This window comes from Bos mutus, chromosome 24, assembly GCF_027580195.1.
Source record: "Bos mutus isolate GX-2022 chromosome 24, NWIPB_WYAK_1.1, whole genome shotgun sequence".
Taxonomy (NCBI): Eukaryota; Metazoa; Chordata; class Mammalia; order Artiodactyla; family Bovidae; genus Bos; species Bos mutus.
This window is the reverse complement of record NC_091640.1, coordinates 41,237,047-41,381,225: the sequence shown is the minus strand read 5'-3', so window position 1 is coordinate 41,381,225 and position 144,179 is coordinate 41,237,047. Positions and strand designations below refer to the sequence as shown.

The window sequence follows — 144,179 nt, the reverse complement described above, 5'->3', positions numbered from 1 at the left end:
GGGTACTACATGGTGAATCTGTGGTGATAAGAAGTCTGTGGGACAGGAATTTGGACATGATGGGTTGAAGTCCCATGAGGGCTTCAGGCCTAAGGGGATATTGTGTCTTTGGGGGAAATTTATGTGGGTTCTTTAAAGCTGTTGTGACTGATGTTGCATTTTCAGCTTTTCCTGGAATTTCCCTGGTCTCGGGCCAGTGGGTTCACTTGTTGAAGCCAGCCTGGCCTGGAGGAAATTTTATCTTCATTAGTGGCGCATGAAATTTCCCAGAGGTTGCCCCCTGGATGGCGTCCATGTGACCCTCCTTGAGGGAGAGAGAGAGGCATTCTATTTTTGTAGTGGGTCCCTCCCTGGGAGTGGGCTGGGACAGTCAGGCATATGTCAAAAACTGTGGGAGAATCCAAATCCTTCCCAGGCACGGAAGAGGCGCATGGTAAAAGACCTGCTGATTGGCTCACTGGTGACTCCCCTGGTGGTACAGGTCTGGGAGGAGAAGGGTCCAGAGGAGGAAGTCAAGACAGAACAGGCGGCCCCGATATTGAGTAAGAAAATGTTGACTTACGGGCCACAGCCAATTGTACCCTCAGTTCCAGTCCATGTCATGGATCTGTTGTTTTGGGGCCGACTGGAGAGGCCTCCTCAGTCTTGGGCAGTCTGAGTAGCAGCCTCTGGTCCTCGGTCCCTTTGGATTGAGGGGCATGGGGCTGCCCAGTGTCCCAGCTGATGGCGTTTATAGCAGGCGGTCTTAGGTGGTTTATCTTGATTGGGACATTTCTGTGCCCAGTGGCCCATCTAGCAACAAATGTGATATTAATCTCTTTTGGTGGAGAAGGAAATGGCAACCCACTCCAGTATTCTTGCCTGGAGAGTTCCATAGGACAGAGGAACCCTCTTGACTGCTAATATCCAAACCCCATGGGGGTTTAACACAACACAACACAACACAACACACAGTGTCTTTTGGGCTGTAAAGTCAGGGTACTCTTGGGGGAAGCCCTACCCTGTAGGGTAGCCATCATTTGGGCATGCCTGGATTCCTTCCTTCTTTCTTTTCCCTGGCCTTGGCCTCAGCCTGTTGGTCTCAGTTACAGAAGACCGTGGAGGCAGTATTCACCAGTTCATCTAAGGTGACACTAGGGTCTTAAATTAGTTTTTGTGATATGCATCTAATATCAGGTGCTGAGTTATAAACTTTATCTTTTATAATCACTTGTCCCTCTTAAGAGTCCAGGTCTAGATTAGTATGTTTAATTAATGCTTCCCTCAGCCTATTAGGAAGGCTGTTGGATTTTTCCTGGGCTCCTGGCTGATTGCGGTTACTTGGGAGTAGCTTATGACTCTATGTTGGGCTACCTTAAGCCTTACTTTGATACAGATGATAAAATGGTTTCCCACTGATGTTCTTTCCGATTATAGTCCCATTTGGGATCACTGGTGGGGACTGCTATTTCCCCAGGTGGGTATTTAGTATCAGAAAGGTGGAGTCCATCATCAATTTTTTTTTTTTGCCTTTCTTTTAACTCTTTCTATGTCAGTATCAGAGAGGATCTGGCTTAGAATTATGGTGATATCTTTTCAGGTCATTTCATAAGCCAGAGTAATATGTTGGAATCCCTCGATATATTGAGTAGATTGTCTGAAAAGCTACCCAGTTCTGCCTTGATGTGTTTTAATTCTGTCAGTGAGAAGGGCTTATGGACTAGTTGTGGCTCAATTTTGCCTCCTGGTGCTTCCACCAAGGGACAGGTTTTAGCTGATGGAGGTAATGGAGTCCCTCCCTACTAAGGTGGTGAGGCAGCACTAGGAGGTGATGTGGGATTTTTCCGTAGGCAGCAAGGTGGCAAGGGTGGTAAGTTTACAAGTTGTAAGGAAATGCTGGGTATGCCATAGAACAAAGAAAAGTTGTACATATGGTATCTCAGACTATTTCCCCTGCCTTTTATAAAATAGGTCTAAGTGGAGAATGGTGTTGTTAATATTGTAATGGTTCCATTCAGAGGCCAAGATTCCCCATCCAAAAGGTGATTGGTCCAGACCATGTTAGAAAAGAAAATGAGTCTCCTCTTTCTTAGCGTGGTGGGGTCAAATCTCCACCAGCTTTGGAGGATGCATCTCAGGGGTGTCCCCTTGGGGCAGATGATTGGTTTCTTGTCTGGAAAATAGTGGGATAATTAGAGAGCCTGGCATCCCAGGGTCATAATTGGCTGTCTGGCTTACAGTCCAGCACTACATGGGACTTGGGGAGGCTGTCTCCTGCTTGTATCCAACTAAGAATGCCCCAGATGCCTGGTGGCCAATCAGGGCCTGGGGCCATCCTTCCTCCAGTCGGAAAATGGGTGCTTACCTGAATCTCCAGTGTTGGTCCAAAGAGGCAGGCTCAGATTGAGTGATGGTCAGACAGGGAGGAGATCAGGAGCAAGAGTCTGCTCAACCGATAGAGGATTGAGAAAGAAAGTAGGAGCAGAGAAATGATTAGGTCCTTTGTGCCCACACAAAGGAAAGGAGTGGTAGAGATCTGTGGAGACGATCTCTCTTACTTACAGAAAACCCAAGTCATGGCACCAAAATGTTAGCAGAGGAGAGTCTGAAGACCCCACCTCCCATGGGCCTCTGTTCTTGGTAAGGATACAAAGAAGAATCGGAGGTCTTAACCACTGCAAGAAAGCTTACTGATGATATGGAAAGAAAAAGCAGAGAGAGAGAGGTGGGCCACGCCAAGGGAGGCAGTGGCCCAGGAGGGCAGGGGTACAGAGTTTTTAAGACAAGGTCATTTGCATAATCCCTGAGGTTGTTGATTGACAGCTGCAAGTTATATACCAGGGTACTCTACTGCGCATGTCCGTCCCATAATTCAGTCTGCTATGATTAGATGTTTGTAGTCATGGAATATTTAATGAGCCCCAGTACAGGAGAGTGTGAGGTGTGTGCATGTGCCAGAGTAGGGAAAGTCTGGCCAGTCACTGGTGGGGCATTTTTCTGGCCCCTTGACTATTTTGGAGTATTGATGGGGGCTGGTAAATTGCTTGGCGGGATTAGGTGGCCACTGGATGTTTAGCTGAAGGGCCTGCCTCTTGTTGCTCTAAGCTTACTTCCTGCTAACATTTTGGACAACTCTTCTAGAGAAAGATGAAATAACAGCTTTTCATTGGAAGTGCCTGAAACCCTTGATGATTGATATCCTCCAATCCTGAGTCTGGAATTACTATACTAAACTTTCAGTGAATGAATTAGATCCATGTTTCCATGTAGATAGATCTTAAAAACGTAAGTGGATAAAGCAAGTTGCAGAGCATGGAAGAATGTGATATCATTTGTAGAAAAAAAGTATTAACCTACAGAACTATACCACATTCAGTTTATGGGTATACACCCCAGAGGCTCCCAGGAATGATTTTTTTTTTCCCCCTAGAAAAACTGTATTCCTCCCTAAGAGCAATGGTTCAGTATTACGTAATTAAGGGTTTTTGGTAAGCTTGTAGAACATAATGTGGTAAAGGAGAATCAGCTGTAATGTGTATAATATGTAAATATTAACAAAGTTACTCATTTTGAATATGGTTACATGAATATTGTTATGTTGTTCTTGGTCATTGTCTCTATTTTGCTGTTCAAAGAAAGGAACTACTCCACAGTGGCTGAGACTGTGTGCTCAGTGCAGGGCCCAGGCTCTACCCCTGGCCAGGGAACTAGATCCTGCATGCTGCACCTGAGCCCAGTGCAGCCAGGCTAAGTGATTAATGAAAGAAAGAGTCTTCTTTGGAGTGTAAGCACATGATGATTTAAGGACTTTTTTCTCTCCTGTTTCTAATATCAGCTTGTCAAATACACTTAGAATTCTCACCCCAACAAAAGGAGAATGCTCAGTCAGTGTGGGAAAGAGAACATATTAGGTTATCATCTGGGCCCCAGCGAAGTGTTTGGGATTCGTTGGCTCAACTGTGTGTATCGTGTGCCATGCGTCTAGAACTGCAGGAAGTCACAGGGGATGCAGCAGAGACAGTGCCTAATTCCTTAAGAGGATTTTGTGTCAATTAGATGAAGTATTTATAGGATAAACATAAACTAGTGGTCACATGGTTGCAGCCACGATTGGATTTCATCAGTGTTCTCAGGGTCCTTCTCTCTTCCTGACTCCTTCAGCCAAACCATGTGGCTGTATCTTCTGCACTGTTAAGGATCTACCCACTAAATCCACCTCACTGTCCCCAACTTCAGTATATCCAAGACCTTCACTTTGCCTTTCAACTGCCTACTCCTGGGGTCATATTGTCATTGTCTTAGTACCTGGAAGTGCTTCACCTCTGAGATCCTAAACTTTTGTTTAAGGCCTTTGCCGAGACTGCTTGAAAGCCCTTAGTTACCACATAAGGGCACGAGCCATTTGGAAGAAAGCCTGTGTTTTCTAGTCTCCTTTCCAACTCAGTGTACCACAGTGACTAAATACTGCTTCGATGGGATGTAGGCAGAAGCAGTCAGTGCAGCTTTTGAGAACCATCCTCCTAGGAAGGGAGCGTGCCATCCTTTACTCCTTCCTCTTGCTTGCTGGGTGGAATACGACTGTGATGACAGGGGATTGAGCACCCATTTTGGAACATGAGTTAGAAGCTAGCGTGTTGCGGATGATGGAACTAGACTGAAAGGATCCTGGGTTCCCAGTGATTGTGGTGCCCCACGTCAGCCCTGCTTTGCCTGTGTTCCCTTGAGAGACAAGTAAGCCTCAGTCTTGTTTAAAGCACTCTTCTTTTGGGTTTTCTGTCCCTTGAAACCAGTTTCAGTCCTAATATTTATAGCTCTTTTCTCCTCCTCTGTGTTTATATATCAACCTTATCAAGACTTCAGTTGTCATCTTCCAGTTTCTCTTGGTACTATTTCTTTCATCGGCCTTACTCTTTGCAGTCTCGGTGCAGCACACATCAGGAAGCGGCCCAGTGTTGTATAGTGACTTGTAAGTCTGTACACAGATGTGCACTCTGTGCACAGATGTTGTTTCCACTTTCCTTGTGTTGTGCAGCAGGGGATCAGTCTGCAGAGCAGATTCCAAAGGGAAGCGCTGCTTCTCTCATGGCTGCAGCTACAGCCCAGAGGATGGCAGGACCCCTGATCCTGCAGAGGCAGCAGAGGGGTACCAAGCAGCACTGGGGGTGGGGTGGGGTGTGCAGCTGTATTGACAGAGCATAGTAGAGCCACTGATTCAAGGAGACCAGTGGATAAAGACAGTTCTGTAGTGATATCAGCAGGGAGAGTTGTAGAGAATACGATGGGACTTGACCCTGCCCCTGCCACTCTGGGCAGGAGGGTCACTGCCTCCTTTTTTTTTTTTTTTTCACTGCCTCCTTGATGAGCTAAAAGGCAGCCACGACCCACAGCCGGTGTTCACGAGTCACGTGTGCCTTCTAACATGGATGCTGTGTTGTAACACTTCATAATTTAGGTGTGAATTCATAATTTAGATGTCAGTCTTATAAGTGTTTCTATTCATAAAGTTCTGGAGTTGAACATAGCTAGACACTTTTAATGGAGAAGGCAATGGTAACCCACTCCAGTACTCTTGCCTGGAAAATCCCATGGATGGAGGGGCCTGGTGGGCTGCAGTCTGTGGGGTCGCTAGGAGTCGGACACTACTGAGTGACTTCACTTTATTTTTTCACTTTCATGCATTGGAGAAGGAAATGGCAACCCACTCCATTGTTCTTGCCTGGAGAATCCCAGGGACGGGGGAGCCTGGTGGGCTGCCGTCTATGGGGTCGCACGGAGTCGGACACGACTGAAGCGACTTAGCAGCAGCAGCAGCAGCAGACACTTTTAATAACTTCCAGAAAGAGTGAGTTAGAAGGGAATGTCAAAGAGTCTCATCCTCAAAGAGGTCTAAACTGAGACAGTGAGTGATGTCTTGGTGGGTTTCAGATTTCTTCGAATTTGTTGCTCCTGAGGTAGAACTGGGCCCAACCTCCTCTGTGCTCACGATACCCTGTGGTGTAGTGGAGTGAGTACAGCTGTGCCTTTCTCTTCCCCTGGACTATGACGGGCTCGAGTCAGGGTCCCCAGTGACTCATCTCCACATCCCTGGAATCCAGACTGGGATGTATTAGATGGTTAATGGATTAGATGATTGAGTGGAAGAAGCTTGCCAACAGTATGTACCTGTAATAGACTTTACACTAAAAACATAAGCATGTAGTAATCCAGCTGACTAGATTTACTGAAAAGGATCTGCACACAGACTCTGTCAGACAGGTGCACAGTGCAGTTCCTGGACTAAGTTAGTAAAAGCATGTGACCAGAAGTTGGGAGGATTATCACTGGACCTGCAGTCCATGTTGGACTGTGTTACTATGCACAGTGGCGCCAGGGGCCTGCATGAGCTGTATTAATGACTCTTGTACTTCATGCATATGAGAAAGAGTACATGGTACAAACAGGCAGCTCCTGGCCCCAGGAGCCCACGAACAGAAGACACCTGGAGGAAGGGGAAGGGCTCGCCCCAGCTGCTCAGGACAGGGCAGTTGCCTGGCCCAGAGTCGTGGCCCCCTGAGAGATGGGCTGGCCCACTCAGGAGGGAGGTGAGACTTGGTCTCTGGGGGAGGCATGTTAGGGACATGACTCCTGATGCCCAGGTGGAGGTGACCATATGACTCTTGCTTGTGGTAACCCTTGATCTGTTTTTAGGGCTTTCCAGAAAACACCTGATAAGCTTCATCAGCATGCTCTTCTGTTACTCACATGTGCTTCCTCACTATAACCTTCCTCATCTCTTACTCTGAGCTGGGAACATGTACTGGGGAATCTCTTACTAACTGGAGCCCTGGCATGAACAGAGCTTGAAATGAATGGAGGATGGATGGGTGGACAGAGAGATGATTGGACACACAGGAGGAAATGAGTGATGATGATGGTGCTTAAACCAGGAATTGATGCAGAGACATCAGACATATCTTTATCATTTGGCTTGGTTGGTAGGCTGGGCACCTCAGGTTATCAAAGCCCACAGTAACTTAAAACAGTTGGAATTTGAAACACACCCTAGTTCAAACCCTGTTCATTTGCTACCCAGGAATTGTAAAAATCTTTGGGGTGGCTTAACCCGCACAATTGTTTTCCCTTCTGAAGTTACATTTATTATTCCACATTACCTTCAGAAGTAAAGGAAAGGAGGCGAGGGGGATTACATTTATACAAAGTATATAACAAAGCCGTAAAATTACTGTATTTCTTCTCAAATTTTTATCGAGTATAGATCTAGTGTTTCAATAGTAAAGGGAATCAGCCAATTCTTTATCTAAATTTTATCGAGTATAGTTGATCTACGTCAGTATATATTCTTTATCTTTTTTAATTATTTTTATTTTAAAATTTTTATCGGAGTATAGTTGATCTACGGTGTTAGTTTCAGCTGTATAGTAAAGGGAATCAGTTGTGCATACATCCATTCTTTATCTAAATTTTTATCGGAGTATAGTTGATCTATACATTCTTTATCTAAATTTTATCGGAGTATAGTTGATCTACGTGTTAGTTTCAGCTGTGTTAGTTTCAGCTGTATAGTAAAGGGAATCAGTTATGCATACATCCATTCTTTATCTAAATTTTTATCGGAGTATAGTTGATCTACGGTGTTAGTTTCAGCTGTATAGTAAAGGGAATCAGTTATGCATACATCCATTCTTTATCTAAATTTTATCGGAGTATAGTTGATCTACGGTGTTAGTCTCAGCTGTATAGTAAAGGGAATCAGTCGTGCATACATCCATTCTTTATCTAAATTTTATTGGAGTATAGTTGATCTACGGTGTTAGTCTCAGCTGTATAGTAAAGGGAATCAGTCGTGCATACATCCATTCTTTATCTAAATTTTATCGGAGTATAGTTGATCTACGGTGTTAGTCTCAGCTGTATAGTAAAGGGAATCAGTCGTGCATACATCCATTCTGTTTTAGATTCTTCCATTGTAGCTCACTGCGGAGTATTGAGTAGCGTTCCCTGTGTATAAGTAGGTCCTTATTAGCTACCTATTTTATATATACAGTAACGTGTATGTCAATCCCAATATCCTAGTTTATCCCTTGCCCCACTTCCCCTCCTGGTAACCATGTTTGTTTTCTACATCTGTGACTATGTTTTGTAAATAAATTCATGTATATCATGTTTTTAGATTCCATATATAAACAATATCATATGATATTTGTCTTTCTCTGACTTACTTCGTTCAGTATGACAGTCTCTAGGCCCATCCATGTTGCTGCAGATGGTGGTTTTTGTTCTTTTTCTGTGGCTGAGTAACATTCCATTGTATATAATAAAATTTTTTATTGGAGTGTAGTTGCTTTACAATGTTGTATTTCTGCTGTACAGCAAAGTGAGTCAGCTATATGTATGCATATATCCCCCACTTTTAAAATTGCCTTCCCATTTGGGTCTGCACAGAGCGTTGAGTTCCCTGTGCCCTGCAGTAGGCTCTCATTCGTTATCTGCACACAGTCCCTTTTATGCATAGTGGTGTGATAGGTCAGTCCCCGTCTCCCAGTTCCTCCACCCCTCTTTCCCTCCTTGGTATCCATATGTTTGTTCTCTATGTCTGTGTCTCTATTTCTGCTTCTCAAATAGATTATCTGCACCATTTTTCTAGGTTCCACCTACGTGTGTTTGTTTTTGTCTTTCTGATTTACTTCACTCTGTATGACAGTCTCTAGGTCCATCCACGTCTCTGCAAATGGCACAGTTTTGTTACTTTTTGTGGCTAATATTCCATTGTTTTTATGTACCACATCATTAAATTTTTTTTCACTTCGTGGTTATTTTTAAAAAATATTTATTTAAATAACATTATTGAAATAATTTATGACTGCACTGGGTCCTCACTGCTGCACATGTGCTTTCTGTAGTTGCCTTGAATGCATGTTTCTTTTGGGGTACATGTATCTTTTGAAATAATGGTTTTCTCTGGGTATATGACCAGGAGTAGACCCTAGTTCGATTCCTGGGTTGGGAAGATCGCCTGGAGGAGGGCATGGTGACCCACTCCAGTATTCTTGCCTGGAGAATTCCCTTGGACAGAGGAGCCTGGTGGGCTACAGTCTATGGGGTCACAAAGAGTTGGAAACGACTGAGCGACGAAGCACAGCACAGCATGGTAGTTCTATTTTTTAATTTTTAAAATTAAATTTTAAATGTACCCCAAAAGGAACATGCACTCAAGGTAACTACAGAAAGCCCATGCATAACAATGAGGACCCAGTGCAGTCATAAATACATATTTTAAAAAATAGCCAAGAAGGGAAAAAATTGTTTTAATTATGTGGTACATGTAAACGATGGAATATTTTTATGTTCCAGTGGAATAGTGAGCTAAACCCTACTCCTGCCTCCTCAGTAAGCCTCCAAGACCTCTAGGTGGGTCTCTGGACCCGCTGTGTCAGCCCCATCTCTGCGTGTGTTCCTCTCACCAGCGTCTATTTGTGGAGCTGGCCCAGAGCACACGTGCCGGGCAGGCCAGCAGGGACCCAGGCCTCCACAGGTGTGTCTGCATGGGCCAGTGCAGCCAGAGGCAGCCTCAGGGGGTTAACCCTTGGCTCACCTTGACCTGTGTGGCCAGAGGAGGGCTGGGGATGGGGAGGCTCAGGCCCGAGACCCCAGCAGGCTTGCTGGCGCCCGACTGGGCAGGGAACACACTGACCACCTTCCCTTCTGACGCCCCCCCGCCCCCGAGGTCCCTCTCTGTCCCCGCTGATCCCCTCGCCTGAGTGGGCCCCTCCAAGCTTGGAATGTCTCCCCTTCCCCAGCCCCACTTCAGGGCGCTGGTCCTGTTCTGCTTCCCTTTTCTTCCCCTGCTCCTTCCGTCCCACATCCTACTTGGTTGCACAGGGATTCTCCCCATCCCCTGAGGTGTCTCAGGACCCTCACTAGCACTAGTAGGTGCCCTGACTGTGAGGAGACTCGAGCTCCGAGTCCTCCTGCTCTGCCATCTCGACTCCGTTCCCTTTAGCTGTGTTTCTGTTCCGCGGGGCGAGGTTGGCAGGCTTGGATCATTCCCATGGGGTGTGCAGTCACTGAGTCTTCCTCCTCTGGACTGCCCACCGGTGGGCGTGCTCTGTTGTGTCACTTTCGCCCCTTGTGTGAGCTCCAGGCTGCATGATTGTTGGTGCTGGCTTTGGCTCCGCCTTAGCCGTGGGTGTGTGGGCAGTCGGTTCTGCTGTCTCTCAGGTTGTGTTCAGCAGACCACCACAGAGGTCACTGAAGTCTGGTCCCAGCATGGCAGTGATCATGCATCTGGACCTGCTGTGGCGGCAGCTCAGACTCTGGCCTGGCCAACCCTTGTGTGTCCATGTCCACGAAGTCTGTAGCTGCTAAAGCTAGACTTGTCTCAGCTGTGGGGGCACTTGTCTGTTCCAATGTCCTGAAGGCCCTGAAGTTACAAAGCCGGTCACTGGGGTGTAAATCCGAAGTTCATGCAACCCTGAGGAGAGATTTTGGCTCCTCTTCCTTAGTCGCGTGGCCTCTGGGGCTCAGCTGTCGTTTCAGCCCCATCTGTGCCTGTGGGCCACCCATAGGCGTCTGCTCCTGACCTGCTCTGGAGCTCGTGAGCCTGCCCTGGCTGGGTGGGGGGAGGGGGGGTGCGGGGGCAGTGGTGGCCACACCCCTTGCATGTCACTCAGCAATGGCACTTAGCTTCCGTAGTGGTCCAGGCTTCCTCCTCAAGCATTCCCAGTTGTGGAACTTTTTACTCGCACTCCATAAGACTGTTTCTTTGAAGCCCACAGCAGTCCTCTCCCAGAGACTGTTCTCCAAACTCCACACTCTAGCATCCAGCCCTTTGTACACCGACAGGCACCCTACCCAGGCTGGGGCGTGCAGGGCTGTGGCACAGACCGGTTTCTGGGCTCTCCTCTCATAGCTGCGAAGCTCTTCTTTTGTCACAGCTGATCTCCCTGCTGGTGAGCAGTGAGCGGGCTTCTCTGGATGCGGGAACCTCTCCTTTGCTTTAGCTTCTCCCCTGGGGTGCAGGTCCCATCCCATTTCCTCCTCATTTTTTCTTTCTTTCATCCTACCCAGTTACACAGAGATCTGTCTTGTTCTTTTAGGTGTCTCAGGGCTTCTGCTAGTGTTCAGCTGGTGCCCTGTGAGATTAATCCTTGTGTAGATGTGTTCTTCATGCATTTGTGAGGAGAGGTGAACTCATATCCTACTGTTCCTCCACTCTCTGGACTCTTCAACCCGCACAGTTAACACATATTTACCAGCAGAATTAACACGTTATTTACTGGAGACATATCAATCAGCACATCAGTTGTTAACCCCAGTGTTATTGACCATATATGTATCAATATATTTTTAGAGAGTGATGCAATTGACATCACTGTGCAAAGTCATTAGAGCTTAAAATTCATCATGGGTCCCTTACACAATTTAGGATTGTTGTTATCATTCACATTTTGCTCCATTAGGTTTTTGCTCCAACCTTGTGTATGTTATAAATGCAAGGTTGTGGCCATAAAATTTTCAAAAATGATGCATCACAAAATTTTGAGTGAAGAGTTTTTGCTTTGATTGAGCAACATATATACTACTGTCTCAGAAGATGATAGTTCTTCAGAACGTAATTCTGACTCAGACAGTGTGAATATTAAGACAGTGTGAACAACAGAAAGACAAAAACCACCTTAGTGATTGATTCTGATAAGAAAACTGAAAATGAAACTCACCGTGCCGGAGAAGACATTACAGGTGTGTCAGGCTTAACTAATGAGTGTGATAATCTGCAAAATGTTAGTGAAATAACAGAATTAATTTTTGGCTTGCCGAAATAAAAATTCCTGGCCACAGGCGTTAGTTTCTGTAAAAATCCCGTGGTCAATAGTGAGTTAATAGAAGAGTAGACCTTGGAGGGTAGTGATCAAGACAGGAATATATTTCTGTATATGTATACAAATATGTACATATTTGTATGTATTATATTTCCTGGAAGATTTTGAGAAACGGGCTTATTTAAGTGGATCACCTATTTTTGACCAAATGCCATCCCACAGAAGCACACTGCCTGACACATGTCAGCACATCACCGCTCTTGGCCCCAGGCTGCCACAGACACTGGTGTCTCTGTCCTTAGTCACCCTTGGTGGCTGGTGCAGTGGCTCCAGTTTAGAGCAGCTTGTTTGCAAGCTCCTGTGAGCCAGCACTCATGGACTGTCCTGCAGTGAATCTCCATGTGTGTTGATGCTGTAGCAAATGCCATCTGGGCAGCTTCTCTGTGTGAAGAGTCTGGTAACAAAGCTGTCTTCCCTGTGAAGGCAGGAGTGGCTTTGTCCTGCTTCTGTGACAGGCCTAGCCCCTAGCAGAGTGCCCTGTACCTGGGGGAGGTCATCTGTCTGCTGACTGGCTGAATGAAAAGGACCAAGGCGATGGCCTTGTGTGTTCAGGACCAAGGGAACTGCCTGGTGGAAGGTCTCTGGGTCTGAGCTCCTTGTGTACCCTCTGTGGGGCTCCGTCAGTCTTCTGTGATGTCAGAGGCTTGATCTTCTGCACTTTGTGATGTCACTGCTGAGCCACCTGCCCACAGCCACGCCTTCCCAGGCCCTGTGGCACTCAGCCTGTTCCTGTCCTGTCTAGATGCTGTTCTGAACAGATTTGCTGTGTCTCTGTCTCTTCCTCCCAAGGGCAGCCCGTATCTGACGTGACTCATATCCTGAGTCCAGCAGAGTGGCCAGTACAGTGGGTCCTCACCATGTGTTTGTTGAGTGAATGCACAGCTGCAGAGTCTCACCAGGGGCCCCAGATGATGCATGGATAGGAAACAGATGACCAGTGATGTGTTTCTGGAGATACTCAGAGATGCTGCTGAGAGGGTGGGGGGAGTGGGTTCTGCACTGAGCTGGGGCAGGGGATAAACAGTGCAGGAGCTGAGGCCTGGGTCAGATGATCCAGGAGCTGGTTCCCCTCTTATGGCTTGGGAATGACCTAACCTCTCTGCTGCATCCGAGAGATGCCTCAGATTGTTGTATTGAATGAGACGATACCCGGGACATGGTTAATTACTGTTATCATGTTTATTATTAAGTAAAATTTCTAGCTGTGTTAGGCCCAACCAATAATTATGGGGCCAAGGTGGAGGAAGATTACAGATTGGAGGCAGAGGGGAGACATGAGGTTTCTGACATCTCTCTCTTCTGGTTACTCCATCCTTCCCCTAAAATAGCTCAAGGTCTGCTTTTGCATCACCTGGAGGCAGGGTGGACCCTGGGCCTCTGAGAGGCTCAGGAGAGAGCAGTTCATGGTGTGGGATGCAGTTGTAGAAAGGGCTGGAAAAGAGTGCAAAGGGAAAGAGGCACTAAGGAGGCATCCGGATCCTAACTGTATTAAAGGAAAGATGTGAGTAACAGCACTTTGTGAAACCTTGAATTTGTATGCTGCCTAACTAGCATTACAACATGCTTATCCTCCTGTTATGAGTGTTTATGCTGGGCAGTGGGTCTTTTAGGTTAGCTATATTTCTTAAATTTTAATGTACTTCTTCTAATCCTAATTCTAATTCTTCTAATTCCCACAAGCATTTCTTCAGGGTGAACCATGCTGTGCTTGGGGTGGTTCAGATGGTAAAGAATCTGCCTGCAATGCAAGAGACCAAGGTTCCATCCCTGGGTCAGGAAGATCCCCTGAAGAAGGGAATGGCAACCCACTCCAGTATTCTTACCAGAGGAATTCCATGGACAGAGGCATAGTCAGACACTACCGGGCAATTAACACTTTTTTCCCACTTTTACATTGAGCGCACTGTGAGCTTATAGAGAAGAGGGCCCTGCCTTTGTGAGGCTCACCACCCACTGTGCCTGTGAAGCTGGAGAGTGTTAACTCAGGTTCCTCGAGGCCGGGAAGAAGTCCCCTGAACATCGCTTCATGGCTGGTGGCAGACTGGAGGAGGCTGGGAATATAAACTGGCCTTCCTGGGCAAGCACGTAGTGACCTACCAGGCCTGCCTGCTCCCAGGCCGCGTGGAATGCGCTCCTGCCTGGGGAAGGGAGCTCAGGCCATTTTAAATGCAGAGGAAGAGAGAGGGTTCCAGCCTCTAAGGCATATGCCTCATCTCTTGGATCTCCTACCTGGAGCAGTGACTCAGAACCTACTGTATGCTTTGTTGAAATGCCAGAGGGACATCCTCACCAGCTAAGGTGCTGCTGCTCCTGAGTGTCCTCTGTGAGGTGTTGCTAGGCAACGAATCGAACACCTTCATCATGGTCCAGCCCACAGCTCCCTTTCAGGTGGCACTGTCCACAGGTGCTGACCAGGTGTGAACATCATTGCCACAGAAGCAGTTTGCTGCCCATCTGGTCTCCCAGGTGGTGACTTGGTGTTGGATTGAACTTCCAAATTGGTCACTAGCCACTTTGTGAGCCTCTGTGCCTTTAGTTCAGTGTCCCAAGTGTCATTTTAAAAAGGCCTGCTTTGTTCTGGCTCCTCCCCTAAGTGGGTCAGGGTAAATTTAGACAAGATCTTTAATGGCTCTGAGAATTCAGTTCAGTTTGGACTTGACTTTTGAGGACACAGTTCTCAGGGGGAAGATGTTCCAGTCTTATTCTGAACCTCTGCTTTAACTAGTCTGCTCTGATTATAACCTCCTTCAGGACTGAGGTCAAGCCAACAAGGAGGAAGTGACAGGAGAGGTCCACTGTGGCCTGGAGAGCAGAGGCTTTTTACACCAAAAATCCCTCTGCCTTCCTGGGACGTGCAGCCCATAGCCCATGGGGGATCCTGCCTCTCAGCCAGGCTGTAGCTGCTCCAGAATTCCTAAAGGGAAGCAACTTCAGGGACTAAGGAATGTCCTTGAATCTGTTCACGTCACTTTGCTAGCAGTAAGAAGTCAGCTATTCATATCTAAATAAAGTGTGAGGAGATGATGGACATGAGAGGAGGTGGGCTCCACGCCTTGTCCTCCCCGCTGCCAGCCCACCCTAGCCAAGCCTGGTGCTGCCTCCGCCAGAGTCATGGTGTCAGCTCTTGCTCATGGAATTGTGGGGTGGGACAGTGCCCGGATGACCCCTCCTTAGTGACAAACATGTTTTAAGTAAATCACTCCTGTGGTCACATCTGTGGCTGCTCCGTGGCCCCTCCAATCCATGATTCTGTGTTTCTTCACTTGGGCCGAGGTGTTACACTTCAAGTGTGGCAGTGCTTTAGGCAATATCCCTGCCTTCTCCACCATCCATGCAAATATAAATACAGTGTCACCATGCCTCAGTTCCTCCTCCTTGTCAGTTAACGTCAGAAAGGACACCACATGAACGGCAGAAGCAGTGGTAGGTGACCACTGCATTTGGAGAACACCCTGAGAAAAGAATTATGGTCCGGTCCATCGGGAAGATCCCCTGGAGAGGGAAATAGCAACCCTCTCCAGTATTCTTGCCTGGAATATCCCAGGGACAAAGGAGCCTGTAATTCCATGGGGTTGCAAAGAGTCGGATACGATCACTCACTCAGGTCGCTTGAGGCTACTCTACAACCTTGAAAAGAAATGAATTTGGTGACATTCAAGATGTGATTTAATCTCTTTAAGGTCCAAGACAGAAGCAGCTGGACTGAGACGGGCCAGGTCCGCCTGACAGCCTAAGCATGTCCGTAGCAGGACCAGCTCAGCCCCACTCGCTCTGCGGGCAGGCTGTATGGGTGGGCCCCCTGCAGCCCCTCTGCTCAGGGATGCCTGGGCTGAGTCTGGCTTCCTGGTGCCTTTAACTATGACATTAGGACTGCTAAGTCACTTCAGTCGTGTCCGACTCTGTGCGACCCCATAGACGGCAGCCACCAGGCTCCCCCGTCCCTGGGATTCTCCAGGCAAGAACACTGGAGTGGGTTGCCATTTCCTTCTCCAATGCATGAAAGTGAAAAGTGAAAGTGAAGTCTCTCAGTCGTGTCCAACTCTTAGCAATCCCATGGACTGCAGCCCACCAGGCTCCTCCGTCCATGGGATTTTCCAGGCAAGAGTACTGGAGTGGGGTGCCATTGTCTTCTCCGGACATTAGGACAGTCACCTTGATTTCCAAGATTGTCAGTCTGTATGAGACAACCCTGTTTCTAGAACAAGTGTCCTCTGGCAGACCGTGTGCTGACTCGGTGTCGCCGCTCATCCTCACAGCCACTTTGTGAGGTAGATGCTGTGATTCCCACTGCACAGAATTAGAAAACCAAGCCCCTGGCAGGGTGAGGACCATGCCCATGACTGTACCGTGTTGTACCCACGTCTCTCTGACTCAGCCCCTGAGCTCTTACACGTGGTTAAGATGGGCTCTTGAACAATGCTACAGAATAGAATTAATACCAAAGGGGATTCATTAAAAAATTCCAGTGCCCAGGTCTCGCCCCAGACCAATTACATCGTGAGGTCTGGGGCAGGAGGTGGGGATGGGGTTTCTGAAGGCCCCCGGGTGATCCCAGTGTGCAGGAAGGTTTGGGGATGTCTAGGTTAAGCACTTCTGCTCTGCTAGCTTCTTAATTCCCAATCTTAGCTGCCCAGACCCGCAGGGGACCCATCTAAGTATACTGAAGGATACGCCCACGGGAGTCTGATTTATTTGATTTGGGAAGGGCCTTAAGTTACTCCGGGCGACTGCTGTGAGGCAGAGACCATTGTGCTAAGTTTCAGGGGAAGCACCCTCTGAAAATGATTGCCATGGTTAAAATTATATATTAAATGAGGGCTTGGTGAGGACACTTTTATAGTCTTTTTCAACGTGCACTTGTAATTCCCTAGGAAGCCACTCTTCACCTTTGTCTCAGTTTGCTGGCTCAGGGGAGGAGCTCCGTCTGGACTTTTCCAGCAAATGTAGCTGGAAAGAAAAGGGAAGGGGTCAGGAAGCAGTGTCACTGGAATGTTCTAGCTGTTCGCTTGTGCTTTATCCCTGTAGTCAGTTCAGTAATACTGTCTATCCTCTGAGGTAAAGGAACTGAAAGTTCTGTTCAGGAAGAAAATAATAACTTTGCATAGCTTTAAACTCTGTTAACATGAAGTAGAAGCTTTATAGGAGAAGGAAATGGCAACCCACTCCAGTATTCTTGCCTAGAAAATCCCATGGACGGAGGAGCCTGGGAGGCTACGGTCCATGGGGTCATGAAGAGTCAGACACGACTGAGTGACTTCAGTTTTGCCTAGAGCAGCTTTATATGCTGTGAAAATTTAATCTCTTTTTTCTTAAAATGTGTGCTTATTTTTTATTGAAGTATAGTTGATTTATAGCGTGTTTCTGGTGGATGGTAAGGTCATTCAGTAATATATATATATGTGTGTGTGTGTGTAATTATTTGGATTCGTTTCCATTACAGGTTATTACAAGATATTGAGTGTAGTTCACTGTACTGTACAGTAGGTCCTGTTGTTTATCTATTTTATATATAATAGTGTGTATATGTTAATCCCAAACTCCTACTAATTCATCTCTCCCTGTTTCCTCTTTGGAAACCATAAGTTTGTTTTTTATGTCTGAGTCTCTTTTGTTTTGTAAATAAGCTCATTTGTATCATCTAGATTCTACATATTACTGATACCGTATGATGTTTGTCTTTCTCTCACTGAGTATGATTCTCTCTAGGTCCAGCCATGTTGCTGCAAATGGCATTACGTCATTCTTTATTATGGCTGAGTAGTATTACATTGTGTATATATACCACATCTTCATCTTTTTAATCCATTCATCTGTCAGTGGACATTTAGATTGCCTCCATGTCTTGGCCATTGTAAATAGTGCTGCTATGCACAGGGTGTGTGTTTCTTTTCTAATTATGATTTGGCTCAGACCATAAAGAATCTGCCTGTAATGCAGGAGACCGAGTTTGATCCCTGGGTGGGGAAGTTCCCCTGGAGAAGAAAATGGCCCACTCCAGTATTCTTGCCTGGAGAATTTCATGGACAGAGGAGCTTGGTGGGCAACAGTCCATTGGGTCACAAAGAGTCGGACTGAGTGACTAACACTTTCACTTTTCCATATATATGCCTGGGGATATATATATGGGATATATGTATACGATTGCAGGATCATGTGGTAGCTCTATTTCAAGTTTTTTAAGGAACCTCCGTACTGTTTTCCGCAGTGGCTGTATCAATTTACATTCCCAGCAAGAGTATAGGAGGGTTCTATCCCACACCCTCTCCAGCATTTATTATTTGCAGATGTTTTTTTAAAGAGTTAAATTTTTATAAAAGATTTTATTGAAGCATAGTTGATTTGCAGTGCTGTGTTAATTTTTTCTGTGCAGGGACGTGACTTAGTTATACATATACATACATGCATATGTATGTATGCACACATGCACACACATGTTCTCTCTCACACTCTTTTCCATTATGGTTTGTCACAGGGTGTTGAATATAGTTCTCTGTGCTATACAGTAGGGCCTTATTGTTTATCCATCATATATGTAATAGTTTGCATGTGCTTATCCCAAACTCTCAGTCATCCTCCACTCCGTCCTCTATGAGTCTGTTTTTATTTCATTGATTTGTGTCATATTTTAGATTCCACATGTAAGTGATACATGGTATTTGTCGTTCTCATATTTACTTCCCTTAAGTATGATAATCTTTTGGTCCATCCTTGGTGCTGCAAATGGCACTATTTGATTTTTTTGATGGCTGAGTAATATTCAGTTGTATAAATGTGCCACATCTTCTTTGTCCATTCATCTGTGTCGATGGACATTTAGGTGGTTTCCGTGTCTTAGCTGTTGTAAGCAGTGCTGCAGTGAACATAGAGGGTACCTGTATCTTTCCTGAATTATAGTCTTATCTAGGTATACGCCCAGGAGTGGAGTTGCTGGATCATATGGCATATGGCATATCTAGTTTTCTGAGGAACATCCATAGTGGCTGCAGCAGTTTACGTTTCCATCAGCAGTGTAAGAAGGTTCCCTTTTCTCCGCATCCTCTCCAGCATTTGTTATTTGTAAACTTTTTAATGATGATCATTCTTGACTAATGTGAGGGGGTACCTTGTAGTTTTGATTTGCATTTCTTTAATAATTAGTGATGTTGAGCATCTTTTCATGTGCTGATTGGTCATCTGTGTGTGCTTTTTGAAGAAATGTCTATTTAGGTCTTCTATTTTTTCATTGGGCTGTTTGTCGTTGAGTTGTATGAGTTGTTTGTATATTTTGGAAGTTAAGCCCTTGTTGGTTGCATCATTTGCAAATATTTTCTCCCAGTTTGTAGATTGTCTTTTTGTTTTGTGTATGATTTTCTTTGCTGTGCAGAAGCTTATAAGTTTGATTAGGTCCCACTTGATTTTTGCTTTTATTTCTGTAGCCTTGGGAGATTGAACTAGGAAAATATTGCTGTGATTTTTTTGAGAATATTTTGTTTACATTCTGTGATATCTTGTCATATATTTAGGTCGTTAAGCCATTTTGAGTTTATTTTTGTATTAAGTGTGAGGGTGTGTTCTAACTTTATTGATTTACATGTGGCTGTCCAGCTTTCACAACACCACTTGCTGAAGAGACTATCTTTTCTCCGTTGTATATTATCATCTCCTTTGTTGAAGATTGTAGATATGTGGGTTTATTTCTAGGCTTTCTGTTCTGTTTTGTTCATCCATGTCTGTTTTTGTGCCAGTACCAGGCAGTTTTAATTACTGTAGCTTTGTAGTATTGTAAGTCTGGAAGGATTATACCTCTGGCTTTATTCTCTTTCCTCAGGATTGCTTTGGGAACTATGGGTCCTTCATGGTTCCATGTAAATTTTAATATTATTTGTTTTAATCTGTGAAAATTTTCATGGGTAATTTGATAGGGATCACATTTAAAAAAAATGTAGATTTAAAAAAAAAAGTATGGCCATTTTAACCATATTCATCTAATCCAAAAGCATGGAATATCTTTCCATTTCTTTGAATCATCTTCAGTTTCCTTTAGCAATGTTCTATAGCTCTTAGTATGTAAATTGTTCACCTTCTTGGTTAGTTTTATCCCTATTTTTTGATGTGATTTTAAATTGGATTTTTAAAACTTTCTCATCCTGATATTTCGTTACTGTAAAGAGAGGCAACAGGTTTTGTATGTTGATCTTGTGTCCTGCTACCTTGCTGACTTTGTTGATCAGTTTTAATGGTTTTTGTGTGGAATCTTCTGTATAGACACCATGTCTTCTGTACATAATGGCAGCTTTACCCCTTCCCTTCTGACTTGGATACCTTCTATTTCTTTTTCTTGCCTGATTGTTGTGTCTAGGACCTCCAGTACTATGTTGAAGGGGAGTGGTGAGAGTCGGCATCCTTGCTGTGTTCCAGAATTCAGTGGGGCAGCCTTCAGCTTTTCATTGTTGAGTATTATGTATGTTGGCTGTGGGTTTATTTTATTATGTTATGTTCCCTCTATACACAGTTTGGTGAAAGTTTTTATAAAAAATGGATGTTGAATTTTATCAAATGCTCTTTCTGTGCCCATTGAGATGATCATGTAGTTTTTGCTTTTTCATATTACTTACCTATGCATTCCCATTTTTTGACAGTTACTCCAGTCAGGATGGGCTAAGTTGTGCTGCCTTAATGAACAGTTCCCAAGTCTCAATGGTGTTACTGCACAAGGACTTATTTGTTCCTCATGCTGCAGTGGGTCTGTGTATGGCACCACTCAGAGGCCCAGATGAAGCGTCAGTGGTCTCCCAACTGCTGAGGCAGAAAAGCAACATAGTAAGTGGTGTATTAGCTCTTAAAACTGCCAGCAGAAAGTGATATATGTGACTCTGGTTCATCATTCATTGGCAAAAAGCCACGCCTAACTTCAAGGGAAAATGGGGGTGATTTTTATAATGTGCTCAGAAGTAGGTGGACTAATCATGAACAGTTCTAGTGACTACACAGCAAAATTCCTATGTATCTCATTTTTACTGGCACTGCCGTGAGAATGCGGGTGCCTGTCTGGATTCTAGCTCATAGATGGGCATGAGCCACAAGAAGACAGTGCCACCGTGGCTCCTGGTGTCACGTTAACACTTCAGCAGTGAGAGTCTTTTAGTGGATCAGAGTGGCTCTTCCTGTGAAATGCCATAGTGGATAGGTGCCTCAGGAGGGGTAACTTGCTTTTTGGCTAGGACAGCCCTTACTATGGGATTACTGTGTTGAGGTGGATAGCAGGGTCCTGGGGGTCAGGATGGATGAGCTACTTTTTAACCCTTTGCTTTTCTCTCCAATAAAGCGTAGCATGGTGTCACATTCAGTGAAAATACCAGTTCAGGATACAAAAGTAATTGAAAATAAATTGGAACCTCTCTTCAGAAACTTGAAAGGAGTATTACATGTACAACCTAGGCAGTCCTTCTGCAAGTTCTCTTTCTCAGTCTGGTTCCTCATTGTTTCCTTCAAGACTTTTCCCAAACAGGTCAGCATGAGGTCTTCCTAGACCTTCCTCTCCACACCCCGCCCGCCCCCACCGCACACCCTCCGCCCCAGCCCTGGGCAGAATCAGTCCCATGTCTGTGCTCACTCTACACTTAAATGTACTATTACAGCACATATTATATTGTTTTATGATGTGACATTTATAGAATCATTTTACTTCACAAATCTAGTCTAAGTGCTTGACAAGTATTAGCTGTCCAGACCTCATACCGTACCTATAAGGTGATCATTGTTTACATTGCAGAGCAGAAAACTCAGACTTGGGGGGCACAGGTAGTTTTCCCAAGGGTGTTTGGGTAGATAGTGGTGAAGCAGGATTTGAGCTGAGGTAGTTGGACACTATTGACCAGGGGATAAGCCTCGTGGGAGCAGGTACATGACTATGTTTGAGTCCCCACAGGTCCATCCAGCCTCTGGTCACTAGGAATGTTTTATAGGTGAAGGAGCACAGTGTTCAAACCTGTGGATGGACCATAACTTGTTTGGCCTGTTTCCAAATTTTTGTGTATAATTTGTGCTGTTGTGAATCTATTGTACAAATTACACTGATGTCACTGGAATAATTTGGGGTAAATTCCCCTAAGTGAAGTGACTCAATAAGTACAAATGGTTTTATGTATAATTGCTTATTGCTTATAAACAGTTTTATGTATAATTGCTTATTGCTTAGTCATTCTCCAGAAATTTGGAACTCAGAATTTATAATTCCACCATCTATTTTCAGATGCATCCACTTCATCATACTATCTTCAGCACTTTGTATTTTAATCAGTTAAAATCACCTGTATGGGGAAGACTGGAGTTGAATAATGAGTGGTGAATTTGTTCCAGGATTACTGTGGGGATCGTGAAGTTTGGATTCCTGGTGCCCTGTTGAAGTTTATTAGCTCACTAGGAAGTTACAGAAGCGTCTGTCTTTGAAATAGACTGGGTTCATTCGGTGTACTGGACAGAACTGAGCCTAGAATAAACAAAGTTAGCTATCTTTTTGTTCCTATCCAACTTTTATGTTGTGCAGTGCTTATAACTGGGTGCCTCCCCAACCCTCCCACACTATCCAAATACCCAGAGTCCTCTGTGGTCCCCTTATAAAGACACCTTTAAAGACTAGGAACCCATTCTTGCTAAATGGCAGATAACTGACTATAGCTTAGAAGTGCCAGGTTCTTTTTGGAGAAGAAGCAGACCTTTGAAACAGAACAGGAATGGGAATCTTGTGTGATTTTTGTGCCCAAAGTGTGGGGGGTTAAGAGAGAAGCCTGTTCTTGATCCAAGGCCACTCACAGGGCTGCTGGCCCAGCCTGAGAGGCAGCCGCAGAGCCAGTGAGGGCCTGGCTTGGTTTTTATCTGAACAGCTGCGGTAGATCCTGGAGTGTGGCGGTAGGCCCTGTGGGAGCCTCAGCAGCAGGTCCTACAGCCCAGCTCTCGATGAGCGGCCTGTGGCCAGCCTGGTGGCTCGATGCTAATAATAACAGCAGCAACAGAAACCCTGGAGCTATCAGCAAGGCTGCTCTGGGTCAGCGCAGCAGCCATTTGTCAGGAAGCCTTCATTCTGGCCCGACCTTATCCTCACATCACAGTAGTGTTCTAGAAAGTTCTTTTCTTCCTTGCTTAATATCGTTCCATGGATTGCCCCCTGACCTAGTGTAAAATTCCCTCTTCCCTGTGTACTGTGAGGCCTCCCCCGCCCCCCTCAGGTCACAGTACCCATCCTTCACTTCCAGGGACACACAGGCTCAGCTCTTCATCACCACTTTTCACCAGCTACCTCCTCTGCATGCCCGACAGCTGCTTCTTGCCCAGACCTCAGTTCATGGGGTCTCTCCCAGGAAAGCCTTTTAGCTCACTGTTCTCCATCACACTCACACCTGTTTACTCTGGTCTCTCATCACATGACATAAGCTCTGAGAGAGCAGGGAGCCTCTTTTTGTTTGGTTTGGTCCTGGTTGAAAGTTGCTGTTGGCAGATCTTAGTACAGGATCTTGCACATAGTAGGTACACAGTAAACCTTAATCCTTACATGCCCTGGGAATTACGTATTATTGTCACTCAAATGAGTTTTCAAGAAATGGCCCTTTAAGATTGCAGTCCTTTGTGTTCAAACCAGGATTCAAATCCAGCTTTCTCTAGTCTGAGTGGAGTAGCCCAGAGTTTACTAAAGACTGATGTCATCAGATTCACTTAGATGGGCAACTTGCTTATGACTCAGCCTGAGTTCCTGCTATACTTGTTTCCAGTGCCGCCTCAAAGAATGGTGCTGAGAGGACTAAAGGCAGACAAAGCATAACACGTACTGGTGGCCCCAGGAAATGACTGTGTTTGTAAAGACAGTGCAGTGCCTCAAATTTGCGAATTGACTAAGTGGATAGGGAAGCCTGGCGTGCAGTCCACGAGGCCCCAAAGAGTTGGACATGACTGAGCAACTGGACTGAGTGTCCGATTATTCATTGTGACTTGCTTCCTTTTGGGGAATCATGAAGGCTATTTAAGGTAAACAAAGCATTTTCTTTTGTTTTAAAAATGAACAGATAAAATGTAGTAATCTATATAGTGGAATATTCTGAAAGTACTGACAGGCTGTGGTGTGGGTGAACCATGATAACAGGCTAGGTGAAAGAGGCCAGACATGTTCACACTGCAATTTCATTTACATGAAATGTCTTGAATTGGCAAAACCACAGAGACAGAAAACAGATCTGCGGGTGCCAGGCCCTGTGGGGAGGGACTGCTTAATGTGTATGTCCTTGTAGGGTGATGAAAATGTTGTGGGATTACACAGTGGTGATGACTGTACAACACTGAATGTTCCAAATCCCACGGGATCGTATACTTTAAAATGGTTTTTGAAACACAGTTAAAATCCACAACTTAAAAAAAGTCAATGAATTAGAAAACAGAAAATGATAGTTGCACTTCTCAGCTGTTTCTGGACAGAATAAATGTGCATAACTCTGACAAGCTCAGTAAAGTGAGTGAGACACAGATGTGCTAAAGGGAATTAGAATAATGATTCGCACAGATATATATTTTTAAAAGACACGTAATCCTGAAAACCTTAATGTAGCAAGGACTGGGCAGGGCACACCCGGTGGGTGTGAGGACTCTGAGCTGGCTTGGAGGAATCTGCTTCTGCCTCTTTGTTTAGGACATAAGAGCAAATTGCACATGAGGGACAGCGGGTGGGGACGAGAACAGACAAGCAGCTGCGCTTTACCCACTTCGTGCCTCACTCCATTTGGACGGGAGTGTAGAAACTAATTTCATCCTCTTGTCCTGCCCATGCAAAAGTTGGAGAGGTTCCACAGTAGATGGATTCAAGAATACATATGCCCGACCCTTAGAGAACTAGATGGTCAGAGGGGCTCCAAACCACTTTTGAGGCACTGGTGCCGCTGACATGGCTATGTCCCTGCAGGCTCTCCTCCAGCAGTGACCACACCACTGCCCGGGTGCCAGGTCTTCATCTGCCCCTCCCCACACCTCTACTCCTCTTCCCCACCCCTGACAGTCTCTCCTGCCTTCCCAGTTAATCCTGCTCTTCCTCTCAAGTCCAGCTCAAGCCCCGCTTAACTTAGGATTTACACTGTACTATCTCTATATTTTGTTTCTGTGTCTAGGACTCATCTCCAGGGGCCCCCCACCATCACGTCCAGGCTTCCCCGCCTTCCAGTCACCCTTTCTCTATTCCCACTGCCCTGGTGGTTTTCCTTTACTGGACCAGTCTGGTAGTGACAATCTCAGGGTGCGACATGTAAATGAGAGCAGACCCACGAGAGTCTTCAGTCCTGGGGCTTCTGTTGATGCAGCTGCTAAGAGATCGTCTTTCTCTCGGAGTTGCTGAACTAGTGAGAGCCTCTGGGGGCCAGGGCTGCCAACTCTTAGGATCCTGTCTGAGAACAAAGCCGCACAGGGCAGCTTTGATGTGTGTGTGTCCCGGATTGTAATTGCGCTGGATGCTGGCACTTTCCCAGTTATGAGCACCAGCAGCTTGCCTGCTTGCTTGCAAGTGGAAGTGTTAATGCGCCTCCCATCACTCATGGTGGGCAGAGGCTGACCGGGAAAGAAATTTGTCAACTTGCAGTGTCTCTGGGGTTAAGTATTTATCTTTTGCATTAAAAATTGTTACTGTTGTAAAATACATGCAGCACTCACCATTTAGTGGTGTTTAAGCGTAGAGCTCAGTGGCATTAAGTACATTCATATTGTTGAGCAGCCATTAGCTCCATCCATTACCAGAACTTTTCATCTTCCCAAACTGAAACTCTGCACCCGTTAAACACTAACTATCCTCATTCTTTCTCAAATTCCTGCTCACCATGACTTGGTGTATCTATGAATTTGACTACTGTGGGTACTTCCTGTAAATGGAATCATACAGCATTTGTTGTTTTTGTGACTGGTTTATGTATGGCCCTCAGCATGCTGTCCTCATGGTTTATCCACACTGCAGCAGGTGCCAGAATCTCCTTGCTTCCTAAGGCTGAATAGTGTGTGGATGAACCATTGATGGACACTTGGGTGGTTTCCACTCTCTGGCTACCATGAATAAAGCTGCTGTGAACGTGGGTGAACAAATACCTGCCCAGTCCAAGGCCCAGCTTTCTCCCGGGGCCTGCACCCAGTGGTGGGATTTCTGGGTCACATGGTAACCGGTTAACTCCCTAAGGAACTGTCAGGCTGTTCTCCACAGCTACTACAGCAGGCTCCAATGTCCAACTTTTTTTTTTTTTAATGGAACTGTGGTAATGCTGGGAAAAGAGCTTAAGCCATTAGCCCATTTGCTGCTGAAACATTTTAGCTAGAAGCTTCGGCCTGAAGCAGTTCTGTCTTCACCAGCACCACTTCATAAACTCCTGGTCTGTCATTCTGACAGTTCAGTCGCACCTCAGTCCAGGGTGGAAATGGCCTCTCCCACCTTCCAGGGAGGGGAGTGGGCAGGCACGTCCTGACTGTGGGTAACCTGTTTCCTCACACCCCCTCATCCATCCATTTTGGTGTTTTTAGCAAAAATGAAGTCACCTTCTAATCCCAACATACTGTTGCGGAGAGGCTGCAAAGGCTGTTGTGCACTCACAGTGCATCCCAGTCAGATACGTGAGTGGCTGTTTGACTCGCCTTCCCCCTCGTCCTCTCTCCAGCCATTAGGAACTAAGGTGGAGGGTGCTTGAGACAAGAGCTTGGGACAGGTGCTGTTTTATAAACACTTTATTTCTTCATCATCACCTCATACAGATGCTGAGGTACCACCCTCTCTTTCCATTTGGTATGCTCGTGACTTTTTGTGGTATTTTTCCTTAAACAAGAAAATTTGGAGTAAACACTGTGTATTGCCAGTTAGTCTTCTAACAGTAATTTTTAAATGCTGTTGTATCGTCAATGCAAGAAGACAACACCAACAGTACAGTACGAGGGGGTCACACAACGTCATGGCGGGAGAGGACTCACGGAGGTGGGTGAGACCACAGCAGGGGTATGGACATGCACCCAGAGACGTGCAGGGCAGGAGGAGCAGGTGGACTTGCAGCCCAGCTGTGGCCTCTGTGCCTTTCCAGGACGCTGCCGTCTCTCCCCTCTAGGACACAGGAGATGCCTTGTCTACGGGCTTCATGGTTTTTTCATTATGAAAAGTTCACTGAATTCGACAGGCTGAAGCATTTCAAAAATTCTTAAGAAACAAGAACGCTGACAAAATAAAATTAACTTAAAACACACTAATTCAACGTGGAAATAAACCAAAGCAAAATGTTAACAGTGCAGATTTAACAGGCAGTCAGTATTGCATGTGAGGGTGTTCAGAATGTCTTATAATGTACATTTTTAAAACTTTCATTTTTAATTTATTTATATCATATTTACTGTTTAATATACTTTGTGTAAAAAAGATGGAGACAAAAATAGTTTTCTGAGCTATGAAAAAAATTAAGTTCTTACAGGCACATTTACTGTTTCATTCTAGAAACATCTCAGGTTCACAGGTTGAACATTCAGCAGCTGTGTTTTTGTTTTTGTTTTTTTAAAAAAACATTCTTTGACCTTGGGAAAATCAGATCTCTCCTTTTGGGGTAGAGTTCAGTTGATGACGAAGGTGTGATTATGCAAATTACAGTGAATTATTCCGGATAATCCATGCCAACCTGCATCACACGTGCGGCTTCTCCCCAGGTGGCTCCTCATCACCGAGCTCCTCCAAGGAGGTGGGTTCTCCGGGTGATGGAGCTGGTGAGGCAGTGGCGGGGTGTGGGGCCCAGCGGGACGGAGGGCGACGGTTTGCTGGTCTCTCGGGCCTGGAGAAGCAAGGCTCTAGGGATGGAGCAAGTGCAGAACAAGGTAGTTCCTTCAGAGCGGAGGAAGAGAAAGACAGCGTTACGAGAGGGACAGGTCCTCCAGGAGGGCACACCCCCCACACAGACTTCTCTAAGACAAGTGCAACAGCCCAGCAGGTCTGAATGCTAATACACACATTGCTCACGGAGAATGTGTTAAAAAAAGACTACGAATTCAACACGAATGACCATTGCCAGCAGTCATGGGAAGATAGCAAATTGTGATGAAAATGTGGCATGAGATGGGTGTAAGTGGCTTTGGAATTGGGCTGCAGCAAATGGAAAGGGGAGTCAGAGGGGCGAGTGGTCTGCATGACCCCATGGGCCTGTTCTCGCCTGGCCGTGCACATCGTTTCAGCCTTCTGAAGCATCTAGTCAGTTGCCGTGGCCAGTCCTGGGAGGCCAGCCTCCCTGCGCCTTGGTCTGTGGGCACCCGCAGAGGGCCCCAGGATGCCATCTGGCTGCATTAGCAGCAGGGCTCACCTTCAAATCAGCTCTGCTGCTGCTTGTTCCAGGTGGACCGGCACTGGGTGAGGCCCCCACAACAGGGATGTAACACTGCAGGCAGAAACTTTGATGGAGGCAGTTTTATCTAATGACTCTTACTGGCAGCAGCGTCAAAACAGGGGAGCCCGAGTGCACTCGTGCTACTGTGCTCCGGGCTGCTGCACCTTTGAAGAACCCTGGGGCTGGTCACCTATAGTATGTCCTCTCAAGGCCACTGCTCCTTTTTTGGTTTTACAGACTGTTGAGCCACTCGTCCTTACTCTGCAGCCAGGACAAAGGACACCCAGACTCAGGATCTGCGGGCACAAAGGTGGGGCAACTGTGGCAGGAGGAAACGAGTTCTGTCTACAGACACCCACACAACAGGAGGCTGAGGAGGGAGACCACTGTTGTGAAGAACATGGAACAAGGACCCTCAGAGCCACTCCAGAAGTAAGTGGAGGGATGTGAAGAGATGTGATGAGCACAGCAGAGACCAGACAAGGAGCATGTAGCCAGCAGAGTGAGGAAGAGACAGGGAGGGAGAAGGTGTCGGGCAGAGCACAGGAGGGTGGGGAGTGGCTGCTGCCTGGGGCCAGCAGAAAAGCACTGACACACGATGATGCTAACATTGCTAGTTCTGGTGGCTTTTTACATGACTGCAACTTTTTACGAGCCCCAGCAGCAGAGCTCTTATACTAATGGAAACCATGGCAACCAGAGATACCTTGCCTATGAAAGCACGTCAGCACCAAAACAGCAGAAATAAAAGCGTACGTGGGACGGCGGCTGAGAAGTCTGCTACTGCTCAGGGTCTTTTGGTGTCTCGAGGTGTGTGTGGTGGGGGTAGATTGCTGGAGTAGGTTTTTGGACAGCACTGTGGCCCATTTCTACCTAGCTGATGCTGAGTGACAGGGGTCTGTTTGTGCTACCTCTTCTCTCGCATTTGTGCATTCCTACGGAAAGAAAGGCTGTGTGACCATGAGTTAAGGAGACAAAGTTCTCCTTCATGTCACACCAGCACTTGTGAGCAGAGGATGCTCTCTTTTCCTGAGAAGCCCCTGCAGTGGAATAAGTTAAAAAGGTAAGAATTCAACACACCTGGCCAGTGCCAACGATAATGGGAAGACAGGCAGTAGTGGGGCTCTTGTCCTTGGAGCACCTCTTCTAGAAAGGGCCGCTGTAGCCACTCTGTCATGTTTCGTGGGCCACATGCTTGGTCTTTGAGAGCCACGTGTGTTTAAGGCCAGCAGATAAGGGGAGGTAACCATCCTCGATTGGAAACAAGGCTGGTGTTTTCTCATGCTCCTCGACCGGGGCTCTGAAGGTGGTTCTACAGTTTTGGGGCAGGAATGACTGTTTTGTTGACAAAGTTATTGAGCACTTGGTCAGCTGTGGTGACCCCTGGAAGGTCAAGATACATTTGTATTTCTTCCCTCTAGTGTGGTTGTTGAAAACAGAGGACAGCTTCCTGCACAGCACGTGGCAGTGCACACTGCCACCACAGTGCCAGTTGTCGGTGAGCAGGCACAGACCGTGCTCTGCTCAGACCCTGCAGGCTCGTCAGTCCCCTTGCAGGCCAGTGTGCCTTTACCGCACAGCAGAGGGGTCTCTGCACAGAGCATTCAGCACCCAGCGGTGTGTGTGGGGGCACGTGGGCCTGTCCAGGCTGGCCATCTGTCCCTTCAGATGGATGCTGGGCCAGCCCTGAGCTACACAACAAGCTCTGCAGACAGTGGAAAGAAGGAAGAAAGCACTTACGGAGTGAGGCGGGCTAGAGTCCCCAGGGGGCAGTTAGTAAGACAGTTTGGTTCTGGACAGAAGAGACAGACAAAAGAAAAGAAAAGCAAGTAGGTTGGAAAGTACTTTACAAGAAGAACAACAGTAAAGGTTTAAAGTCAACAGGCCCAGGTGGCAGCTCCAGGGATAGCCATCCTGAGAAGTGAGGCTCAGCAGAAGTGGGTGCGTAGGCCGGTCTGTGCCCAGCCACGCAGGAGGGGCCTCACGACAGCAGCCTCTCTCTTGTGCTGCCTGTCCTCCTGTTCTTCCTGAGCTGCCCCGTGGCACAGAGCGTTTCCAGTGCCCCACAACTGCAGGTTTTGAAACAGAGCCCATTAAACAGCGGGACTGTCTTAGTCACAATGACCAAATGACTGAGGCCCAGACTAAAACTTTCCCTTCAGATTTTCAACTGAGACATGTCCAGATTCTCCTCTCTCTCTACCTTAGCCCTCCTGTTCATAGCCTCTCTCTGCATCGTGCTACGACTCCAAGAGAAACAAAGGAGCAAGTAGCTTGTGGGGTGAGCGTGAGAGAGGGGACTTTACTGCAGTGCCCATGCCTGGCCAGGGGTCCTCCAACACCATGTCTTGGGGTCGCCATGAGCACTCAGGGAAGATGCCCCATGGGCTCAGAGAGCAGGGTGGAACAGAACTTGTTCTGCGGAGTTTGGAATGAAAACCCAGAACTGTCACACCATCTAGAGAGAGACTCATTTAGTAAGACAGCTCAGGTGAGGAATCATCCCCTGAAATCTAGAATAAGCTATTTTCCACAGAGAAAGGAAGAAGCCATGATATCTCAGTACTGCCCAGGGAGCTCCATGCCAGTCTGAACCCCTGACACTGGCCCTGGGCCCCCTTTAAATCAGCCGTCACCTTTTCTGGTAGCAAAGAGACTTTATGGAGGACCAAAGAGTGGGCCATGGCTTTGTGCAGGTAAAGCCATCTTTGTGTCTGAGTGGTATGATCCCATTATTGAGCCGTTTCCTTTATAGTCTCACATTCATTTGTGACTCAGCATTTTTAGCCTCCAAAACAAAACCTGTTTTGTCTCTAATACAAATGAACACTGCAGCCAAGCCGAGTAATGCTCTGGGACCAAGATCTCAGTCCCAGGAGATGGGCACTCTCCCTGCTAGATCCCCTGCAGCAGCAAACCACTTACCTGAGGGTGGTTTAACCCCCGCCCCCCGCCGCCCCAAGGGGCGGGTGGGGTGACAGAAGGCACCATCTGTCACCTGAGAACAGGCAGCCTCCTCCTCAGAGCACACAAACAGCTTTCCCACAAAGACACGTACCTTTGACAGGCGTAGGCCACAGATGATCAATATTAGGTTGAACCACATAGCATTGCCGTTTCTGAAGGTCACTGGCAATTTCTCATGGTTTTATCTACTTCAGATTTAACTTTGTATTTTGAATTACACTGGGAAGCCACACATTACTTATCCCTCTGTGGGATGTGTGGATGGCAGGGGCCTCAGGTGACACAGAGAAATACACCTCTTCCCCTCCTGAGCTTTCTTCTCCTCACCTGTGCAGCTGCAGGGCCTCGGGAGGGAGCAGCTAGGGAGCCAGAGGGTGTCTCTGTGTCTCACCTTTGCCATCGGCTGACTGCCTGGCCTGGAGAGTGCCCTCAGGTGTCTGGACTCCACCGTTGGGGAGGTTTTGCATCTGGCTTCCTAGTGGGTCAGGCCTTACCCAGGTCTATACACAACGGTCTGACCAAGAGCTGGAACTGTCCTCCAGCCCCACTATTTTCATGCCTGGCATTATCATCTGACTTTGTTTATTTTGCTCATTCCTGCTGCAGAATCAGGAATTGATTTTTAAGTGGTGTGGTCCAATTATACCACATGTGGAATTGTGAATAACTTTAAGGGGCATATAATAATGATAATGTCATAGTAATGTGTGATAATATTTAATGTGTGGTCATAGGTAGCATGATAACAATAGGTGAGGTGTAAGGGGGATGACGACAGTAATCTAGTTGTATGAAGGCACGCTGTTGACTTTATCCATTCGTCTCACCTGGTTTTACTGCTCAGAGAACTCTTGCACACAGAGAGGGTAAGGGGATCTGTGGAACATAAGAATGCTCTCTGCACTTAAGTCAGCACTGAATAGACAACCATGGATCACTGAGCCAGAGCATAGGACCTGAGTCAGTCCCAGAGCTACTTAAAGACCACCATCTCCTTGTCTTCAGAGGATCACTGAAGGTGGTAAGATGAGTTTCTAAGCAGCAGCTCGGGGCTTGTGTTCCTGCTTATTCTGTCCTCCCAACACCCTCCTGAACTCAGGTGATCCGGTACACAGCCCCAGGGTCCTCCTTGCCCACTTTGAGAAAGACCAGTGGTGGGGGCATGGTCGGGGGAAGACTCAACCTCCATTACCTCGATGGACCCTGGTTCGGCCTTGACCACCGTTTCTCCCATGTGGTTGTCGCTGCTGCTATTTGTGGGGCTGTGGGCAGCCTGCCTCCGCTCCTCCTTTAAGGCATGTTCCAACAGCTTTCTGTGGAGGATCCGGGCCACGTTCTCGGTGAGTGTGTAGCCAGGGGGAGCAGATAAGTCCTGCCTCAGGGGCGTGCCCTCTCCCCCCTCCTCCCTGCATGTCTCTGAGCCACCCCCAATGGGGCTGGGTGAGCGGCCCCGGGAGCTGGGGCTGGTGTCCTGGCCTGGACCCAGCTCCGGCCGGGGCTCGGCCGAGCGAGACCGACTCGCAGTCCGCACCCCCTTCTGGAAGGGGTCCTGCACCACCGGGCTGTGGTCGATGATGCTGAAGAGGCTGGAGAGGCCATCGTTCATGGCGGTGTGCACGGGGCTCTCGCGAGTGGTGGTGGAGCGGGCCCAGGCTGACTCACCACACCCCTTCTGGGCCACCCCCGGGGAGGCCCTGCTACTTGACTGGTCCACTCTGGGAAGGGGCTTCCGCTGCAGCTTGGGAGACCCGTACTTGGGGGAGCAGCATGTGCGTTCAAACTTAGCTTGCACCTTCTCAATGGCGGGGGCCACCTGCCTGTTCCTGAGGCCACGGGAGGGAGAGGACGCGGGTGTGGCGCCACCTCCCGCCTTGGGTGTGAGACACTTGTGTGGGCTGCCCCGCAGGGCTTCCGTCTGTAGGCCGACACTGATGGTCTGGACTGTCTGTGTTCCTGTTGTCCGGGACCCATTGGTCTGGCAGGCCATGTCCTTGACCAGAGGCTCAACGGGGCTGGAGCAGACGGCGCTCCTGACCGAGAAGGCTACCTCCTTCATATCATCACTCAGGTTTCTGGGCATTTCCAGGCTGTGCAATGGGGAGGAGAAGCTGAGGGTGCTATCGAGGGGCTGGAGCCCCACCTCCGTGTAGTCTCGGGGGTGCCTGGAGGGGGCACAGGGCCACCTGCTGAGCACATGTTCAGAAGGGCTCCCCTTGGCATCCCCAGGGCCCCCTCGGACCCTGCTCTCACCGACCCCCGCCATGATGCCCTCCAGCCTCCGGATGGCGGGTGGGCTGTGCAGCCCCTCCCCAGCCTGCTCAGCACAGACAAGGTTCCGCGGGGGCTGCTTCTGGCAGTGCTCAGGGTTGGTCACGGTGTCCGTGGTCAGGGTGATGCTTGTGGTGAGGTACCAGGTGGCATCAGAGAAAGGTTCAGTGCTGGCCTCAGGCCGCGTCCGCCCCACCTCGGTCCTGTCCACCCAGGGGTCTGGAGGCCTGTCGTCCCAGCTCTTGCTGTTGAACTCCTCGATGTACTTGAGGTCATCAGGGGACAGGGGTGGGGTGACGTCCTCCTTGCTACATGTGGGGGGCAGGCCCTTCTCCGGCAGGAAGGGAGAGCCATCCATCAAGCGCTGGAACTCAGACATGGACGACACAGATACAGCCCTGGGGAAGGGGAGAGGAGCGGTGTGAGCCGTCACCAGCTAGGGAGCTATGGCCCCAAGACCCCCAACCCAGCGCAGCCCACGGCCTGCCCCTGTGCACTGTGCTGACAGTCTCCACTTGGGCTGACCCTTTGGGTTTTTATGGCCGTGGAATTGATGCAGGAGCCTTGCACTGGTCAGAATTTACTACGGCTGACTTTCAAAACTGGGGGTAGATGTGGTGCTCCAGGGTAGTTGGAGTTAAGTTCCAGGTCCACTTCGCACTGGTTTGTTTTCAGCCTACAGTGGGTCCACAGGCAGACGGGAAGCCTGGCTGTGGCCTGGCCTCTCCGTCTACTGACAGGCACCCTTGATGCCAAATCTGCGGGAGTTTCCTGAGTTTCTCGCCTTAGAGCAGACGTGACTGCACCACAGTCCAACCCGGATACAGGCGTGGTGGGGAGGAGGAGAGGCCACCACAAAGTAACTGTCATCTGACATCTCCTCTACCCGCTCGCCTCATCTCTCTCAGCTCAAGCACTACCAGTCTCCCAAGGGCAGTGGACGGTGTGAGCAGGCTGGTGCATGATATCAACACCATTTCAAACAGAAGTCCCCTCCGGGCTCACTCCTCCCCTTGCCTTCTGCTCCATTTAAACAAATTTGTTTATATGGGCCTTTTCAGACATGCCCCACCATTACATATGTGGGTTACTAGAAAATGATTACAAACACCAGCTACTTTATATTTACTTCAAGGATTACTCTTGGTAATACTGTAATAAGTCATCCTAGGACAGCTTTTAAACGGTCAGTCTAAAATGTCTCATAGCATATCAAGAGGGAGTTTTTTCCAGCCTTTAAATCAGAAGAGAGGGGTTTCCATGAACTTTTCAAAAACATAACACAGCTCTTGCCACGACACTAACACACATGAACACAGCACTGGCCTTTTTGTTGTTAACGATCTAAATACTGTGTACTAAAGCAACTGCTTCTCCAGAAGTTTTACTCTAAGTCATTTTTGAAGCGTCACAGTGCACTGCTGACTACAGATAGACTTTTAAGACCAGGAGGTCTTTCCTGCGGTAGTGTACTGTCATTTCATCAACTTTACTTACCTTTGAAGATTTCCCTTGTGATTTTCTTCTTCCTATAAAGAAAATAAGTTCACCAGAATCAGTCAGTACTGGCAGATTTGGGGCTGCTAAGGGTCTGCTTTGCTCTTAGGAAAACATTTAAAACGTATCTGGAAGCCAAGTTTGGGCCAGGAGTGCCTCTGCCCCTCAGCCCTTGGAAGGTCAGTAATGACACCAGCATCCAGGGGCGATGAGGGAGGGGCTACGTGAGTGAGAAAAACTGGCTGTAAGCTTTGTCCCAAGGCGGCTCTTCTGTGTTTCTCAGAAGGCAGTGCTTTGTGTGAGAGCCTCAAAGCTGCTTCAGTGACAATGTGTGAGAGAGCGAGCGTGCAAGTGAGAGGAGGAGTAAGGGTTGGGAGGAGGGTAAGTCCGGGTAGACGTCCCCTGGCCTCAGCCTGGTAGAGAAGTCAGGGTGAAAGGCACAGACACGACATAGAAAATAAAGAAGCTACAGGATATGCTGTATGGCACAGGGAGTGCTGCCAGTGTTTTATAGTAACTGTAAATGGAGTATATAACCTGGAAGAACTGAACCACTATATTGTACACAACATTGTACACCAACTGTACCGCAATAAAAAATGAAAGAAGTCAGTGTGACGTCCTTAGATAGAGCACTCTTGGTGTTTAAACGTCGCCCTTGGGCACTGGGAAAGCTACAGTGACCTCCACTAAAGAAGAGAACTGCATACATGGTTCTCCTGAGCAGAGGACACCCTTGTGCGGACCCAGTCCAGATGGAGTGAGGCCCCAGCCAGCAAACCCCTCAAGGATCCCCCAGAGAGCCCTGGCTACTGCAGTGGTCAGCATGGGGTCACCTGGGGTGGCATGCTGGCGATGTCACCTCTGCTGGGGTTCAGGTGCCAAGGAGGAGGTCCCCACTTCAGCAGCACTGCCTGACGGGCACCCCTATCTGCTGAGCATGTGGGACAGGTCAGATGACAGGTGCAGCCACTGTGAGACCGGCTCACAGGGAGTGATTCTTAAAATTAGTCTTTAACCAGAAAAACCCACTGCCATCCTGTAGGGATTTCTGCACAGAGCTAAGCTTTCCCCTTTACTGATCTAAGTCCCATAGGTTTCTAGTGTTGGATTCTTTTTCCCTTTACATAAAGAAGGTATTTATTGTATGTCATTGGTTACTGACATTTGCTACTTCCAATGTGAAGTACTTTCTTTAAAAAAAGACTTTTCTGTTATTAACATGTTTTCTGAAACCAGAGACTGTGCTGTCATTTTAAGGAAATTGGCAGTTCTGCACTTCTGAGATGATCTTTTTCCTCCTGGATTTCACTGGACAGCTCCTGAGACTCCTATTCACATGGGACACAGGCTCTGAATTTCTGACCTTGAGATAAGCGGCCAAGTGCAGCAGGGAGCCTGGGGTCAGAGCCACCCCAAAGCTCTCACATCGTGGAAGGTTCATTTTTACTAACTTCAGGACCATAATGTGCAGAGCCCACAGCCTGCCAGCCACTCAGCCAGCTTCCCAAGCCCTCACCCTCCTTCGCAGGTGACTAGACCCAAACCCAAGCTGACCTCACGGAAGCAGTTCCTGAACTCCCTCTGGGGCCCACGGGCCGGGGGCTCCTCTGGCTCATCGTCCAGGGACAAGGTGTCCAGGTAGAGGTTCTCCCGCGCTGAGCACCTGTCCGATTCCTTCAGCTTTGACAGCGGCCGGTCCTCAAACGCACTGGAGTCTGTGTCCATACAGGGCCACATCCCCGCAGGGCGGGGCGCCCGAGGGCTCCCTGGGTGGGTACAGGGGCGGGTGTCCCCCTCCTCTTGATCACAGAGGAAACTGCCACCTCTCCGGGGACTGTTTTCTTTCTGCAACTTAAGGGTTTTAAAAGTGAAAACAATTAGCCTGAAGACAGTGAGACATCTTACGTTCTTAAAGTTCTGGCGTCAATTTAAAAAATAACACCACAAATGCTTTAAAAAAAAAATCACAATTTTATCTGGACTAGAAACATCTGCATTAACCCCAGGCAAGTCAACCCCTTCTGTAGAGAATGTTATTGTATGTGTAACTGAGTGCTGTGCTCACGGGAAATCACACATTTGTTTTTAAAATCTAACAATGCCAAATGACACATTGAGAAATCGCTTTTTGTAGTTAACCTTCCGAATGTAAGACACATTCAGTGGAAAGCCATCAGTGACAGCCGACTTCTGGGGTGAATTTAGTTTTCTTAAATAGCAAGGTTTCCTAACAACAAAGCATGGTGTCCAAGTCATTTGGAATGGGTCCTAAATAAACCTTGCGTGATCGCCTGGGTTACAATCACTGGGTGTCGAAAACAGCTCACACTTTGCTTGAGAGGATGAAAATTTAGCTACAGAGGTAACCTAAAGATCTGGTATGACTAGAAGAAGTAAGCATGTGAGCCACATAGGCTGGAGTCGTACTTTTCCCTGACCTGGTAAACGGAAGCAGCAGGTGGAAACCACAGGAGACTGGAGCTGCTATATGTGGCTAGTCCTCTTGCTCAGTGTCCCCACCTGTAAGAAGGGTGCTTCCCTTCTGGGACTGCCAGAGGACTGCAGGGCCAGGCCCACCCTAAAGGGCAGTGTTCATCAGGGGACTACCACCAACTCCCCTCAGGCCTGTGGGAGTCCTTGGGCCTGGGACACTGATAAATGCCTCATCTCTTCACAGCGCGAGGGGCCTTCCGGAGGGGCCCATGGAACCATGGGGACGGGCAGGGACATGTGTGCAGGCAGCACTGTCTCTTCCCGTGCTCCCCTCCCAGCCTCCCCTGAGGCAGTAGGGAAATTCACAGAATCCGCTCCCGTGCTCCACCATGCCTGCCTCTGGACTCGCCTCCAAGGACGGCAGAGTGCTGAGATGGTAGCCAGAAGCACTGACCCTCCCTCTGAAGCGCATTCATTTACAAAGCCTCTGTTTTAACAAAGCCTCTGTCACAAACTACATCTTGTGTCCTAACTCAAGCCTTCAGCCACAAGTGTGTCACTGGGAACAAAGCCATATGGAGCGATGGGGACAAAGGGCTTCTCCTCATTTCTGGTAATTTCTGAGGTGGGTATCACCTTTATTTTAGGAGAAAGCAGCCAGACCTTAAATGCTGGAGTTTGACGCAGCATTCCAGTTGAATCAGGGAACAAGCAAAGTCACCCCGGGTATCAGCTCAGCTGAAAACCCTCTGCGCTCTCCCCCAGCCCCGCTGACATAGTTCTTTGTCATTTTCAAAGACCATAAATCCTTTTTTTTTTTTTTAGGAAAGCTTTTTATTATTCATCTATGTATGTCAGTGTGATTTAGTTTCAACATATCATCTCCAAGCTATTTCAGGCAGAGAATTAAGATTAAAATCACATCTGAAACTGTAAATGTGCATGGAGGGTGCGTGTGAAGAGGGGGAGAATGACTACAGTGGGGAGCTACGAACCAGCACATTCTCACTTGGCAAAGCGGGGTGTCAAAAATAAACCTGGGCAGCCAGGAGCAGCATGCACTAGAGCTGGTAAGTGTTAGGTTCCCTAAAAATGAACTGGAGTGGTTTTAGCTGGAGGTGTCTGCTGCCAAGATGCCTCTGCAGTGCTGTCACAGAGTAAAAGGCCCTTAAAAGGATAGGGTTTCCTAGGAGAGTCATTTCAGACCAGCCACCAGCACCTACTGTACTTAGAATCCTGCAGGAGAACAACTTCTAGAGCAAACACCAAATTTAAATGATGTGCCTTGGGGCTTCCCAGGTGGCTCAGACGGTAAAGCCTGCAGTGCGGAAGACCTGGGTTCGATCCTTGGGTCAGGAAGATCCCCTGGAGAAGGAAATGGCAACCCACTGCAGTACCTTCACCTGGAAAATCCCATGGATGGAGGAGTCTGGTAGGCTACAGTCCATGGGGTTTGCTAAAAGACATGACTGAGTGACTTCACTTCTTCAAATAATATAGGCAGCAAAACACCCTTCAGAGTGTCCCCTTACCTGAACTGTTTCCAAGAAAAAACGTTACTTTGTACACAGGTTTTAAAAGAACAGGCTTTTTTGCTGTAGAGGCAACTGATTTAAGGAAGTCACTGGAAGAGTAACAGAATGACGTTGGAGCTTTCCTTCAGGTTTTTAACAGAACCTAGAGCCTCTGCAGGCTAACTGGGACCTGATGATTCACAGGAGAAATGTGATGTGACTCCAGAGAAGTTAACCCTCACCATTAGGTCTGGGCAGAGACGAGCTGCCGATGCAATAGATAGTGTGTGTTACATGACCTCTACCACATTCCCACAGTCATTCATCACATAAAACTCCTCACGAGGCACAGAAATCATGTAGGAATTCAGTGCCCCTGCACAAGTATGAAGCATGTGTTCTCGCAGTGGAAAATGGATTTACTGTTACTCCTCTCACCATCTGTCTAGGCCATCATAGACAAGGTCACACGGCCCACCACGTAGTCAGATATCGAGGGGCATGCTTTATGAAGAGCGCTCGCCTGCATGTCCAGTTCATCTGTGGAACATGCAGCTAAAAGTTAAATGAACGAACAATAACTAACAGACCTACATATGCTAAACACGTCAAGTCAGTTTCCTTTTATAAAAAATGCCTTTAACTGCTTTTCCTAATTTTCAGGATTGGGTACTGTGATTTTAAAAATGTCAAATACTGGGCTGGAGTTATTTTTTAAAGCCACAACTGTATATCTAAAGCATCAACAAACCCTCTTCTAAAAACAGCAGTGAACTCACGGTACCAATATGTGGGGTCCACCACAGATTTCAGAAACAGATGAAGGAACACCCAGAACCCACGTCTCACTCAAGTCCGTTTGCTCAAACGTGTTAACCTGGAAGACTAAAGTTCTGAGGCCGTCATCGTGGTAGGACTGTGGCAGTAGTGACAAGCTGCAAATGGGCTTCAGCCCCTGCTCACTCACCTTCCCAAAGACAGTCTTAAAATGCTGCTCATCCCCAGGACATTAACTCTTTAAAGGTGAACATCACCAGAAGTCTTACTAATCGTTCCTTTATTAGAAATTACCCTCATTCCCCAAAGTAAAATGAAGCCCTTAAAGACTCGCTTCATTTACATCCAAGGTTATATCCACAGTGAAGCCAAGACAAGAGCAAGGAGCTTAGAGCTGACAGGCAAAGAGATGATGACCATGGTCTTGCTGGGGTGCAGGAGGGACCCTCCAGGGAGGGGCCTGGAACAGCCATGACACTAGTTAATTAACACTGGGTGAATCTATAAGCACTCTGTCAGAGTACATGCTGCCTCTGCCCCGTGACTCCCACCCAACAGCTGATCCTCTGCATGGAGCACAGGCACATCGAGGGTTTAAGACAGGACAGTCTTCTCAAGTGTCACATTCTAGGCCAAACAGGAAGTGGCCAACCTTCCTTTGATAGACTCTGGGGAATTCTGAAATGAGCCAGATCACCTATCAGTTTGGGTGACTCAGCTGTGTGAGTAACCAAACCCAGGAAGGACGTCAGGCCTCTCTATCTGCAAATGCACTTGCTTCTGCTCAGGGGTTCTTGAGCCAAAAGCTCCTGGTTCTTTTCAGTTCTCACTTCCACCCTCCCTCCCCACCAGTAAGCAGAAACGGACCTTAGCCATTGCACCTGCAGAACAGAGGTCCATGTCTCAGGAATAAGACAGCACATTTTCCAAAAGGCAGCATGCTGCTGCTGCTAAGTCACTTCAGTCGTGTCTGACTCTGTGCGACCCCATAGACGGCAGCCCACCAGGCTCCCCAGTCCTTGGGATTCTCCAGGCAAGAACACTGGAGTGGGTTGCCATTTCCTTCTCCAATGCATGAAAGTGAAAAGTGAAAGTGAAGTCGCTCAGTCGTGTCTGACTCTTAGCGACCCCATGGACTGCAGCCTACTAAGCTCCTCCATCCATGGGATTTTCCAGGCAAGAGTACTGGAGTGGGGTGCCATTGCCTTCTCCAAAAGGCAGCATGGGCATTTGTAAAATAATAGGTTATTTTTCCTGCTTTCAGTTTCTTATTAATACATTTCCTTGAGGCCACCTGAATTTATAAGTGTGACAGGCTGAAATTGTATGCGATGTCAAAACTCAGCCCGGAAAGAATCCCAATCTTTCATCGTTTTCATGTGGAAATTAATTTGTGCACCACTCAAGCAGGATCACAGCTATGCAAACTGTCCTACATCTGACGCAAGGCAGGGAATGATTATCTGCAGAAAACTTGCCTCTCCCACTGAACTCATCTGTGTTTTTGAATCGTTTGTTTAGTTGAAGATAATGAACTACCAGTCACCTCCCCTGACCGTGTCCTGTCTAATCACAGCTCTGCAAGATTCACAGCAGGTGCAAACAGTCTGACTTCCTACTGAATTCAGCAGTTTCTTCACTAATGGACAATTCCATTCAAGCTGGAGCAGTCACTGTGACCACATCTTTAGTGGCAGACTTAAAAGCTAGTTTGCTTTTTGGCAGAAATCACTTTCTAAGATATGAAATAACCTTGCCTTTCAAGTTTAGTCTTTTAACACCTTAAAAAAGTTATCCCCACCCCCAACCAGACACATTGAGTAAAGTCACCCACTGACTTTGCATGAAAAGACCTGTGTTGTAGGAGGGCTGACCCTAGGTCTCCAACCTGGAGCCCCTAGGATTTCTTCCTCTTCCTCTGGAAGCCCCTAGATCAGCCTGATATGGCAGAGACTCCAGAGCTATTTCAGTTTCCCCTCTGAGTTCCCTGGTTTCCAGGCCAGGCATCCCCGTTCCTCCTAGGGGCACCCTCACCTGTTCAATTCTCCACAGCATCTCCTTCTCCTGCCGCCCCCACTCCTGGCGCTCCCGGTCCAGGCGGTCGAGAAGCTCCACCTTCTCCCGGTTCCAGTTCTTCTCGCTGTGGTGGATCTGCCAGCGCAGGTCCATGACCAGCCTGTGACTGTCCGCCAGCAGCTTCTGCTGCACCTCCCTCTCCTTCCTGAATGCCCCTTTGCTGTCGGTGCAGGAGCCTGGGTCTCCCAAGCTCTTTTCATTCTTTGCTTCCAGCTGTCAAGGATAAGACATGGGAACTTAGTCCCTGACAGTCTCACATTATTAGGTGAAGAAAACCTCAGCACATTCATGTATTATCCCTGGAATCGTGTTTAAATCAAGATCTGACCAAGCTTACAGAGGAAATAATTTTCGTCTTTAAAGTCTTAAAGTCTTAATTATGAATCCCCTTGCAGACTCCGAGTCACCATGTCTCCTGCCTGTTCTGCTGTACAGCTCCTTGAAGGCAGGCACATGTCTATCCCTACATCCTTCGCCCCTCTGTGGAACCTGGTAATAGGGCAGCGATGGAACCTAGCAGTCTATAATAAACACACATCAAGCACCCAGGAGGTTGAAGACCACAAACAAGCAAGCAGAAGAACTCCCATCTAGACACCACATGCACACTGCTGAAAACCAAAGAGGAAACCTTGGAGGCAGACAGAGAAAAAAACCACCCATGGAGGCACAAAGATGGGAATGACAGCAGACTTCTCCTTGGAAACTATGCAAGTCAGGGGACAACGGAGTAACACAGTGAAAGGGCTGGAGGGGGGAAATCTGTACTCGGCAACATCTTTCAAAAATACAGGGGGATACAGGTTTTTCAATAAATGGAAACTTAAAAAAAAAATTACTGTCAGCAGACCTGCATTTCAAGAAATGACAGAGGACATTTTCGGGCAGATGGAATGATATACCAGCAAACACTTTGATCTACACAAAAAATGAAGAACACTGGAAATGACTGGAAATCCTGAATAAATACAAATATAACTCATTTTCTATTTTTAATTGCTTTAAAATACTACTCAGTGTCTAAGGTAAAGATGGTTGCAGCATGTTGTGTGTTTACAGATGTGTAGAAGTAAACTGACAGCATTGCCAAGGACCGGAGGGGGGAACTGGGGTGTACTGTTGGTGACTGTGATAGACTTTAGTGCCAGATTCATGAGCACAAATATATACCCTTTTTCCTATTCTAGATAAGCAGATCCCTGACGTCCATCCATGGCCCCATGTTAATCTACTGAATTCTAATGGTTTCTAATCTATTCTCTACCTCTATACCAGAATAACTTCTTAAAAGTGCAGGTCAAAATGCTTTACTCCCATGACGAAATCAGGATCAGTGTTTTGATTCTTTGAACATTCTTCTTGCCACTCGTCCATGGTGAGGTGCAGCTGCTCGGGTGTGCCATCCTCCTGTCTTCATGATGTCCTTTTCTCTCCTTTTCCATGTAGCCACTCCTGTTCATCTTCCAAGATTCTAAGCAGGACTTTGACAAACAACCCTGCCCTGAGCCTGCGGACTGAGGTGTGTGCCCTGCACACTCCCATTCCTGGGAGCCTGTGTACAGGTCTGGCAGGGCACTTAATCACTCTGTTACTAACTTTGGCCCTTTTCTGCTCTCCCACTGTACTGAGAACCCCCTAAGGATCTGTCTTTTCTGTTGGGGGATCCCTGGCAAAGCAAGCTCTGACTTCGGAGTCAGTTGAAGGAATTAGATTTGGGGATTGACACAACATGGCCTCCACTGAGAGAAAATATTTCCCTCTGGATAGAATTCAGCTGTTTTGCATTTAAGTGGAAATGAGCAAAGATGGCACTATTATAAATGTACTAGCATCAGCCCACATTCATTGTTCCCTAGGCCACAAATGTTTGAGAAACTTTAAACAGTTTGGGGGCAGAAGATGAAATCTTTACGTATTACCCACTTGGCTTCTAGGTTTGAAGTTCTAGCTTTACTTCATGGTGTTCAGTGATTATCCCTGAGGCTTTATTTGTAGCAAATGTGTGGGTGGATACCAGGTTCCTCTAAAACAAAGATGAAATGTTTTGAAGCTGGCTGGCTTCAAAGATTATGCCTTCTCTTTTTGGCTATGCTTATATTTCTGAAAATATTTAGCTGTTTCCCCCATAAACATATTTTTAAAGTAAGCTTAAAGGCAGCTCATCAGAACGTCCTTACTCATTTATCTTCCACAGCTGGCTCTTCAGGCTGTGAACGAAGATAAACAGAATATCTAGTAAGACGCTCCTACCAGGCAGTCGGCAGGATTCATAACTGGGTCAGCGGCTGCATCCTTGTCCAGCCTGGCCAGGAGCTCTGGTCTGGCTGTGCTTTGCTGCTGCCCCTGCAGAGGCAGCTGTACCTTGGCCCCTCCAGAGCCTGGTACTTCTGCCCCTGTGGGCCAGGTGGCAGTGCAGGTGAACCTGTGGGCACTGCGGAAGCTGTCTTCTGACAGGACAAGCCCTCTCAGCTTTTATCAAGACTATTTAGAAGATGTCTTCTTTCCAGGCAAGTTTTTTTTTTGTCTCATGATGGGGCCAACTGATAGAAAATCTTGATTACAATCTGCCCAGAAAAGAGATTATCTGAGATGGCGCACCATGATGGGGGCGTGGGGAGACACCCAGAGAAGCAGTCTGAGCAAGCAGATACCACACAGGAAGTGACCACTTTCAAAGGTTTCCAGGGAGAAAGCCCACAGAAAAGAGCATTTCCGGTGCAGCCTGATCTTAGTGACCAGGGGTGTGGTCTTAAGTCTCTGAGACCCTGTGCTCCGCTGTGCTCTAGTCTCCACTCTCAGTGAAGCCTCTGCAATCTGAGACAACATGCTTCCTCCGGCCTTCATTTCTCTGTGTGAATAAGGACAGCACGACTCGTCAGGGCATGTGTAGTGGGAGGTCTACAAGGTCTTCCCAGCACTGGGAGAAATCTAACGGAAAGCATTCGTTTGCTTTTTTTTTTTTTAGAGATAACAAAACCACAACCTGCGTTTTCTTTGCTTCTGTCTGAATGATGGCCGTGTACTGATCACCATTTCATGCTGGTCAGGCTTTGGTGGCACTAAGGACATCCTTGCTCCTTTCTCCCCACCAACATTCGCTATTTCTAGTCTTTCTGATAAGGGCCACTCCAACAGCTGTGAGGTGACAGCTCATTGTGGTCTTGATTTGCATTTCCCTGAGGATCAATAACAGAGCATTTTTTCATGTATCTGTTACCTGAAGGCAAAGAAAACTCAGGCAAGAAGACACCTGCACCCCCATGTTCCCAGCAGCACCATTTACAGAAGCAATGTAAATGTTCATGGATGAATGAATGGATAAAGAAGATGTGGTACATATATACAATGGGATACTACTCAGTGGTGAAAAAGAACAAAATCATGCCATTTGCAGCAACAGTTGGTGGAGCTCAAGGGCTTTATGCTAATTGAAATCAGAGAGAGAGAAATACTGTGTGATCAGAAGTAGATGTGGAATCTATAAGTAAACAGATGAAACCAAGCTCATAGGTAACACTTAACAGATAAGGAGCTGCCAGGGGGAAGTGAGTAGGGAATGGGTGAACTCCTCTGCTTTTAGTTTAAATAAACTGGATAGTAATAAAAAAGAGACAACCTTGTTCTACACAGAATGGGGAAACAGACGCTGCTTTTGAAACACTGCTGGGTGGGAGCCGTGTTTCACACCTTGGGAGAGGGAAGAAGAGGGAAGGATGGCACCACAGGAAGGCGGGGGACCTCCCAGGTGCCCGAGGCCCTTGCTGCGGGTTTCTCCTTGCCCCCCTTTCCCAGCCAGGCCCTGGGATCCAGACCCTCCCCGCAGTTGGAGAGGAGGCCAGGCCGTACCTGCTCCAGGCGGCATGTGAGCGCGGCCCACTCCACATCCCAGGCAGCCTTGTCACCTGCGTATTGCTGCTGCAGCCGCTGGCGTGCGCGCGCGTCCTCCCGCAGCTCTGCGCGCAGCTCCTCGAGCAGTGCCTTGAGGGCGCAGAACAGCGGCTGGGTCTCTGCCACCTGTGGGGACATGAGGGCAGCTCTGCATCTCATGAGGGTGAGGACAGGGGCCTGGCCAGCAAGGGAGGGGGGCTGGTTTGGGGCTATGGTGGGAATCTGCACAGTTAGGGGGAGAGTGGGTCCCCTGGCTGCTCGAGGGCCACTGGGCCGATGCTGCTAAGGGCTCCTTGGATGAGGAGGCTGGTACCACGGACACCTGAAGCAGAGATGGGAAGAAGCTGAGGGAGGCGAGGGGAACCGAGCCAGGGCTGCCAGGATGCTCTGCATGACTTCAGACCTCACAGCCCTGGTTGACAACAGGAGTAATGAGATAAACTCACCTCTGTGTGCTGTCACTTGAGTGCCAGCTGTTGAACCAGAGGGAATTAATAAAGGGCTCGTGTGTCTCATCAACGTGGTGGTTAGTCTCCGATTTGTAGTTACTAAGAGGTCATATATGCAAAAAAGCAGAGTCGTGGGGTGGGGGTGACTTTTAGGTCTAACAGTTAAAAGTAAAGGCTTAACATGCCGGTGAAGGCTTCCTTGTCCTCCCTCGAAATACAGTCACTGCCCAGAATCTCTTTTCTGCTCGCTAATGGCAGGAATAACTACTGTAACTACTTGTTTATCTTGTGCCTCCCCTGTCCCCCCACCTCCAAGTTGTCAAAGGCTGACCACCTCCCACATTTCTGGTGCTCAGCTCATGGAAGCATGCAAACAGGTCTGATAATGAAGAATGGATTCTTATTACTAACCTGCTCTACCTAACTTAAAAGATTTTGTATTTTCCAATAATACCTATTTAGTTCTATGAACACACATTTCAAAACCATGATTGCTATCTCAGTATGCTTCAGCATGGGCATTATATCAGAAGGTTTGTCCAAATGAATTAATACACCCTGAATCAATGATGGTACCTGGATAATAAAAGCCACATCAGTCCATCTCTAGAAACCAGATGGAGAACACCTAAAGCCCGTTGCTAGCTCCCTGAATGGTCTCAAGGCAATCCTCTTTGGTACATTTATAAGACAGGAGGACTTAAAAGCTCTCTCAGTCCTACCAGAGGCACTCTGTCTGTACCATGGGAAGACAGAGCCCCTCATGCTCAGAAGAATCCCCCCTCCTTGGTAAACCTCCTGTCCCAGGGCAGCGAGCCTGGGATCTGCATGCCCAGCAGCCTTCTCTCTTCCATCAGCTTGAGAGTCAATCATGCTTTTAAAACCATCTAGTCAAATCAATGAAACACACATGTACGTATGCAAAAATGGTTAGCCATGCTTGGGAAGAATTTGTGATACTCTGGATATACGTTTGGATGTTAGAAGAGAGAAATTCCTTAACATGAACTTTATCACTGAAAACGACATAGTTTTCTCCATAATTTATATGAAAAGTTTTAGTATTAGATACAGTAGACTTTTGGTCAGGTGAAAAGGTCTGTTAGCATTTATTGCTCCTTGATTTTCCTCACCATTAAAACCAATTTTCACTTTTAACTGAGAGTACAATTCAGTTAACATTTGCAAAACTTGGCAAATAGAAAACCTAAAAATCCTGTACGTTCTTTCCAACTATGAGAATATAAGTAAATCACCACTGTTCTCAACAAGATATTCATAAAATGTGTGAAACTGTAATCAATGCAGAAGCTTCTTTAAACTCTACACCAAAAGTATTTAAAGGTATGTATGAGTGAGGTGTTAGTCTTTTCACAGATATACATCTTCCTAAGTATAGAATTTGTTTGCTAAAAAATTATTTTATGGTAGACTTGATTTTTCATCATTGGATTTTAGATTTTTAAAAAATTACTACTTTTCAAGTCAAACTATTTTAAACATAAAATCACGGTAATTTTTATCCAAACTTCGGAGCAGTTGTCTCTGTTTCATTGAAGAAAAAGCAGAAAACCACATAATAAATCACATGTGATCAGTACTTTCCTATGAACCACAAGTCATGTATGTGGTCAGCTTTGGGGTTCTTCTCTAACAGCACTGACAACATCAGGACCAGAATTTTGTGCTCCTTGAAAGCAGGGTTCACATGACTGTCCTTTTGCAGATTAAAATTTTGCTTCTGCTGGAAGTAAGTACTTTTTGGCATTAATAGATATCAGATTAAATAAAATCAAGTCTTAATGTTTTTATGCACATTTGGGCCAGAGCAATCAACATAATGTCCTGTTATACCAATACTATATTTAATCATCATGGGATAAGCTCAAACTTGCTTTGGGGTGAAGGTGGCCAAAGGGGACAAGAGCCCAGAGAATCGATGCTATTGGTAGCTGTTACCACCGTCACCTGGGCACAGCATGTGGCCTGGCACGCAGCCAACCTAGTTCTGCCACTGGAGAACAACAGCAAGAACTATGTCCAAGAGAAAACTGAAGACCCCGAATGAGCCACAGACAGGCACTGATCCTTCCAACTGACTGTTACACACACAGAAACCCAGTGACGGTGACTAACACTAGTTTCCAGTGGGCCAGGGGTGTGATGATCCTTCACCTACAGGACAGTGCTTGCATCTCACATCGAGCCTGAGTGCACGCTGGCACATGCCCTTGTCACAGGGGAGCACCCACAGCAACGGGGAAGCTGTCTGGCCGCGAGGAAGCGTGGAGCCTGACTGCGATCCAGGTCTGCCTGCGCTACCCAAGACTGGACAAGCCTGCCAGCATATGTGAATTCTGGCAGCATAACCCTGCCCAAGCCGCAATTTTAAGGATAGCTAATCTAGGGCTTCCCTAGGGATCTAGGAGTTAAGAATCTGCCCACCAATACAGGAGACACATGGGTTTGATGCCTGGTTCCGGGAAGGTGGCACAGGCCGCACAGCACTTAAGTCTATGTGCTGTGACTACTGAGCCTGTGCTCTAGAGCCTGGGAACTGCAACTGCTGAGCCTGAGCGCTGCCACTGCTGAAGCCCGCGTGCCTGGAGCCTGTGCTTCACATGAGCAGCCACTGCAGTGAGAAGTCCGAGCAACCACAGCTAGAGAGTAGCCCCTCCTTGCTGCAATGAAGATCCAGCACAGCCAAAAATAAACAAACAAAGATGGCTAATCTCTGTGAAGCAAACTCCATTCCCCACATCAAGGGGAATAACAGTAGCCCTCCTGAAAGAACATCTAGACGTTACTCTTCTCACTTCTCCCAGTGGTGGCTGTTTGCTGGGCTATATTTTTGGTAGAAAGACCCGAATCAAGTCAAGGATGGAATCAAGACTAAGTCTTCAGGTCAAAGTCATCTTAGATACAGAGCTTTCAGAACCTTCTGTGCCAGGTGCTGAGCTCTATAACCTTTTAGTTTATATATCTGGTAAGTATACAAAAAGTGAAATTGCTCAGTCATGTACGACTGTTTGTGATCCCATTGACTGTAGCCTACCAGGCTCCTCCCTCCATGGCATTTTCCAGGCAAGAGTACTGGAGTGGGTTGCCATTTCCTTCTCCAGGGGATCAAACCCAGGTCTTCTGCATCGCAGGCAGACGCCTTACCCTCTGAGCCACCAGAGAAGCCCTTCTGGTAAGTATGGGCAATTGTAATTAAAAAGGCCAACTTCCCAATTTCTTTCAGTTCAGTCGCTCAGTCATGTCCGACTCTTTGCGACCCCATGAATCACAGCACGCCAGGCCTCCCTGTCCATCACCAACTCCCGGAGTTTACTCAAACTCATGTCCATCGAGTCGGTGATGCCATCCAGCCATCTCATCCTCTGTCGTCCCCTTCTCCTCCTGCCCCCAATCCCTCCCAGCATCAGGGTATTTTCCAGTGAGTCAACTCTTCGCATGAGGTGGCCAAAGTACTGGAGTTTCAGCTTTAGCATCAGTCCTTCCAATGAACACCCAGGACTGACCTCCTTTAGGATGGAGTGGTTGGATCTCCTTGCAGTCCAAGGGACTCTCAAGAGTCTTCTCCAACACCACAGTTCAAAAGCATCAATTCTTCAGTGCTCAGCTTTCTTCACAGTCCAACTCTCACATCCATACGTGACCACTGGAAAAACCATAGCCTTGACTAGACGGACCTTTGTTGGCAAAGTAATATCTCTGCTTTTTAATATGCTATCTAGGTTGGTCATAACTTTCCTCCCAAGGAGTAAGCGTCTTCTAATTTCATGGCTGCAATCACCATCTGCAGTGCTTTTGGAGCCCCCCACAAAAAAAGTCTGACACTGTTTCCCCATCTATTTACCATGAAGTGATGGGACCAGATGCCATGATCTTCGTTTTCTGAATGTTGAGCTTTAAGTCAACTTTTTCACTCTCCTCTTTCACTTTCATCAAGAGGCTTATTGGTCTTCTTACAAAGCAGCAGGATAAAATGTTTCCACAATTTCTTTCTCAATTCTAAGGACATTTCAGCCCTTTTAAGCTCGAATAACCCTCCATTTGCCATCAGGAGTTTGTGCTATAAAGTGTTAAAATAACAGGTTCAAGTTTGGGCTTTGGCCAGTAGGACTGTTATCCAATTATAAGTGAAAGTCACTCAGTCGTGTCTGACTCTCTGCGACCCCATGGACTATAGAGTCCATGGAATTCTCTAGGCCAGAATACTGGAGTGGGTAGCCTTTTCCTCCTCCAGGGAATCTTCCCAACCCAGGGATCGAACCCAGGTGTCCTACATTGCAGGCGGATTCTTTACCAGCTGAGCCACAAGGGAAGCCCAAGAATACTGGAGTGGGTAGCCTGTCCCTTCTCTAGCAGATCTTCCTGACCCAGGAATCAAACCAGGGTCTCCTGCATTGCAGGCGGATTCTTTACCAACTGAGCTATCAGGGAAGCCCTATCCAATTATAGGACACATGTTAATAGAAATTGAAAAGAAGTTTATAGATAGGTAGCAGATCAGTTGGTGAGGCAACACCAGCTATTTTATAGACTCACTTTTGCTTAAGATTTCTAAGACATGCACATAAGTAATTCTGTGAAAGCTATACTTAACATCAACCACTCTGCTGCATCAGAGCCACTGCCTTTAGAGATGGTGTAATCTAAAATTGGAACAGAGGTACTGACCTGCTGCTACGGGCTGACCCACAGAAAGGCAGTCACAATAGAGGTGCTGGCCTCTGCCTTATCCTCACTTAGGCAGAGTCCTGCAATGCTGTGGTTGGCTGCCCTGACCACCCGCCGCCCACTTCCACATACACACCCATGCATAGTTCCTATTTGACACATAAGGAGGGGGGGCCTCTTGCAGGTTCAGTAAAAGTAACTCCTTCACCAGCAGGGGTGCCATGTCATCCTTTACTGAGATTATCTTTACATATCTGTGTGTGCTTGGTCTCGGTCACGTCCAACTGCAACCCTCCAGAGACTGTAGCCCACCAGGCTCCTCTGTCCATGGGATTCTCCAGGCAAGAAGACTGGCGTGGATAGCCATTTCCTACTTCAGGGGATCTTCCTGACCCAGGGTCGAACCTGCATCTCTTCTGTCTCCTGCATTGGCAGGCAGAGTCTTTACCATTGCGCCACCTAGGAACCCCCTACAATATTTTAATCCAGCAACATTTTAACAAGTAAGCCATTTGTCATTCTTATCTTCATTATTACATACAGATTAAAGATTATTTTCTAAAACCATCATCCCCACAGATAAAGGAGAATGAGTCATTAAAGACTGGCTGTGAAAATATAATCTCTTATGGAAGCTTGCAGAGATGACGGACTCATCTGTGGCCAGAACTCACGTGTCCACTGGCTGCGAATACACTGGGTGACCTGGACCAGGCGGACTCCATGCCTGCAGGTCTCCCATCATTTTCACTGAAGGCCTCGGAAGAGTAAAGGTGGGTGTGTGAGAGGACATATGGACACAGATTGAACAGGTATAGACCCAGAACTGTTGCCAAGGCTTCAAAGTGTGATGGAAGGGCAAGTGGACAAGTGTGATGGAAGTCAAGTAGCCAGATGGGAAGAATGAACTGATTACCGGCAAGCTCATTAGTGTATCAGAGCTTGTGCCACAACACTCGGAAAGGTGTGTCACAAACTACCTGCCACCCACAGGTAGGTCGGGGAGGTAGGGCTGGGGCCGAGAGTATTTCTTCAGGAAACTTTTGTTACTTGTGACTTTCCACACCCTGAACACGTGCTACTTTCACAGTAACAGGAAAAAAAAATAAATAAACAGCAAAAATAAAGTGCTTCCTAATCATAAACTCTGGTCAGGTTACTTCCACAGAGTTGCATGTCTCTTAGGTGAGGCTATAAAGTTGCAGAGTCTGAAGAATGAATCTGGTGCAACATATGAAAGTGAAACATAAAAGCTATCAAGGCTCAAGAGGATTGCCTTCTTATTTAAAATATAAAATCAGATGTGTGGAAGTGCTGTTTCTGGAAGTTTCTGTATCTTGGGCAGAGTAGAAAGAATGGGCTGCCAGCAAGTAGGCTACTGGGCACCAGGTGAGTGCAGGCCCAGGATGCCCTGGAGCCAAAGGCACTCTGTCTACAGGGAAAGGCTGGCTTTGATCTGGGGGGCCTCCGAGTCCCAGGTCAGTGACAAAAGGCCCAGGGAGCAGACTGCCCCTAGTCCTCAGGCTGGATCCTGAGGAGGGCCCTCAGGGACCAGTGGCAGTTGAAGACTTGAAGATTTGAACACAGAACATAGTAAATGGTAAAGGATCTGCCTGCAATGCAAGAGACCTGGGTTCGATCCCTGGGTCAGGAAGATCCCCTGGAGACATGGCAACCCGCTCCAGTATTCTTGCCTGGAGAATTCCATGGACTGAGGAGCCGGCAGGTTATAGTCCATGGAGTTGCAAAGCGTCAGACACAACTGGGCGACTAAACACTTTCATTTTTTCATAATTGCATTAGATTGCCCTCTCCACACTTACACTTAGACGCTTTAAAAAAGAGTATTATGTCACATCCCTGAATGAAAAAGTAACTTTTCTTTTAATGACTTAATCCAATTGGGGGAAGACTGGCTGTTGGAACCCCACAGTCATACTTCTGGCACTATTAACCACCCTATGTTTAAAAACCTGATTTCAGGAATTACTACTATCAAAGGCATACTTGGCTGTAGTAGTGCTGGCCTCAGAAGCTCAACGCAGTTGCAGGCATCTTGGTGCTTGTCCCCAGCCTGGGACCCTGCAGAAGGCTGGGTGAACTCAAGTGCTCACTGCCTCCAGGACAGGTGGGTCCCTGCTGCCTCGTCAGTCTGGGCAATGTTCGCAGAGCCAAACACTTTCCAATCTGATGGTTTTTAATGAAGTATTTCCAACGCTGACTTGATACATGCAATTTTTTTAAACCTCCTTTGACATGATAAATGTTGCCATCCACCCTGTTCAGCTGTGAGATTGTTCACTGTGACACAAGGCAAGGCCTGGGAAATTCTGTCCCCTGCTAATTTATCCTTGGGAAAGAAGTCAGGCCACATTTCCCACTCTGCTTATCGCCTTGGGAGGCCCTCGGAGTTTCTGAGGAGGGTGCGGCTTGAGGGGCCGCTCCCTGCGACACGTGCCCAGCTCCCGCGTCCAGGCTGCCTGGCTGGTACAGGATGGACAGACCTCCCTCCCGAGAAGTGCACTGCCGGGCGCCAGCTGTCGCTTACAGTAGAGCTCATTAATCTTGTGTCCTCAGATGGATGGCACTGGACTGCCATGGGCAGACAGGCCCATTAAAGGCAGATCTGATTCTGCCTACGTGGACGCCACCCCCATTAGCCCATCTGCATGCCTGTGTACAAAGCGGGAACACAATGGTCCACCTCCACTTTCAAGCGGAAATGCTGAGACATGAATGATGGAAGGAGGCAGCAGCAAAGATGACGTTAAGACGCACAGAACAGGAGGTTCCAGCTGAGTGACTTTCCATAGGTCTCTACCTCACAGGGAAAATCTTCCATGACTATTGTTTGGGAAACCAGCTGTGTTACATTTTCCCCTTTCCCAAAGCATTTGGATGTGCACGTGGGAAACACCCGACACGTGCTCTCGGAGGCAGTGGGTCTGTGGCTAAGCAGCCAACAAGGAATTCTATGTAAGTCACAGATAATACCATGGGACTGCCTGACAGCACCGCTTTTAAAAACCAGTAAAACTGGTCGATTTTTGGGGATGTTCTGCAAAGGAGCATTTTATTTTCTAACGATCTTTGCTGGAAAACGCTGGAAAACTCATTCCATGAGCTAAAAAATCTCTCCCATGGCCTCATGACAGACTTCCTAATAATGGTAATTAAAAGTTCCTTTGAAAATATAATCTCTTTCTTGAGTCCTGTTATTCTGGGAGAATGAAGGGTGAAGTTATGCTTAGAAATCAGGACTTCGTTTGTGAAAATCTGAGTTGTACACAGAAGGTGGGGAAAGGGGGAACGCTCCCCCGGGTGTGAGCTAGGGAGGCGTCACTTTCCTCATCTGACCTGAGCTCACGCTCTGCTGCCGTCCTAACCATCCTAACCCCCCCCGCCCCGACACACACACACATGCTCTGGGCAGAAGGAGAGGTTGCAGCTGTGGAGTGCGGTGTGCAGGGAGGGCCCAGACTGGCTGTGATGGTGCGCCTGCAGCTGCGCCTGGGGTCACCCCACCCTGCGCCTACCCCCAGATCCAGGCTCTCCCTGCCAGACACTCAAAAAAGCAACATGAGGTCAGGAGAGTCTCAGGCCAGGAAGCCCAGGAGCAAAAAAGTTTTAGCCTTGCAGGCAGGATCCTGGCACTCCAAACCCATCACAGCTTCCGTTTTGCAGAAAAGCACAACCAACCTGGGGCACCCAGAGCATCTCTTGGCTTATCCAGCAGGGGCCTGTTTGCTTATAAAGATAAATGGGGCTTTTGGGAACACTGATAGTTACTTAAGGTTCTACACAGAAACCTCACTTCTCTTTACACACGCTTTCATTTTTGCTTCAAGTGTCATCCAATATTTGTATTGGGGACATTATGTTTTGTGTAGCTTAAAAACAACATGAAATACTTCATACACATTTGGAGATAAAAAGACAGACAAACTTGGTTTTCCTCCTGTGTTATGTTGCCCGCCAGCAAACAACAAAGCCCTACGTGGCCGTGATGAGGGCACCATCTCCTTGGAAGAGTGTCACCCTCTATATAAGACATGGGCCACCTTATCCAGTACTGTTTTCTCCTCTTCCTGAGGCACATTCACTGGCCTTGAGGGGACTCAATCGACATGCCCTTACTATGTCCTCACTTATGTGAATGAGCCAAGCAAACCAGAGCTCTCTGCCCCTGGGAACACCAGCGCGTGAACAGATGACAGGGGCAGGCTAGGGGGTCTTTTCTCCCAGTGCAGGGAGAATGAGGAGCTGAGACCAGCACCCACCTGCCTGTAGAGCTGCCCCCCGTCGGTGGGCTGCAGCCGCGACCCGTGGTCACCCATCTGCGGAGAGCGCTCTCCCAGGGAAAACCCACAGCTTGGCCCATCGTCGTCGCGGTCTGGACTGTCCGCCTTTGTGTCCCCCTGGACGCCAAGCTCCCGAGCCTGGGGAAGGTCTCTGGAAGCTCGCTCTGAAATGGCAGGAGGGGACAATCACAGCTGAATTCTTCTGCCCTCAGCCTAAGTTTTAATGCCTGAGGTTCATCACCCACTTCAGGGGTTATCACAACTTCACTTCTCAGCCCTCTCTCCCTAGGAGGCTCATAGTGACCACTTCACTCATTGGCCACTTTCTCCATCTAAACCTGACATAGAGGGTGCCCAGTTTATTAGAGGAGATTAGAAATATTACTATTTGTAAATCATTCCTGCTCTCAGTTACAGTGAAAGGAGGAGGGCCTCCAAAGTACTGATCAATAGAAAACTTGACAACTACTTCCAGTTTTGCTTAACGATGGTTTTCTAGGTCATGGCTATCTTGAAGCAGGTTGAATTCGTTTTTAAAGAAGTTCTCCACCCCGAGGGAAGAGCATCATATCTCCCCATTCCCAGGATGTCTTAAAACTGCACACACTGCTGAGGAGAGTGGGAGCAGAGGGTCTTTGGGGGCTAAGAGGAACCAACCACCACGGGGCCCTGAAACAGCTGACGAGGCAGCCAGAGTAGCAGACACCAGCAGCTCCAGCCCTGTGCTCGCCAGACAGCATGGCCAGAGAGGAGCCTGCAGAGCTGGAGGCCACTCTGCCTTAATCAAAGCCATCAATCAGAGGGCAAATAGCTCTGGTTCTGCCATGAACCTGGGAATTGAGGCCTAAGTAGGTATATGCTTCATATACTGATTTCAGAGGCTGTGAGAAAGCTCCTCTTGGAGCTCAGAGAGACCACGTTAGAGCCGGGTTTGCCAACCATCACCGTGGAATGAACCAGTGGAGGACTTTGGGGGTGATAACAAATTCATCCATCAGCAAAAAGACATGGCAGCAAAAAGCATGGCTGCAGCAGGGGCTTACAGACCAGCGTGTTCTTCAAACGAGCTCCCTGGGCAGCACCGGACGACCCCACTGCCTTTGCTCTGCCTGGACTAGGCTTGAAAAATAACCTGAGATAATCAGAACATGACTGTGTGCGGAGCGGAGTGGGTAGGCGGACAGCAGGGCCTGGGGCTCAAGAACAAACCCCATACAAAGGAACTCCCGGGGCCGAGCTACCTCCATGAAGTCCTCCGCGTCGTCCTCCGCCTGCCTCCCTTGGCGCCAGTGCTTGAGCAGCCACCTGAGCTTGACGTAGAAGAGGAAGATGTTCTGCTTCAGGGAGCGCAGCTCCTGCTGCATCAGGTGCCTCTCGTCGTCCCAGGCGCGCTCGTGCAGCGAGCTCTGCAGGGCCAGGCCGTTTGCCTCCCGGTCGCGCCGCCGCAGGGCGCAGCGGCGTTCCTCCTCCGCCTTGGACGAAGAAGAGAGGCGCCGTGATGGGCGGCTGTCCCCACCTGCCACCCAACTGAGCCTCTGCCAGCGGCCATTCCGCCTGGGATGGGAAACTCAGAAACTTCCCCCCCGCCCCCCACTCCCTGAGTTTAGTAAACTCCTCTAGAGGCTCACTCTTCACAAAACCCCAAGCGCTTCCTGACTCCCCGTTCAAGGGGAGGGGTCGGCATCATTTCTCATCGTGGAGTTTCTCGTGCGGTTTTTTGATGTTCCTTAGGCCCCTTCAGGAGCACTGTCTCTTGGAGGCAGGGCTCACAGCTGACCCAGGGGCAGACCCTGTTTGTACTCCGGGGCTGGTACCTTGTGCCTTGGCACATTGCAGGTGTCCAGGCAGAGTAAGTGGGAGTCCTTCCCCCTTGACTCACTGAGCCCTAGGGTTCCCACAGACCCCGACAGAAAGATGACAAGCTAGTACTCCACTGCACATGGGGTGCAGATAAGGGCACAGGAATAGCATCCATGGTGGCTAAAGTGATATATATGCTGAAAGTCTTTGCTCCACTGACCAGAAAGGGTTAGAATGCCAGTCTTGCTATTACCCTAACACCCCATCTTGTGTCAAAAACCAACAGGTGGGTTTGGTTTTGTTTCCCTGAAGTACTAGAGAAAGTACTAAGTTGGGTGCTGACACCAGACCTCGTTGGCACCTGAAGCTGGGAATTTCACTCACACACTCAGCAGCCCTGAGTCCCAGCACTGGCTTTGTCCCCTGTGGACATGGAGCTGGACAGGGAGAGGAGGGGGCAGCCTGACTGCTGGAAGCCCAGTGTCTGCCATTTATTTGTGTGTTATCTCAGGCCATTGACAGATCCTTGTGAGGTTTCAGCTGCGAGTACAGCTGACCCCCACCGTGCATGCCCAGTGCCAGGCGGGTGCCCCAGGACTGGCTCCGGGAGGCACAGCCCTGGGAGGGTCTATTCTTTTAGTTTATTTTTTGATCTATAACCTCTTGGAAATGTCCCTTCCTGACTGGCTTGCTCTGCTCCCTCTTCCTCCAAGGCCCTTCTGTTCCAGGATCCCCTTTCCCTTTCAACAAGCCCAGATGACTGCTCAGAGCCTCCAGCCAAGGCTGGGAGAGTCTTCACCCCACAGCCCTTTATCCTGAATCCAGTACTAGAAACACCAGGAACCTGCAGTTCTGCTGACAGCATCTCCAGGGATAAACTCATTTTCAAACATGATTTTTGGAGCAATGTAAAAAACAAACAAACAGCTAAATTCTCTAGGGATTAGGTTCAGGTGATATGAAATTACTTTTCTTTGGTGATAATATGTGAAACTTGACCTGTAAATATAACTTAAAAAAAAGGGACACGTCTAGTGGTACCTGGCTTGGCTCTCCCTGAGCTTCATGGCAGAAGGTGCTCCCTTGATCAGTTTTTAACCCATTTAGATGAGCAGAACCACAGACAACATGAGGCTTAAGTGGCATGCACATTCCTTGCCAGAGTAAGTACATACTGATACCTTACTGTGCATAAGACATGCATTTGAAACACCATGGTGCCATCTCAAGATCATCTGGTTTTTGTTTTCAAAGATAACAGATGTCTTCCAGGAACAAACACAAAAGGGTCTGAGAAGCAGTCATGGCCATTCGAGCCTGGGTTTGCGTCTCGGGTGTGTCAGGGGTGGCAGGTACCTTGGAGGCCTGGGGACAGTGATCCCAGGTCCTGGGAACTCTGGGGAGGCGCTTAATGGATGAGGATTTTGAGCCAGGACCAGGTTACTCTAAAATGGCTTAAAGAGCTGTAAGGCCACAGTCCAATTAGTGGCAGCTTTTTTTTAATACAACGGGTGAATTGTTGATCTAGCAGAAAATTGACCTGATACTGACGAAATGTACCAATCTGCAGACACTGTACATTACGGACACATTTTCATGTCCAGCGCCCTGGAAGGCCTTTTACTGGTTCTGGCTGTAGGAAAGCTTGTCTGTCGCGTTACTCCTTCAGTCGTGACCAAATCTGCAACTCCATGGACTGCAGCCCTCCAGGCTCCTCTGTCCATGGGGATTCTCCAGGCAAGAATACTGGAGTGGGTTGCCATTCCCTTCTCCGGGGGATCTTCCCGAACCAGGGATCAAACCCACATCTCCTGAGACCACATACTGACCAAAGTCAGGATGGAAAAGTGTGCTTTCCAGCCCAGCAGGAAGGTAGACAGTGATCTTTGTGAGACACCCCGAGGTGGGCAGCTTGACTGGGTGCCCTTATCCATGTGCCCTCCAGCTCCAAGTCCAGGCTGCCCAGTTGGTGCATGAGACCGAGTCCCTATAAAGCACCGCCCAGCCTCTCTCTCTCGGGGCTTACGAACAGAGAAGGTGGTGCTGGATCCAGGTCATATTTACCTTCCAGATAGTGTCTGTCAATCTCACTGCCTCTTTCTGATGTAGTCTGACTACCTGCGCAAGCTGACCCTGAAGCTCCTTTATTGATACACTCTGGGGGAGCCCCTGAGCTGATCAGTGGGACAAAGGAAGGGGTTTAGTGGATACATTCTGTTTGGGGGAGCCCCAGAGCTGATTGGTGGGACAAAGGAAGGGGTTTCGTGGCAGTGAGAACTTGGCCCAAGCTGAAGACACGGGACAGACCCGTGCACGAGGCAGGGGCACAGAGTGACAAGATACCCGCGGGTGCAGAGAGTGACTCTCAGCAGCTCCCCCAGAGCTCCGCCCGCATCTCTAACCTGGCAGCCGGGTCGGTGAGCAGTGCCATCACCTGGGCTTCGGCCACCACAGCGCCACAAACCAGGCCAAGAGGAGGCAGCCCCACATAGGCGGCTTCTAGATGACTTTCTAGAAGCTGCGGGCATCAGAGCTGGCGATCATGCATGACTGCCTCACACACGGCTTTCTGGACTCACTGCCCAAGTCCATGAGTGTCTCCCTCAGTTGCATAATTAATGAGTTCATACTTTCTTGTTAAGAGTTCTTCCTGCCCCATTGGGAGGCCTCTCTTTTTTTCCCCAGAGTCCCCCCACCCAAGATGCTTAGGGTGAGTGGCCTGGGGCTCCTTCACTGAACAGACGCCAGTGCCTCGGAGGAGCTGCACAAGGTCTGCCTGCCACATTACATTAAAATACCTACAGGAATCTTCAATAAAACGGTTACTGGTAAAATCCATCTTTTACACCTTTATGTCCAAATGGCAATGACAGAGGAGGCCGAGCTCCTTTATGACATGTTTTTTAGAGATGGAAACACTGTCCTATTAAAAATCTTAGGCATCATTGACATTGAAGCATGATGTGCTGCCCACTGGTCCAGTGGTTAAGAATCCACCTTTGCAATGCAGGGGACACGAGTTTGATCCCTGGTCGGAGAAGATCCCACATGCCACAGGGCATCTAGGCCTGTGTGCCACAGCTACCGAGGCCCGTGCGCCCTAGAACCTGTGCTCTGCAATAGGAGAAGCCCGAGCACCCCACAAGAGAGTAGCCAGTGCTCACAACCAAAGAAAAGCCTGCGCACAGCAACGAAGACCCAGCACAGCCAAAAATAAAATAAGCCAACATTAAAAGAAATAAAGCTCTGTGGACAAGTAACTGCTCCTAGGTAGGACGCTGCCACTCTAGTGTTGGAAAAACCAAAATACAAACAGGCGATGGCAGAATCTGCCATCCAGGATCACCACCACTGCCACACAACTGCACATGCTCATACACATCACATACGTGAGAAAGGTTTCACACAACAACAGAGATTCCCACCAAACATACATACTTCCCCTTCATCACTGAGTTGCAGAAACCATCCCACTCACCTAAGATTCTGATTAGTCACCAAACACATTGACCTCGTCCTATGCAGTTCGTTTACGTTCCACCGACGCCTTCCCCGGTGGTCCCCCTGCCATGGACACGTGTTCATCTCGACAGCACGACCACCTCCCTGTATTATCACTGGGAATCCACACTCCAGCCTTCCCCTACATGGCCTGTGCCACAACGACTACACTGCTCATTTCCCGGACATCTTCAGAGAAAGTGGCATATAAATTACTTTCCACACGAAAGACAACTTCGCTACCTCAATACACAAACAAAAACCAAATCAAACCAAAAAATCAAAAATCTTTCCACATGGTTACTTACTAGGTGACAACAACGCTACTCATTCACCAGGACTCCATTCTGTCTCCCTCCCTGTGACCTCATCTCCCATGACTTCCATTTTGTTCGGGGCAGTTCTGCTACTGCTTCTTTCCAAAGCGGTTTATCGGGTCAGCACCTGTGCCTGCGTACTTGGCATATAAACCCCACATCCTTTCATCGAGGCTGGTATGTCACAGCTGAGGCCGAAGAGTGCTCTCGTTGATGAAAGGACAGGAGGAGGGGCTTGAGAGAAGGACTCCGGGATTTCTGACCCAGAAACTCGATCCTCTGGGCACAGGCTCAGTCTCATATTTACGTGTAATCTGACCCATGCCTGTGCTCCTCCTTCAGCACTATTTTTAAGGCGCCCGGCACATTCCAAACCATATATTCCGTATCCTGCTTTCTTAACAGATGGAAGCTCTCAGCAGACTTGCCGGGAGCCTCAGGGAGCAAAGCCCGGGAAGACGCCCGTGCCACATGGGAATCTTGCTGGCAGCCACCGAGAGGAACAGGCAACCAGAGTATTGGCCTTTCTGAAGTCTGCTCGCTTTGTTCTCCTCTGAGCGGTTAACTTTTCTGTAGCTGCATTAGCAGGCTCATGGGTGCTGGCAGGTTGGGACTTTGGCTCTCTCTGGCTGCGGCAGCTCTGAGGGGCTGGGCGAGGATATGGACACACCGTGCCCCCCCGGGGCTCAGCATGTGCAGCCCAAAGGGCAGGCCTCCCACCATGCAGACCTGTGATCTGCTAACACGCTACTGAATAAGAGGCAGCTATTTTCTTTTTCGTCTTGTTGTGACTGCTGCTGCTGCTGCTAAGTCGCTTCAGTCATGTCCGACTCCTAGCGACCCCATGGACTGCAGCCTACGAGGCTCCTCCGTCCATGGGCTTTTCCAAGCAAGAGCACTGGAGTGGGGCGCCATTGCCTTCTTCTTAGTAGTAGTTAAACATACTACTAAGATTTGGTGTCTACCCAAATCTTCCCAAATAAGCACTTAGCTTCTGTCCCCTTTCCCCAAACGTGAAATCTATAACGTAAAAAACACAGAAGGCACTTCATAAATGGGACTTGAGGAATCTTCTAAACTTCAGCTTCAGTTCAGAAAGTTGTTTCTTCTTTGAAGCCACCAATCTAAGGTGGCTTCTGTCAACCCCTCCACTAGCACCTCCAAGGAGCCAAGGGCTGAAGGAAATTCACATGTGTTTAAGAGTAGTTAGTGTTTGCAGACAGACCAAGGTCACGTCAAGGGCAACGGAAGAGGAAGTCCAGACACCATTAGCAAAGGGGAGGAAGAGGATAGGATTAGCAGATGCCAACTAGAATACACAGGACGGATGCACAAGAAGGTCATACTGTATAGTTCAATATCCTGTCATAAAGCTTCACAGAAAAGAATATGAAGAAGAATGTATATATGTGTGTAACTGAGTCACTCTGCCAAACAGCAGAAATTAACATTGTTAATCACCTATGCGTCAATTTAAAAACAAAAAAACCCTGCTGGCAGTACACCTCGCCTCAGTCTCAGCCCCATTCTAGACGAAAACGTCTGTTCCGTCTGCCTTCCCCGCAGTTACACGGCGCTCCAGGGCATCCGTGCCCTGTGCCGAGTCTTTAACCCAGAGTCACTTCTCTGGCCGGCTGCCCTGCTACTGTGTGTACAATTTCCAGTAGAGCCTCATGGGAAACCAAGTGTTGGCAATGTCTTGCCAGCGAAGTCTTCACTAAAGGGTTCTGAGGGTTCTGCCCCCCAGAACTGTCCACAGTACGATCCTTTAACCCAATTTCACATTCAAAGGCCAAGCTGAGCCCCAGGGTGACATCCATGCCAGGGACACACACAGAGAACCAGACCCTACGTGGGATCAACATGGGGCTCCTCTCATCATGAAAGGAAAAACTATGGAGCTGTCAGAGGGGCCAGAAACCAGAGGGGTGTCATCTTTTAGAAAGTATTTTAAAATTGTGTCTGCATACATGAGTTTTCTCTCCTGTGTGAAATGCCTTGGTGAATAAAAAGTCAGAATGAAGTGTGTCTAACTCCTGAGTAAATCAGTTTCCCCTTCTAGGAAATGATGCTCCTGGACCTTGCCTTTTACAGAGTTGTTTTTTATTTTTTTACTGTCTCATTAGAACGTATAAAATTAAAGGAAACCAGACAGACGCTTGAAAGATGAAACATTCCATGGCAAGATAGTGGGCGTAAGGATTAGTCACCCGAGTGATCTGGGTTTGGAAATGGCCCCCAAGGAGATGGAGCGCCTTTTGGAATGTCCAGGCCTGGTGGGGAGTGGTCAGTGGGGGCCAGTCCCTGCTGAATAGGTAGCACTCCTCATGGGAGGGGCGGGGGTGGGGAGAGGACGGGCCAGGCCCGAGGAGGCAGTTCTGGCCCTAGCTCCATCACCAGTCAGCTGGGGTGGGGGAGAATTTGCTGACACTGCCTCGTGCTTTCTTCCCACTTGTAGAATGAGGGGGTCTGTCTGAAGATCCCTTCTGAGCTGTATTGTTTGGTGACCCAAAGTCACCGCACAGCACTAGCTAACTTTGCTACGTGCCCTTTTACGAAGGTTTATTTTCCCACGGCACTGTTTCAGCTAAGCATCTTCCTCTCTCCAGATTCTCTGTGGCTTCTGAAGCTCTGCAGAGCACACATGCCCAGGAGAGTCAGGGGTAGACTTGTTGCTCCTGGGGAACCAGCAGGGCCTGGGGGTGCAGGGCAGAGAGTCCTCTGACCTCATCACAGTGAACGGGACACGCTTGGTAGACAGGACACCCTGGACGGTGTATAGAGGGAGGAGGGAACCGGACCACCCAGAGAAAGGGCCTCTGGGGGCAGAGAAGAGTGGCAATGTGGCCCGGCCTCTGGCCATGAGTTTTCGTGCCAAAGTAACCTGTGTGCAGGACAGGATGCAGATGGGCTGGTTTTGGCCTTACATGTGCTGTCATTCGATGTAGTCTGATTGGCTAGTTTTTGCCCATTTTTACTGTACATTGACAGTTATAAAATCACACCAGAACAAAGAGAACATTGGTATCAGCTACTGGAGCCGTGACACCCCTTCCTGCCAGGCAGTCTTCAACAGCAAGACATATTCCTTCTGGTTCTTGATCACTATTCATACTTCGTTACATAGCACCTAGCACTCTTAGGGGACTTTCTCACCCGACTGAGAAGTGAGCTTCTGTTTGCTTCCGGAAGCAAACACCCCGACCTCTCCTAATGCAGAACACGCAGCTCTAACCTTGCCGCAACTTCCTCAACAGGCGGTACCAGAGCCAGACACCCACCTCAGGGCCACCTACCTTCTGTCCTGGTGGAATTACCTAAAGGGAGGAGCCTTCGCTGACGGGACAACTGTGACCTACAACAGGACCCCCGATCCTCCCCTCGCTCCTGCCCTGGCTGCCACTCATCTGATCTCTCAGTTTGGACTGTGAGATGCATGGGAGGGATTTGTTTTTTTGCTTTTGTTGTTTTACAATTTTAAACAAAATACAAAGGACAAGAGGGTGGGGTGGGGTGGGGAAGGTAGACAGGCAGCTGGAAAACTATAGGATGAGGAAAAGCAGTACTATCCACAGTGACTGTGAGATTTGTGGACATGGGTTGCTATGGCAACAGAGACTGCGGAAGAGCCCCCGGGTCAGAAGAGCATCCCTGGGTTCTGCCCTATGTCTGGAGCACCATCCAGAAAAGGAGCAGGTGGGGGCGGGGCAAGACACACAGGCGGGACACTCTTGGTTTTCAGTCCTGCTTTCCTCACTGCCTGACAAGCAGCCACAGAGCCTCATGAATCAGTCTCAGTCGCTTCGCTTCGTTTCCAGGCCCCCTGCCCTCACCGTGTGAATCCCCCAGTTCAGTTGTATGCCATGGATTCTGATTCAGTTAAGTACCCCTCTGATCCCACATGCCCCATATCCCCATCATGTTCCCTAGGGGCCTTGGACCTAGGTGGGAACCGTCACACAAACACACAGCAAAGGAGGAGTGGGAAGGTGAGGGGGACCCCTGCTCACCTCGAGGCTGAAGCAGCTCTGGGCTCCAGGCCGGCAGCTCCCGGCATCCCCGTCGGCTCGGCGGTGCAGCTCCCGTGCGGTGCGGAGATGGAGGTGACCCCGCTCCTCCCCTCGCTCCTGCCCCGGCTGCCACTCCATCTGATCTCTCAGTTTGGACTGTGAGGTGCATGGGAGGGATTTGTTTTTTTTGCTTTTGTTCTTGTCTTACAATTTTAAACAAAACACAAAGGACAAGAGGGTGAGGTGGGGGCGGGGGGAGGTAGACAGACAGCTGGAAATCTATGGGATGAGGAAAAGCATGACCAGAGAAACCAACGTAAACACAGCGGCGTCAGAGAGAGGAGAGAACAGAGCCAGGAGGAGGAGCAGCAAAACGGCAGGCTGAGAGATCTGAAAGGCAAACAGAGAAACGGGAGAATGCAACACGCTGGTCACGAGGCGCATGCGATGGGGACGCGGGAGCGAGACTCGCCCGCAGTCAGGCATCGGGCACCAAACGCCACAGTCCAGGGCGGTGCACGGAGAGCCGTCTGAGCCACACCACTCGCCGCCCTCGGCTCCGGGATGCTGTCAAAGCCATCCTTCTCTCCACCACGCTCCTTGCCTGCCCCAGTTGTGTCACAGAGGGAGCCGGTGGGCTGGACTGTCCCTGGGGCGGTGAACCCAGGCACGGATGCACCCGCTCCCGGGAGTCTGCTAATTATCCTGACTTCGAAGAGCGCTTGCACTGCGCTTCAAACTCCTCTTTGCTTCTTCATCGAGATGGCTGGTCATTGAGGACGCCAAAAAAAAGGAGAAGGGACAGAATGCGTCCATCCTTGGTGCTGCCAGTGGGTTAGCCTCGTGTCAAGAGGGAGGACCTCTTAGCCAAGAGCAGTGGCGTGGTTAAAAATAAAAGGGAAAGGGGGAAAGAAACAAGGAAACAAAAGAGAGCTAAACCAAACCAAACCAAAAAAAAAAAAGAGAGAGAGAGAGAGAGAAACCCAACCAACAGAAAGGCTTTGGTTGAAACTTGAGGCTTTAGTACAATGCAGGTTTGCGATCATAACCAAGCAGCTGTGAGCAAGGTGAGTTGGAGCGCGGCAAGGCCAGCGAGAAGGAGGAGGAGCAGGACGGAGCAGGGAGGCAGAGCCAGGAGCCCCCTTACCTGCAGGTCCGGGCCCAGCTCCTTGCCCAGGTTCCCCACCGGGGAGTCCCGGGATACGGAGGTCACAGAGGACAGGAAGCTGGATGACTCGGTGAGCTGAGGCAGCGGGGACAGGCCCTCCCCCAGTCGCTCCACCTGCTCCAGGAAGGCCTGGAGCTCTTTCCTGAATGCCTTCATCCTGGCGTTGAGGGTCCCCAGCAGCTGGGGCTCCTCCCTGATGCCCTGGCCGCAGGCCCCGGGCGAGGCCTCTCCGCCCGGGAGAGCGGCCTCGGTGTCCGTGATGATGCGCTCCACCGTGCGCTCCAGCCGCTCCGCCTCGTGCCTGATGCTCGCCAGGCGCTCCGAGTCCTCCCGCGCGCGCAGCAGCTCCGCCGGGCACTCGCCGGCCTCCGACGGCCTCCCGCTTCCGAAGCCAGACGTCTTCTCGAAGGTCTCCTCCGAGTCACTCTCGCCGCCAATGGGGCCCTCCCGGCGAGGCTGCACGCGTCCGTCCTCACCGTCGTCGCTCCTTCGGCCCGTGTCGCTGTCAGCATCGCTGTCCCGCGGGCTCGGGGCGTGCGGGCCCGGCTGCAGCGTCAGCACCTCCCCGCTCAGCTCGCTTATCGGCAGCCGCACCGCCTGGAGCTCGTCCTGCAGGGGCGCCCCGCCCCCTGCCAGCCAGCCCGGCTCGGGCCGCGGCTCGAACTTGAACTTGCTCAGCTCGTGGGTCAGCTGCCGGTTGTGGTCCTCGATCTCGGAGATGGACCGCCGCAGCAGCTCCGCCTCCTCCTCCACGAACTGCAGGTGCCGGCGCAGCTCAGCCGAGGACTCCAGGGAGTCACCCCCGAAGGGCGAGGTCGGCCCACCGGGCAGGGATTCCCGGCCGCGCAGGTCTTCCATCTCAGCCCTGAGGCCCCGATTCTCCACCTCCAGCTCCACGATCTTCCGGCCCAAGATGCTGGCCTCCTCCTCCACCAGCCTCAGCCGCAGCTTCAGCTCCGCCTCCCGGGTGCTGGGTGGCCCGCCGGCCTCGCCCGTGGGCAGGGGGCTGTCAGCGTCCCCGTAGAGGGCCCTGTACCTCTGCAGCTCCTGCTCCAGCCGGTCCTTCTCGCGCCCCAGCTTGGCCATCTTCCTGAGCATCAGCGAGCCCTCCTCTTTGGCAAACTGGAGCTGGCACCTCAGATCCGCGCTGTCATCCTGCCCAGAGAGAGAGCCCAGACCAGGGTTATTTGAAAATATCACACCTTCCTGTTTTTGACGATTTTCCTCGCACCTCACCCCTCACACACACACACACACACCACACATGAAACACCATGTGTGCATGGGGTCAGTGCATGGGGTCCACCGAGAGGGGCCATGACAGACGGGGCAGGCCTGGTCCTTCATGGGGGCACCAAGGCCTGTTTGGGCAAAGGTGCACATGAAAACCATCACCCAGGAGATGAATGGAGAGGAGTGAGCAATGAAGCCCAGCACCACCACAGTGTGGCGGCCCACCCCACTTCTCTGGGTCCATCCTGACCTGTGAGACACCCCAGACCCCAGGCTTAGCCTGGGACAGGTGGACAGGCCTCTGTGCCAACTTCTACCTGTTGCCACTTACCTCCTCCCTCCACAGAGGGGCCGCCAGCACCTCATAGGTCCTAACGGGATGGGGAGGCCAGGTGACCCCAAATCAGCCTGGCTTTCCACAAATCTGAGAACCTAAGACAAGGCAACCCCCCCACCATCCTCCTCCCCCAGCTCATCCCATGGATGACGTGAGGATGACTCAAGATGATGGGCATGAGGGCCTCTGGATGCTAAGCTGCAGAGTAAGCACCCGGCTCTGGCGGTTAGTATGAGATGGATACTGTAAACTTAAGGCCCGGATGACTCACACCCTCTCTCCATGCAAACTCGACTTCAGCACGTTTTAGTGGCTATGACAGCAGGAAATTAATCCCAGAAACCCAAGGCAAGGTGTTAAGTGGTTTAAAATCTAAAAAGTAGGGCTCCTCAGGTACCCAGAGGACTCTGGAGGGTCACGGGAGCAGGCTGTCTGCTAAAACCCCACACTGCTCGACCAAGGTCCAGAAGGCCCTTTCAGGACCAACTAGAGAGTGACCCTTGCCTTCCCCATGCGGTCTCCACACCTTGGAACTGCATCAGTTCTGGATCTGGGCTCATGCTACAGCTTCATAAATGACACTTGGGTGGCTGGCAACAGTGACCAATGTCATGACTCATTTCTCTGTGATTGGTCATCAAGTTCCAAAAGATTCCTGGGAACCAAGACTTAGACAAAGTCTCCCTCCTTATTTGGTGGTCACATCCCATCACCAGGGGAGGAAGAGTCATCAAACCAGCAAATCAACCCTGGGGGTGGGGGGAGCTCCTCCAGCTGGTCACTTGTGCAGACGGGTCAGCAAGAGAACATGGTTCATTCTCCACGGGTTCCTGCTGCACACTCACCACTAGGCAGAAAGACCTCCCTGGGAGCCCCTACCTTGCCTCCTCTCACCACTAGACCTGAAGCCAACTTTCTGCTTTGTCTGAAACTCAATGAATTTGGGGGAAAGGACCAAGTAACTTTTTTTCTTCCTCTTTGCATATCAGGAGTGATATATAAATGTCACTGGGAGGAGGGCACAGTCTTCATGATCTAGAACTTCTCACATTAAGGGTCTGGTTTGGTTTTGGTTAGGCTGAACACCAAAGAATTGATGCTTTTGAAGTGTGGTGCTGGAGAAGACTCTTAAGAGTCTCTTGGACTGCAGGGAGATCAAACCAATCAATCCTAAAGGAAATCAAATTTGAATATTCATTGGGAGGACTGATGTTGAAGCTGAAGCTCCAATATTTTGGCCACCTGATGCGAAGGGCTGACTCATTGGAAAAGACTCTGATGCTGGGAAAGATTGAAGACAGGAGGAAAAGGGGCCACAGAGGATGAAATGGTTGGATGGCATCACCGACTCAATGGACGTAAGTTTGAGCAAATTCCAGGAGATGGTAAGGGACAGGGAAGCCTGGTGTGCTGCAATCCATGGGGTCGCAGAGAGTCAGACACAATTTAGCGACTGAACAACAACAACAAAGGTGGACGTAACGAGGGGTCTGCGACAACTGGAAGTAAAGCTGACTGGCCACGCAATGGAGCAAGATAGGTTACCATCACTGCTGGGGTAACGATGTACAGGGCCTACACAGAATACATGGGCCATAAAACACATACAGTATTTAATCCTAACTTAACACTAAGGGGAAAAGCCTACTTATTTGTTATTCATTCCTTCAGGAAATACTGAATACATATTGTGTACCAGAAATTGGCATGTTAAACAACCCAGGTTCTTAGAACTTTCAAAAGCAGATCAAAAGCATCTTTTTAAATTTTTTGATATAGATTTATAAGAAATCTATGTGTCCAAATATAGAGAGGTCTTTGTTGTCACAAGAAGGGGTTTGAATAAACTAAAACAGGTGTCAGTGGAGACAGAGTGTCAGTACTTTGTAAATGAATCACTTCAGGGATGACAAGCCCAGGAGAGAAAGATGTTTAGCCCCATCGTGAACCTGGTAGCTAGTGCTTGTCCTGAGTCTAGAATCACCTACACCATCCTGTCTCCAACTTAAGCACAGAAGTTCACTTCAGTGCTGGAGACAGCCGTGGAGACAGTGGAGGGGAATGTCACCTGTCCCAGGGGAATTCCACCTTCAGCCCGGGACTCAAGCCTGGGCAGAGTCCCAGGCGGGACCAGTGTCCTGACCCACCCTCCCTGGAATCTCACGACTGGTGAGCCCTTGAGATGGTGGCGGCCGAGCAGCAGAGCCCCCTGCATAGTTCAGGACGCTTCTATCTCAAACCAGGGTCAGGGCATCTCAGGCTGTCTCTCCTGAGGGTTGTTCCCCCCAGAAGTTGAGCTGAACTGCTGGAGGATGCACATGGAGTCTGGTGTTCCCCAGGGCTCTGTGCTCAGATAGAAGCACTTATCTGCACCCCCCTACATGGTACAAAACCCCAGCAAGCCCTCAAATCGCCTTGACTTCTGGAAACCTTACACTGTCCCCCGACCCCCTGCCATTCCCCACAAATCTGATTCTAAATCAGAACCATCTTCCTCCCCTGTCTCCTCGAACTTAAACCCAGGCCGGGTAAAAAAGCAGGATTCTACGACATACCCTAGTAAGCATCCGATTCATAGATTACCTGAGGATTGACCAAATATCCAAAAAGGCTCCAGCTCCTTAAGGAAAGAAACTACCCCCACACCAGGAATTCTAACATATGATGAAAGCATGCTTTGTTTCTATGCAACACCCATGCACAGCCAGCCCTGCCACCAGGACTAATGCAAGTTTTGATTAAAAAAAAAAAAAAAAAAGGCCCGTCTTTGAAACCGAGGGAGTGTGTGGTCAACTTCATTGCTCAGTGGGGGCAGCCGAAGCCGGCATGAAGGTAAGGGGAGGCTGGGGGGAGCCGGGCTTGGCCTGTTCTGGGGCAGGAGGCCAACTTCTTCTGATACGATGGGGGAATCACAGCCTCAGCTGTAGCAGCACAGGCTGGACACCCATCTTATCTGGTAACTGAAGACTTTCTAGAACTCTGCCAAGACTCCCCGGGAGGGGCAAGGCCGACCTCGAGCTCTGGTTTCAGGAGACGGTCCGACAGCTCCAGGAAGGAGCATGAAGCAGATCCAGTAGCCGGCCCACGTGACTCTCTGTGGTGTGGCAGAGAAGCCCAGCACGGCCCGGGGTGGGGCAGGACGCACACAGGACCACCACCGCCGCCACCAGCAGAAAGGCCTTGACAAGCAACAGAAATATAACGCTGCGGGTGTATATTGTCTGGCTTGCAAGTCTGCCTCTGGCCAGCACCCCAGCGCCGCCGACCGCTGCTCGCGCTCCTACCTTGCGCCGGGGCGGCAGTTTCCTCTGAGCTTTGGCTGTAGACCTGCAGTTCCCAAGGTGCTCGGCTCCTCCGTTCTGCCAGACAGAAACTCCCCGCTCAATGACCCCACTCTCAGGTCTCCCCCTCCTGCTCCCAGCCTCACTGACCCCCGGTGAGTGCACTGCACTAGTCACCCCACGATATGCAAAGATGACGCTTTTAAAGAACAGCTCTTCCCCGGTCAGAAGCCAGAAGTTGAAACAGTCTTGAAGGCCAGGGGCCGAAGCGCCCAGCATCTGGGGACAACAGGCTTTAACGTCCCCATTATTAGCAGTTCCAAAGTGAGATTTGGGCAGCAGAGACACGGAAGAAAACAGCTAAGCCTTGCCATTTCTCCGGCTCACCAGGCCTGCTGCTGCTGCTGCTAAGTCACTTCAGTCGTGTCCGACTCTGTGTGACCCCATAGACCGCAGACCACCAGGATCACCCGTCCCTGGGATTCTCCAGGCAAGAACACTGGAGTGGGTTGCCATTTCCTTCTCCCTGGCCCTCCATGAAAGCTGCTGTGGGGATGGGGGCTTCAGGGAGAGGAGAGACCCAAGGGAATGGGGAGGGGGGATTCACAGAGGGGTGGGCACTGGGCCTCGTAGTTTCCTGGACTCTCCGTGGTGTCTCTCTCATCACTCTGTGCTCTGGGGTCTCCAGGGAGCAGACACCCCAAAGAGGCCTTGTTCTTTCCAACATCTAATACTAGTAGCAATTTAGAAAACAAAGAAAGAAATGCAGTGTGTTCAGAAAAGAAGTTCTGAAGGACACAATGCATTGTGCGCAGAGGGCCCCACTCTGACCACCTTGCAGAGAACACCTTGCTTTCGATTAGGGCAATTTAAGATACTATTTAGCTTGTGCATTAAAAAAAAACTCCAACCCTCAAAACGATGCTTTCTGGACAACCCGACGTGACGGCAGCTGTGCTATCTCACTCTTTTACTGTGTGACTGACTTGGACGGCCAGAATGCCCGTCACCATCTGAGAACACAGCAGAGCCCCGAACGGCACCGATTATGCTGCCCAGGAAGTCGGTCTGTTCCCCTCCTTCTTGAGGAAACCACCAGCCGACCAGTGAAAGAAACAAAAGGGAAGAGCTCTTGGTTTGGGAAGACAGTTCACCCATGGAGGCTCTGGGTGAGCTCAGATGACTGCACAGGTGGTGATTCTTTGGCGACCTTCAAGGTGATGCTCACACTTTTCAAGAAAACTCAAAATGAGGAGACATCACATGAGAGTGAAATGCTGCTTACCTGGGTGAAGGCTTTCTTCTCTTTGTACGCTTCCCGGCTGCCTCTTCTCTTCAAGGAACTCTGAAACAGAGCCAGGCGACATTCTGTTACAAAGTGGGGGGGTCACATGTAGGAACCGGATCAAGGCAGCATGTCCCCTCGCCCCCGGGAGGGGACACACACACAGTGGAAGGAGGCTCTTTTGTCACTGGAATCACAAAACAAAGTAGAGCTTGGGAGGTGTTTGCCTCCTGAGAGGCTTCAAGTCCTGATTATTGAACTTGGGGTTTTCCCCAATCGTTCAGTTTCATAAACAGGGACGCCAGGATCATTGTGACTGAGGAGGGGGGACGGGAAGAGGGTAGGAAGTGTTGGAAAACACATACGTAATGTTCTGAGGGTGATTTCTCCTCTGAATTGTTTTGTTTGGACTAATATCAAAACTAATTGCTGGCCTCACCTGGTGGTCCAGCGGTTAAGAATCACCTGCCAACGAAAGGGACATGGGTTCAATTCCTGGTCTAAGAAGATCGCACAGGCCGTGGGGCAGCTAAGCCTGTGTACCACAACTACTGAGCCCGCGCTCCAGAGCCTGTGCTCTGAAACCAGACAAGCCACAGCAACAAGACGACTGTGCGCCACAACTAGAGAGGAGCCCCCACTTACTCAACTAGAGAAAGCCCTCAGGCAGCAATGAAGACCCAGCAGTGCCAAAAATAAATTCAATTAAAAAAAATAATTGCTGTTTCCTGGGCCCCTGTGGGTAAGCGGTGAGACAGAAAGTGGTTGGAAGGGAGAGACGGTGGTCCTGGTTTATGGAGAATCCAGGTCGCAATATTCCCCACGAAGCCACTGCAATTCCTGATTAAACCTCCCTCTTAGAGGTCTTAGCAAGCTCATCATGTATTCATATGAGAAGTAGCTAGTTTTACACCCATCACAGAGCACCTTGGCCTGCTGTGGGCAAGAAGTATGTCTGAAAGACAAGCATATGTATCAATCAAAGGGCCAAGGAGTGTCTGAGACGGAGGGGCAGGAAGCCAAGGCAGTCCCACCTTGGGCAAAGGGAGGAGACAGAACGGCTGGAAGGAGAGGGAGGAGCTCTGAGGGGACGACAAAGGAGCTGAGAGGATGGACATCGTCACAGCACATTTCAGAAGAAAGCAGTCTGGAGAGTTCAGACCGGCATCATTCAGACCTTAGGGAGACTGTGGCGGAAAGGATTCCCCCACAGCTGCCGCCTTCCCTCTGCAGCTCCCCCTGAAAGAAGGGACAAATCCCCTCCTCCAGGGGAGCTCATGGGGTAGGGGGAGAGCGTGGCAGTGCCCTCTGGGCTTCGAGCCTCTGCCTCACCTCTCACTCTACCCGGCCTGGGGAGGAGGCTCTTCTGCAGGCCGCCTCCATCATGTCGGATCTAAAGTTAATTCACTCAGTTCTGTGTACATTTTGGTGTCTTGGTGTCACATTAGATCATGCCATGTATTGGATGAATCTCGGGGTTAAGAAACAACTAAAACTCTAGCTTCCCTGAGCCTCCTGGAGGCTGGTGGCCTGGTGAAAAGGTAACTGAGAGAAGAGATGAGAAGTTAGAGTTGGTGTGGGTGGGGAGCGGGTGGGGAGCGGGGTGGAAGCTGGTCCCAGAACCCCAGCTGCAGTAGCTTCTCCACTGACCTGCCTGGTTGGGGGTGGGGAGTCTTCTCCCTTGTCCTGCCCTGAACACAACTGCCCAGTCCTGTGATCATTCCAGTGAACCAGGGAACAGGCAGGGGGTTGTGGGAACCCTGACACAGATCCTAGTCACAGTGGCAACTACAATGAGAAACACCGCAAGGACTGAAATTAACCAGCAGCAAAGAAACTATAAAATTTTGGTTGGTGATGGACACAGATGAACGCTGGGTGTTGCTTGATGGGAAAACCCTATGTTATAAACATGCCACATTTTTCCCAAATCATTTTATAAGACTCTTTAACCAAATTCCTCTCTCTCTCTATATATATATATATACTGTACCATCATCATTGCACTCGTGTCTGACTCTTTGGGGCCCCACAGACTGTAGCTTACCAGGCTCCTCTGCCCATGGGACAGTGTAACATATACACACATAAAAAGTATTTGTGTGTGTGACAATATACACACACATATATATATACACATACACAAACACAAGTACTTTTTTTGTATTTGTAAGGGAGACGAGGATGAAGGACTTAAAAGATTCAAAAATTCAGCTAAAACAGAGATAGGCAAACTAAGGCCATCAGGACCAATCAACCCACAGCCTATTTTGTGACTAAGTTTTACTGGAGCACAGCCTCATCTATGGATTAGGAAGAAAAAAAACCAAAACAGATCCACACTATGTGTTTTTAAAAATTTCAGATGAATTAAAAATCTAGATGTAGAAGACATGCACACAAAATCTCAGAAAGAGAGAGATGAATTTCTATTTGTTTTGGGGGCATGGACTTTATAAACACAAGAAATGAAAGCTGAAACATCCAAGGAAAGATGAGTGGATTTGTAAGATTAAAAATTTTTATATTATCAAAATAAAACACTTAATAGTATTAAAAAGCAAATGATAAAATGGGGAAAAAGGGATTTTTTGAACACAAGACATACAAAAGAACAATATTTGGCAAGCAATAGGGAAAGGAAAACCATCTTAATAAGAAAATAAACAAACGGCCAATAAACATGATGACCAGTAATTAAAGCAACAAGGTATAGTTTCTCCCTTAAGAGATTTATGAACCAAAAGAAGTATGACGCCCAGTGTTAGCAAGTGTCCCCAGACCAGCCCCCCACACGGATCAGCATGAGTGGACTTCCAGTGGGCAGTGCAGCCTGACCAGTGCATATATGTGACCCAGGAATCCCACCTCTGGCAATGTGTCCTAAAGAAAAACACTGATCCTTGTGTGAAGATTTATGAATGAACCAAGAACGCTCATCACAGTACCTCTCATAATAGTAAATGAACACTGTGCAGGTTATTAAAATGATGTTTCTGAAGAACACTTAAAGATTCAGGAAATATACTAAGAGGAAAATGCCGACTACAAATAGCATGTATTTTGTGACTTCAACTTATATCTATAAATTATAAGTATGCATATGTATTTCATACGTATGTGATAAAAGTCAACTAGAAAAAAGGTTTATCAAAATGTGAACAGTGATCCCCTTTGGTTGATAGAATTACAAGTGATTCTAATTTTTTGCATGGCTTTTCAAAGTCTCCAAATTTATCGGCAGCGAATACTGTTTCCTTTGCAGTTAAAAAAACAGGAAATGAAATTCTGTCCACTACAGCGGAAGTCACTCAGTCGTGTCCGACTCTTTGCGACCCCATGGACTGTAGCCCATCAGGCTCCTCCATCCATGGGATTCTCCAGGCAAGAGTACTGGAGTGGGTTGCCATTTCCTTCCCCAGGGGATGTTCCCAACCCAGGGATTGAACCTGGGTCTCTCGCATTGTCGGCAGACGCTTTACCGTCTGAGCCACCAAAACCTCACTATTTACCATTAAAAATTATGACTCTCCTTGAATGGAATGATCAACACTTAAATCACTATGCTAAATGGTAAAGGTGAACACTCCTCTCTGAAATGAAAATCTTTTACAAAGCAATACCAAAAGCATAAGACAACTTCCAGTTACTACCGAAGACTGAAAGAATAATTCACCACCTGATTAAAGTACACATGCTGAAGATACAAACACTAGTTGAAGTATAGTCTTAAATATACATGCAAAAACCTAACTAATTTGCATACAGTGTTGAAAAAGGGCTTTCTACATTCAGTTATGTCTGGTAAGTAAGCCTTGTTTTAAGACATGGGTTTTGTAAATATGGTTATTATTGAGGTCTCCATCTCTTTGGGAAATAAAGGATCAACATATTTTTTAGGATAAACATATAAAGGATCCACATATCAACATATTTTCCTCCACTAAAGAGGTCAGAGGAAAGAGGCCATCACTGAATCACAGGTGTCTGTGTGGGATGACAATGGCCTCACCAGAAGTTATCAGCCAGGTTTGGGGTCTCTTTTCACAAGGTGATGCTGCTTTTATTAGTTTGGTCCTTGAGGTATAACTGGTACACATATGGTTGGTGAAAGAGACCAGGAAGCCCTCTGAGAGTTAGGGGGACTGGCCAGGCACCCCACAGCACTGCAGACATGTGCTAAGCTGTCATGAGTCCCAGACTAGGGTACAGGTCCCTTTGCACTCACATCTCAAGTCTTGCCCAGGTAGGGCTCCATGCTCTGGGTGCACTGGTGGGGACCCAGGGTGCAGGAGGAGGGGTATGAGCATCATGGCCAGCTCACCCCTCCAGATGACTCAGATCCAGTGGAGAGTCTTTCAACAAATAAGGAAAGGGGTGAATGCTGACTGTCGAATGAACAGAACCCAGAAGGGTGACTCCCCTGTGATTCAGTCCACTCTTCCTTTTTAGCCTGGCCAACTGCCATCAGACCAACTCTAAAATTCCTATTGAGAAGGAAAAAAAATTGAGTTTGGATCCAAATTGAATCCATCTATGGCTGATACATTTGCTGAGTATTCAGTCAGTTCAGATCAGTTGCTCAGCTGTGTCCAACTCTTTGCAACCCCACTGATGGCATCACACCAGTCTTCTCTGTCCATCACCAATTCCCGGAGCTTGCTCAAACTCATGTCCAGTGAATTGGTGATGCCATTCTACCATCTTATCCTCTGCTGTCCCCTTCTCCTCCTGCCTTCAATCTTTCCCAGCATCAGGGTCTTTTCCAATGAGTCAGCTCTTTGCATCAGGTGCTGAAGTACTGGAGCTTCAGCATCAGTCTTTCCAGTGAATATTCAGCATTGATTTCCTTTACGATTGACTGGTTTGATTTCCTTGCTGTCCAAGGGACTCTCAAGAGTCTTTTCCAACACCACAGTCCAAAAGCATCAATTTTTCAGCCCTCAGCTTTCCTTATGGTCCAACTCTCACATCCGTACATAATTACTGGAAAAATCATAGCTTTGACCAGACAGACCTTTGTTGGCAAAGTAATATCTCTGCTTTTTAATATGCTGTCTAGGTTTGTCATAGCTTTTCTTCCAAGGAGCAAGAGTCTTTTAATTTCATGGCTGTAGTCACCATCTGCAACGATTTTGGAGCCCAAGAAAATAAAGTCTGTCACTGTTTCCACTGTCTCCCCATCTATTTGCCATGAAGTGATGGGACCGGATGCCATGATCTTTGTTTTCTGAATGTTGAGTTTTAAGCCATTTTTTTTTACTTGCTGAGTATTGGATATGATTAAATAAACATGAAGTCAGGCAATTATTTGGACTTGCGTGTCAATTCTTAACATTTTAAGCAAGCCAGTTTCTTTCCAGTGATTTCAGAAAAACTATCAAGCTCTCAATTGCAACAACATTTCAGATACAGACTTTGGGCTTAAATTTTATATTGCGAATAAAAGGCAGCAAATGAAATTTAGGATGCTGTAGATTATGAGTCAGCATGGGAGAGAGTATGGATGGAGGCAGAGGAGTGTCAGAATTCTTAAAGATTCTTGCTGTGTGCTTAGTCGCTCAGTCGTGTCTGACTCTTTGCAGCCCCACGGACTGTCATGTAACAGGCTCCTCTGTCCATGGGGATTCTCTAGGCAAGAATACTGGAGTATTCTTGGAGGCTGCCATGCCCTCCTCCAAAGGATCTTCCCAACCCAGGGATCTAACCCAGGTCTGCCACACTGCAGGAGGATTCTTCACCAGCTGAGCCACCAGGGAAGCCCAAGAATACTGGAGTGGATAGCCTATCCCTTCTTCAGGGGATCTTCCCAACCCAGGAATTGAATTGGGGTCTCCTGCATTGCAGGTGGATTCTTTACCAGCTGAGCTATCAGAGAAGCCCATACAAATTCTTATTATTTTGCAAGTTGTTTGGATTTTGAGTGCTGATTTGCAGCACACAGCTGTACCATCAGAGCAAGAAAATGAAGGTGCCTGGGCCTTCTTCCTTTTAGGAGGACATTATTAACACCTTTTTACCTGTATTACCATTCTCACTATGTTATGAGACATGAAGGATGGGAATTACCACCTTCTCCTTCAGGCAGAAGCACCAGGTCCCAGCTGGGAGACACCTCCTTCCCTTTCATTCTCTCCTCTAACCCCTAAACATCTCCCAGGGAGACTGGTCCTTCACTCTGAAGTCAGCAGTACCACAGATATGCTGCCGGGTCCATCACAAGAAAAAACCCCCCAGGATCTGGTGGGAAATGCTGCAAGGCCACAGTGGCAAGGCCACCTTTCTTCTCGCCTACTTGGGAGGACAGTGACGAGATTAACAACTGCCATTTATTGGATGTTTACTCGTGCCAGGCAGGATGCTCAACTTTCTTGTCACATGTAACCTACTGTATTTCTCTCGGGAGCCCGGAGAATCACAATGTATATATATATGACACACTCTTATCATTGGTTAACAGACAAGAAAACACTGAAGTCAGGTCATGTTTCAAGGTCCCCCAAACTCGGAAGTGGGGCACCCCCTTGACCTGCACTCTTAAGCCCTCAGACCCCAATCTCCCTATTTGGGCTTGTTTTCTTTAAGTTTCTGACCTCAAATTGCTGGGGTCATTATCTGAAGAGCTCTCTCCTTCCTTTAGCCAAAGAGCACAAAGACTGTTACAGGAATGGTGGCAAGCTGCTCAGCTCACGAGGCACCTCAAGGCAGGGAAATATTTCTTGGCACTCTGATGCCTTCTGAAGGATCTGAGACTGCAGAAGGCAAAAGTCCTTATTTGGAAAAGACAGAAAACCATTATCAGAGGACAAAATACCACAAAGGAAATGAAGAGAAAAGCAGGAAAGTTATATTGGGACACTTTGGCGGAAGAAAGGTACAGCCATGGAAGTCAGAGCTGCCTGGGAACCCAGACAGCCAGGCACATAGTGCGAAGCCAGGGGGCACTGTCCAGCCCAGCACTGCACTGCCCAGGGCCCCGAGGCCCACCCCGGACGGAGAGGGACTGCCAGCACACCCAGCCTAGCAGACGCCACTTTCTCCTGCGAGAAGAAAGAGCACGATGACGAAAATGACAGGTCACTGCACAGGCACATCTGGGGACTTGGACACATCCGTGCTCTGTAACAGGGCTGGTGGATTCATTTTAAACCTTAGAGACATATGTCTGCAGGCCTAGTAATCAGAAAATTGCTGGCTAAAACATGTCCCAGTACTGTGCTCTCAGTCGGACATCACAAAATGAACTAAGGAGGTTAAACTGCAGGTTATTAATAAGCAAAAAGAAACACGGAAAATCATGATCATTGCAAGCCCAAAATGACGACTGCAGCAAAAAGTGTCTGTTTCCCAAACTGTAGAAATCCTACCTCTCAAAGTGCGCAAACACACACAGGCACTCAGTCATACCACCAAGCATCATATGAAATACTGCACTGGAATCCACATTTCAGAAGCTTCTATTGACTCACTTAGCAGGTAATCAATAGGGCCCTTGGGCATTCATGAAAGCTGAAAATCTGTAGAAATGCATGCCATTTGCCAGTCAGAACTGAAGATAAAGTTTGTGTCTTTTAAAAAATACTCTGTTCCTGGCTCCCACTCGTCTACTGGGAAGAAATAAATCCATCCATCCTTTAAGAGAAGCAAATTATTTCCTATTCTGATGAAATAATACAAAAGAGTTGGCTTCCCAGGTGCTGCAGTGGTAAAGAATCCGCCTGCCAGTGCAGGAGATGCAAGAGACATGGGTTGGATCTCTGGGTTGGAAAGATCCCCTGGAGTAGGAAATGGCAACCCACTTCAGCATTCTTGCCATGGAAAATCCCATGGACACAACTGAATGACTGAACACACCCACACACAACACAGAAGAGTTAGAAGTACTTTGAAAAACAAATCAAAAAAATAATGATATATTTAAATGTTGCCCCATTTTCAGAGAACATTCACTTTTTTTTTTTCTCAGGTGCATGTAACGTGAGAAAATACTTAGCACCCAAACAAAAAGAGCCTCGGGAAATGTTCTGATTAACCTGAGATACCATTTCATAATAATCTGCCATCACACCCTTTGGACCTTCTAATATGACTTGAGTATTGTACTAAATAATAGATCGCACTTTATACTATTCAAATGTATGCACATTATTTGTCAAAACTAGGGAATATAAACTTGAGATGGGTGCAGTCAGTATATACAGATTAGCAACAAAAAAAGTGCCAGTAAAAATTAAGCTCTAGTTAACATGCATTGATGGAAAAGTGAATTGGTGTTGACAATTGATTTGCAAATGCATCAAAAAAAAAAAAAAAAGCCGGGTTAATAAGTGGGTGAAGATGCTTGATATTATATAGTAAAATGTTAATGGAGAATATAGGTGGTGACTATATAGGTGCTCACTAGAAAATTCTTTAAGCTTTGCTATATGATTGAAAACTTTCACAGTATTTAGAAGAAAAACATGCAAGTTTCCAATTTCATTGAGAATAGTTAATATTGTATCACCATTATAAGTGATTACTAAACAATTTTAATCACATGAGAAACTTTCCATAAAATGCCAACCCTTGAAACGCAGGATGAAAAATGTAAATTTAATATAATCTCATTGAGATTAACTATTTTTGTCTTTGAAATGTTTGGAAGCAAATGTTACTCTGAGATGCTACCAGTTCTTATCGGTGGGTGGTAGAATTATGGGTGACTTCATACTTTATAGATTTTAAAAATTTCTCTGAGAGAGTCAAAATGAATATGCTACTGTTTTGAGTCAGAAAAGATGCTATATTTGGAAAACAAGAGAACTGACTTGCAAACACCCCCCAGTACATCTAATGCTGTAGTGTTGGACTGGGAGCCCTGAAGCCAGAGAGAAATGAACAGGAAGTGGAACAGGAGGATTAGACCCAGGCAGGATTAGTGCTGTGCTGCCAGGGCTTATCAAGCACAGCCTCACACAGAGGACAAGGAAGGGTCTGACGGACATCTGAGGACAGCAAATGCCTCCTATCGTAATCGCCCTGCCAGGCTGATGGCTTCTGTCCTAGAGGCTCCCCTAAGACCGAGGCCGACCTGCTGAGCCACGTCTGCCTGGAGCTCTGTTATCTGGAGCTACCACTCAGCTCCAAGAATCACCCACCAAAAGGCTCTGAAACCTCCGATGTCCCTCTCCTCGTGCTCTGCAGACAAAGTCACTCCTGCCCCTGGGCACGTCTTCAGTCATCCTCATCGACCGTCATCTCCAAGCCGTGCCTACCCGGATTCCAATCTCTGACACCAAGGCACACTCTGAGTGACGTAAGGGAGGGAGGGGTCACCTGCACCCCGATCTCGTGAACCTTGTGGTTTGGTCAAAGGCTCTCTGTATTCTCTCTCTGAGCCTCCGGCACCTTTGGGGAGTCTCGGATGAGTCAGTTAGCCAAGACCCATCACTGCGCCGCAGGAAGAGGGCAGGACGCTGCTTGCTCTCGCCGCTTGTGAACAGCCCGGAGGCTGCGAGGCCTGTGGATGGGGCCGCCCCGCCTGCTGAGCTGGGCCAGCAGTGAGTGCTGCGGGAGCAACGTGCTTCCAGCTGAATGAACCCAGGACTCAGGATGGGCGGAGCAGCACAGGGACCACGGCCCTGCTCCCTGGGCCCAGCCTGGCCTATGGAAAGTCCTGGGCAGGGCTGGAGCTAGGAGCAGGCCTCCAGTGGAAGACAGAACAGCCCTGGTTCAGGTGATTAAAAGCAGCCAGTTTTACTGTCTGTTCAGTGCTGTAAGAAGCTGCCCCTGCCCCCAAACCACGCATTTCTGCCAGCACATGATGGCATAGAACTTCCCAGTCTCTATGAGCCTGATCAGCTGCCAGACCAGGTTTTCCTACTGCAGCCCCTCCACAACCAAGGTCAGAGCTGCCAGCGCCTGCAAGTCCCCACTCGGCCCTCCGGACCTCGGGCTCTGACTCAGGACAACGTCGCAAAGCCCCAGGGGTGGCCCCGAGGTGCTCACTGAGGACAGCTCTCCTCTCCCCAAAAAGGACAGCTGGTGTCCTGCTGAGGCCGGAGCACCAAGGGTGAGACCCACAGGATGGAGCTACGCTGAGAACAATGGAGGTGGCCCCGGAAGCATCGTTCCGAGACGTGGCCCTGGGAACATGCGCCCCTGCAATGCTCGCTACCTGCATCCCTCTTGTGTGCAGGGTCTGCTCTGCGCTGTTAGAGCCTCTGCAATCTAGCTGCCTGTCTCCTAAATGACCAGCCTCTCCCATGAAATGCCCGGAGGAGAAAATCCGGTGTTAGATGTCTACACACAAGCCATCTGAACTGAGACGATCTCATCTAGGTATGTGTGTGTGTGTGCTCAATCGCTAGGTCATGTATGACTCTTTGTGACCCCATGGACTGTAAGCCTGCCACGCTCCTCTGTCCATGGGATTCTCCAGGCAAGAATACTGAAGTAAGCTGCCATTCCCTTCTAGGTATAAAGGGCAAGAAGTTCTTGACTCAGACTCTGGGAACATCTTATGAAGATGGCTCCTCTGCGGACTGCATATGAGCCCATTTGTGCAGTCAAGCCTGGTTCTAACAGCTTCTGAGTTGACAGAGCAGAGGCTCGATCAGGAAGCACCATCTGCCTGAAAGCTTCATCCTTCATCCTCCGCAGATGCAGCTCCCCTGGCCGTTTCCGCTGGGACAGGTAATCGATTATCCCTGACAAGCATGTGCGCCTGCCCTGCCCAAGGATGACAGCAGGTGAGCCAGGTCCTTCTGCCGTCTAGATTCCCTGCTTCTGCCGTTCAGCAAAAGCACTCCCACCTGAAGCAGACAGGGGTGGGAGCGAGTGATATGGGCCCAGACCCATAGGGGTGTCAGCACCACACCAGGACGGACAGCAGGACAAGGAGGAAAGCAGGGTTTGGAAGGTTGCCCGATGCTGCCAGGACACTGGAGGACATGGGGAAATGGGGACTCCCAGTTCCACCTGGGGTATTGGGCTTGCCTGGACCACCACAGCTGCCCGGAGGCAAGGACGGAGCCAACGGGAGCTTGGGCTTGAGGGTCTCTGCTCTGTCCATTACACACAATTTACATAAAAAGGAAACTCTGATACATGGACGAACCTTGAAAACATCACCCAGGTGAAATAAGCCACACAAAAAACAGGCAAGTACCGTATGAGTCCACCTATAGGCAATGCCCAGACCAGGCGCATTCATAGAGATGGAAAGTGGAACACAGGCTCCCAGGAACCGGGTGGGAGGATGAGGGCGTGCCGGTGGCAGTGGGGGAGATACTGTTTAATGGGTACAGAGTTTCCACTGGGATGATGAACAAGTTCTGGAAACAGTACTTTGGGAATGTATTTAATGTCACTGAATTATACACTTAAAAAGGACTAAAATTGTAAATCTGGTGTTATGTCTATTCAACCACAATAAAAAAAAAAAAATTCAAACAGGCTTCTCTGGTGGCTCAGACAGTAAAGAATATCCAAAACAGTCTATTTTAGGAGCCGTGATAAAGTACCTCAAATCAAATCTGTGGGTTGCTATAGCTTATATTTTGGGTGTCCCTCTGAGGTCCCTTGATTAATTTCATGTTCCATGTATATATTACTATACATTCTTTTTCTCCTTTTATGGCCAAGAAGCTAAGATTAGCCAGTACTGTTTTTTTAACCTGTAAAATACACATTCAGATGGACTCAAATTGTTTATAAGTGTGTTGAAGGCAGCTTTTAAACTGTGACCAAAATCCTAGCAAGTTTTTCTCTCCAAGGGCCTTACATTAAAAAGGGGGACAGACATTAAAAAATTCATTATGTCTCAAAAGGTAGTTTCTCCTCTACTTATGTTTCAAGTCACTATATTTTAATCAACATCACTACTACATGAATGGTTTCTTCATAAGAAGTCAATACCTTTTCTTGGTGATAATTTATTTGTAGAAAAAAATATCTAAAATTTACTAGAAAATACTAGTGGGAGAAATTTTTATTTTTTCACAGGACTTCAAAATCTTAAAACTCAGTAAAGGCAAAGCAGGAGTACCTTTTACGATATTTTATATTTGCTTCTTGTATACACACACACACACACACACATTTTGCTCCTCATGGAAATACAGGAAGAAAAAAGAATGAATGGAGTGAAAAAAATTGGCAAGAATGAAGGGAAGTGAATCCAGGCCTTACGCTGTAGCCCCACACAGAGCTCCAGCTGACATCATGGACCTTATCCTCGGGGGTCAGAGAGGTCAAGATAGGGACCCTAGTTTCTGATCAGGAAGCTGGGCAAACCTGATGAGGGGCCAGTACACCCACTGGTGGGTCATCATGCAGGTATCTGGATCTGATGATGAGTTCCATCAGAGCCAGTGTGATCAGCGTCTCCCCATAGCACCTCCACGAGGGAGGGCGGGGTCACCGTTCTCATCTCAGATGCGAGGGGACCTCAGAGAACCTGCGTTGCAGGACCTGCGCCATCTCAGCCCCTGCTTCTTTCTGAGGAGGGCCGCCTGGGGGTGCCCATCGCTCTCTGGCTCCAGGTGGCCTGGGAGGCCAGGCCTTGTTCCAGAAGAGGACATGACAAGGACCAGTGCTCTGCTCTTGACAACTTGGGGCTCAGAGGGACCAGGGGCAATCTGAGTCAGACCAGAGTCACTTTACGTTCACCTCTCATACAAACGGGAAACGACCGCACTATGCAACGTGCCCAGTGAGCAGACCAGAGCCCCCTGCGAGGAGCCCCTGGGTCCCACCACACACACCGCCTTCTTCTGGGACTCCCACAGCACCCCACTCCCAGCTTAGGGACCCTGCAGACCTGAGTCTACCGTTTTCTGGGTTACTTACTTGTGGGCACAGAAAGCCTATTATAAGAATAGCTGATCATTTATGGACACGAGGCCCTAGAAATTTATGCCAATCGCCACAAATCCTGAACTCGAGAGGACCACCGCCTTCAAATCAGGGTCTCATGAGGCCAATGTTCTGCTGTGTAAACATCCTTTCTTCCCAGGAGACTGTTTCCACATGGAGATAAACAGAAGCCTCTCTTCCTGCCCCTCAGCGGGGCCTTGGGGGTGCTGGGGGGCAGACAGTCTCACAACAGACTGACAAGAACAGAGAACAGATGGGAGAAGGCCCAGCGGCTCCGTCAGAACTCCTCCTGGCCTCAGCAGCGGGAGACCAGCAAGGCCCGGAGGATGGACGGAAGTGCTGAGCTCAGGAAGAGTCCTGAGGACCCGTCATGATTTCCTCCTGCCTGGAGAAGCAGCAGCTGCATCCACTTCCAGACCGAGAGCCTCGTGGATGAAGGTGCTTCTCAGAAGGGTCTGCTTGGTGGCCTGGCAGGCGTTATGCTGAGTTTCAGGGCGGTCGGTGGGAATGCTGTAGAGGTGCCTCGAAAAAACTAAGGAGAGAGTCGCCATATGACCAGCAACCCCACTCCTGGGCATTTACCAGACAGAAGTAGAATCCAAAGAGATACATGCAGCCCGTATGTTCAGAGCATCACTGTTCACAAGAGCCAAGACATGCAAGCCACCTCACTTGTCCACACACTGTGCGACACTACTCAGTCGCAGAAGAGAATGAAATAATGCCATGTGCAACATGTGTGGACCTAGAGATTATATACTAAGTGGGGCTGGAAAGGGAAGAAAATTCACATGATAGCCCTTATATGTGGATCTAAACCTGGGTTCGATCCCTGGCTTGGGAAGATCCCCTGGGGAAGGGAATAGCTATCCATTCCAATAATTCTGGCCTGGAGAATTCCATGGACTGCATAGTCCATGGGGTTGCAAAGAGTCAGACACAACTGAGCAACCTTCACTTAAACTATGACACATATGAAGCTATCTATGAAACAAACACAGACTCCCAGACATCAAGAACAGATTTGTGGTGGTCAAGGGGAGATGGGCGGTGGAGGGGCGGAATGGGAGTTTGGGATTAGCAGATGCCAACTATTCCAAACAGGACAGATAAACAACAAGGTCCCACTGTAAAGCACAGAGAACTATACTCAGTATCATGTGATAGGCCATAGAGGAACCAAATATGAAAAAGAATACATATATGTATAACAGAATCATTTCACATTAGACATTAACACAACATTGTAAATCAACTACACTTCAACTTAAAACATCTCCAGAATCACTGCAGATGGTGACTGCAGCCATGAAATTAAAAGACGCTTACTCCTTGGAAGGAAAGTTGTGTCCAACCTAGATAGCATATTCAAAAGCAGACACATTACTTTGCCAACAAAGGTTCGTCTAGTCAAGGCTATGGTTTTTCCTGTGGCCATGTATGGATGTGAGAGTTGGACTGTGAAGAAGGCTGAGGGCCGAAGAATTGATGCTTTCGAACTATGGTGTTGGAGAAGACTCTTGAGAGTCCCTTGGACTGCAAGGAGATCCAACCAGTCCATTCTGAAGGAGATCAGCCCTGGGATTTCTTTGGAGGGAATGATGCTGAAGCTGAAACTCCAGTACTTTGGCCACCTCATGCAAAGAGTTGACTCATTGGAAAAGACCCTGATGCTGGGAGGGATTGGGGGCAGGAGGAGAAGGGGACGACAGAGGATGAGATGGCTGGATGGCATCACTGACTCGATGGATGTGAGTCTGGGTGAACTCCGGGAGATGGTGATGGACATGGAGGCCTGGCGTGCTGCGATTCATGGGGTCACAAGGAGTCGGACACGACTGAGCGACTGAACTGAACTGAAAAAAAAAAGGACTTCTCATTTGTGTGTGTCATCTGCTACTTAAGTCTCTCCACATCGGCACTCTTCCTTCCAAAGTGATCCCAAAGGCAGAAGAAAATAACTACTCCAGCCCTCAACACTCTCCCCACCCCTGAGGGCCCTCTCCTCCCACTCCTTTCCCCTTACTATCGTGGACTGAGGCTCTGGAGCAAGTATTCCCCATATTTCAGTGTCTGCAGTCAAAGGGGGAATCTTTGAGAGAAATCTACCATGTGAGTATACTTGGCTGCCCCTCATCTCGATTCTGAAAGCCCTGAATTGGCTTCCCCAGGTATCAGCACAATTTTCAATAATAGGTTTTTGCTTCCTTTTGCTACTTATGAATGTCTTTCTATTGTCTGATCACAAACAGCTGATAACAAGAATGCACAATTCATTGAGCTGCCAGGTTCTTGAGAGATAAAGTGCCTAATTATGTAATTAGCATAAATGGTTTTCAGGAAAATGTCAACAGCACAAAGTCACCCAGTCATAGCTCGAGCAAGATCAGACTTATCCCTTTATCAAGTCCTATGCGCCTAACAGCTTCCCTGGTGGCTCAGATGGTAAAGAATCTGCCTGCAATGCAGGAGACTCAGGTTCAAACCCTGGGTCAGAAAGATCCCCTGGAGGAAGGCATGGCAACCCACTCCAGTATTCTTGCCTGGAAAATCCCATGGACAGAGGAGCCTGGTGGGCTACAGTCCATGGGGTTGCAAAGAGTCAGACACAACTGAATGGACACAACTAACTCTTTCACTATCTTTTCAGGAGCCTAACTAGCACCGGAAGGCAGAAATGCCACAGTCATCACAGGTGAGACTAATCAGCCTGAAAACCACCTTTGATCCAAAATTCTGAGGATTAAAGAAAACCTAGGTGATAGCTCCACAGTGAGCTACAAAAGAAGTTATTTTCCCCACAGTTAGAAAATCAGGAAAGCCTTTTGGTGCTGTTGGGCATAATTCCAGAAGGAAGGAGGGATTAGCAGAGAGGTGCTACCATCTAGTTTATAAGTCACTTCTGAAAACACTCTATATTCCTTGGATAAAAAGCTGATGAACCAGTCTTTAAAATATTGTTTAGCCAAATCCATAGTTGAAAACCAGTTATAGGAAGAATGTCTATACCAAAAGAGCATGCACATTTTATTAAAACCAACAACAATAAAGGAAGACTATGATAGTATCTAATATAGTACAAACATTTTGCTTAAAAAAAGAATGATGACACTATCAGAAGCCCTTCATTGGAAGACAATATTCCCTTGGGGTACTATGACGTTTAATAAAGAATATATATTTTGGTCTTCACTGATATTTGCTCTTTCTGGCACAAAGTTCCTAAAACCCTTGGAATTTACTAAGTGCTGAAAGCAGTAAGTGTCGTGATATTCATAATAAACACCTGTCAACTACACCTGAGTTTGTGTTAATAATGTGACTTTTGGACCCTACCTAAGGTTGGGGGTTGGTTATCATGTGATTAGAGGGTTGGAGCTTCCTGTCCCAATTTTCTGACCTCTGGGGAGGGGACAGAGGCTAGAGATCGAATCAATTGCTAGTGTCCATGATTTAATCATTCATGCCCACGTAATAAAGCCTTTACAACCCCCAAAAGGATGGGGTTTAGAGAGCTCCAGGCTAGTGAGCCATGGAGATTCAGAGAGGGGGGCCCTAGATGGAGCAGAAAGCCATGACTGCGTCCCCTGCACCCTGCCCTGGACATCTCTTCCCTGGGCTACTCCTGAGTTCCATCCTTTCTTCTATAATCCAGAGGGTTCTGTGAGCCACTGCAGCAAATTGATCAAACTGGAGGAGGGGGTCGAAGTTTTCCATCTATAGCTGGTCCATCAGAAGCACAGGTGACCCCCTGGACTTCTGCAGGGCGTCTGAAATGGGGGGAGGGAGGAGCAGCATTGTAGCAGCTACTGCTGCTAAGTCGCTTCAGTTGTGTCCGACTCACTGAGCTCTTACCCAGTGAGATCCGATGCCACCTCTGGGTAGACAGAACTGAGCTAAGTGCTTGGTGGGGAGTGGGAGGGAGAGGGAAACGATCAACTGGTAATTGGTGCTGGAATGAGATACTCACAAACCATTTCAAACATGCTAACACCCTCCTTTTTCTGTAGGTGCATCTCCAACATACCTCTGTGTTCATCACAGATGAGTTTCTGCCCCAGGACATGTGTTAGAACATGGAGCCATGACCCTTCCTGGCCTGGAGCCACTGTGACCTCCCAGACCCTCCTCATTGCTTCTGATTAACCCCCAATGGCACCAGTACTTGAATTTCACAGGCTCTGTCGCTGGCTCTCTGGCTGACTGTGCCCAGGGCCAGTGCTGTGCCCTCACTGGTCATTAGGACATCAGAGGAGCCTTTGCCCAGCTCCAGTTGACAGGCTGGTGTCAGCTGATTAGGGGCTGGGGGCCAGCATCAGGGAGAAGGGCTCTGGAAGGTGTGCTCGCTCACTGATTCATCCTGTGGGATTCGCAACTTTGGGGCTTGGGAGCATTTTTTAAAGCACGATGGGGTTCCTGACCATCTTCCAGGTGCACCCAGATTTGACACTTGAATTCCAGACAAAGATGCCCTTTCCTCTTTCACCCTTGACCTCCTCCTTCCTGCCTAGTAAAGTCTCTACATTTTTCTTTTATCCAAAAACTGTGCATCTCTCCTCAATAGTCCTGAAACTCGGGGCAACAGTCTAAAACTCTGAATCCCTTGCCTTTGCTGTTCTCAGTTCTGCTTGGCTGGCGAGGGCTGAAACCCCCACACTGTGTGGAATGGAAACATGACAAAGGCCCGACTCAGCAAGTCACCTCATGCCCTCTGGGAAGGCTCAGGTCCTTATAGAAGGGACCAGGGCCCTCGTGAGCTGAAGCCCAGGCACCCACCCCCAGGACAGACCCTCCCTCCCCGCCTGTTGGATCTGACTCTGAATACAGCCCAGTGACAACAGAGGACGGTGATCACGCTTGTGTGATGAGTGACATCCTGCCACCTGAGCCCCATCCGGTCTGCTCCCCATGCTGCTTGCTGTGACTTCACAGGACCATGTTTTCTCAGAGGGGACAGTGTGCCCTTCAGACAGGGCTTAGACACTAAAAATAGTCCTGACCACTCACAAAATAGGGCAGGTCGTCCTGGGGGCCCCAGAGAAGTGTCCTGGAATCCTAGGAGGCCACACTGGCTTTGGGAGGATTTTCTGGGACAGAGCTGGGCCCAGGAAAGCCAAGGAGATGGCTGTGAAATGCCCTTGGAGTGTCCCCACCAGAAGAGAAGCCCTGCAGGGTCTTCACACCCTGGTAAAGAATGATAACCTTGAGTACTGTGCATGTCCCCGCTGCCCCAACCCTCTGACTGAACTTGAACTTGATGAGGGAGAGCACTGAGGACCAAATGGCTAAACACTGGGCCACCAGGGAATTTCCATCATCTGATACTTTACAGAGGGATTCGAACTGTTGCTGAAAACCACCTGGCCACCCTGGGCTCCTCCACGTGCAGCTCCGAGTGCTGCCCCCCAGGGTCTCCCATCTGTGATGCCAGCGGCCCTGGCCAAGGGACCCCGGGGTTTGGCCTCACTGCCTCTACGGTCATCCCGTCTGAGGGCTCCCTGGCTCTGCCACAGCAGCCAGTTTTTTGGCCTAGGGACCAGTAATAAAAGTTCAAGTGCAGCCAGCTCTGCCTTGGCTCCATTCCACCCCGCTCCCTGCAGAAATAGGTCAGAACAGGCACGGCAGGTGCTGCCCACGTTCACCCTCCATGATCCCTGAGGCTTCTCACGGTCTGGTGCTTCCGCCTCCCCCATGGCGTACCGTGTCTTGTGCAAAGCCTCCCGTCTCACCCCTCTTGCAGGGCAGGGGCCGAGAGCGGGGGCCTGGAATAGTCTTTACCCCCAGCGAGGCGGCGCCTGCACCCCGAAGCAGCCCCACCATACTTGAGGAGTGCCTCAAGCAATGATCATTTTGAAGACTTCCCTGGTGGTCTAGTGGTTAAGAATCCACTTGTCAAGGGGACATGGGTTCGATCCCCGCTCTGGGAAGATTCCAAGCAACTCAGTCTGTGTATCGCAACTACTGTGCCTGTAGAAGCCCTCGATCTAGAGACCGCAAGCTGCAGCGAGAGAAGCCACTGTAATGAGAAGCCTGAGCACCGCAACTAGAGAGGAGTCCTTGCTCACTGCAGCTAGGGAAAGCCCATGTACAGTAGTGAAGACCCAGTACAGCCCCAAATAAATAAAATTATATTAAAAAAGACTTTCAAAAAATTATCATTTCTAGAACTCATCTGTGACAATTCTTTTCAGTAACATTCTGTTGAGTTTAAAAATGGGAAAGCAGCAAGATTTTTAAACAGTTACGACCAGAAACTTAGAAGCACTGTCTGCATCTGGCATAAAAACTACACTGCACCTAAAACTGGCTGTATTTTCACTCTGTTTAATCTGCTCTTCTGTGTGGTTCTCCTAAGACAAAGAGCCAGGCCCAGGCCTTTCTTAAACTTTCCTCCAAATAAACCTGGAAGAACAAGTCACAGTTGCTAGAGACAACTATAAAAACTTTTTGAAGGTTTTTTTCTACTGAGGTTATCAACTGTCAGCTCTTTCCGTTATTATGCAGCTAGTATGTGGAAGCTTAAATATTTTAAAAGAGTTTAATAAAGTCTGTGAAACTATCATTCAGTACTTCTTTTGGCAGTTTCTTTACCATCTGAGCTACCAGGGAAGCCTCAGAATACTGGAGTGGGTAGCCTATCCCTTCTCCAACTTCCAACATATAAATGATGATTATACAGAGTTATGAAATTTACCTCTTCCTTAAAACAACATTATTTAGCTGTACACGATGTTAGATTTTCTCATTTACAAGCAACTCTGAATCTCTTCTCACGAAATCAGCCCTCTCTGTTTCTGTCACCAAGATGTCCCAGACTCAAAAGCATTGGAGTCCTTACAGCCTCTCCCCTTCCTTTTGGTTTTATCCATTCATCATCAGAACTCCTTTCAAGACACCCTCATACATATCACCCCTCATTCCCAGCATCGCTACCCTACAAGAGACCTTCAACCCCTTGTTGCTCAGTCATGTTTGACTCTCTGCAACCCCATGGACTGTAGCCCACCAGGCTCCTCTGTCCATGGGATTTTCCAGGCAAGAATACTGGAGTGGGTTGCCATTCCCTTCTCCAGGGTATCTTCCCCATCCAGGGATTGAACCTGTATCTCCCGAGTCTACTGCTTGGCAGGCGGGTTCCTAACCTCTGAGCCACCAGGGAAGTCCATCTTCAACACCTTACACCCAGGTTAATGAGACAGCCTTCCAGAGATGATATCATCGACTTCACCTGTCCCAACATCAAGTGACTCCAATTTCACCTAGTCTTCAACATGACAACCAAAAAAAGGGCTCTTCTTTATGATGTCTCCTCTCAGAAAGCAGTGGCCCCTTTTCGAGCAGCAGCCAACCTCACCTGCTGCACCTCCTATGAACCTCATCCCTAGACTCACACTTCCTGCACTGGATCTGTGGAATTCAGACAATGAGGCAGTCTGCCACCTGTCTCTGACTGTTGAAGGGCAGCAACAAAATCCACTGAGAACAAAAGCACTTGTTGTTAGTGTTGACATATGGGAAATGAGTGTCTAAAACAGCTTCCCGGTGAGAAATCCCAGCACAGAATTTAAATGATCTTGTTCCGAAACACCACTAACCTATTCTTGAAGGTCTAGCCAACTTTTGAGCACAGCCCAGAACAGTAGTAGCACAGATAAAATATCATGTTACACTCTGGGTGGTCACTGTTGGAGATGTGTTTAATGTCTGCACACACAAAACTTAAAACATTTGCAAATCTAGCGCCTGGTCGAATATGCTCCTGGAGCGTGCTTCTGACAGAACACACACAGCTATGTCCAAACACGTTCAAAATTCCTTATAAACATTCAAGTCAAAGCACAAAGGCAGCGGCAGCGTGAGCCTTACAAATCTCTTTTGCACAAATATTATCTTCTCAACAGAATCCAGACACACACAATTCCAGTGCTGAAGGGGTGTGCGTGGAACATGAACAGACACAGTCACGTGTCCACATACACTTGCTCTGCTTTGGATCCAGTGCGCAGAAGCCTGCGCATCCTCCTCCACGTGGAGGCCGTGGAGGGACCCTGGCGGTGCGCATGCGCAGTGAGCGCTGTGCTGCGGCGCCCTCGCCCTCCCTAGTAACTCTCTCCAGATGCCCGTCCAATAAACACATCAACATACAAACAGAAGGCAGCTCCGCAGGCCTCGACCCCAGCAAAGCCAAACGTGCTCATCTTGTGACTTCCTGAAATAAATTAAGTTCTACTGGCAAGTAGCTCAGTGTAATGAAGAAAAAGCACTCTAATAAACCAAGAACTGCCTCCAGCCAGATGGATAATCTGATTACAATTGCAATGCATTCAAAAAGCACGTCAATAATCTGGCTACAGCTCCTCCCACGCTGAGAAAAAGTTTTCTCAGGCCTATAGCAGAGCAGCACCCTCTGGATGCATGCATTCCAGGTCCAGGTTTGCAACCCAAGGAAGAGCTGGTCCATTCTGCAGTCCCGCCCTGCTCTCCACTCGATTGACAGGAAGATAGAAACGTCCTTCCTGGCACAGCCAGCCTGGCGGCAGCACACACACACCAAGCTCTGGGTGCCCAGCCCTCTGAGAGCAGCAGGTGGGGCCCCGCCCCTGGGGCTGGGCTCCTTCCAGCCTGGACTGGCCTTGGCAGTCACACACAGCCAACCAGCTGACAACTTTAATATTCCTGCAGATTAATAGCATCGAATTCAAAATATAATTTTATGTTAGCCCAGACCTTCCCTTGGAGCAAAGCTTTAGCTCATTTAACTGTCAGGACAAACTTAGGTACAAGTTTATTTTACAACTGTACCTGCTTAAGTCCTAACAGTTAAGAAACCTGCCCGAGACGCAGGGTTAGGAGGTGACAAGGGAAGGATGGCTGACTCCAGCTCCCTGGCACTGAGGGCCAAGGCCCGGTGCCATCACCAGCGGGAGGTACTGTTCCCGTGGGTTTTAGCAGGTGGCACATCCTTTTCGAGCTCAGACCCGTCACCATGACACCTGCCTTGGTCCAGGCTGTTGTTTCCGGTTTAGATTGTTGCAGCAGCCTCCAAACTGACCTGTCTCTTCTGGCTTCACTTGCCTGCCAGTCATCTCCCAAAGATGCAATTCTGATCATGTCATTCCCCTTTTAAATCCCTCCTGGGGTGTGCCACTGCCTTCCGAACAACATCCAACATGCTGAACCCAGACACGTGATTCATGTGGTCTGCCCTTGACCAGCTCGATCCAACCACGCCACGCCCTGTGCTTGGGGTGGTCATACCGTGTGGCCTGAGGTCCCACCAGGCAGTCTGACCCCTTCGTTCACTCAGTGCGTCCTGCTCTGAAACAATTCCATTACTGCCCAGGCCTGAAGCCAGGCAGCTGCGGCCCTGAGCAGCTGTGGTTCTCTAGTTGCTTTTCAATGCCTTTATGACATGAGTTTGGGGATACTGCACAGGGAAGGAAGCCTCAGAAATCAAAAATGCTGCAGGTGGTCAAAAACCCCACCTTTTACTGCTGCCAAAGAAGGTAAGTGGCCAACTGTCTCCTGAGGTCACCCGAGGCGAGCCCAGGGCCTCCATTTATAACAGGACTAAAAGTAGAGATGAGGCCTGATACGGTGAGGGTGGCGTCACGCACTGGTGGTGCCAACAGAGGACAGTGCCTTTGTCCTTGTGCAGAAGAAAGAGCTTTGGAAGGACGGAACCTCTTACGTCCTTGATGGCCCCTGAAAAGCAGCCTGACCACCTATGACCTCAGGCTGTAAGACGAAAGGAATGGTGTCTCCAAATTACAGGCGACATGGCTCCCTCACCAACCAATAGCCCAGTGATTCCACCCAGAAGAGAGAAGTGGCTGACCCTGATCTACTGTAAAAGGAATTTCTGAAGAATCTGAATGTATCAATTTCCACAGTTCTAACAGAAATTCATGTTATATATATTATAGATATACATATATATCTTATATGTATGGTATATATCTCATACCCTCGCATCTGAAAATATGAATCAGTGCTATTTTTCTGTATCTCTGCATTTTCATTCATTCTCAGTTATAAGCTGCCATCAACTTATACCTTATTTTAGTTTAGTAAAATAAGAAAACTTCTTTAATTTTCTTCCTCTTGGTTATGGATATCTGGTTTCGTTAAGGTTGTTGAAATTTTTGCCTAGTATTTTCTCCAAATGGGAGTTTACCTTGCTCATGTATTGTACCAAAGTCAAAACATTTCACTCACTGTCAATAAAAAGCAGAAACATGGGGAGTTTTAAGGGCCTTGAGTAGAAATGTTTATAGTTTAAAAAAAATTATTTTTATCAACTGCGTATGTGGGAGCCAACAGCTAGTCTAGTGGTGATGTAGGAAGGTCCAGCATTCTCAATGGGGGAGGGAGAGGAGCCCTGACCTGCCTGCCTGGGGATGTGGGTGCCAGGGGCCCTCACTTTCAATGTGAGTGGTCTCGGCTTTAGTTCGCACAGATATTTGTTCATTTATTCAGTCATTTGAGTTCTACTATATATTAAATAAATTCCACTGTGATGGAGATAAAAATACGTAAGACAGTGCCTGCCTTCAAGGAGCTTAGGGTCCAGCAGAGATGTTGAGACCCGCACCCAAATGAAACAGAGAGGGGTCAGAGAGCGAGTGATGCGTGCTGGAGCTCCAGGGTGGGGCACTCACTTCCAGCCGGCCCTTCCGGGATCTGGGAGCCTCTGCTCTAGGGCCTGGAGGGGGACAGGGCTCTGCAGGGGAATGGACCAGGGAGCTCCAGCGCAGGAGCAGGAGGGTGTGTGGCATGTAGCCTGTCCCCAGGGCTCCCGAGCCTCAGGTGGAAGGGGCTTGGACTGAGGGGGGCCTGATGCTGGGCTACAGGGTTTCCTTCATCCATGGGAAAGTCAGTCCCCAGTGACTGCTGGGCCTAAGAGGACCGTGCAGAGCTACTTGGAGGGCGGGGCCACAGTGGAGTGGGGCGGGGCCACAGTGGAGTGGGGCGGGGGCAAGACAGGGGTGGGGCGGGCCCCTGCAACAGCTGTGCTTGTGAGAGGCTTGGAGGCTAGAGCTGAAATGGTAGGACCCAAGGACTCTGCGGTGGAGGAATACAGGGTGGTTCTGAGGGTATGGCTTTGGGAACTGAAGATCAGTGGACCCACCACGACAGAAGTGAGGAAGGGGAGCTGGGTGATGTCCAGTCTGCTCTCCTGATCCCCATGGGAGGCCTCTCTTGGGGGACCCCAGCATGGGGGACCCAGGAGAGGTGTTGAAGACAGACCTGGGGCCCAGGCAGCGCTGCTCACCCTACCCCTCCAGTTTAAGAAAAGTACCATAAAATGAACTACCAAGAAAAGAAACAGACACACACGCCCGCTGACCCTGTGTGTGGATGTCACGTTCCTACAAGGGTTTCGCAGGGCTTTCCTCCTATCTCTGCAGGCGCCCAGTGCTGCAGGGTGAACAGTGTCCTGGCGAAGATCTGTTCAATCCTAGCCCCCAGGACCTGTGCACTGCCTTACTTGGAAATGAGGTCTTCGTAGATGTCATCAAGGTAAGATGCGGTCACCCGGAGGAGGGTGGGCCGTAATCCATGGCGGGTGGGAGACAGTATGTGAGGGACGTGTGCACACAAGGGAAGATGTCTGTGAAGACGGAGGCAGAGACCGCAGCTGCAGCTGGGGGCCCAGGAACAGCAGAAGGGCACAGAGGCCTGGATAGACCACCCCTGCAGGGCCTGAAGAGATGTCTCGGCCCTGAAACACCTTGATCCTAGACTCCAGACTGCAAGAGAATCAACTTCTGGCTTTTAAGCCAGCGCTTAGTTTGTGCCACTTTGTGACGGTAGAACCTGGGGACCCACCAGGGAAGGCCTGGGGTTATTGACCTGGTCACTCCAGAGAGCTGACCACCTTCTCTGATTTCTGCTGGGAGGAGCCAGCCCCTCACAGGACACTTGGGAAGAAGGACCCCTGTGACTATCACCGGGCCCCAGGCAACAAGGCCCAGTTGACAGAAGAGAACCTGCAGGTCCAGATTCCCAAGCTAAACCTTCAACTGGCTCCCAGTCCATTCAGCTGCTGTGGCTTCCTCTGAGAACAGAAAACCCCCTTTCTTGCATTTACAGTCAATGGAACCTGGCATTTTAAGTCTCTTAAGTACAGTGTTTTCCCATGGGAAACCCAGAGCAGTCAGCCCAGTTAAAAGAAAAAAACCCCATTGTAGGCACACCTGATCCTCAGGTATTTATTCATTATGGCCAGACATAATGAGAGAATTACCTGTTTAATCATTCGGCATCAACAACCCACACCCATCACTTCTGGGGCTTGGGGCTCCGCCACAGTGAGGACTCAGCTCTCTGGGGGGTTAGCAATGGTAGCGGCAGAGGGGTGGACAGCAGGGTCTGTAGTCCCTAACAGACCTCAGGAGAGAGGCCTCCTCATAAGAAGGAAAACCACCGACTTACCCCCAACCTTATTTTACTCCAAAGAGCACAAGGAACCATATAGGGGGGCACCCACTTTAGCATCTCCAGGGTTTCATGGGTTAGAACTGCATGGGACGCTCCCCGCCCCCCACCTACAATCACTTTCCTCGCCCCACTCCCGCCCAGGATAACAACACTGATCACAGCAGTGATAGCACTGGCTGTATCCTAGGCAACTAGACATGCCTCCCAAGTCCTCAATCACCTGCCCAGGCAGAGGGGTAGGCACGACCCTTGTTAAAAAGAAAATGCTGGCTCCCAGGAAGTATCGTCTCTAGGAAGGACATGGGGGGAGCAGGTCGAGAAGACCCTGCCGGGTGGGAACAGCAGCACCATCCACCCTCTGCCACGTGCAGTGTGCTGCCCCCTTACATCCACCTCATGTCATCTGTGATAAACCTGTCCGTCAACCCTCTTCACTTCTTCAGAACATGGATATGTAAGAGTATATCACACAAGATCAGGTTCTAGGTCCTACCCTGAGAGGGTGGCCAGGCAGCTGTGAGCAGAGCTGAAGACACGTGACTAACAGAAGGCTGTGCCAATGTGCCGCAGCAGCCCGTCAACAGAAGAGACAGTCTCCTGGTAGCGGCAGGGGTCAGAGTCCACTGGATGTTTCTTCACACACACACACACAAAATTCAGGAGTCACTTGTCAGAATGGAGGAAGGAGGGTACCATTTGCAGAAGCTCCCTGATCATCACTGACACATCCAGCGCCTGCTCTAAGAATTGACTCCTCAGGTCATCCCTGTGGGGAAACGAGCAAAGCTCCACTCACAGCCTACCTCACAGATAACCCTATCTGGATCAAGAACCTAACCCTGAAAGTTGGTAAACCTACAAAAAATTATAGGAAAATGTGTTCATGACCTGGGGGCCATAAAATAAAAGACTGATAAATTTAACCATGTTAAAATTTAAACTTTTGGTCATCAAAAGCTATTACCCCCAAAATGAGAAAGATACATCACAAACCAGAAGATGACACTTTACAGCATCTGCATGTTAAAACCATAAGGACCCGTCATTTTGTTTGGCAGACTGGCAAAAATTCAAAGTCTGACCATTCAACAGTTGGCACAAACAATTGGCATCAATGAAATTTTCAAAAATTGCTGGTTACCTATAAGCTGTTACAACTACTTTGATAAACCATTCAGCATTTCTTAGTAAAATGGAACATATGCAAATGACTTAAATAGACACTTGTCCAAAGGAGATACAAAGATGACCATTAGACATATGAAAATATGCTCAACATCACTAGTCATTAAGGAAATGCAGGTCAAAACCACCTTGAGGGAGGTAGGAGGGAAGCTCAAGAGGGAGGGGACATATGTATACCTATGGCTGATTCATGTTGATGTATGGTAGAAACCAGCACAATATTCTAAAGCAATTATCCTCCAATTGAAAATTTTAAAAACAAACCACAAGATACCTTTTTGCACCCATTTGAATGAATGCCATGAAAAACCTAGAAAGTAATGTGTTGGTGAGGATGTGGATAAACAAACCCCTTGTGCATAGTTGATGGGATGTGAAAGAGCGCAGCCACTGTGCAAAAGAACGGAGGTTCCTCCAAACACTAAAAACAGAGTTGCCATCTGATCCAGCAATTTCACCTCTGGGTATACACCCTGAAAGAACTGAAAGTGGGACCTGAAGAGATATTTGTACACCTGTGTTCACAGCGGTTTTATCCACAATAGCACAAGTTTTATCCACAAGTAAAGGCAAACCAAGGATCTGACGGATTAATGGGTGAACCGAATGTGGTTAATACACTGGAATATCATCCAGCTTTAAAACAGAAATTTCAACACATGCTATAACATGCATTAACCTCGAGGACATAATGCTAGGAGAAATAAGCCAGCCAGGAAAGGGCAGATACTGTATGATTTCACTTATATGAGGTGCCCAGAGTAGCCAGATTCATAAACACAGAAAGCAGAATGGTGGCTGCCAGGGGCTGGAAGGAGGAAGAAGAGGAGATTATGGTTTAACGGGTACTGAGTTTCAGTTTCGTAAGACGAAAACATGCTCTGGAGATGGATGGTGGTGATGAACAGTGTGAATGAACTTGATGCCACTAAACCGGACACCAAACAAGGGTCAAAGTGGGAAATTTTATGTTATGCATATTTTACCACAATTTAAAAATTTAAACAAATTAAACATATGCACACCCTATAGCCCAGCACACCTTTTAGGAATATGTGCTGAAGACGTTACGGCACACGGGAACCAGGCATACTTTTATAACATGGTTACATAATAACCAGAAACATGGTTTTATAAGAAGAAGAAGCAACCAAACAACCTAGAAAACAAAAGAGGAGATCCAGACAGTGCCGATAATGAAGAACAGTGACCACGAATAAACCATGGCGACCTGCATCAGCACAGTTCACTTCAGTTGCTCATTGTGTCTGACTCTTTGCAGCCCCATGGACTGTAGCACGCCAGGCTTCCCTGTCCATCACCAACTCCTGGAGCTTGCTCAAACTCATGTCCATCAAGTCAGTGATGCCTTCCAACCATCTCATCTTCTGTGGTCCCCTTCAATCTTTCCCAGCATCAGGGTTTTGATGACCCTGAATTTGACCATGAATAAACTACAGCAACCAGCATCAGCACAGACGAATATCAAAAATGTACCCTTGAGCAATATGATAAGTCACAGAAGAACATGTAGAGTATGACTCCATCTCACTGCTTATTCAAAAGTAAGCAAAACTAAACAGTATACTTCTTTGGGACACACACACAATTAGAAAACTATAAAGGCAGGCAAGAAAAAAATGACATCACAATAATGCTGACTTGAGGGTAAGAGACTGTCATACATGGATTTTCAAACCAACTGCTAACATTCTACTGCCTAAGATGGGTATTTTTTTACTTTTCTTCTTTAAGTTATACATATATATATACACACACATATGTATACATATTTTAAAAACATTATTTTTGTATATAATATAGTTTGTATCTTTTTTAAAAATACCTTTTGGGTTTCCCTGGTGGCTCAGTGGTAAAGCGTCTGTCAGCCAATTCAGGAGATATGGGTTTGATCCCTGATCAAAGACCTCACATGCCGAGAAGCAACCAAGCCCATGTGCCATGACCGTTGGGCCTGTGCCCTACAGCCCGTGTTCCACAACTACAGAAGCCCTGCAGTGAGAAGCCCACGCACCACAACTACAGCATAGCCCCCCACACCACAGCTAGAGAAAAGGCCCGAGGAGCCCGAAGCTTTATGAAGGACAAAAAGAACAGAAAACAAGATGTGAGGGCCCAAGTCTTGACAAAGGGCTGCTGCAACCTTTCCCAAAACCCGACAGATATCACACTAGGGTTCAAATGGGACATACACACATCGGAGTTCACACACTTTTTTTTTTTTTTTTTTAAACAAGTATCCAAGCCTGGGTTGGGAAGATCCCCTGGAGAAGGGCATGGCAACCCCCTCCAGTATTCTTGCCTGGAGAATCCCATGGACAGAGGCGCCTGGCGGGACACAGTCCACGGGGTTGCAAAGACTAGGACACGACTGAGTGACTAACACACACAAGCTTGTTAAAGGGAAAACCAGGACAGACAGAAGGAATGTGCCAAAGACAAAAAGAAAGTGATAGGAGATTCAGTCCTAAGCAGCAGGGGGCAGGGAGAGGAATGGGCACAAGCTGAAGTTTCTGTCTTAGAATTTCCACATAAATCTTCTGATGTGTTCGGACTGAGTGATTTAAAAAAAAAAAAATTCATGCTCCGAAGGGATGAGAAAAACATGGTGTCCCTTGGAGAAGACAAGGAGTTATAAAAGTTTATAAGGCTCGAAACTACCCATGACGCTGCAACCTTCCTTCAAAAAGGAACTTCTGGAAAATGCATTACTGCTCCCATCACTGGAGGAAGATGTGAGCTGGCAGAAGGAAGGAGGGACAGGAAGCGGGAGGTCTGCAGGGAGCCACACCCACCCAGCAGGCGGGAGGGAGGGCGGGGAGGGGCCCTCGACAGCTGTGGGGTGAGAGGCCAGCTCTGTCACTTACGGGTGCCTGACACAGGACAGCCTCCTAATAAACACTATGCCCCGAGTCTCGACTTCCCAACCATGCAGTTGCAAGAAGGAGGAAATGAGCTCTGGTCTCACTAGCTCTAAAATTGCTTCCCTGCTGTGGAAGGCAGAACAATTCCCTCCTCCCCCAAACACCCACTGCCTTGAGCCATGGAAACCATGAGTGCATGATGTCATATGCGTGTGCGCTCGGCTGTCGTTGTGTCCGACTCTTTGCAACCCCATGGACTGTAGCCCACCAGGCTCCTCTGTCCATGGGATTCTCCAGGCAAGAATACTGGAGTGGGTGGCCATGTCCTCCTCCAGGGGATCTTCCCGACCCAGGGACTGAACCTGTATCTCCTGTGTCTCTTCCACTGGTAGGCAGATACTTTACCACTGAGCCACCTGGGAAGCCCCCTTTAGGGCAGACTGAGTTTTTAAATCTAGGGAGAATGCCTAGCACCATGGACACCCATGCTTTTATTGAATGACTGATTAAAAAAATATTGTTTTTCCCTTAGAGTGTAGTAGTGAAAAAAGAGAAATAAAAGCAGAATAATGCCATATACCAAAGGGTAGTTATAGTTGCTAATCAGCTGACCTTGAAATAGGGGGGCTCTCCTGAGTTTTCCTGGTGGTCTCCATGTAACTGGGGACCTTGGGGATGGAAGTGGGAGGCAGGAGAGAGAATCCTGCCACTGATGGATTTGAAGATGGAGGGAGAGGACTTGAACCCAGAAATGAGGATGTGTTTGGGGGGGCTGGAAAGTGCAAGGAAGTAGATTATTCCCTCAGAGCTCCCCAAAAGGAAAAGAGTCCTGTAAAACCTTCATCATAGCCAGTGAGGCCCAGCCCGGCCTTCTGAACCACTCACTGTGCTATGAGATAATAAATCTGCCTTGTTTTAACCCACTAAGTCTGATTATTTGTTACAGCAGTACAGGAACCGAATACAACTCTGTGTGGTGCTAAGACCTGCTATGCTTGGAACTGAACTCAAACTGCACTGGGGAGGGAGAGCCAGGAAAAAGAGAGAGAGAGAAATTATTCTAAAACACTAACAAACCAGTAATGTAACATGTGATTACCACTTCATTTACAAAAGCTATCTATTCGCACACAGCTTCCCTGATGGCTCAATGTAGGAGATGTGGGTTCGATCCTTGGGTTGGGAAGAGCCCCTGGAGAAGGAAATGGCAACCTGCTCCAGTATTCTTGCCTGGAGAATCCCATGGACAAAGGAGCCTGGCCACAAAGAGTCAAACATGACTAAGCAACTAAAGAACAAGAAAAACAAGCTTTACTAACCTGCGAGAACATTCTATACTAAAGAACAGTAAAAGATTTATGGTCAAGGTTGAAACAGATTCCCTGGCCTGTCCACACCCTGGGCCTGTCCACCTCTGGCTCCAAAGGAAATTTTCCCCAAATACTTAAAGTGACTCATGCAAGGAATACCAGTAGTTAAAACTAAGCTTTCACTGCAGACGGCAAGGGTTTGATCCCTGGGTGGGGAATTAAAATCCCAAGAGCTGTGTGGCCAAAAAAAATTAAAAAAAAAAAAAAAAAAGTAACTCATGCAAACCCCCCAAATGGTTTTAAATCAAGAAGGCGATGTAGCTTTAATTATGATAAACAGAAAAATAATACAAACAGCTTCTCTCACCAGCCCCAAGGCCAAGTCTGAGGCATACAGGTGAGTGAGTAGTATCCACATCTGGAAAACCTGTGGCATCACGGTGGCATACCTGTTCCCTGTAAAGTCCAGGTCCATGGGCTTTGTTAAGGGAAATTGCATGAATTATGGACACCTTCAGTTTGTGATCACATGCTCTACATTTTCCATTTGCCTTAAAATACTCAACGTAGAGGAAGGAAGAGCAGGAATACCACAGAGGGGAAGATTAAAGAGAGTGGCAAAATGTGGATAAAGGCCAAGGATGTGAAGGTTCACTATCTCATCCCCACAAATGCTCAAAACTTTCCATAATTCCCGGGAGGCAGTTTTCTACCCCTGGAGGCTCTGGGCTTGGTCCAGCAGCAGGGTCTTCTGTCCTGGAGTAAACAGAAGCTGCAGAGCCTGCCTCCACCCCAGGGGGAAGCCGGACAGGGCGATGCAAACAGCTTGAAGCAGGAACAAGGGGGCTTTATCAGCTCCCCCGGCCCTGAGCTTCCCCACAGAGCTCGACCCAGCCCAGGACACAAGCCCGGCTCCCAGCAACTCCAGTCAGCTTGTTTCAAGAGCCATTTAACTCCCCATTAACCTGATGGGGTGAGCACAGAGAAATGAACTCCCAGCAGCAAGTGCCGGGCAATTTACTGCATCTATTAACTGATGCATGGTCCCCACTGTGGGGCCGGGAGTAAATCATGTTTGCTTACTCCCCCCGCGCCCTTCCTGGATCCCGTGTGCACTGGGCCATCCCTCAGTTCTCTCTTTAGCTGTTACTCCCCTGACGTTTCCCATCCTGTAGTCTTGTCTCAGTTGTGCAGTGTGCTGTCACTACCCATTTGATTTTTGCAGCCCTGACCAAGGTTTTACAGCAAAAACGCCACAACCGTGCAAACTTCCACTCACCCCACTTTAAAATGTTCACTGAATAAGGTTACAAGCCTTCATCTCCTTGGGCTTGGGGGCACCTGGCCCATGAGAGTGATGAGACAGTTCACCTCACAGGGACTAAAAGGTGCAAATTAACCCAAAGCATGAAGCATACCTCAAAATGGCCATGACTGTGTTTCTCAAGGATTTCTCATACTTGGGTAGGTTTCTGCTTCCCTGAATGCAGTAAAAGCTCTGAAGATAGGACTTTGTTAACAGAAGAACAAGCTAGATGAAGGTTCGTGAAAGCAACATACAACCATTTCTTTGCTAACCAATTACTATGACATATTGGTCTCCAAACCTGCTCAGCAGACCAGGCTGTGGGAGATACTGAGATGTCTTCCGAGGAGAGGGCTGCTTTTATAACCCAGAGACAAGCAGTGTTACCTTCTTTTCTTTACAATCACAGACGTCAGGGGGATCTGTCCAGCACCATCAACACACGCACAGCCCTCTCTGACCAGAGACCTGTGATCAGACCTCATGAAGCTGATACTCTGCCTCACCCTGTGAATTACTCCAACCTCTGACAAATGCTGGGATTCCCTGTTGGCTCAGATGGTCAAGAGGCTGCCTGCAATTTGGGAGACCCAGGTTCGATCCCTGTGTCAGGAAGATCCCCTGGAGAAGGAAATGGCAACCCACTCCAGTATTCTTGCCTGGAAAATCCCATGGACAGAGGGGCCTGGCAGGCTACAGTCCATAGGGTCGTAAAGAGTCGGACATGACTGAAGTGACTTCACTTCACTGACAAATGCTGAGCTTTCCAAGTGGCACTAGAGGTAAAGAACCTGCCTCCCAATGCAGGAGATGTAAGAGATGCAGGTTCAAGTCCTAGATCAGGAAGATCCTCTGAAGGAGGGCATGGCAACCCACTCTAGTATTCTGGCCTGGAGAATCCCATGGACAGGGGAGCCTGGTGGGCTACAGTCCATGGGGTCTCAAAGAGTCAGATACGACTAAAGTGACTAAGCGCGCATGCCCTGACAGATGCTAGTGTGCATCTCTGGAACGCTCTTCCTTTATAACAAGGGGAAAAACATCTCGGGTATCGTGGGATCTCTTACAAACCACAGGTGCACACAAGGATTTCTAGAGGAAGGCACGTTCATGTTCCTGGCAGACAGCTCTTGGTTACTGCCTCCCCCCACTGTGCACACCCTCCAGCCCTGCCAGAGGACCTGCTTCCTGGGGGAGCAGCCCCCAGCCTGCTCCTTTTGTGTTGCTCCATCGCTTAGCTCCCACATTTCAGGCATTTGGGGGATGAGCATGATATGTGCTGGAACCCACCAGTTCCAGGCTTCTGTGCTGTCTTCCACGAGTTAGCTGGACGCTCCCTCCAACATACCACCTGCTGCTGAGATCTTCATCTGATTTCTCACTCAATTGAGCCTGCTTTGTGGATGTGCTGTAGCCATGACCAAGCCATGCAGGCTGGAAATTGGCCAAGAAGGGCTCGGTGAGCCTGGCTCCTGGCTCTCAAAGCATCACATTCTACATGCGCATGGGCTGGGTCAGTCCAACCTGACTTGAAAAGGCAGAATTGTGTCCTGTGTGTTGGGGTGGGTGGAGGGGAGGAGAGGGCGAGCAGGCTCACAAGAGACAGCTCTAGTTCCCATTTCGAAAACAAACAGCATCCCATGCCTTCAGTTTCAGTTTAGTTGCTCAGTCCTGTCCAACTCTTTGCGACCCTATGGACTGCAGCATGCCAGGCCTCCCTGCCCATCACCAACTCCCAGAGTCCACCCAAACTCACGTCCATTGAGTCAGTGATGCCATCCAACCATCTCATCCTCTGTTGTCCCCTTCTCTGCGTGCCCTCAATCTTTCCCAGCATCAGGGTCTTTTCAAATGAGTCAGCTCTTCGCATCAGGTGGCCAATGTATTGGAGTTTCAGCTTCAATATCTGTCCTTCCAATGAACACTCCAGGACTGATCTCCTTTAGGATGGACTGGTTGGATCTCCTTGCAGTCCAAGGGACTCTCAAGAGTCTTCTCCAGCACAACAGTTCAAAAGCACCTGTGCCTTCATTCTCTGCCAAAGGTCAGTGAGACTTCCAGAATCTCCCCAAGATAGTTTTCTAGTTATTTGTGCTTATTGGCCAACAAGTCTCAAAATATTAAAGACTAGCTACCTCAAAAATCATGCTACCAACCCAGAGGGCTTCACATTACAAGTATCTGTAGTGCTGGGAAAACTGGACAGTTACACATAAAAGAATGAAATTAGAACACTCCCTAAACACCACATACGAAAATAAACACAGGATAGATTAAAGACCTAAATGTAAGACTGGACACTATAAAACTTCTAAAGGAAAACATAGGCAGAACACACTGACGTAAATCTCAGCAATAGCTTTTTGGATCTGCCTCCCAGAGGAAAGGAAATAAAAGCAAAAATAAACAAATGGGACCTAAACTTAAAAGCTTTTGCATAGCAAAGGAAACCATGAAGATAATGAAAAGATAACCCTCAGAATGGGAGATAAATGATGCAATCAACAAGGGATTAGTCCCCCAAATATGCAAACAGTTTATACATATCTGTATCAAAAAACAAAGAATCCAATAAAAAAATGGAGAAAACCTAAATAGACATTTCTCCAAAGAAGACATACAGACGGTCAGCAGGCACAGAAAAAGATGCTCAACACTGCTAACTATTAGAGAAATGCAAGTCCAAACAATGAGGTGCCACCTCACACTGGGCAGAGTGGCCATATACATAAAAATGCTGGAGAGTGTGGAGAGAAGAGAACCCTCCTATACAGTGGTGGGAATGTAAACTGGTTCAGCCATTATGGAGAACAGCATGGAGGTTCCTAAAAAAAGTAAAAGTAGAGCTACCATATGATCCAGCAATCCCAGTCCTGGGCATATATCTGGAGAAAACCATACTTTAAAAAGACACACACGCCCCTATGTTCACTGCAGCACTATTTACAATAGTCAAGGTGTGGAAGCAATCTGAATGTCCACTGACCGAGGAATGGGTTAAAAAGATGTGGTATACCATGGCTGATTCACGTGAATGTATGGCAAAAACCACCACAATACTTTTGTAAAGCAATTAGCCTCCAATTAAAAAATAAATAAAATATCTGCAGGTTAAAAAAAAAGATGTGGCATATACATACAATATAATGGAATATAACTCAGTCATAAAAAAGAATGAAATAATGCCATCTGTAGCAACATGCATGACCTCAGAGATTATCATACTGAGTGAAGTGTTAGACAAATATCATATGACATCACTTATATGTGGAATCTTTAAAAAATAGTACAAATGAACTTATACACAAAATAGAAACAGATACACTGACATAGAAAGTGAAAGTCACTCAGTCATGTCCAACTCTCTGTGACCCCATGGACTATACGGTCCATGGAATTCTCCAGGCCAGAATAGCTGTTCCCTTCTCCAAGGATCAAACCCAAGTCTCCCACATTGCAGATGGATTCTTTACCATCTGAGCCACCAGGGAAGACCACACAGACACAGAGAACAAACTTATTGTTACCAAAGGGAAAAGGGGGACAGGGAGGGATAAATTAGGAGGTTGGGATTAGCAGACAGCAAAGTACTGTCTATAAACTAGATAACCAACAAGGACCTACCGTATAGCACAGGAAACTACATTCAGTATTTTGAAATAACATATTACAAGGGAAAAGAATCTGAAACACATATATATACATATAAACTGAATCACTGTTCTGTACACCTGAAATTAACACATTGCAAATCAACTATACTTCAATTAAAAAACCAAGCACCTATAAAAAATAATTTTGCAAGAGAAAAACAAAATCACCTATTCACTCATTCTTTGCGTTCCCTACTTTAAACTGGGGACAAAGTTTACATCTGTAAAGATGCGGTACGTATATCCAAGGGAATATTACTCAGCCACTAAAAAGAATGAAATAATGCCATTTGCAGCAACATGGATGGACCTAGAGTGAGGTTAAGTCAGACAGCAAAGGACAAATATTTATGACATCCCTTACATGTGGAATCAAAAGAGAAATTATACAAATGAACTTACTTACAAAACAGAAACTCAAAGACTTAGAGAATGAACTTACGGTAGCCAGGCTGGGGGGAGGACGGGGGAAAGGGACAGTTAGGGAACTTGGGATGGACATGCACACACTGCTGTATTTAAAATGGATAACCAATAAGGTCCTACTATATAGCACGTGGAACTCTGCTCAATGTTATATGGCAGTCTAGATGGGAGGACTGGATACATGTATGTGTATGGCTGAGTCCTTTTGCTGTTCACTTGAAACTATCACATTGTTAATTCACTATTCCCCAATACAAAACAAAGTTGTTGTTTTTTTTTAAAAAAGAAGAAAAAGAAAGGAAAAAATACACCTGTAAAACCCACAAAGGTAAAGACTTATTATTGGTGTACCAGGTAACTTAACAAGAATAACAATATTGCCCTATAGCAAATGGTTAATGCATAAAATTCTCTTTTAAAAACTGCACTAGTAAGCTCAGAGCGAGGGTTCCCAACGTTTTCAGTCAGATGGCTGCAGCATCACTGAGCAGTTACAGAGAGAAAGGAAACTCATCCAGCATAAGAACGGGAGACCAGGCCAAATGTTTCTGGAGGGAAATGCTGTTGACTATGAAATCACTGACTGAACTGTCTGTTTCTTAAATCACTGACTGTTTCTTACAGAGTATTAATGATGAAATTTAAAAAGTGAAAAATACATTTATTCTTTTAGACCAGTGCATTGCAGTAAGATTTACGTGGTGGCCGCCTTGGAAAGCCTGTATTTTGTGGACACAGATCTCAACTTGTAGAAGCTCTGACTGAAATCTTCTCCCAGTCTCTGCATCACCAGCTATGCCTGCCAGACACTGCCAGGCAGTGGGCCCCAAACATCAGCAAACATCCCTGAGCTAAACAGGCTGGGGCCACCACAGTCAATCAGAAGTAAGGAAAACACACTGCAAGTCCCAAGGGGGATAAAGAAGAAGAAAGCCACATCTTATACATGGAAGTTGTTATGAGTAAATTCTAAGAGTTCTCATTACAAGAGAAAACATTCTTTTAAAATTTCTTTAATTTTGCAACTGTATGAGGTGATGAGTGTTTATGGAACTTACCGTGCTAATCATTTAATGATGTAGGTCAAATTATTATTCTGCACAAAAACTTATACAGTGCTGCATGTCAATTACATCTCATTAAAACTGAAAAAAAAAGTTACCCCCAAAAAAAAAAAATCCACATCAAGACAAATCACAGTGAAATTGCAGTGGTAACAAGAAAACCTGAAAGGGAGCCATAGGGAAAGTGAGATTATCAGCAAAGATAGACAATTAGGCAGATGGTTGCTGCAATGACAACAGATACCAAAAGGTAATGACATTGTTATCTTTAGAAGCGTGGAGGAAGACAGCTGTTTCTCAAAGTTCTCTACCAATTAAATTACCATTTAAGAGTAAGTCATTTTTAAATATACAAAGGCTTCTGTGTAGGGATTACTTCCGCCTTGTACCTACTGAAATAACATGAAATGTATCCCATCAAGAAGAAACAGAAGCCCAGAAGGAAGTGGTACCAAAGTTGGTGAACCTAAATTTAAATGGCAAATCAGCGTTAAGTACTTACAATTAAAAGAAAAGAAAATGGACACTTCAAACGGGGTACTGGTGATTTGACACTAAATGACTGTCAGCAAGTCAGGGTGTCAGAAGAAGCTTGTGTCCTTTAGGAGAATGGTAAATATGATCCTAAGTGTGTTAAAATTTGTGATCCAAATTTGTTAAAATTTGCAAAGGCAATCCATGAAAGAACAGAGATATAAACTTTAAACCCATGGAGAGAATTAAAAACAAGTCGAGTATTTCTGATGGAATGCAGGTAGGTTAAAAAAAAGAAGAAAAAAAAATATGGTAGCAGGAAAAATAACAGGTCCAGCTCTGAGTACAATCACAATAACTCTAAGAGGAACAAACTCACTAAGATAAACACGGATTGCCTCTCACACACACTCAGCCTTAAACTGCTTAAAACATGACACAGAGAAGTTGAAAACAAAAAAGCAGAAAAATTAAACTGGCAAAAAATGCTTCAAAAAAGCTGATGTAGCAAAATCAGTACAATATGACCCTGACAGCAGCATCAGACTATATTGTAATACAAGGCAAAAGCACTAACAGGGATAATGCATTTAGTAATAGAACAACCAGGACTCCCCTGGTGGTCCAAGGGTTAAGAATCCACCTTCCAATGCAGGGGATGTAGTTCAATCCCTGGTCGGGAACTAAGATCCCATGTGCCCTGGGACAACTGAGCCTTCGTGCTCTAGGGTCCATGCGCCACATGGAGGAGCCCACATAGCCAACCTATGATGACCATGAATTTTTATGCACCCAATACTAAAGTAGCAAACACTTTCCCAAACCAAATTCACTTCATTCTGCTGAAATGGTCCCCAAAAGCCAGAGACAAGAAAAGTCAGCCCAGTGGTCAGACCAGTCCACAGGTGGGACATACCATGGCCTTGAGTGAGTTTAATCATTATTTTTTTAAAAATCATTATTTTCATTACAGAAATGAGATGATCTGGGGAGTTAAAAGTGAGCAGAAGGTGGTCTGGCGGTTAAGAATCCACCTGCCAATGCAGGGGACATGGGTTCAGTCCCTGGTCCAGGAAGATCACACACGCCATGGGGTAACTAAGCCCGTGGCCACAACTAGTGAAGGCCGTGCCCTGAAACGAGAGAAGCCACGGCAGTGAGAGGCCCGTGCGCTACAACTGGAGGGGAGCCCCTGCCCGATGCCACCAGAGAAAGCCCCCATGCAGCATGCAGCAGCAGAGACCTAGTGCAGCCAAAAATGAATTTTTAAAAATATATACTGATAAATAAAAGTGAACAGGAAGGTCATGGGCTATTCAAGAGTGACAAAAAAAATCATGGATCTAGACTTCATTCAAAAGACTAGACCTATAGAATAAATTAGAATTAGCCAACTGTGGGGAAAATCAGCTATTTTATGGTTTCACCTGATTGATTCCCATTTGTTTAATGTAAAAATCATAGCTTTATATACATTCAATTCAAGAGTGCCCTTTTACCCTCCCCTCCTTTTTTTTGGCTGTGCCTCACAGCATGTGGGATCTTAGTTCCCTGACCAGGGATTGAACTCATGCCCCCTGTACTGGACCATCAGGAAAGTCTTAAGAGTGCCTTTTACTGACAGTATGTTCGTTGATTAAAACAGAGAGAGGCTCAGAGGCCCCCAGGAGGACAGGAGAGATGACCACATGGCCACCTGCCCTCTAATGTGGGTTCCTACCCCGCTGGTCACCTGGGATAGCAGAGTTACATACAAACAACACAATCCACAACAGCTAGACGTGTGCATACTGCAGATAAGCAAAGGGGGAAAGAACAGGCAAGGGCAAAGGAAATTAAAGGCGCAGAGAGGGGCGGAGTGAATTTGATGAGTGGAAGGATCTAGTGAACCTGAGACAGACGAAGGCCCCTGTCATGGGAAGGCTAGAATCCGGCCTCTGATGTGTTTTAGGAAAACTATCACTAGTGGCCAGGAAGCCACACAGTCACGGCCCTTGATGGCTGCTGTGGTCATAAATCCACACCTGAGGCAGGGCACCAACTCGCCCCCGCGGGCAGTTACCTGGCTGCTCACTCGTCTGGGGCCTCCGCTTTGATGGGAAGAGGTCAGGCCAAGGCCTTGTCTTCCCCAGACGCCTGTCCTGCAAACTCTGACTTCACCCCTCTTTAACCTGAGCCACCCTCAGCATCAGTCCTGGGTGGGAACTACCTAGCCACATTTATGGAGCTTCTCCAGACACCGTCCTCTCACGGTCAGTGACCGCAGCTGATCTGAAAGCACCAGGAAGTTTTACAAAACACAGATGCCAGAGAAACGGAGCAAAACAAAACCCTCAGATGCCTGGGTCCCACCTGAAGAGGTTCCAATGTAACGGGCCAGGGGGTGCCCCGGGCATCGGGATTCATAAGCACTCCCTGGAGGTTCTACCAGGCAGCCGGGAACAGCATCACTGGGCTCGAGAGCTCAGTCCTCCGCATGCATTTATATGATCCCTTTCATCACCTGAAAAAAGCTGGGGAGCAGGGCACACCTTATCCCCCCTGCTCTGGGCACTGCTGGTCTCTAATCCTCTTGCAAAGAAAGATGCAAACGTCTACCCCCTATTTCACAGGGCACCTTGGAGATGTTCTGCAAGAGGCCAAGAGCAGAGGCGAATGTGCAGCGCCTGCTGTCTGCCCGCCTTGTCGCCAGCCCATCCCAGGGGAAATCTAATGATGAGCCAAGCTCAGACACTGCTGGGGAGACAGAGGAATGAGATGTGAGATAGGAGACAAGAAGCTTTCCGAACGTATCAGAATCACCTGCGCAGCCCCTCATGATCACATCACACACACACACACACCCTTGAGAGGAAGAACTGGACTCTGTCGTCCAGGTCAGGGTCTTGTGAACAGCATGACACACCCTCGGGTCAGCTCGTATGCTTCCCTCCGAAGCTCCAGGGTCCAGGGTGGTGGAAGGACAGGGAGATGTCCAGACAGCCTGTGCATCTGGTGTCTCTTCAAGCCACCGGAGCTCAACTACGGGTGACCTACCCCCCACCCCAAGGACACCTGCCTTTGCCCATAGACACAGGCACAAATGGGGAGCTGTCACTGCATCCAGTGGGCAGAGGCCAGAGATGCTGTTACATGTCCAACAGGACACAGGATGTCCCCCTCAAACACTGCAGAGCTGCAGTTGATGACCCTCCCTGAGCAGACCGCACAGTAATAGACGACAGGGGGTTATGTGGCACCTGGGCCCCTCACTCAGTGACGCTGTGAGTAACCTGGTTTAAAATAAATCCAAACAAATCCCAAAACCCTACACCCGAGAACCCCTGGAAACAAAAGACTATCCCAGTGACACTTTGAAGTTGAAAAGGGAGCGAGCGGCCTGACCGTGGACTCAGCTGGCCAGAAGGAAGGCGTCTCTGTTTCAGAAGGGTTCCAGGAGAACCGTGTAAAGCCCTCCATCATTAAAGTGTTTGAAACACACGCATTAGAACAAGACAGACAGGCACGTCTTGCATAAAATCATATCTTTAAGCTATCTTGTTTACTAGGATTCACAGGAAGTAATAAATGGAGGATTTTTTTGGAAGTGACTTTGTTTCACTCATGGAAGAGAACTGTTGCTAATCCCTGCGAATAAGCACAGAGGATGGAACATTCACAAGCCTCCTCGCAGCCCCCCTCCCAGTGCCTCATGCACCAGTCCTGTGGGGCTGCCTGGTGCCCCAGTGTCCCATAATTTCTCCCTCCAGTTCCCAGCCCTGCTCAAATTCCAAGAGACCTCCAGCCCAAGAGAAGAGGCCGTGTGTGATGGGAGGACCACCGACTGGGGCTCCTTGAGGTCCTCAGGGTGAGATCAATCACACAAGTGCAGGCCTGATGAGCAAACACGGCCTTGCCTGGGCGCCCGGCTCCCATCTGCCTCTACAGACAGACAGCATCTGTGCTCACGTGCCAGCCATCTGATGAGTGCTCCCACGTTTTGGACATTCCCTCATCCCGGCCATTCTGCTGTGGGTCATAGAGGAGAGTATCTGTGATGCTGGGGGAAAACTCAGAGCCAAGCCTCCCACACGAGCCTTTTCTCTGCACAAAAACTGGCCAACCCAAGGGGAAGCGCCCTGGGGGCTCAGGCCTCCCACTCCTTTCTCAGAGGCTCATCCTAAGTCAGAGATTCAAACACTGGCGATCAACTGCTCAGCAGGAAGACACTCTGCACAGATGCGTAAATACAGATAACTTGGCGCCTTCTCAATGCTGACTAATTTCTGACAACTAAAGGGAAAAAAATGAAAGTGGCTTCTTTGGCTCATAATCATACCATTCAACACTTAATGGTTCTCACTTGAGTTAGAGAAATGCCAAGAAAGGATACTTGAGAAACAGCCACACCAACCGGTCAGCATCCTCTAAGCATTTCTGTTTCTCTGACTCTTGATTCCTCATTTGAGGATAAAAGTTGCCCAAGTCATACAACGTCACTAACAACACACATGGCATGTAAATTTGACAGACCCCCACCTCAAAAGTAAACTTTAAAAAGAGAAGTATTTGTTATCTACTCCTGTAGCACCTTGTGGCTCAGATGGTAAAGAATCTGCCTGCAATGCAGGAGACCTGGGCTGGGAAGATCCCCTGGAGAAGGAAATGGCAACCTACTCCAGTACTCTTGCCTGGGAAATCTCATGGACACAGGAACCTGGCAGGCTACAGTCCGTGGGACCACAGAGAGTCAGACACAACTGAGCAATGAGAACTTTTACACTTTTTCATTCCCGTAGCACAAACTGGATGCACTTAACTGCCCAGGGGCATTAAAATTATCCAGAAGTATGTGCTCTCACTACATTTGCATTATTTAAGAAAAATGTGAACGGTGTCCCTTTCACTGAAATTCACAAACTCCCTTCATCAACAGCAGGTGACAAGCAGACAGCCGCCCTCCAAGTTCTGAAAGACTCCCACGTGCCAGGAAATCTGTGCTGATGGCAGAGGAGGGGCGGGGGTCTCACCTCTCTGGGGGAGTGAGTGTGGCCTGATGCTGATGGCCACTCGCACAGCATCACTGCTCTCACACACTGCAGTCTGAAAGGCCACCTGAATGCCCACAGGGACACAGGAAACAGGCTGAGAGGAGGCCCCTGCTCACAGGGACAACTGGTGTGGCACAACCACGGGGAGGGGTGGACCCCCAAGCCAGGCTGAAGGTCCCTCATCACTGACCCAACAGGTGATCAGATGGCCCACGGTCATCGTCCAAGTACTTGACCTCGAGTGGAACCACAGGTCTATACGCCCTGCCCTGAGGTACTCATTTACAGTCAGAAATTCCTTGCCAAGGGATTTTAAGACTGTTATAGCTTTTTCTCAAGGAAAAGATAAAGGTGATAAAACCTTCACTCATTCAACAAATATTTAGTGAGTGCTTGACAAAGGCAAGGACAGGCAGACACACGTATATATTCAATAAATCAGAAATGCCATGGAGGGATCCTGCAAGACCTTCAAACTGCTGGTTGGAGGAGTGGACACCCACCAAGAAAGCACTTTCAAGATCTATACGCTCAGTGGTCAAGGCTGTGTGGGCAGAGATCAAGGGAACAGCACCACATCCAGAAAGAGATCTGCACACACACATCCCCTGATTTCCGACAGAGGTACAAAGGAATTCAACGGAGCAAAGACAGCCTTTTCAAGAAACGGTGCCAGAAACAATGGAGGCTCATAGACAAGAAAAAAACCTTGACCTGAGTCTCACACCTTATACAAAAATGAACCCAAAACGGACACCATGGATTAAAATGTAACACTTTCAGAAAAAAAAAAAACACACAAGGAGAAAATATTCAGAATCTAGGGCTAGGCAAAGAGCTCTGGAATTGATACCATAAAAGGAAATATTTATAAATTGAACTTCATCAAAATTAAAAACACTTGCCCTGGGGAAGACCCTGCTGAAAGGAAGAAAGACAAATGGCAGAGTGGGAGAAAATTATTTGTTAACCATATAGCCAACCAAGGGCTAGTATCTAGAACTCAAAACTCAACAGTTAAAAAAAAAAAAATCACACACACAGTAAAATAACCAAGCAAATCGAATTAGAAAATGGGCAAAAACCATGAAGACACCAAAAAGGACATGAAGATGGTGAATATGACATGAAAAGTTACCAATGTCATTAGCCACTAGGGAAATGCACATTAAAGCCACAATGATGTATTACCTATGAGAATGGATGAAATAAAACAGTGACGATGCCAAATGCTGAGGAGGATGCAGCACTCCTGCACCCCTGGTGAGAACTTGAAGTCGTGCAACCACTTTGGAAAATAGAAAAACAGCTGGGCACGTTCTTTAAAACAACAACAACAACAACGAAATATTCAACTCCTATATGGCCCAGGAACCAAGCAACTGTATTCATACAGCCCCGAACTAGAAACAACCCAGATGTCCTTCAACTAGCGACTGGTTAAAGCCCCTGTGATGCATGGTCACCATGGACCACCCCGCAGCTATACAAAGGCACAGACCATGGATATGCACACAATCTAGGTGACCTCAAGAGACTGATGCGGAGTGAAAAAGCTAATCCTCAGAGGTTACATGCTGTGTGTCTCCATTCATGTCACAGTCTTGAAATGACAAAACTATGGAAACGGGGACCCAACCGTGGGTGCCGGGGGTGCGTGGTGGCGGTAGGGACAGGAGGGGAAGTGGGTGTGGTTATGGAGAGAAGTGGGCATGGTCATAGAGGAAAGTGGGTGTGGCCATAAAAGGTCCAAATGAGGGACCCCAATGGTCAGGAAACCTGAAACCATTCTGTAGATTGACTGAATCAACCTGACACCCTAGTTTCAAGATCATACCAGAGTCTGAACTGGATAAAGGATACCTGGGACCTTGCTGAATTATTTCTTACAAACTGCAGGAGAATCTTCAAGGGCCTCAGGAAAGAGTTCAGAGAAAGGGTGCTAGAAAGGCTTCAAGGAGGAGGTAGCACTTCTGGGAGGATCTTCAAGGCGGGGCCCCGTGTCACCAGTAAAGGCGAGACTTAGGTACAGCCTGGAGGGGTGCAGGGGGAGGGGGCGTGCCCTCTCCCGTCAAAGGTGAACTCTGCCCTCCTTTCTATAATTTTCTCAGCAGAGAAGCAGTGCAATGGATACTTCCAGAAGCAGAAATTCACTTTATAAAGAAGCATTATGAGTCAGAAAGACATGGATGCCTTTCCTCATGGACTCCCTGCTCCTCCAGCGGCTGCCCCAATGGTGCCCTGGTCTGGGGGCTGCACAGAGCTTCCTTCCAGTACATACCTGGCCACCAGCCTCTTCCTTGCACATACACAGCGCAGGAGGCGGCCAGGTTCCAGCTAAGGTCCAGAGGACAGAGGAGAGCTGCTGGGTCAGGGGCCTGGGTCAGTCCAGCCTGGCCAGGACTCTGGTGAGGGGGTCACTGACCTTCACTTGCCTCATAGAAAACCCATAATTTAATTCCCATCCTGGTTTCCACAAAAAATTGCTCCACGGCTAGGCCCAGGGAGCAGCAAGCCCCCAACAGGCCCTCACCCAGCCCTTCCAGCAACAGTGAATCAGCCATTAGCACTATCTATGGTTGTTTAACTGCACACACACCCCCTTTCTTCCCAGACACCAATGGTGCCATTTACAGCTGAAGCCCTCAAAGCGGCTCCTGCCAAAGCTCCTCATGCCTGCTGCTGCTGCTCACCCTCCAGCCCCTGAACTCTGCGTTCCCCGCTTGGGGCCCATGCCCTTGTGGATGGGGCTCTAGTCCATCCCACCCCTGCTCTCGGGTGTGGGCAGGACACAGGAAGACCGTTTCCCAGATCCCTGTGCAGACACTGTATGCACACACACACATGCACACACACACACACATGCCCTAACCCTAACACACACATGCACCCCAAGCTCTTCTCAGGTCTCACATTTGGGAAGCAGACTTAACCAGACAACCTGATTCCCCCTGCTCCTCTCTCTCATCCCATGTCACCGCGTTACTAAGGTAGCAGGACACTCAGAACACCAGACTGCTCTCCCTGTCCTGCTCTTCAGCTTGTTATCCTCTCCCCGAACTCAGCAAAGGACAGCAGGTGCTGCGTGTTCCCTGAGGCGTCCACACAGCCTGCTCCTCCTCCCGCCCACTGCTGACCGGCCAGGGCTGAGGCCTGAGCGAAGCCACGGAGGCTGATGACAGCCCGGCCAGGGTCTGGGTGGCACCCTGGCACAAGGACTCTGCCCAGAGATGCTTCACACAGCCTCACCCACGAACATCTTTCCCTTACAAGGGGGACCATGAACTCTGAAACTACAGACAATGCTATTTCATTAAAGCGTAGCATGAGACCAATAAAACCATTTATTATGTTTGTACACCTTTGTTTCCAGACTTCATGGCTGCCTGAGTTTATTATGACACGCAGAGAAAAGTCCTCACCCACTGGGTGAGCAAAACGAGAAAGACCGTCATAGTCTATTCGGGCTGCTCTGACAAACACCAAAAACGGGGGAACAGAGAACTTCGAGAACAGACGTTATTTCTTACAGTCCTGGAGGATGAGAAATCTAAGATCCAGGTGCTGCCAGATTCGGTTCTGATGGGGACCCACTTTCTGACTCTTAAGACAGCCGGGTCCCCCTGTGTCCTCACATGACGGACAGGAGAGGGCCCCCGGACGAAGTCCCTCTGATGAGGACTCTGATCCTCGGAAAGTGGGTGGGGCTCTGCTCTCATGACCCAGTCACCTCCTGAAGGCTCCACCTCCTCATAGCGTCAGATCGGGGTAGGATTTACCCTGAGTCTGGGGGTGCCACAGACATTCAGCCTACAGCAGACACCCAAGAGAAGACAGTGAGGCGAAGGCAAGACGTGGAGAAGCTATTGCTAAGGAAAGGTTCTGAGGTCAGCGGGGAGCCACAGAAAGAGGCAGGGATACAAGTGATGGGTCAGGAGAAGGAGGACACATGGGGTCGTTCTGGGGCCCCAGGGCTGCAACCCCGGCGCTTCCGCTAAACCCTGAAGGGTCACATCCTGTTTTGGCAACGCGGCACAGGGAGCGATCGTGAGCCCTGCCCCCCAGTAAACAGCTCAGAATGCTGGAGAAAATGTAACGAGCAAACATTTTTGCACAGCTGAACTCACACACACAAAGAAGATTCCCCAGTGTCCACAACGCCCAAGGGATAACCAGAGCATGAGCACAAGGGTGTGTATTAAGGGGGAGGAGAGGAGGCCGAGAGTTACCAGAAATAGGCCAGGGGCATGAGAAGAGGCTTTGATCAACGCGCCCAAGCAACCCACTGCAGAGACGCACCCTTCCTGAAAGGAAACTAAAAATCAGCCGGAGATGGGGACAGAAAGCGTCTGCTCAAGACACTGGATGGTGGGGGGAAGGTCTATGCCACATGCAAGGTCAGTGTTCAACTGACGCACCCATTTGGTACACAGATCCATGAGGCCAAAATTAAGAGCTGTATTTGGACCAATGATACCACCAAGGCCTCCAAAAAAGATCAACGTTAAAACTCACTAGGAGGACGTTGCAACAAACTTCATGGAATTCCCACTCAGAAGGGCTCATAATCCACGTAACAGTCACCAGATCTAAACTGAACACTTAGTAACACCAAGAACTCAAGATAAACAGAACAAACTGAAAAAGACTATGACTTTAAAATGTTTGAAGATTTAAAGCAAGAACCATGTGTATGTGTGTGCTCGGTCGTGTCTGACTCTTTGCGGTAGGCTCCTCTGTCCGTGAAATTTTCCAAGCAAGAATACTGGAGTGGGTTGCTATTTCCTTCTCCAGGGGATTTTTCCCAACCCAGGGACTGAACTCCCGTCTCCCACATCTCTTGCATTGCAAGCAAATTCTTTTCCACTGACCCACCTGGAAAGTCCAAGAACTATGAGATGATGAGAAAAAGATAATATATGAAAAAGATCAAGCTTTTTTAAACTTCTGGAATGTAAACTCACTGAAATGAAAAGTTGGTGGATGAATAAAACTAATTATTATGTAAAGAAGAGAATTAATAATCTGGATAAGAAGTGAAGAAATTATCCAGAATGTACCATAGACAAAAATGCCTTAAAAAATATATAGGTGGGTAAGATGGAGGATGGAGTAAGAATGGCCATCATAAGAAAGTCCCACAAAGACTAATAGGAAGGAATTCTAGAAGAAACACAGAGAATGGGAAAGAAACATGATTCAAAGAGACAGTTTCATTATAGAACACTATTCAAAGAGTGAGAATTTTTCAGATTTTATGAAAGCCACACACTCAGACTGACAAAGAATGTTGAGCCAAATAAAAATAAATCGAGATACATCTGATTCAAACTGCAGAATACCAAACACAAAGAGAATAGTAGAAAAGCAACCAGGAAGCAAAGACAGGTTATCTACCAAGATGAGAGTATCTGACAGCAGATCTCTTGATAGCAAACTAGAGTCAAAAGATAATAAAAATATTACCTTCAAAATGTTAGAATTCTATACCCAATTAAATAGCTTTCAAGACTGAGTATGAAATAAAAGCATATTAGACAATATCGTTTACTGAAAAAGGAATGACTAAAAGATATATATATTAATAGGTCAGTGAGAAGGAAACTGAATTAGAAGGAGCAACACTCAAGAAGCAACGATAGCAGGTTGGAAAATGTGCAAATGAATCTAAATAACAGCATGAGTTATTAGTCAACTTAGGGGGCAGCTGATTTTAAAAAGATGAAACCAGAATGGTACTAGGTAACAATAGTATGAAAGATGGGAGTTGACTGGAGTTGAAGCTTTCTAAGATGCTTGTATTATTCAGGAAAAGAATATGGACAGTGATTAGTTTGGGATATTAAGACAAACATGCATGTTAAAAATATAAGTATCAGCAAAAGTGTAATGTATGGTTTCCTAACCAAGAGAGAGAACATGAGAATTGCAAATTTAATTAAAGAGAAATCAATATTAAAAATAGAAAAAAAGATGGTAGGCAGCCTTTCCCTGCATCGCCACCACTCAGGCCCCTCCCTAGTCTGTCATGCCCTCCAACCCCTGGGAGCAGCTGGGATGGGGTCCCCTGGGTCTTACCGACCCCTCCCCTTTCTTTCTGCTCTTGTTGCAGCTGGCTGTAATGCTTTTTAATAAAAATGTTTTTAAAGGAGAAAAAAAATAGAAAAAAGAAAAGGCATGGAAGATAGCAGAAAATACAATGACAGAAATAAGTTCAAATACATTAATAGCCACAAAAAATGTAACTGGATTAAATTCACAAGTTTTGAAAAAAGAGATTCCCAGATTCCAGTTTTTAAAAGGTAGCTATAGTCCATTCACAAAAAATACACCTAAAACATAGTGGTGCGGAAACAATAGACGAGAATCACCGAAAAGTCTGTAGGAGGTAAATACTAACTAAAAGAAATTTGGCATGGATGATAAAAGCAGACAAATAGGCTTAACAGGAAAAAGCAAGACATTAGAATAAAGAGGTCATTATGAAATGATAAAGGGAACAATTCATTACCAAATAAAGGTTCTAAATCTTTATGAATTCATATTCAAAATCTATAAATCAAAGTTTGACAGAATATAAGAAGAAAATTTAAATGTAAAATTATAATGGGTGATTTTAATACATCTTTATCCTAAAGAGATATTTAACAGACAAAACTGTAAAGGATATAGAAAATTTGAACAACACAATTAACAAGTGATCTGATACACATTTTTTCCCAAATTGTGGCAATCTAGTAATGGATTTGAACTTACAAATACCATTTAAAAAAAAATAGAACAGAACTGAAAATACCAGAATATATCCCATATGGCAAAAAATAAGCATTACTTTGTAAAAACTTTTGATCTGTATATTAAGTGATGATATAAAATGTTCTTTCTGCTGTAAGTATAGTTCAAGTTGGAAAGTCTTCAATCTAATGGATTCAAAGTCTTCATCCCAAAACTGGAGCATACATATTCCTCTCAAGCACTCACAAAACAGTCGCAAGGACTTCCCTGGTGGTACAGTGGATAGGAGTCTGCCTACCAAGGCAGGGAACATGGGTTCAATCCCTGATCCGGGAAGATTCAACACGCTGCAGAGCAACTAAGCCTGTGTGCCACAGCTACTGAGCCCACCAGCCCTAGAGCCGCTGCTCCACAATAGAAGCCACTCCAATGAGAAGTCCTTGCAGCAAAGAGTAGCCCCCACTCACTGCAACTAGAGAAAGCCCATTGCATAGCAACGAAGACCCAGTGCAACTAAAATAGACTAATTTAAAAACAGAAACAGTTATAAAATCTGACCATTTATTTGGCACAAAGGAGTCTCAGCCAAACCCAGAGAATCAATATCATGTCCTGAATAGTGATGAAGGATGTCCCACAAGAGCTATCTGACAGCTAGTTGGTTCCCTGTGGCTCCATCCACCAACCCTAGTTCCCTGTTATGATCCAAAACTTGCCTCTCTTGAAAGTGCAGATTAACTGGCCGGTTATTATTTGTGTCTAGCGTGCATTTAAGAAACTTTCTGGTAGAAAGAAATACAGTGAAAGCACCTGGGCAATCTTTACGAAGCTGAAAGTCCACTAAGGTTAACCGTTTCAACCTTTTTGAGATATTCCACCATACAGAGACTACTAGAAGAAATGTACCCAAAAGGGGGGTCAAAAAATTCGAGTTTTGCACAAGTGAAGGGGTATATGGGAATCTGGGTGCATGGACAGGATGTGAACAACACAGGAAGTCAGTGAGCTGGCTGACCAGAAGGGACAATTCCAGAGGGTTAATCCTGCCAGGCCTCTTTAAGCATCTCTTCTATCCATGGAGAAAGTGACACACCTCTAGGAGTTCGAGGCCCAGAGGGCATGTCTCTTCTCATCCTTCTCAACTGCCTTTCAGTTCATTGCAGAGGTTAGTGCCTTGGGATGGGAAACCGAGATGGACCAGGCAGGAAAGGACCTGTGTCATGCTAAAGGGCTAGACAACGTGCCAAGGCAAGTTTGTCTGTTTAAGTCCTGTGCAAACTGTCGGATTGGGGGGATACAGAAGGTAAAACAGAAGGGGCAGTTAGAAGTGCTGCATCCCTGAATGTGGTGACTGGAGTGTCAGCCCTCAAAATATTCACTGGAGAGATGGGTGAAAGGACGGATAGAAGAAAGTCACAAAGTTTAAATGAGGTTAAAATGAACTGTCTTAAAGTGTACAGTCCAGTGGCCTTTGGCACACTCACAATGTTGTGCAAACCACCTCCACCCAGTTCCAAAACACTGTCATCACCCAAGAGGAAACCCCAGTCGGTCTCCCTCTTCCCCAGCCCCTAATCTGCTATCTGTGGATTTACCTATCTGAACATTTCTGATAAATGTATTCGTACAACACCTGGCTTCTTTCACTTGGTATAATTTTAAGGTTCAACCCTGTAGCACATACCAATGAAAAAGAATTTCTAAGACCGTGAACTCAGAGCAGCAGGGGGAGCAGGAAGGGTAAGGATAATTGCCAGCCATTAAGCCTGGGTGACTTAAAGGACAGTGGCACCGTTAACACAGCTGGAAAGACAAGAGTGTGGTGCAGGAGGGGGCGAAGGGGACAAGTCTGTTCCTGCACAGAGTGAGTTTGCAGAGCGAGGAGACACACACCCTGGAGGAGTCCCCCAGGCGCTGAAAGCACGGTCTGCAGAGAGAAGCTGCAACCGCCGAGATCCACCGTCTCACCGTCCTCCGAGGCTGGGGTGCAGACACATCCGCACCCAGGTCTGTGGTGGAGATGCACAAACCGCCCTGGACCGTCTCAGAATGTGGCTCATCATCCATTTACCAGCCCTCAGGGGTGAACGATCACCAGCACGGCTCAAGACGGAGAAAACACTATCTCTCTCTAGAGCAAAACCTACGGCTAAGTCTATGCTGGCTTTGGTACAAAGCAGCCATTCACGGAGACCCCGGCTCGAATGTTCCGATGAACATTGTCTTCGCGACCTCTGAACTGGTGCACCCTGCTGCACCCAGAACGCCCACCAGCCCCCGACCCTCCTCAGACTCTCAGTCTTGGGACTCCTTGAGCATTTCGGTGTCAGAACGCGGCCCCACCAGTCTGACTGCCACTCTGGAGGTAAGAGCACAGTGATTGTGTTCCAGATGAGCGACCCCTCTGAGTAATTTTAAGCCGTAAAGAAAGGGAGGGGCTGACCCCACTCCCTCCTCAGACCAGCCTGAGCCTCCACCATCAGTGGTCATTTCTCTCCCCAGAGAGCTATTTGTGACTTGATGTCAGGTCCTTCACAAATCCATTTCAGCTGGGGAAAAGAATCCCTGCCTGCTTTAAATACACATATTTACTTATATATATAATTTATATATTTATACACAAACGTTGTTGTTGTTTAGTCACTAAGTCATGTCCGATTCTTTTGCAACCCCTGGACTGTAGCCCATCAGGCTCCTCTGTCCACGGGATTCTCCAGGCAAGAATACTGGAGTGGGTTGCCATTTCTTCCTCCAGTGGATTTTCCCGACCCAGGGGTTGAACCTGCATCTCCTATATTGGCAGGCAGATTCTTTATCACTGAGCTACTAGGGAAGTCCATACATAAAACATACACGCGTATAAAACTTAAAAATATACTTCAAAGTTTCTTTTGTACCCTCAAGGTCAGGCTCAAACTGGAAATCTCGGGAAAAGAAATCATTACAGCCTGCCTCCTAGCAAATTCGGACCAAAAAGAAAAGAGGGAAAAAAAGTTATTAGGATGCATAAGTGTAGAGGCAAGTGGTCACAGCCAGAGGAGGGTCATTAAGCAGGACAGAACCTTCCAGGCTCCCCATCTCCTGCTCTGTGAAGCTCTCACTTGCATCCCCCACTCACCCGGAAAGTCCCCGACAACCCTTGGGATTCAGGCCCTTGTGGGAACCCCCCACAGTGACCCAGACAGACAGAACCTGGTCCATAGAGCCCAAGTCCCACGGGGCCATTCGCAAAGGGGGACAGTGACAAGACAAATAAATAGAACATGCAATGTTTTCATGGAAGTGGCAACATACACAGAATTTACACAAATCCATAACATGTTGGCTCAGTAAACACCTTGAAGGCAGGGCATCTGCCTCCCCAGGGCCCAGTCGAGGGTCTGAGTGAAGTGTGGGTGGAGCAGTAGATGGATTAGCAGCTGAATCATGAAGTGAATCCAAAGGAACCATGAAGTGCTAAGTGTTGGCACATAACATGCTGGCTTTTTAGCCATTATCTCAAACCCTCACCACAATTTGTACCTTCATCAATATGCAGGATATTTTCCAAGAGGACATTCAGCTTTAATCTTATACTGGATGTCAACAACAAAACGGGATTTGCATTACCATTGCAAATGAAAAAAATACATATGCATTGTCTAGACCGCTTTGCTAGAACACAGTCACTCTCTGAAATGTAAAAGAAATCTATATTTAAATCATATTGGCTGCATAACAGACACAGGCAGCACACACCCACATCTGTTGACACAGATAATGGACAAGCATAACATATTTTCCAGCTCATTGGAAGAGAAGGCTCTCGAGAAAAAAGAGACTGCCTAATTTTGTATTCTAGTAATAATACACCCCACATGGACCCATAAAGGGAACTAACAGCCAGCTCATTGGAATGGAAATTATAAAAAATAGCTTGAGACCAGGGTTCAACAAGCCTTTTCCGTAAAGGGTCAGGGAGCAGATATTTCAGGCTTTACAAGCAACACAGCCTCGGTCACATCGTCATTGCTTTTTCAGCTTTGTTTCATACTTTTTTCCCAACTCTATAAAAAATGTAAAAACCATTCTTAGTTTCCAGGCCATACAAACAGTAGCTGGCCGTCCCCTGCCTTAAACCACAGTAAGACCAGGACACTTGGAAGCCACAGAGCAACTGAGTTCACATGCCACAACTACTGAACTGGAGCTCTCGAGCCTGCATGCTGAAACTATTGAAATTCGCTGGCCTGGAGCCTGTGCTTGGCAACGAGAGAAGCCACTGCAATGACAAGCCTGTGTACTTCAACTAGAGAAGAGTCCCTGCTCGCCACAACTAGAGAAAGCCCACGCGCAGCAATGAAGACCCAGTGCAACCAAAATAAAAATACATTAATTAAAAAAAAAAAAAAAAGGACACTTGGGAGTCCCATGTTCACAAGGGGCAAGTCCCCATCCACCTGACTCACCTCCTTCAGTCTCTCCAGCTCGTTCTGCAGGGCCTGCTTTGATATCTCCACTTCGATCATCTGCTGTCGGAGAGTTTCATTCTCGTCTTCCGCTTTAGCTCTCTTTTCCTCCACGGTTTCAAGTTCATGGTGCAATCGGACCGATACATCTTTGGCCACCTGCATCAACCCACAGACACAGTCATCTGATGGGAAGCCTTCTGTGTGCTAAGGGCACCTCCAAACCACTTCAGAGGCAGAATCACTAAGGAATATTGTGTTACACCAAAGAGCAAAGATCCTGGCAATATTAACAAGCCTACATTTAAAGGAAGGGGTATTAGTTTAAAACATGAAATCCATATTAAGGGGAAGTATGACTTTCATCTGGATTAAAAGGCCACTTTGCCACAGCCCTGTTCCTTCTGGAATATTGCTTAGAATGCCAAGTCTTCCCAGGAGCACATGCTTTAAATGATCAATTAAAAATGATCATTGGACTTACCTGGTGGTCCACTGGTTAAGAATTTGCCTGCCAAGGCAGGGGACATAGGTTCAATCCCTGGTCCGGGAAGATTCCATGTGCCTCGGGGCAACTAAGCCCAGGCACCACAACTACTGAGCCTGCGCTCTAGAGCCTGCGAGCTGCAGCTTCCGAGCCCACGTGCCACAATTACTGAAGCCTGTGCACCTAGAAACGTACTCTGCAACCAGAGAAGCCCACACTGCATGTTGGATCGAAGAGCAGCCTCTGCTCTCCACAACGAGAGAAACCCACGTGCAGCAGAGAAGTCCCAGCGCAGCCAAAAATAAATAAATAAAATGAATAACAAATAATTTTGTAAAAGATCATCAAATAAACATTTCTGTTTCTCAAAATAATTTTTAAAGAACCCTACTTGCTTAAAAAAATTACTGTATTCAGTACATACTTAATATAGTCAGGTTTTAAATTGCCTACTCTAATAAAACATTCAAATGCTATAAAGGCAGCTCAACATTTTCACTTTCTAAAAGGAACTAAGGAGATTTTGTAACAGAAATATAAATCACCTTTACATCACACTGAATGACATCTTGTTATTGGTTTATAAATCTGAGTTACAAAGATTCTTTTTGTTATTGTAATGAAAGGCTAAATGAGATTTCATAGGGACTCCGATAATAAGAAGGACATTATACATAATTCATCTCTAGATAAATGATTTGATAACTGGGGCAGGAGAGAGGCCTCAGTGGAAAGGACAAATGGAAGAAAGTCTGGGGTATTTTCACCTTATTCCCACTTCTGCTGATTCTCAAAGACACTGTAAACAATTAAATGCGACCCTATTTCTCTTTCAGTTAAGTCACTACTACAAGTCTTACTTGGGTTACGGTAATTTCAGCATTTTTGCACCCTAGAAATAACAAAAAATGTTAAGTGACTGGGGTCAACTTTTAAAAGTGATCTTTGACTAAAACTGAATTGATAATGAATCAATTTTTTAAAACATTCCAGATCTTTAGGAGTTTCTGCACAATTTCTAAAGAATGATCAGACCAGAGGGGGCAGGTATTAATTCTTTTTTTTCAATTGAAGATCTATGATTTATTTATTTATTCTTTTGGCAGGGGTGCCTGGTCTGTAAACTAAGATCCCACATGCCCTGGGGCAGTAACTAAAAATTTCATGTGAGTGAATGAGTGAAAGTCACTCAGTCATGTCTGACTCTTTGCCACCCCATGGACTATAGAGTCAGTGGAATTCTCCAGGCCAGAATACTGGAGTGGGTAGCCTTTCCCTTGTCTCGGGGATCTTCCTCACTCAGGGATTGAACCCAGGTCTCCTCCACTGCAGGCGGATTCTTTACCAGCTGAGCCACGAGAGAAGCCCAAGAGATTATGAAGATTATCTCATGTGAGAGTATGAAGATCTCATGTGCCACAACTAAGGTTCATCACAGCCAAATAAATAAATTAAAAAAAAAAAAAAAGACCACGTGTAAGTGGATCCTGAGGGCTGCACTTCAGGTCTTACAGCCTTCTCAGCATTTACCCTGCTCCCAATCTTTCCTTACAGAATCATCATCATAAATGATGCCATCTCTGCAGGCAATCAAACTTTAGATTCAAACCAAACGCTGACCTAAACTGGATCTCTAAGACACCTTCGAGGCAAACTTGTGAAATTGTATGGAAACGCCCCCCAGCTTCTCTGGGGAAGGCAAGTCCCGCCCACTGTCCACCGTGTGCTCACCTTCAGGTCCTGCTCCAGACTCCGGATAAGCTCCCCGTCCACCTGCCCGGTCTCCGCCACCTTCAGCCTCTTCTGCTCGGCCTTCCGGAGGCGGTACTGTAGGATTCGGCAGTTCTTGTTGGCACGGTCCAGCTCCCGCCGCAGCTCCTGCAGCTGGTAAACCTCCTCCTCCAAGTAACTGTCTCTCATCTCTTCCATTTCCGCTCGGAGTTCATCCAACTCATCCTACACAAGCCAGACAGAGGGCACTGAGAAGCCAGGTCTATGGGACAGGGCGGAGTCGCCCATCCACCCCTGCCCTGCAGTACTGTGAACTTTCTGCAGTCACCTGTAGACTTCCGGAAACACGTGTGCAATACAGCCCAGGGACTCCAGAAATTCTCACACGAGACAGCACCACCAGATGTCTGTTCAGGTCTCGTGGATCCGGAAACCAAAAACGAGCACGGCTTAGTCATCGCAGCCTCTCAGCATTTACCCCACTCCCAATCTTTCCTTACAGAATCCTCATCATAAATGACGCCGTCTCTGCAGGTAATCAAACCCTAGATACAAACCAAACGCTGACCTGAACTTGTGTCCCTAAGACACAAGCTAGGCAGTAAGATGAGTCAGACATTGCCTGCAAAGAACAAACTTCAGGGGGCTCATCCCTATGAATTGCCCGGGAATCATAACACACCCGCAAATGTCCTTAAAATGCTGTCCCGCCACACCAATCTTGGAACTACGTGACTCATGATTCTAAAGATAAAACCTGTGCGCTATTTCAAATACACATCGGTTTGGTTTTTTCCATTCCCCTGCCCTTCATCTCCCATCTCCACTCCACTCTGGGATCAACATGAAGATGCTGGGATACAGAAGAAACCCGGGAGTTATTCCTGGCTCCCTCCTTCCCTCCCAGCCCAGCCAATGCAGTGCTGTCAGTTCAACGTCCAACCTACGGGGCTATCTCCCCAGGGCTCCATACACCATGCTCATTCCGCCTCCATTCCTCTCCAGGGAGCCACAGCTGCCCCCTCCCCTCAGGGCCAGCCTGCCCTCTCTCAGGGTCCAGGTGCAGGAGGCAGATCACCTGTGATGGTTTCTCCTTAAAAAGCTCCTCCCCAGCTCGTGACCAAGCTCATGGTAGGTAAATCAGTCAGAAGGCACACAATGCCCCCTACCGCCACTGTCTCTAGCCCCAGGCCCTGCCCCTCATATCTGCATAGTGCTAAGTCGCTTCAGTCATGTCCAACTCTGCAACCCTATGGAGTGTAGCCTGCCAGGCTCCTCTGTCCATGGGATTTCTCCCAGGCAAGAATACTGGGGTGGGTTCCCTTTTCCTTCTCCAGGGGATCTTCCCGACCCAGGGATTGAACCCGCCTCTCTATCTCATGCATGGCAGGTAAGTTCTTTACCACGAGCGCCACTTTAAAGCCCCTCCGACCTCCTACCACCATCAAATATTATCGGTTTCTTCCTACTCTTCATCTGTCACCCACACAGGAAGGTAAGCACCAGGAAAGCAGACACCTGGAGTCTCCCAGTGTCCAGAGCAGCGTGAGCCACACAGCAGGCCCTTAATACATATTTGTGGAATGAATACACTTGAACCTCGGTCAACACCCAGAAAGACCAGCTCCTGAACGCAGTGCAGACTGGACATCACCTCACATTGTTTTGTTCCAGTCTTGTAGCCTGATCATGGACAACTCTTCCAAAAGCCACAGAAAAGGCACTAGCATGCAGGGTATATTTTCTATAATAAACGCTTCAGCGAGGAGCAACTTAGAAGGTTGGAGATTAAGAAAAGCATTCTAGGAATTGTCTTGATTAGTTTCATATTTGACGGCATAAACGCCTCCAGACTAGGATACTCTTGGTCATCTTTTTTTTTTGGCTGTGCCATGTGGCTTGTTTGATCTTAGTCCCCAACCAGGGAGAGAACCCAGGCCCTCAGCAGTGAAACCACTGGACCACCAGGGAAGTCCTCATTCTCATTTATTTTGTTCAGTTAACACTGAGGCTCAAAGGGAAAAAATGCTCCCAGACACGGACACCCTAACTCATCAGCTCTCATTCTTTTCAGTTTGTTCCTGGAGTCTGGCCACCCTCGCTAATCCTGCATTTATTCTCAAAAACCAGGGATTTACTTACAATAAAGAAAAGAGTTTCCCAACATCAGAGCCTCAGGCAGACAAGAAATTGACTAGTAGTAAACCTCCTGCAGATTATTTTATCCTGGATAAGATCACATAGGAGATGTGTACCAAACGAACTGGGAACCCTTGTGGAAAAATAACAAATTGGCATGAACAGCGTGAAAACCACTGTCCAGCCAACCCTACCTGTGTGCAGCCATCACTTGTAGGGGAAAGGGCACATGTGAAGCATCTGATTCTCCCAAAGGCCGCCTACAGGTTCTTCCACTCTGTCCACACCACCTGACCAAGGACATGACCCACTCAGCTGACCATGGCTCCAAGTGGGGCCCATTTCAATGGCCCACGAAGGGAAGTGGATGTTAAAAATGAAAGCTTTAACAACTTCCTAGTAGCCAAACGAATAAAATGTTTTGTCTGCTAAAGATTCTTACAGAATTTCTGTACCAGTGGCGATAATCTCATTAAAAATAAAAGATGTCTGGAAATTCCCTGATGGTCCAGTGGTTAAGACTCTGTGCTTCCAAATGCAGAGGGCACGGGTTCAATTCCTGGTTAGAAAACTAAGATCCCACATGCCATGTAGTGGGGCCAAAAAAAAAATTATATATAAAAAAAAATAAGGTGTTCTTATGTGTCTTAAGCGGAGAAGGCAATGGCACCCCACTCTAGTACTCTTGCCTGGAAAGTCCCATGGATGGAGGAGCCTGGTGGGCTGCAGTCCATGGGGTCACGAAGAGTCAGACACAACTGAGAGACTTCACTTTCACTTTTCACTTTCATGCATTGGAGGAGGAAATGGCAACCCACTCCAAAATTCTTGCCTGGAGAATCCCAGGGACAGGGGAGCCTGGTGGGCTGCCGTCTATGGGGTTGCACAGAGCTGGACACGACTGAAGTGACTTAGCAGCATGTGTCTTAAGAAAGGTAACTCTTAGGGAATTGCCTCCAGTAGTTAAGACTTTGCCTTCCAACGCAGGTGGTGTGGGTTTGACCCCTGGTTGGGGAGAGCTAAGATTCCATGTGCTTCGAGGCCAAATAATCAAAACGTAAAGTAGATGCAATATTATAACAAAATTCAATAGAGACTTTTAAAATAATCCACATTAAAAAATCTTTTAGAAAAAGGTAAATCTTAATGTTGAAAATGTTATGACATATAAGCAAGTTTCATTGGCTTTTTTTTTCTTCTTCTTCATGGAGGACCCTTCCTATAAATCTTGTTCCAATAGGAAAGTTTGCTGGAATTGGGGTTTACTGGGTGGAACAGAGGCCAGACAGTGGACAGAATGGACAGGCTGGGCTCTTCAAGGGCCTAGAGAACACACTGACTTCTGGAAGGGCCTTTCAACCTGCAGCAGAGAGACTGTTTCTGATGCCGAATCCCCGCACTGAGCCATGAGAGCCTTGCCCTTGACCCAACCCCTGCCAGAGGAGACCAGCCACCACAGCCTACAAGCTTTCAAACAGGCCTGTGCATGCCATCCTCCCATAAAGAGAGTTAGTCCTGAATCTTCAAAATCAAGGTCAAGCTTCTCAGGTCCCTTTTGCAAATCTGATTTGACTTTGAGAAAAAGCTTAATCTAGGTGTCTGAATACAGTTAGTTAATTATTACACTGGGTAACTAATAAAAATATTTCAACATAAGCAGTAATCACTGTATATATCCAGGGGTACCCACAAATATCCAGTGGCGTTGGCACTCCGTTTATGAAGGCACTGTGTGCGAAGGCTTTTCCTTCTACTCAAAGTGTTAGTCTCTTAGTTGTGTCTGACTCTGTGTGACCCCATGGATGGTGGCCCACCAGGTTTCTCTGTCCATGGTATTCTCTGGCAAGAATACTGGAGTGGGTAGCCATTCCCTTCTCCAAGGGATCTTCCCGCCCAAGGATCGAACCTGGGTCTCCTGCATTACAGGCAGATTCTTTACCATTTGAGCCACCAGGGCAGCCCTTTCTAGAAAGCTTGTCAAGTCATTAATGCTGAAAATTACCTATTACTCAAACATGAATTTTAAAATGTGACGTCATAAAAAAACATATGGTAGGACTTCCACTTAAAAAAATGTTCTCTGGTTTTTCAGACTTTGTAATGGGGGGCCCCTCATCAACCCTACGATTAAACGCTAGTTATGCTCTACAGACGCCTGCACCCGTGCTATGGACTGAAAAAGCCTGTTCCAGGGTTTGATGTACCCACACCTCCAGATCACTCAGCAGGCCAGATGTAAACAGCTAATAGCTCTTGGCATAAATAACCACTAACATTAGTCGCTTTGAAAAGAAAATTAGGAAGAGATTGTAATTGCATGTATTTGAATCACTGCTTTTATAACTCATATTTTATCTAAATTTGTGGACCAGCAGACACCCTTTCTTTAGCATTTCGCCTTCGTTACTAAGCCTACGATAAGCCTGCAGGGACACACGGCCCCCACAAGATGGACAAAGAGGCCAAACCCACACTGGTGAACACACCCAAAGCCTCTCGGCTGATAACTGGAAGCCCAGCTACAAACCCAGGCTTTCTGGCTCCACACACATACTCTTTCCAGTAAATGGGAGAAATTATCAGCAACCACCAGGACACGTGAAACAAGAAGCTTTAAATCACACTTGCAAAAAGCCTGTCGGCGCAAAATAACAGCAAGCTAACGTTTAGAACTTGACATTGTCAATGTGTGGGTATATTCGTTTTCACAACTGGTCCTCACCAAAGCACCGCAATGTGCATAAAAGGTATTAATACCCTCCATTTTTAAAATGAGCATACTGAAACCCTAAACGTTTAAATGGCTTCCAAACACTTGTCTGTTGCAGAGACAGGATGAGGCCAGGGTTTCAACTCTTTTCAAAAAGCCTTGAAAAAAACAATTTTCAGGTTCAGTGAAAAGAAGTTATAAGAAAAGCAAATTACAAACCATGTAGGCAGGAAGCAGACATTTGAAAAGCAAAAACTGTGATTATTCAGATTAGGGTCATGATGGGAGAGTGATTTTTCAAACGAACATTACATTAATTTTCTGACAGCATGCTCTAATGTAGAAAACATTGTATCAAAGAACCTTAAAGATGTCTGCCATTTAAATGCTTAACAAACCCAATCAAGCAGAACATATAATGTTTCTGCTAGACTAAATTTACACACAGTAAGAGCAGAAAACTGTTGGTTTTTAATACAGATAATGAGAAAATTTCCCTTAATCAAGTTTTATATTGAATTAACAACAGGTCTGTCAGATACTCAAATGTTAGATCATTATCTCATTAAAAAGCTAATTTAGCTTTAACTAAATATACTTTTCGAATTTTGTATAGCATGAAACCTTGAAGTACTAGAGAGCTCCCCAACTATTCCCCTTCACCTGCAGATAACAAATCAAGCTTTATTTTATACTCGTGAGTGTGTATATGTGTGCTCAGGAGTATCCAACTCTCTGTAGCCCCATGGACTGGAGCCCACCAGGCCCCTCTATCCGTGGAATTTTCCAGGCAAAAATACTGGGTACCATTTCCTTCTCCAGGGGAGTTTCCCGACCCAGGGATTAAACCCGTCTCTTGTATCTCCCTGCACTGGCAGGCAGATTCTTTTACTACTAGTGCCGTCTGGGAAGCCCGTGTGTGTGTGTGTGTGTGTGTGTGTGTGTGTATACACACACACACATACATATACATACATCAGATTTAAGAAAAAATGAGGTACCATGTGTGCACTAGAATAAACCAAGATTAAAATGTCAAAGAAAATCTCTTTGAGGATAGTTTATCCACAAATATAAAAACCAAATCCTTGGTTTCATAGTAAAAGTGATGAAAACCCTTGATCATACTGATGATCTTGGTGCTGCTGCTGCTGCTAAGTTGCTTCAGTCGTGTCCGACTCTGTGCGACCCCACAGACGGCAGCCCACCAGGCTCCTCTGTCCACGGGATTCTCCAGGCAAGAACACTGGAGTGGGTTGCCATTTCCTCCTCCAATGCTTCCCTTTAAACAACTTAAAATCAATAACTAGTCCTACTTTAATCACTCCCTCTTTAAACACACTCAATTTAGACAGTGAGCAGTCAGCTGGCTACTGTTGCAATAATTCCCTCCTCTGGGAGTTGCAGACCCTTAACTATTGTCTACTGTAATATACAAATAATCCACCTCCTTTCCCTCCCATCAATGGAAATGTGCTCTGCAGAGTCCCAGCTGAGGCTCAGAAGACACAGGGGGGCTCAGCCATTGTTTACAAGTGCCAGTTCATCCAGCAGCCACGGCCCCCCTGTGCCCTGGTCCACATTATCTCGCCACCTAAGATGATTACAGCCGCTTGTTTGCAGGCTGAATAAAGAATGGGTGTGGAAAGCAGAAGGTCAGGAAAGAATAGGGACACTGTCTGCTTCAACCTTCCAGGAGGGAGGGGGGTAGGCAGGGAGGAGCTGAAGCACTTTATGCTCAGAACTGTTTATTCTTGCCTCAGTGTCCACCCCACCCCCACCCCTTCCTGGCCATTCAGAGTGCCTGGAATCTTCACGGCTGGATTTAACCAAATCATTGCAGATCCTGAAACTCCCAAGACCCCAAGAGAGAAGCCAAGGCTGGGCCAGTGCTGAGGCAGTGCAACCGCTCCACCCGAATGGCCTCCCCAGCAGCCCCCTTGAGAACTCACTGCTCTTCCACATTCCCATGGTGTCTGCTTTGAGCTAGCAGGCATTTTGCTTGTTTTCACCAAAAATAATTCTTAGGAGGTAACTGAAAGGGCAGAGCAAATTCAGCAGCCCTCCCCAGGCCGACCCTGGAGCCCCCAGGACTGGGGCCCTTTGGAAGTACACTACTTGGGGGTGGGGGGAAGGGTGTCATGCTAGCATCCCCCACCAATGTGAGAAGCATTTCCGAAATAGGCCAATAAATGCAAAGCAATTAAACCCTCCTGAAAAGCCTGTGGAAACAGAACATAATTAATATGTTCACAATGAGCTCCAGGGCTTGTCTGATTGTCTTTGAGCGCTGGAGCAAAACACAGTGATGGTGGGCAGGCAGAGATCACGATGGCCAGCGTTTCTCAGACACCCTGGTCACTAAGATGGACCTGAGTCTGGTCTGAGAAAGAAGCGAAGCCCTTTGGACAACTGACTTCAATCTCCTATCTTCACTCCTGAAGCCTTCCAAATTACATACAAGTTCATCTGCAGTCAAGGGCCAACAGGGCTTTTCTGACTGCTTTCATGCAAAAAGCCAACTACCCGGACTGAGTACTTACTCATCATCTAGTTACCCTGCTTCCCTGGTGCCTCAGTGGTAAAAAATCTGCCTGCCAATGCAGGAGATGATGGTTCGATCCCTGGGTTGGGAAGATACCTTGGAGAAGGAAATGGCAACCCACTCCAGTATTCTTGCCTGGAAAACTCCATGGACAGAGGAGCCTGGCGGGCTATGGTCCATGGGGTTGCAAGAGTCAGAGACGACTTAGCGACTAAACAACATCATGTAGTCACCGTGGTGCCTGGTGATGGCAGAATGACTCGAGGATGGCCCCATTCAGCGCCACACAACAGAGGCGGGTGCTTCTCTGTTGACAGCTGATTTCTGGAAAAACACAGCAGTCTGGCTAAAAACAAAATTCCACTCGAATTTCCCAATCAATAACACATCACCCTTAGTCTTCTGCTTGATTACTCTCGGTTCATTCTTCTCACTTGAGTTTCACACAATAGCGGGGACAGAACTGACTCAGGAAAGCCTGTAATACCGTGGTCACCACCCTCCAGAATATATCAAAGTAAAATTTCTGGGTGGAGTCTCCTAATCTCCAGAGTCCTATGCAACATTCCCTAAGGAAGGAGTAGGTCAGGGACTAATTTATCTGCCATCTGAAAAAAAAACACCACCACTGGTGCAGGCTCTAAAATCCGTGTGCAAAAGCAGGCTTACAGCAAAGGTCATTGCTTTGTGAGGTCAGGGATGCTCCCAGCCCGATCCCACACATGTGGGCAGGCTCACTGACCTTAAGAAAAGTCTAGCAGGACTGTTGTCTTTCATCCCCAAATTGAATGGCTGTCACTTAAGCTACTGAAGAGCCAACCATGTAACTCACGCATGTGTTTGTGATCAGCCTGATGTCCCAGCCTCCCCAGACTGTCTCTGTCTCTTCTCTCCTGCTGTCAGAGGAACCGCTGGGAGATGGACTCGGGTCAGAAACGTTCGGCCATGACCACCACAGGAAATGGCAACTGACATTTCCGACAGATTAAACACTGCCAGGGGGGGTCTGTGGGACCCCAAACAGTCCAGTAGAGAAGTGCTCACTGTGGCCCTTTGGCCTAAAAAGAGAGGTTCCTCAAAAAAGCTAAATGCTGGGTATGGCCCAAACTAATAAGACAACTCTAAGGCAGGCGTGGCTCTTCTCAGCCTTGATGGAAACAAGGATGCAGCCTGGAGCCGGGAGAGAACAGAGGTCTGGAGGCCGGGGAAATACCAGCTACATCACTTACTAGCTGGGTGACCTTGGACACGTAGGTACATCTTCTCGGATCTCAGCAACCTTGTCAGTGAAATTAGGGTTGTGATAAACACAACAAAGATACCCCGTGTTGCGAGATTCGCTGAAATATCAAACACACCAGAGCAGACTCCAGGGTCAGACACCTACTTCCTTCACTGAGAATCCAATGATGTGAAAAAAATAATAATAAAGCAAATAACCAGCGGCCTGAGTGAGCCCTGAAATGATGCTGAACTGCCTGCCTTGAGATCAGATGTCATGAGAAACATCTATTTGCTCTGAGGCTACAAAATTCAAAGATGGTCTTTCTCACCCTCAGGGAGCTTACCTCCAGGGCAGATTTACAAAAGCCCTGGTTTCACATCAGAGTAATGCTAATACCGTGGCCCTTTCTCTTCCATACTCTCACATTTCACTCTGCTGTCTATTACATAAGAGTCGGTGACCAGAGCAAATGTACTACTGGAAACATTTTATTCGGAGTCCCCATCTGCTCTCTTTTCCCACCGCGATCCTCCTCTGCCTCTTTGAACAGGATAAAAACCACCATGGGGGCTCAGTGGGTTAGAGCAGCCTCTGCAGCTTGGGTATAGGAACACTCCTCAGTCCACTGCTCTGACCCCAGCTTAACTACACAGATCACCTCCACGCACCTTAAAAGCCCACATCCGTGTCCCACCAGCCACCCGGGGACCTCCATCAGGGAGAGTCAGCCTTTGCTGAGAAAATGGGGAGAATCACAAAACGTACTGATGAGGAGGGCCGCTGCATTTGGGAGGAGATATATATTTAACCATCTTAACAGAAGGAGGAGATTTACACGGTGGAGCTGTTGACTAACCTGAGCATCACAATAAATTAAGACAGATGCATTCAGTACCACCCTCCTTGTTTTGGAGTCACCCGGTGTGCCCTGACCTCCCCACCCCATACGGTCTAAATCCTCTTTTCTGCAGCGCCTGCTCTTCTCCTCCTCCTCCTGGAAAACATGGAGTCAGACTTGTGCCCCAAAGCTACCAAGACCCAGAAGCCACTCAGAGCAGGCCGCGCCGCAAAGCGCTCAATGGACGCACAGGCTGTGAGTCCCTCGAAAGAGCGGGCGCGAGTGGCCTCTCCTGACACGGAAAAACCGGCTGGTGGACACGTACAAAGGACCGGCCAGCAAGACAGCGTGGCCTCTCCGCCCAGGCCGCGCTCAAGGGACTCCTGAGCTGTAGGTTTATCACTGAAAGCGGTGTGACCCGGCTGTCTGCGCCCGGGGGAGACTCGGAGAGCACCCGGCCTTCTTAATTGCGGGAAAAGGGGCGAGTCTGCACCCTCCGAGACCCGCACTCGGCGCACGGGGTCCCGCTCAAAGATTCTCGGCTGGGGACAAGCCGCGCCCACAGGTGAGGGGGCAGGGGGTCGACTGCGTCTCCAAAAGGCGGTCACAGCCGCCTCTCTAGTTAACGCAGCGTCAACTGGGGCAGAGGCATCCGAGGGAAGACGCGAGACTTTCTAGAAACAAGCTAAGTGGGTGGAGAAGCGGCTGGACCCACAGGTCTCGCTGCTCCTTCCACAACTTTGGCTCAAGTTCCCAGCGCCCGGCGTGTCGGGCGCAGGAAAGTGACTGGCACTTGGAGGAAGCGCTTTCGGGGCCGGGACGCCGGGGCTCGCGGGTCCCAGCCCGCACCCAGACCTGGGGCTGCCGCCGGGACACCTGCGGCGGGGCAGGCTGCGCACCTTGAGATAGTCGTTCTCCGAGCGCAGCTCCTCCATCTCCCGCAGCAGCTCCTCCTCCTCCGCCGCCGGGACCAACCGGTGCTGCTCGCCCAGCCCGTGCTCCCTGGGGGTCGCGGGACCCGTTCGCTCCGGCGGTGCGCGCCCCGCGACATCCTCCACCACGCCCGGCCCCGGGGACGCCGAGGGGACCCCACTGGGGCTGTTCCGACCCCCAAGGCAGGCGGCGGGGGTCGCGGCGAGGAGTCCCGGGGGCTCGGGGCTGTCTGGCGGCGGCCCCCGAGCTGGCGGGCTGGTCGTGGGGGCTCCTCGCAGAGGTTCCCGGTCGCTGGAGCCCGTGCCGGACTCGGCGTCACTACTGGCGGCGGGGAGCAGGCGCTGCTCGTCGGAAAGAGGGTCGGAGGGGCAGTCGGAGAGATCGGAGCTGCTGTCTGTGTGGCTGATGCGCGAGCCGGGGGCCGGGGAGCCGGCCGCGGAAGTCACGGCGAGGATCACGGCCGGGACCGCGACGGCGGGGACCCGGGGCCCGGCGGCGCGGGCGGGGACAGCTCCGGAGGCGCGTTTGGCTCTGCGGCCCTTGGCAGCGGCGGGCGGCGGCTCGGCCCCGGGCGGTGGCTTCCCTACCCGGGGCAGCGGCTCGGCGGGCGCCGCGCGTGCCACCCTCCTGGGGCCCGGAGCGGCCTTAGCGCCGCCCACTGCCCTGGCCCCGGCGCCCGGCGGCGGCTTGTCCTTCGCGCCGGGAGCGCCGGCGCTCCGCCGGGAGAGGCGGCCGGGCGCGGCCGGGGGCCCCGGCGAGGGCGGCGCCTTGCCCGCGAGGCTGGGAGAGCGCGGGGCGGCGGGCGCCGGGGCTCGGCCCGAGGAGGGGGCGGCCTGGCCGGGGGCCGCAGGCCGGCCGTGCAGGTCCTTGAGAAACGGTCTGGCTGGCGAGGGTGCGCGGTGCAGCCGTCTCCGTTCCGCCAGCGGGTGGAGGTGGTGGTGCTGGCGGTGGTGCTGGCCGGGCGGCTGCGGCTTCGGGTCCTGGGCGCCGCCGCCCGCGGGGCCGTTCAGCGTCTCCATGGCCGGGGCCCGGGCCGCGAGCAACAGCTCGGGCGGCGGATGCTCCGGGCGGCGGCGGCGGCGGCGTGCAGCCTCCCCGCGTGCCCGCTCATCACTGTCCGCCAGCCCCGCCCGGTCTGCGCCCCGCGCTCCCGCGCCGCCGCCGGCCCCGCACCCCGGCCCCGAGGATCCCTGCGGGGTTCGCCGCCGTCCCCGGCTCTCCCCGGGCCGAGGTCACCAGTGCTCGCGTTCTCCCGGCGCGGCGGCTCCCAGCCTCTCGCATCCCCGGCAAGCTACGCGCCAGGCTCGCACACCCGCCCGAGTCCGGCGGCGGCGCTGGCTGCGCGCTCCCCGCTCCAGCCCCTGCTCCCCGCCCACGGCCCGCCCTGCTCCGCGCCCGCCCCGGCCTGCGCCCCCCCGCCCTCCGCCGCCCGGTGCGCATGTCCCGCCTCCTGCCAGCCGGCGCGGCGGCGGTGGGGGCGGGGTTGCGCTCCCTGGCGGCGCACGATCTACGGGCCCCCAACCCTCTCCGCCTGGGACCCTCTTGCTTGTGGGGGCTCAGGGGACAGTGCGGGAGCTGGTGGAGGGAGGAAGAGGGCAGGCGCAGAGGCGAGGTGGTGGTGGGAGGAGGCTGGAGGCGGGGGAGGCAGCCGGTGTGCCCTCTGAGGAGTGCGCCTCGGGGTGCCGGCGTGGAACAATGCCCCCTCCACAGGCCCCCGCATCCAGCCCGGCCTCCCAGGGCCTCCGAGTTACGCCCCGCCGGAGCTGGGCGGAAGTCCACTTTCCAGCTGGGCAGGGGTCCACACTACTTTGAGGACTGGTGTGACCACCGCCCCCCCAGCCCCGCACCGCCCTGTCGCGTCCGAAGGCGCACGGGGCTCCACAGTTGGCACCCAGTGGCCTCTGGAGCCCCAGGGAAGAGCCGCTGTCCGACGCAGCTCGCCGAGGTCAGTAAGGGAACTCACATGTAGTGTCGGCTGCGAGCCAGGCCCTAGTAGACGCCCCACAGGCATTGTTTCATTTCACCCTCGGAACAAGCCTGACTCTGAACTCCTGTCTTCTTGAAGGACAAGGCCTGGGCGCGGGAGGTGAAGTCAGTGCAGTGGCCCGTGCATGCTGGCCCGGACTCACACCCGGGCTTGTGCAATCCTCAGTCCCACACGCCCACCCCCCGGGAGAATGAGGCCGGTAGACCACTGGAGAGTCTTAACGTGGGCCACTGACCTTTTCAAACCTCTGTTCCCGCCCCTGTCCAATTAGAAAGTACCTCCACCTGAATGTGGGGTCTGATCGAGGATGAGAAAGCACTGTGTCAACTGTAAAGTGCTTTTCAATACCAGTGAGTGCAGGTTTTGTCCCAGGCGTTGGATTGTAGAGAAAAACCTTCCTGTTCTGTTACAAGTTAATCACTAAAGGCATGTTGCTATGAACTTAAGTTATAATGGCTTGCCCATCTCTGGGAGCCCTACCTGCCAGGGAATGAGCTTCAGGCTCCAACACCTTTGTTAAGCTCTCAGAAGATTCCCTGGCCAGGCCCCACCTGTGAGTGGCTGCTGGAAGGAAGAAATAACACCCCGCCTCCTCCAGAGTTGGGCCAGAAACTCATCTCTATTCCCTCCCCTTTTTAGTATAAAAGAAGTCTGAATCCTAACTTGGGGGAGATGGCTCTTTGGGACAGTAGGCCATTGACTTCTGGGGCTGCTAGCTTTTCACTATTCCTTGTGCCAGCAGCTCATCTCTGGACTTACTGGCCTATTAGGCGGTGAGTGGAGAGAGTTGGGACTCAGTAACAGGATGATGGGTAAATATCCAGGGAATAAGGGTCAGTCTGCCAGTCTAGCTGGAGGCAAAGGCAGGCAGTGCTTACAAGTTGCTGGGGTGGGCAGGGACCCTGAGTCCGGGTGAGTGCCTAGGATGTGTAAGTGAATACCCAGGACGTGTGCAGGGCAGAGGTTGTAGGTAAGACGACCCTTAGGGTGGATGGGACCAACTGTCCCAAGGGGAATTTGGACGTTATTCTCAAGGCAGGGAGCTGCTGGAAGATGCTGAAAGTGAAAGAAAGTGAAAAAAGTGAAAGTGTTGATCACTCAGTCGTGTCTGACTCTTTGTGACCCCATGGACCTAGCCTTCCAGGCTCCCCTGTCCATGGAATTCTCCAGGCAAGAATACTGGAGTGGGCAGCCATTCCCTTCTCCAGGGGATCTTCCTAACCCAAGGACCAAACCTAGGTCTCCTGCATTGTAGGCAGCTTCTTTACCATCTGAGCCACTGGGGGAATCTCTGCTTAGAAGGATCCCAGCAGCCAGGAGAGGGAGGCAGGTGACAGGGAGTAGTTAGTGGCTGGGGCCCAAAGTACAGTGAGGGCAAGTGGTAGTAGGAATAGAGGAAAAAGGGGACAGACCTGTGAAGAGAAAGGAAAAACAACCTGTAAGGGAAAAGAATCTGAAAAAGAATCTATCTGTATAACTGAATCTCCGTGATGTACACCTGAAACTAACATGACACTGTAAATCAACTATACTCCAATAATATTAAAAACAAAATGCAAAAAAAAAAAAAAAAAAAAAAACTAGGCTCCAAAGTCTGTGATCTTAACCTTAAATCACCTTACTTAGTCACCTCCTTCAAAAAATGCAGGATAAAGTCATCATTGATGCAATAGCTATGAAGACCACACTCATCTACCATGGGGTATTTGCAGAAAAAGGACACAGGCGGTGACAACACTGAGAAAGGCTGACGGCACCCTGCCCCTACGCCGGTCCCGCCAGCGGTCCCCAGAGGGCGCTCTAACGCTCCCGGCTGCAGGTGGTTTGATCATCACAAAGTGGCCGCTGTCAGTCCTCCTGGAGCTCAGCCGCCTTGAACTCCGGGACCTTCTCCTCTACCTTCCTGCAAACACCCAGACGTCTCCAGCACCCTCCTTTTTCTCGAGAATTATATCCAGGACTCAGCTCCTCACACCACATCTAATCTTGCTAAGGGCCAGCTCAAAATGTTGCTAGTTTTCTAAAAATATCAGCCAGCTTTGTCGCCTGCTTCCTTTCCCTCAGGTAATAAGTCAAACAAACTTCGTCCTCTGAACGATGAGCCTGGCGACTGTTTCCGCTGGACACTGGTGAGGAGGAACGCTGTCTCTGTTCCCAGCAGGCAGTGCGTTACAGGTGCACATGGACACCTGCTTGCATCATGAACAGTTTTAAAGTCACAGGTGATTTTGAAATAATGTTTTCTTCTTGATAATCAAGTTAGTCTAAAGGCATTAGGGGTTTGCTATTTAAAGGAGCCTTTAAAGCACTTTGTTCTGGAATGAATGCTCAGTCACTCAGTCGTGTCCGACTCTGAGACCTCACAGACTGTAGCCCGCCAGGCTCCTCTGCCTCTGGAATTCTCCAGGCAAGAACACTGGAGTGGGGTGCCATTTCCTCCTCCAGAGGCTCTTTCTGACCCAGGGAAGTAACCTGCAACTCCTGCATTGGCTGGGAGATTTACCATCTGAGCCACCAATACCAGTGGAATAATCTCCAATACCTTAAAATGCAAGCAAAGCAAATTTGGAGTGAGAGAATTCTAGTCTGTTTGCGGAGTTATATAAAGTGGAATAATTTTTTTTTGACTCATAGAGGGGAAAACATATGTAGCCAACAGTCACCTGAAGAACATCTGTAGCCTCAAAACCTTGACCACAGCACTTACCTCTTTTCCAGTTTTTCCCTCTTATTTTAATACAAAAGCACATTCAGAATATGAATTCGTCTGATCTAGTCAGAAGTCGCCTCTTTAAAAAGAGTGAAAAGAAGAGACTTAACAGAGGGGGCTGTTTTTTTGGCGTTTCAGGAATGGTGAGGTTGAAAAGGGACAATGGGAAGTCAGGGGCCCACGTGGGGGTCCCGGTGCGTCCCAGCTGCCTCTGCAGGGTTACAGCCAAATGCCACATGGGGCTTGATGTGGGCCAGCCCTACAGGGGCCCCCAGACGCCTTCACATGACCAGACTGGCCCCTGTGTGTGGCGTGGTAGCTCCTGATGACTTCCAAGGCCCATAAACCTTGAGGACATCAGAGTCTCCTGGGGAGTGTGTTATAAATGTAGGCTCTGTGGCCACAGGCCCTGGAGCTCTGATTGGGAAGGTGTGGCATGGAGCCTGGGATCCAAACTTTTAACAAATTCCTTTGATGCAGATGACCCTCTGACCACACCTGAGAAGCCCCGAGTTAGTTTCTAACACAGCTCCAAGCGTCACACGCTTGTCAATTGCACTTCCTCCTGGTTCCAGGTGAAAGTCCTTCTGAAGCTGGTGGGAGATTCTGGCTGATAAGAGATGCAAAGACCATGATGAAGGCTTAGCCACTTAAGCCCCAACTGTAGACAATGTGCAGTGTCCAGGCCTGTCCTAGACCCAGTCTTGAGGTGGTAGGCATCCCTCTGATCTGAGAATCCAGAGCGAGGAGCTACATGCAGGGGGAAGGAGGCTCTTTGCTCCTGAGCAGTGGTTCTTCATGAGGAGGGAGTTCCCTGGTGGAGTATCTGGGAAGTTTTGTGGTATTTTTTGTTGTTGCAAAAATTGGATCAGGAGCACAAGTTGAATTTCTGAGGGGAGTCAGGATGCTGTATGTTTTGCAATATTCTCAGAGAACTGCCCCCTCCTCAACCATCACTGCACAACTTCCCAAAGTCCTCCTGAAACATTCACAAAGGTTAAAAAAATCTGCTACCATCATCTAAGCCTAGGGCCTAACTACTTGTCTTAGTCCAGATGGGCTGCTGT

General features: G+C 48.3%; 1 protein-coding gene across 1 annotated transcript; it reads right to left on the bottom strand.

The window, feature by feature from the left end:
• Positions 1 to 26,560: 26,560 nt before the first annotated feature.
• Positions 26,561 to 139,571, bottom strand: MTCL1 (microtubule crosslinking factor 1). Its single transcript, XM_070361497.1, is given in 15 exon segments — positions 26,561 to 27,699; positions 32,355 to 33,828; positions 34,928 to 34,959; positions 36,485 to 36,781; positions 41,689 to 41,943; positions 45,577 to 45,744; positions 55,034 to 55,185; positions 55,188 to 55,218; positions 56,296 to 56,526; positions 64,683 to 64,838; positions 65,830 to 67,005; positions 71,987 to 72,046; positions 125,808 to 125,966; positions 128,026 to 128,250; positions 138,382 to 139,571. Coding segments are annotated over 15 exon segments (5,664 nt in total). The 5' UTR covers positions 139,435 to 139,571; the 3' UTR covers positions 26,561 to 27,504.
• Positions 139,572 to 144,179: the final 4,608 nt, after the last annotated feature.